The sequence below is a fragment of the Rattus rattus genome, chromosome 9 (genome assembly GCF_011064425.1).
Source record: "Rattus rattus isolate New Zealand chromosome 9, Rrattus_CSIRO_v1, whole genome shotgun sequence".
NCBI classification, from domain to species: domain Eukaryota; kingdom Metazoa; phylum Chordata; class Mammalia; order Rodentia; family Muridae; genus Rattus; species Rattus rattus.
In genome coordinates this window covers 69,827,784-69,950,283 of record NC_046162.1, presented here as the reverse complement: position 1 = coordinate 69,950,283, position 122,500 = coordinate 69,827,784, and the positions used below count along the sequence as shown (strand labels likewise).

At 47.9% G+C, this 122,500-nt stretch overlaps 2 protein-coding genes and 1 pseudogene across 3 annotated transcripts; all 3 read right to left on the bottom strand.

Moving 5' to 3' along the window:
• Nucleotides 1–14,197: 14,197 nt before the first annotated feature.
• LOC116909183 lies at nucleotides 14,198–14,859 on the bottom strand (annotated as a pseudogene). The gene has a single exon (XR_004389056.1). The product of XR_004389056.1 is annotated as a 60S ribosomal protein L10a-like (transcript).
• Nucleotides 14,860–31,577: 16,718 nt separating this feature from the next.
• On the bottom strand, nucleotides 31,578–31,927 carry LOC116910036 (macrophage migration inhibitory factor-like). Its single transcript, XM_032913821.1, has one exon. It carries the CDS (start codon nucleotides 31,925–31,927, stop codon nucleotides 31,580–31,582), a length of 348 nt encoding a protein of 115 aa, XP_032769712.1. The 3' UTR covers nucleotides 31,578–31,579.
• A 4,554-nt stretch (nucleotides 31,928–36,481) lies between these two features.
• Rgs9 (regulator of G protein signaling 9) lies at nucleotides 36,482–109,252 on the bottom strand. The gene is made up of 19 exons (XM_032912662.1): nucleotides 109,049–109,252; nucleotides 94,288–94,384; nucleotides 88,511–88,561; nucleotides 87,764–87,870; nucleotides 87,401–87,452; nucleotides 87,093–87,151; nucleotides 84,796–84,872; nucleotides 80,262–80,343; nucleotides 71,197–71,259; nucleotides 62,449–62,478; nucleotides 61,409–61,470; nucleotides 60,398–60,511; nucleotides 58,736–58,851; nucleotides 53,401–53,488; nucleotides 51,969–52,107; nucleotides 50,242–50,327; nucleotides 47,304–47,421; nucleotides 38,307–38,791; nucleotides 36,482–36,909 (listed from the first exon to the last, which is right to left on the bottom strand). Exons 1-19 carry the CDS (start codon nucleotides 109,103–109,105, stop codon nucleotides 36,759–36,761), a joined length of 2,034 nt encoding a protein of 677 aa, XP_032768553.1. The 5' UTR covers nucleotides 109,106–109,252; the 3' UTR covers nucleotides 36,482–36,758.
• Nucleotides 109,253–122,500: the final 13,248 nt, after the last annotated feature.

Sequence of the window (122,500 nt, the reverse complement as noted above, 5' to 3'; positions counted from 1 at the left end):
CTTGGAGTTTTGAGGTGGGGGGGGGTCTTACCATGTAGCCTAGGATAGACTCAAACTTATCATCTCTTTGCCTTAGCCTCCTGAATACTGTGATTACATTATATATCACAATCAAGCTAGAAATAATTTTTGTGAACTGAAAAAAAAAAAAACCACCTCATCCCCCCCCACCCTAAAGTTTGTGTTTTATATTCTATTTCCATCTCCTTCCCAGAATCTACAGATCATTGACTTTAGTCTGGCTCCAACCAACTGCCATTTTCTTTCTTTTTTTTTTTCTCTTTCTTTTTTTTTTTCGGAGCTGGGGACCGAACCCAGGGCCTTGCATTTGCTAGGCAAGCGCTCTACCACTGAGCTAAATCCCCAACCCCCTGCCATTTTCTTTGTAAACAAATTTTTGATTGGTAGATAGCTCTACGCATTCATTTACATATGCTTTCCACTAACCACGGTGCCACATCACAGTTGCCCAACTGTTTGACTGCCATGGGTGATAAACCACCTAGGAAACCTAAGGTATTTACTGTCTGGTCCTTAAAGGTAAGATTGCTGACCCCAGCCCTAGATTATAGTGTTAATAATCCATTTCACCAAGTAAACAACAATATATTTCACCTAAAGAAGATAAGCCAAGCAACCAGAGCTTTGGGGACTAAGCCACTACCTAAAGACTATACATGGACTGACCCTGGACTCTGACCTCATAGGTAGCAATGAATATCCTAGTAAGAGCACCAGTGGAAGGGAAGCCCTGGGTCCTGCTAAGACTGAACCCCAAGTGAACTAGACTGTCGGGGGGAGGGCGGCAAGGGGGGGAGGGTGGGGAGGGGAACACCCATAAGGAAGGGGGGGAGGGAAGGGGATGTTTGCCCGGAAACCGGGAAAGGGAATAACACTCGAAATGTATATAAGAAATACTCAAGTTAATAAAAAAAAAAAAATTCTAATCATATGAGCGCCATGAGTGAGGGTCAGTGTTTTCTAGGCCCTGGACATTAGAAACGGTTTACAAAGCCTGACCCAAGATGCAAATTCAATTGATGACTGACAAATTTTGCCCCCCCACACACTTACTTCTATGTATATATGCAACAGTAAAAGTAAAGAAAACAGATAATCATGAAAGTATTAGCAAGGCTTGGAGACAGAGAAAGAAAGAAGGGACGGGGAAGGAAAGATTGAAGATAATCAAAATATATACATGTATGAAATGCAATGAAATCCATTATTTTGTACAATTAATAAATTTAAAAAATGAAAAAAAAAAGAAGAAGATAAGCCAAGCATGGTGGCTCATTCCTGTAACCCAAGCTCTTTTGGGAGCTTAGGCTGGAGGATTGCTGTCAACTTGAGATCAGCTTGGGCTATATAGTGAGTTTGAAGCCAGTCTGAGCTAGCAACATAGTAGGACTCCGCCTCAAAAAAATAAAGAGTTGAGAAGCAAACGAAATATGATATAGACACACAGTGGAGAGGAAAGGAAGTCCTGCCACAGGCTGCAACGTGGACACAACCCTGAGGCTCTTCTACTGAATGAAATAAGGCAGCCACAGAATGGACAGATACCGGTCTGATTCCAAGCACAGGAGGCGCACAGAGTCTGATTCTTAGAGACAGAAAGTAGAGTGGGAGTCTTAGGATGGGGTGATAGGAATTGGATGTTATTATTTAATCGACACAGAGCTTCTGTTAGGCTGGGGTGAGGAGAATTCTGTGGGTAGATAAAGGCAAGACGGCCACGGCTGTGTGTATATGTAATAGTGCTGTGGGATTACACGGTTATGGATGGTCACAATGGTAAAAGATACACAATGCATATTTTTGCTACATTTAAAAAGAAATGAAGAATTGTGATACAGAATATGATTTTCCACAATTTTTAAAAATTATATGTATGTATGTATGTATTTATTTATTTATTTATATTTACGTACTGGGTGCTGTGTACATGTAAACCATGGCACATTTGTTGTGGTCGGAGGACGATTTTTTCGATAGTCTGTAGGATCTGGGGACTGGAGTGAAGTCGTCAGCCTAGGTGACAGTTGCCTTTATCCTGCCGGTCCTCCACAAACTTTTAAAAAGTAAGATGCCGCATATCGTGGAATCTTTAGACACCATCCCTCCTCTCTGTGTGAAAGACATAGAGGTGGAAGCTTCTAGAAGCACTGAGACGTAAGAACCAGGTGCCAAGTGGCAGCCTTTCCATATATTCTAAGGGGGGGAAACCATTCGATCACATTTCTGTTCGTTATGGGCAAGTTCCTTCCTTCAGGGTTTTAATTAAAGCCATGAAGCCCAGTGTGGGGGTGGGGGTGGGGGTGGGGAGCAGGGGTTGCTGAAGGAGAGAGAGACTCTTCTGGTGTGAAGTGAGCCGTCCAACATGGTTGACACCCAGGTCTAATGTCTCTCCCGTTCATACCACTAGGGAGGGGATCTGTTGGGAGAATCCGAAACAACAGAAGTAGCAGCACAGAGGAAAAGCCCTAGAAATTTTAAAGCGTTGGTGAGGGTTAGATATTTCTCCAACCTCCGAGGGCCCATCTGTTTGTGCAGGTGGGGCAGATTCACCAGCATGGGTCAGGGCTCTGAGGGCCTCCAAGCAAGCCATTGCTCTGCCACCTGCTGCTTTGGTGACCTTTGGCATAGCCTGTCATCGATCTGAGCCTGTTTCCTATATGTAACAGAGCAGCCTTGAAGTACCTCAGGCCCGTCGTGACAAATCAGGCCAGTGTTGTATCAAGTTCCTAGTGTCAACCAAAGCCAGCGTCCTGTCCCCCAGCATCCGCTCCAAGCCTCCCATACCAGCTCACTGGTGGATGACAGGCAGGTAGTGGATTTCCCTGCAGGCCACTCCAAAGACTGACCTGTCATCCCTCAAACCCGAGGGGGGCTCTTTTCCGGGAGGGTGGTCTGAATGGGGTTAGTGGACACCTGCTCTGAGTGCCAGGATGCAGGCATCTGTGTAAACTTGCCCCCGATCGCATGCCCACCAGGCCTGCCAGGGTGATGAGTGAGGCCATTGCAAGAAATCCCGCCGTTCGGCTAACTTCTAAGTAAAAAGACCCGGGTGGCACAGCCTAGGGCAGAGTTGATTATTGTGGCAGGCCGACGCGAAGCAAACGCCATGCTTCTGTCAGGACCCGGCCTTCCCAGCCAAGAGAAGATAGGATAGCAAGGAGGGCCAGCTGCCCAGACGCAGGAACTTCTGAAGCACAAGACACCCCCCTCCTGGCCTCTGGAGGAACTGCACCCTAAACTGCAGCCTCTGAGCTCCCAGGCGCAGGGTAGCATAACCCAGGCCTGAAAGGGGCCGGTTGATCCTAACTGTTCATCCCTGACTTTAATGACATTCCCTCCCCAGTGGAATCTGGAGTGAGGTAATGTTGGGCTACTAAGCTCGATTGGAGGCAGGGGGACGACGAGAGCTTTTGTGTTAGGAAATGAAGACTCCTTGGTCTTTTTCATTCTATGCAGATGAGTGTCCTTCATGTTAGAGCTCTGGAGCTGGCTCCATGGATAAAATTCTTGCTGTGCAATTGTGAGGCTCTGAGTTCAAATCCCTAGAACCCACTTAAAGCTGGTGTGGGTCCCAAGAACCCACAAACTCGGGCATGATACCATGCAACCATAATGCTAGTACTTTTATGGTGCAGTGGGGTCAAGTTTTAGGTGACTTCTAGAAGCATGCAAGCATGTTAGCCTGTCATACAGTGTCAGTCAAAAGAGAGGCCCTGTCTCAAGGCAGACTGACACCCAAAATTATCTTCTGACCTCTATTTTTGTATGGTAGTATGTATGCATGTGCATATGCATGTGAGCGTGTACACATATACACACACATACAGAGAGCATACAGAGAGAGAGAGAGAGAGAGAGAGAGGGGGGGAGGGAGAGAGAGAGAGAGAGAGAGAGAGAGAGAGAGAGAGAGAGAGAGAGAGTTTCGTGTGGACCTGCTTAACCAAAGCAGAAATCACAAACAAAATAAAGTACTTGGCCCTGAGCTACATCTCACCCACCCCATTTGCAATAGAGTCGGCGCGTCCATGAGGGCACACTTCCTTTCTCCTCTTTCTGAACACAGTTGAATTGTCACATGACTCTTTGCTGAAAATATTAAAGCGCAGAGGTCACCCAAACCCAGCTTGAAAGCAGAAGACACTATTTCGTCTCCGAGCAGCGCATATTTGAAATATTAATGTAAATTCTTTGGTGACAGACTTGCCTTCTTGGCAAAGGCAGATAGAATGTTTGAAGGGAGGTCCCACTTTAATTTTTGACAAGTGTTAGGAAGGATTTGAGAGACCAAAAGAATGAAAGTCAGCTTGCAGGTCAGAGTGAGGAGAGGGGGACAAAGAGACAAGACTGACTTCTGGAAGAAAGTGTCTCCCTTGATTTCTGCCTCTGCTGGGGTCTCTCTCTCTCTCCCTCCCTCTCTCCCTCCCTCTCTTTCTTACTGAGGATGAAGGAGTGAAAGGGGGGTTCCTAGGTAAGTCAGGTAACATCCATGCAATGATGTAGGTACCAAAGAGTCCTGCAAGCAGTCCACATTTCAAGGAAAAGGAAGTCATCAGGGTGGGGACATTTTTTGTCATTACTTGGGGTGATGGTTGGTTTTAAGTGTCAACTTGACATAACCTAGAAGTAATTGGGGAGAGGGGGTCATAATTAAGGAACTTTCTTGATAAAGTCCCGCCTGTGAGCATGTCAGTAGGAGATTGTCTTGATTTTTAATTGATATGGGAAGACCAAGCCCACCGTGGGCAGCACCATTCCCTAGGTAGGTATGTAAGGGAGGAGAAAGCAAGAAAGCAGAAAACCTCACACGTTCATTTCTCTCTGCTTTTGGCTGAAGATGTGATGCAACTAGATACCTCTTGATCCTGCCATTGGCTTCTCTGCTCCGAGAGACAATAACCTGGAATTGTAAGCCAGATCAGCACTTTTCTCTCTCACGCAGCTTTCTGTCTGCGGGTTTTAGCAGAGCAACAGGATTGAAACTAGAACAGCCGGCTTGAGAAATTCATCCAGCTCCACATCTTCTGGTTCAAGATGTGGTTCACCCTGGAAGACCCACAGGAAACGGTCATCAGACCAAATCAGAACCTAAGGGATTTGGAGATGAATGTCTTCAACCAGCATCCCTCAATACCCATGTTTGATCATCAACACCAAGCTTTCATCACCCTGAAGGAAAGAAGGGAAAAGCAAGGTGTTAACAGAGCATAGCTTCCACCTGCTTGGTGTAATCATGTGCTTTTCACCCAGTCATTTTGTTATCCAAAATAATGACCCTGAGATTTCTTGTACATGAATAAATGCCTACACCGAAGCTAGAGCTCTGTTCCCTAACTAGCTCATGTCTCAATAATCCTGCTATTCTACCTTCTACCACATGACTGGTGTCCTGGTCCTCAGTTTCATGTGACCATCTTCCTCTGTGTCAAGGGCTTGAATCCTCTTCCCATGCAAGTCTCTCTCCCAGAATTCTGACCCCCCCTCCCCCAGCTGAATGCCCCACCTCCTATTTCCTGCCTAAGCTAATAAGCCAACAGCATACTATGGAGAAGTCATGCTTCCATACGTTGTGCAAGAGATTCTCTCTACAGCTTAGCACCAAGTTCTCCCACCACCCTTGTCACAGAGGTGGATTTGAGACTTCAGGAGACCAAAGTCCTCTGTTGAGCAGAGGAAGAACCAAAATCTGGTGCAGCGATTCTGGGATTCACATTGTTTCTCTTTATACAGAAGAGGCAGAATGTGTTCCTCAGGCAACATGGAAGGGGAGGAGAGAGGAGGTAGTTCGTGAGCCTGGAAGGGAGCCTGATTTACAGAGTAATGAGCAGCAGGAGACCCTGCGTCAGGCAAGGTAGGGGGCAAGTACTGACACCTGAGGTTGTCTTGGGCTTGTGTGCACCTCCACTCAAACACAAACATGGTTGTGTCCATGCATATGTGTGCACTTATGCACACACGCACATACAACGGGAGGGAGAGGGGGAGAGATGAATATTTCTCTATCAGAAACATGAAAATCACCCAGCCAAGAAAGACAGGTGACAAAGCACAGAAGCATGACTCTGGGTCAAGGACACTATTGACAAATGAGTTGGACAAGTACCACTTATCCTGGATGATTAAAGAAAATCCTGGAGTGATCCAACATTAAGTTTTGATGCTTCTTAAGCATCTCCCTGCTGATGGTCTAAATTCACTGCCCAAATTCATTTCCATAACTTCTTCTTAAAACCCATCCATAACTCACATTCCATTGACATGGTGGTTTGAATACGCTTGGCCCATGGAAAGTGGCACTCTTGGGAGGTGTGGCCTTGTTGAAGTGGGTGTGGCCTTGTTGGAGGAAGTGTGTCACTGTGGGACTGGCTTTGAGGACTCTCAGTGCTCAAACACCACTCTAAGTGGAAGAAAGCCTCCTCCTCCTCCTCCTTGCCTGCAGAAATCAGTCTCCTCCTGGTGGCCTTCAGATCAAGATGAAGAGCTCCGGGCTCTTTCAGCACCATTTTTGTCTACCTTTGTCTGCCATGCTTCCCACCATGATGACAATGGACTGAAGCCCTGAAACTGTAAGCCAACCCCAACTGAATGTTTCCCTTATGAGAAATGCCTTAGTCCTGGTGTCTCTTTATAGCAATGGGAACCCTACTATGACAATCAAGTTTAGCAGTTGAAAGTGTACAGTCCCCAGATCGGAGTGTATCCAGTAGGTTGTGAAACTTCTGGTAATTATAGAACTGTTTTGTTTGTTGCTCTGCAAAATCATTCTGCATCTATCAGTGATCACCCTGCCTCACCACCAACCCTACAGCCCTTGGAAGCTACTAATCTCCTCTAATCTGGACCTTCCCTATAAATGTAGTTGATTGTGTGACTTCTCAACTTTTCATGATGTTTTTAAGGTTCACCCAAGGGGTAGCATGTAGCATTCATCAATTTTCAATTCTCTCTCTCTCTCTCTCTCTCTCTCTCTCTCTCTCTGCGTGTGTGTGTGTGTGTGTGTGTGGTCAGTCTTTGCCTTCCACCTTTTTACCAGAGGGTCTTTTGTTTACCATTGTGTACGCCACTCTAGCTTACAGGCTCATGAACGTTTAGAGGTTCTCCTGACCCCTGCTCCCTCTCCCCTTGGCAGATTTACCTGCATTCTGGGAATTTAAACCCAGGACCTCACGCTTAAACAGCAAACACTTTACCCACTGAGCCATCTCCTCGGCCCCCGTTCTTTTCTTAGAACTTAAAAATATTTCGTTACAGATCATACACTACACCTTGTTAATTCCTCAGTTGGCGGATGTTTGACATTCAATTGTCCTTCAAGGCAACGGTCTCGCAGAGGCTAATGAAAGCCAACAGGGCTCTGATCCACAGTGACAGGCGAAGGGTGTGAGTGGCTTCATGTGAATCAGCACCGTGGGGAGCATTTTGTACCTGTCTGTCTTCATTAGTTAAGCCTACAACAGTTTTCAAGGACGAGTAGATACAGTAACAAAATGGAAGCATACTTTGAAGAATTATTAAATTCAAAGTAGTGTGTGTGTGTGTGTGTGTGTGTGTGTGTGTGTGTATCTGTGGGAAAGGTGAAGAGACAAAGAAAGGCATCTGATGTAATCGTGGGGCAATGGTTTGACATGAACCAAACCTACAGAGTTGCTCTATGCTTCATGGTGGTCAGCGCTCAGCTCTTCTGCAATCAAGTAGTCCTACCGTGGCTCCCTTAGGAGCTTCCTCATGCAGCCGGTTAGCCCCGTTCCATGCTCACGGATCCCCAGAAATGAAGGAACAACCTCCACTCTTCTCCTAGTTTCCTTTCTACCGCTGTGATAAAAGACCCAAACAAAAGCAAGTTAAGAGGAGAAAGGGTTTATTTGGCTGACAACCCCAGGTTACAGTTCATCCTAGCAGGAAGTCAAGGCAGCGGGAACTTGAAGGGGCCAAATACATTACATCCACAGTCAGTATGAGAGTGCAATGAATTCATCCATACCGGTTTACGTGTGCTCACCCCCCATTTCTCCATTCTCATACGGTCCATTATACCTTGCCTAGGGAATGTGCCACCAACAGTGGGCGGGTCTTCCTATTCCCCCAGAGCACAATCAAGATAATCCCTCAAAGACATGGCCACAGGCCAACACAATCTATACAATCCCTCATTGAAAATTTCTTTCCATGAGATTATAGCATGTTAAGCTGGCAATCAAAACTGACCATTGCAGCTCCTACCGCTCTTGAATTGTAACCATGCAGAATTGAAACATTAACACTTTGAAATGTAGTCTACTTTAGTAGCTGTGTTAGTAGCAACTTTTTTGCCATAAAGTTTTTAAAGGTACCTATGCATGTTTGCATACCTAGAGGCTCACATATGTGTAGAAGCCAGAGGTTGACATCAGGTATCTCCCTAGATTTTCCCACTTCATTCACTGAGGCAAGGTCCTTCAGTTGAAGCTGTAGCTAAGGGACACAGCTAGTCTGGTTAGCGCATTTGCTCAGGGGATCCCCATCTCCAGCTCCTGAGTGTTAGGTTTATAGTAGGCCACCATGCCCACTTGGGAGTTCTGCGGACCTGAACTCCTATCTTAATCCTTGCCCAACAAGCACTTTAACCACCGAGTCATTTCCCCAGCTCTTACCACAAACTTTTAATCAGAACTACAAAACAAGAAAAAAAAATCATTTTCCACAACTTAGTGAACAAAGGATGAGTTGCCTGACACTTCCTGTTAGACATCTTAGGAAACAGGCAGGGCTGGCTGATGAGGCCCAGGAATGAGTACTGTCAGTATCTCAGATCCCAAACCCCATAGCCCCCTTGGCCATGTGGGGTCAGGAAGCAAATACCTGTACCCTCAGCCCCAGTTGCAAACCACATCCTATACAAAGACCTGGCAAGGCAGCTGGTGACAACACCACCAAAAAAAGAAGAGAGAAAAAAAAAGCTAAGCAGGTGAATTGGCCTTGAGTGCTTCCTGACTTGATGGGCCTCAAAGGGTTTGATCACCAAACCTAGGCTTTGAAAGTAGGTGTGTTATGGGGAGTGTGTATGTTTTAAGAAAAGAAAGGAAAGGGGTTGGGGATTTAGCTCAGCGGTAGAGCGCTTGCCTGATGAGCGCAAAAAGGCCCTGGGTTCGGTCCCCAGCTCCGGAAAAAAAAAAGAAAAAAAAAAAAAAAAAAAAAGAAAGGAAAGGAATAAGGGTTGGTATGGAAACACCCCCACACATGCGGGGGGAGAGAGACAGAGAGAGGAGACAGAGACAGACACAGAGACAGACAGAGACAAAGACACGGAGAGAGACAGAGACACAGAGACACAGAAAGAGACTGCCTATGACAGAATACAGGCATTTCGTATCCCTCATTTGTAGCTGGTATCTTCGGGGTAAAAAGTGCCCAGGGTCCTCCCCTACCTCATTTCCTTCATCCGCCCCCCTTCCTCTCTCTCCCCTTTCCCACCGCTTTGCTTCCCCTGTGAACCCCCTGAGCCCACCTGGCCCGGGTCCCGCCCCTGCAGTCTGGGCCTACAGCTGCCTGCAGAGCGGAGAGGCCTGACTCCATCCCATGTCACCCCCTGGGCAGTTCCTTGGCAGAGATTTGAAACATTTCTATTTAAATGACATTTGAACAAACGCAGAGGGCTCAGTTGCACTTCAATCAGATTCCGTGGGATCCAGTTGGGAGCCTGGTCCCCGTGGACAGTGTGCAGGGAGTTCCCTGTGTTTTCTGATTTGAATTGCTTTGTTCTCCTTCCAGCGAGGGGGTAAGAGGGGGATACATTTGGCCGAAAATGAAACATTTCCCTTTTAAGTCAAAAACTTGAACGTGGCTTGGAGGAGAGAGTTTAAACTCCATAATCCCTGGTCCTGAGCAGAGCAGAAACATGCCTGCCATTTCCTCTCTGGAAAGGGGAAGCCGCGGCTACTGGATAGAGCAGCCCGGAGCCCACTGAGAGGGTGCATTTCACATGCTCAGGGGACAGCGCTCAGAAGTAGCATCCTGCGAAGTAGGATGGACCCAGTTCCTTTGGAAGTCCACACACTGTCTTTGAACTTCTGGGAAAGGGAAGAGAGGAAAAAAGAAGGGAAGCAGGCGAGGAAAGGGGGATAAAAAAGGAGAGGAAGGGAGGAAGAGGGAAAAGACAGAGACAGGGAAGGAAGCGAGGAAAGGGCGGAAGGTGGACCAAATCACCTCATTGTCATTATGACGCACTCATGATGGAAAAAGAGCTTGAAGGAAACATTTGGATCCCTGTTGTTTGAGGTGATTCGGTCCATCCTGGTGGGAAGTCACGGCTGCAGAAGCATTTGGCAGCTGGTCACATCGCCTCTGTGGTCAGGAAGCAGAGAGAGGAATTCTGGTACTCATTTTGCTTCCTTGTGTTTATGCTTTTATAAAGTCCAGGGACCCCAGCCTATGAGGTAGGGTGGCACACATTCGGGCTCCGTCCTGCCTCTTCAGTTAAACCTCTCCGAAAACGCTCTCGCGGGCGCGCATAAAGCTGTGTCTCCTAGGTAACTCTAAATCCACCCAAATCGTTGAAGATCAGCTGTTGAGAAAGAAAAAACGCGGGCAGGTGTCCTGCGCCCTTTCTCCTTTCTCCCATTTGCCACATCTGGATGGACACCCACAGTGCCAATTACCACACAAGCTCCTTCCGATCTTAATTGGACCGGATGCCTGTACCTGTGGGTTCCGCCCACTATCTTCTTCCGTCCAGACCCATCAGCCACCTCAGCACTGGTGAAACCGTCACCACAGGAAGGAAAAGAATAGCAGGTCTTTAAGGAAATCCCCAAGTCTGGATTTCGAGAGGAAATTGAACCAGACAACCCTCTGGGTGTTAACCTATTTTGAAAATTGTGTAAACCATCAAGTAATGGGGTTCAAAGGAGCGTTCAACTTAAGAACTCAGTTGGATTTCATCACTTTGCAAGCAATACAGAGGGCACTTGGATGAACCCCATCTTCTAGACAGAAAAGTGCCTTTTCAATTTGACCTGTGGCCCAGGTCAAACTCTCTCTCTCAGGCAGCCTTATACTTAGCCCTTAAACTCAGGAAATTTGTAATTAACAGGCATTTGGATGGATGGATGGATGGATGGATGGATGGATGGATGGATGGATGGATGGATGGAAAAAAACACTATCCAATTTGACAAGTATTTTCTATCCTTCCCAGCATCCAAATTTGCTGTACCTCCCTCTCCCTCCCCATTCCCATGTTGAAACTATCCACCAGTGTGCATGAGTTGTCAGGACCTCTGGGAAATGTTTGGATCCTGAGTGTAGAGGCCTGGGAAACCTTCAAACAGCCCTGCCCCTTCCACCTCCACCATCGGAGGACAAACTTGAAAGCGCTGTCCACAAAGTAGAAAGTAGGGTTACCACACACCAAATCTGCTGGGGCTGTGATTTTGGACTGTAGCTTCCAGAACTGTGAGACCTAATGATATTCACAAGCCACACGGTTTGCAGTATTTTCTTGCAGCAGCGGGAGAGGGACTGAGACAATGGAATGATAAAATGTATAAGAATTAACTTTCAGAAGCAAAGCAGAACCAACCCAGGATGCCTCATCTCAAGACTCGCTAAGCCAGAGCTCCCTTTCTTCAGGGTTCATGTACTCAGAGGAGGGACACGCGAGGATTTTCATGTACTCAAAACCTTGAAAATATTCCAGGGAGAAGATTCCAACTTCTGATCAACTGTCTTCACATTAATGTTTATGTGGGCAGCGTGCTTATTACCCGGAGTGCTTTGGGTTATAGGAGATAACTCAGCCTTGCTGCAGCCACACGAATTTATCAGTGTACATAACCCAAAAGCCCTGGGGTCAGTTTGCCTCCTGTATAGCTGAAATCAGTCAATGAGCACCACAGTCAGATGCTTACTCTCACGGGTGGGTAGAAAAGAAGAGGCTGAGTTTGACCAGTGCACAGTGTTTGCATATATAGAAATATTCCACCGAAACAGAATAATACACACAACTAATGCGTGATAATAAATAATTAAAGAGCAAACTCTGAGGGCTGGACAGACAGCTCATCCGGTAAAGACGCTACCTGCTCGGCCAGGAGACTTGGGTCTGATTCTCAGCACTCAGACAATGGCCACAGTTGTCTATAACTCCAGTCCCCAATCCCCTCTGTATTCTGACATCCTTGAGCACCGGACCGCTAAGGACTACACAGATATACATGCAGATAAAACACCCATTCAGGTGAAACAGAATTCACTTTCTTTTTAAAGTTAAAGAGCAAATTCGCTCTTCTCCACTCAAGAAGGATTGCTTAAACAGGTGGCTTTGAAAAGATTCTTCGTAGCAAATAGCACAGAGCCTTTTAGTCCTTTCAGCCAATGACCAGGGAGAGAAGTATAGATGTCTTTCTCAGCGGTTCTCTGCCTCATGATTGATCCTAAAAGCCTGGATTGTGTCAGGTGCCCGTTTCTGAGCCAATCGCTACAGGGAGAAAATTGGAAGGAGTATTCTGATTGGTCGGATCGGATCAATGGGGACGGTTGATTAAGAATGAACGAGGAGTAATTCTAAAGATCAGAAAGAGAAGATGCTAAATCCAGAAGGAAAAATATGGGGTGGGGAGTGGACAAAAATGCCTTCTGGCTACTACAGTCACGTAGCTGTTCTGCCACAGATCACATATGTTTCTCTCCGATTCTCCTTGGGTATGCTTGCCTTCATAAAAACTGTAAGTAGGTAGGAATACTTTAACTTAAGATGGTTGGGAATCTAAGTCAATGGTAAGGCGATTGCTTGGCATACATGTCTGTGGCTTTGGGTTCAAATGCACACACACCATCTACCAGGAAGGTGAAATATCCTACACACCGAAAATTGGCAGAGGAAGTTAACAACAACACAGATGGATGGAAAAACAGTCCGTGTTGACAGACTGGAAAACGTAGTATCGTGACAATGGCCACACTGACACCTAAAGTGATCTCTAGATTCAGTGCACTCTTTGTCCAGAACTCCAATGGCATTTTCCACAAAAATGGGGAAGAAAAGCAATCATAGCATTTGATTGTCACCCCAAAACTCCTGACCGGTCAGAGAAATCTGGATGGAAAAAGAATAAAGCTGGTAGTATCACTCTCTCTCATCTCAGAGGCAGAACAAAACTACAGAATAGAACTACAGTAAGCCGAGAGCACGCTTAGTCGGTCCCCACCACAAGGTGAAAGGCCCTGCTGCTGAGGAAGACACAGTTTGCTTGGAGGACATAGTGAAATCAAGCTCAAACTGCCCTGAAAAAGTCCTCCCTTCTGGTCAGCTTTCACGGAGCCAGAAGGGGCTATGCAGCTCGGTGGGGGAGCTGCCAGGTCTTTCTTACGCAGAGGTGGACTGTTCCAGGTCGCTTTCTGCTGTTGCAGTAAACACTGGGATCAAGAGCACGCTGGACAGGAAAGGGTTCATCTCTGTTTACAGGTTACAGCCCATCACTGAGGGAAGCCTGGGCAGGAACCTAGAGGCAGAAACTATGGCTTTAGAGAAGGAAGAATTTAATTTTGCCTTACAGAAGAGCCGTGGGGCGAGGGGCAGGGGGCGGGAGCCAGGGAGAGGGGGCAGAAAGAATACAGGAGCGGAGGATAGGGAAGAGCAGCTGTGGTTACCTGCACAAGAACTGCACAAGATCAAGCCATCAACATTCAGAGTGATGGGGGAGGGGCGCTTGAGGCTGACCTCCACCTGAGGAGATGTGGGCACCTGAGGAAGGGAGAATAAGAGTGAGTTAGGCAGGAGAATAAACCCTGGTTGGTTGTTGGTACCCTGGTAGATGATCCTGTATCCATGTGTATGTGGGCAGCAGGGACTGGATTCTGTGAGTTAGAAAGAAACAAAGAAACAAAGGAAGAAACAAAGAAACAAAGGGAAGGCATGAAGGTAGGAGGCATCTAGAAGGAGTGGGACAGGGTGGACGTGGATATGATCAAGATATACCACTACATGGAGGAAATTGTCAAAGAATAAATTAAAAGTAACAGTGATATTAGCATAGAAAAAGATTAGTAAACTAACTAACCAAACAGAACAGGGACCAGAAAATCACACATGTGGTTAATTGGGCTTTTCTTCATTGGTTTTCATAGGTTCTTTTGTTTTGGGGGGTTTTTGTTGTTGTTTTTTGTTTTTTGTTGTTGTTGTTTTGTTTTGTTTTGTTTTTGAGATGGCAGCACCGAGGTTTATTGGAGCATCCTAATATAGACGCTGGGGCTTGCCCATGGTGCTCTTGATGTACAGAGCCCGGACGTTATGCCAGTTTTTCTTGAGTAAGGACACCAAGAAGTTGACAGCCAGGTGGATGTTGTAGACTAGCTCGTCATCGGTCATCTTCACGTGACCGACGGCAACGGCCAGACACAGCACCTTCTTCATCTGGAACTTGATTGTGGATTTCACCTCATCCACTTTGGCCACCATGTTTTCATTGTGTGTCAGCAGGGAGGGGAACTTGCCCGCCTGGTTTAGGCCTGGGCCCAGGATACGTGGGATTTGCTTGATCAGAGACTCGGAGGCCAAAAGGGCATCGTACTTCTTGGCCAGCTTTTTGACCAACTTCTTGTTCTTGTTAAGCTTTTTGGGATATCCATGGCCTCGACTTCATCACAGTGCTGCTGGTCCCCCAGGATACACACCGAGAACTTAAAGCAAGGGGTAGACTTAAGCCTGGTGGTGCCCGAGAAGCGTTTGTCCTTCTGAGGGTCATAGCTTTTCAGGCTGATCTGCAGCTCCACCGTCTCCAGAAACTTGCGGCGCTTACGCTGGTTCCCGTGCAGGACTAACCGCACCGCCTTGTGGAGGGTGTTGCGTGAAACTTTGCTGCTCATGGCTGCAGCTGCAGGAACCGGAAAAGAAGCGGGGTTTTGGTTTTTGTTTTGTTTGTTTGTTTGTTTGTTTTTGAAACAGGATCTTACACTATAACTCAGACTGATCTAGCGTTCACTCTGCAGCCCAGGCTGTCCTTGAACTCATGATGATACTCCTGCTTCAGCCTCCCAATTGATTTTTTGACAGGTTTGCCAAGGACATACAGTGAGAAAGGACAATGTGCTGGAAACGTGGATATACAGGTGCATGGCTCTTGCTGAAATAAAGGCTTACAGAGAAATTGAAAGGTGTAACAGATGAAGCGGGGGTGGGGGGCAGTCATGGAGAGGCACACAGAGAGAAGACTTTTCACAGAGACTGTGGGAGCCCCTACTGGCAACATCTGGCCAGAGGGAGGAAAGTAGCATCCGGTCACAGCAGCAGGCACCCACCAGCTGTGCAGCTGACCCCAGAAATCTTCAGCTCAGAGGTAGCAATGCAGCCACCCCTTTGCTGGATGAAGGAGCTGCTGTTGAAACACCTGGCAGATCGGAGGATGTCGTGACTCTCGTGAGGCCTGGCTGGGACAGCTGAGATACCTCTCCAGATTGCCTTTATGCCCCTCTATCACACTCCCTTAACTGTGGTAGTCAGAACATACCTCATCTCCATACTACTCGAAAGGACCTGCTATGATTTTCATTTTGTTCCCCTCTAGCGTGTGCAGGCTTAGGCAGGTCCTAGAGCAGAGGAAGTCAATGTAGACATATTGTACCTTAGCAAAAATGGGTAACTGCAATATTTTAACTGGGGAGAGGAAGAGGGCTGGAGAGATGGCTTGGCACCAAGAGCACTGACTCTTCTAAAGGACCCAGAATTTGATTCCCAGCACTCACCCAAATTGCCTGTAATTAAAGTTCCAGGGGATCCAACACGCTCTTCTGACTTCCAAGGATACTGAATGCAACTGGTGCTCAGGCGTACGACCCACAAAGGACCCACACACCCAAAGTCATAATTTTATTTTTTTTTGTTGTGTGTCTGTGTGATATGAGAGTATATGCACCAGGGCACGCTGTGCGAGTCATGGGACAACTTTGTGGAGTGGCTTCCAGCAATCAAACCCAGGTTGTCAGGCTTGAACTGCCAGATGTCATTTTTACTCACGGATCCCAGCACTCAGGAGGCAGAGGCAGGTGGATCTCTGTGAGTTTGAGGCCAGCCTGGTTTACACTGAGGGTTCCAGGCCAGCCAGGGATACACAGTGAAACTCTGACTGAAAATTTAAAAATAGTACTGTCTACAAAAGACTTGCATAGGACATCATAAAAAGAGAATGTCCACGTGGCCAATAACCATAGCATAAAAGAATTTACGTGTTGAAATTCCTTAAAAATAATACCAAGGGGCCAAAATAGAATAGAAACCCACACACTCCTAGCTTGGTCCGATACTTTACAAAACCTTTTGATAATAACGAATCATGTAGAATGTGTACCCCCACAATGGAGCACTCCGTTCCTCAGAAGAAATGAACAGATCCGTTCCCTAGGCAACATGAAAGGGGAGGGGAGGTAGATGGATAACGGAATTTGTAAATTCTATTTTCTGTACTCACCATACACAACATGTATCCACTCAATGGAATATTGCATTCTTCTCTGACGTGTTTAAGTGTGTGCAGATGACAGATTGATAATAGATAGACGACAGACCAATATGTGCTCACTGAGCATGAGTCCACACTCTATGTAGATATCATGACTAGATCTCAGTAGCATACCTTGTGACCCGTTTAGACACTGTTCAAGAAGTCTCATCTACATAAAATTCAAAAACCTATCAAACTAATCTGAAGTATCAGACGGCAGGGTCATGGCTACTCTTGTTAAAGGGAACATCACTGGGTCAAGATCCAAGAGAGTTTCTGGGTGTCTCAGAAGGCTTGCTTGTAGAGCCGGGAGCCCCTCCTCACACAAGTGAGTCCCCTTTGTGAAGGATCCACCAAGCTGTACCCCGGTTGCTCTATGCACTTTTTTTTTATTTATGTCAGACTTCAATGACAATGTACCTTTCAAACCCTACTGCCTGTTCAGAAAGTACACGGAGCAGATCAATGCCTCTGTGATTCATGTGCCTTTGCCTTTTAATAACAGTTCCGCTCTTTCAGAAAACGGCCCTTTCATTGTGACATCAATGTCATCCATCAAGCACGTCTGCCTTTCTCACTGCACAGACAGCTGTGGCCTCCGGCCCCACGCTGACCAGCCCTTTGTGTGCCTTCTGCTGTTTATCGTCGGGGCCAGCGCGGCTCAGCACTTTTGCTCAGTCGCAGCCTCTAACCCCTTCCCCGGACGCTACGGCTAGTTTCACGTTTAGCAGATAAAGTTCCGCTGATAGACAGTGGATGAAAGGGAAAGATCACAGGCCTCCCAATCTCGTGCCTCCTGACTCTCGCCACCTTGGATCGGTTGTTTGACGTTTCCGAGCCTCTGACCTCTTATCTACAGAATACAGTAATGGCAGACAGCGCCCACCCCATCTGAAGAGCCCTTAATAAACACGAGTTAGCATTGTTACTGACTTCGCAGTGGATGAAGCAGGAAGAGGAGAAAGACTTTAAATTAGCTTGTTTCTCCAAACTTCGAATTTAATGTTTTTATTGGGGAAAAAATAAAATGCACATTAAAACAAACAAACAAACAAAACCCCAAGAGCTGGAGATCACTCAGCTAATTAAGCGCTTGTGTTGCAAGCTTAGAGATCTGAGTCCAGTCCCTAGAACCCTTATAAACCACTGAGTAGGGTGGGACACAGTCCTAACCTCAGGGAAGTGGAGAGATCTGTGGAGTGCCCTGGGCAGCCACACTGGCCTAAGTGATGAGCTTCGAGGCAGTGAGAGAGACCTTGTCTCAAAAAAGGTAGACGGAGGCTGGAGAGATGGTTCAGCAGTGAAGAAAACTTGCTGCTTTTCCATAGGACTGAGGTTTGGTTGTGAGCACCCACAGGTGGCTCACAACATAAATGACACTCTATCCTCTGTAAGTACCAGGCATGCATATATATATATATATATATATATATATATATATATATATATATGATGGACAACATTCCTGATCCTAACAACCCAACTTTGTCCTCTAACCTCCAAACATATTTGCATTCACACCTTCATGTGCACCTACATGTATACGAATTTGCATGTACACACACACACACACACACACACCACTAGTCACTGGTTTTTGTTTTTGTTTTTTGTTTTTTTTGCATGTATGTATGTGGCTGGAGAATAAAGCCTGGAGAAAAGTCTGCATTAGTAGTAATATATGGAAGAAGTCAGCTAGGAGAGAAACACTAGATGCCCTTCCCCACCTGAGTTTCTTAGAACGAATAGAGAGAGCATGGCCAGAAAAGTATATGCTATACAAATGAGGGAAGGGTGGGGACTATGTCAGTGTCCTATAGCTGGTCGTGTGGTTCATGGCTCAGTGCCTCTGGGGATTTCCTTCTCACCTACTAGCCCACCCCCCTCCTCAGAGTGCTTTCCCTTTTCTAATAAGCTGCCTCACTTTCCATTCCTAGCTGTGGCTCCCTGGGGCAATTCTTTACTGTGGGACACAAGAACCTGGATACATCAACAACTGCCCCAGGACTCACATCATACCAATGACAAATATCTATGTGTGGTGTGCACATATGAATGTGTGCATTTGCACACGGAGGGGCGCATCTACACATATGTGCGGGTGCATCTCAACGTCCCAGGTTGACATCAGGAGTCTTCTGTCGTACTGCACCTACCCACTGAGGCAGGTTTCTCAGTTGAACCAGAGCTCACTCGTAATGGTTGATTTAGCTAGATGGCTTGCTCTGAGGATTCTCTGCCTCTGCCTTCGAAGCAGCAGACTTATAGGCCACTGACACACACACACAAGCACACACACACACACACACACACACACACACACACACACACACACACGGCACTTGTGTGGGTGCCTGGGAGCCAAACCCAGGTCCTCGCGCCTGCTTCGGGAGGACCTTACCCACTGAGGCACACTGCTATCATAAAGCTGGAAGGCCTATGCCTTCCATCCCATAATGCACTATGGATCCATCCCTGTGTCATCATAGGATCCTTATCGACGGCACATCGTGACATTCCATGGAGGCAGTGCTTACCTTTCTGTGCTCAGTGTTGGAGAAATAGCTTGATCCCAAACCTCAATGGCTATAAACAACACGGCAGCAAGTAGCATCCCCAGACATGACCTGCTCAAGTGCTTCAGACTCTCACAGCGCTTCAGTCTGAAAGAACTAAATGAGACTATATAAGGTGTGCAGAAAAGACACGACTGTCCAAGGATACTGAGGACAACGAAGATGGAGAATAAAAACAATAGGATGTGCTTTATTTTGTTCTTGAGACAGAATTAGCCCAGGTTATCCTTCAATTCACCATGTAGCTGAGACTACTTTTGATCAAATTCTTACTCCTACTCCCTCTACAATAGGAATGGACCACCGTGCCCAGCCGACGGCAGAACGTCTTTTAAATACACGTATGTCTCCTTTGAGGTTCAGGTTTATACTTTGCAAATTTCTAGTTATGTTTGGTAGATAATTTACATTGCCCTCAGAACCCTTGTCAGCCTGCCCAGATGCCGTCTCCCAGCTGCTGTGAGTATTGATTGCAAAAGACCCAGAGCAGCCCCAACTGTTGTCTGCAAAACTGTCATTGGCGTAAGGAACCAGTTAGGCTGGATCTGTCTGAAATGTCAGTACCCACCACCACCGTCATAGCCACGGCCCCCAGACAGTTGTTATAGAATACACAAGACAGCAGCTTTCTTGCCCCAACGGGACCACCGTTCATATTGCAAAGCTCCCCTGCAGAAGGGCAAGAAAAACTTGGCTTCAGCAGGGGTCTCCCTTCATCATCCTCTTCCTTCGAGTTTATACAAGTTTCTTGCCCAGAGTTTCTCAAACCACTTGCATGAGAATCCATGATTTGAGTGACCCCCCACCCTCAGAATAATTCCTGAGGAAGTGTGTGAGGTTAAAACAATGGCCTTCCCTCCTGTCAGGCAGCACTGCCCAGCAGCACGGGATGGGGAGTGGAGGGGTGGGGGCGTGGGGGAGGGAGATGCTATCGAAACGGGGCTGTCCATCTCATAACTCTTATAACTTCCTGCTTAAAATACCCCCAAGTGGATATGCATTGGATTCCCTCGTCCAGCCAAACAGGGGCTTGCGAGCCACTTAATGGCCCACAGTGAGCCAACACCGAAAGGAGAACATGATGTTCCGTGACCCTGCACAGAGAGAGGCCAAGCAAGCCACCTAAACAGAACCCAAGGAAGCCAAGGTGCTTCGCAGGGCTGACAGGCTAATGGCAAACAGAGACAGGACAAAGTTCAAAGCAGGGCCAAGGTGAAAAGTGAACTGTCTGACCTGGGTTCATAGGCATCAGCCGGACAAGGACACGCATTGATCCGAGAGCCACCTGATGCTCGCCCAGTACAAATAATAATAATCGAAACACCTGGTACCGCCTTCGGGTGGATAAGCCAATGTCTTTAATCTCTTCCTTCCTTTCTTTCCCTCTTTTCCCCTTGATGACTGAAGTACCCACTCTGTGGGGCCTTCTGCTAGAGCCACACTGGTAATACTGACAAGACTTTGATGTCCCCCTCATTCAACAGAATGTTGTTTAGTTCAAAGTGAGGAACAGAGGCAATTCTTTGCTTTTAAATTATTAGCTCCCTAAGTCTTCTGTAATGATATAGTTTGACTGGAGTACGCAGTTTATTAACTACATAAAGACGACATTATCAGAGCGGAGAAAGGCCGCTGCGAGTTTTGCCTTTCAGCCTAGCAGCAGGGGTTCCTGATACTTTGATCTCCGTCAATGCTAAATGTCTTTGTGAGATAGAAGGAGCGGGCTGAAATTATCTTTGGCAGGGCGGTAGCATCATTATTCAAGCCCTTTTCCTTATGAATTAAAGTGTTCTTCAACTTCTACCCCACTTGCGGGCTTGGGTGGATTTTTACCCACCCCACCCCCCCTTATTGTTGTTTTTCTAGTCAGGAAAGGCACTCGGAATAAATCTCCAGGCAATCGCTAATCATACTCCGGCTGACCTTTGAAAATCCACATCTCCTCCTTCCTAATTGCTCTCTCCACCCTCGGTTCCCGGCCCCGGTCTTCTCTGAGGTGACCCAAAGGACTATTCAGAGAAAAGGGCAACATTGTCTCTCCAACGGGCTTCGTGCCAAAATGGTCAGCAGAGACCAATGAAGGAGCCTCTTGACAAGAAGTGTCCGTTTGAAACTCAATGAAGCAGAGGCGTCCACACGCCACTGGAAGCCCTTCTGCGTGCCCTCGGCGACTCACTGGCTCCCGGCGGTGAACAGCCCCATTCTCAGACTGCCAGTGCGATCCCTGAACTTTGGGGGTGTGATCGTGAAGCTGTAGCGTAGCGTCCAAGAGTGAACCATCGAAGCGAACTGGGAAGGTATATTAGGGAAGGGAAGGCTGGAGGGGGAGGGGAGGGAAAGGGGAGGGAGCGGGGAAGGGAAGGGAAAGGGAGGTCAGAGTGCACTGGATGTTCAGCCATCCCCCAATAGCTGCAGGGAGTTGGTCCTAGAACGCCCCGCCCCCAGATACCAAAACCTGTAAGTGTTCAAGTCCCACCATACACTTGCTATGATTTCAGGGGTCTTGTTTTTTGCTTTGTAAGGATTTGTTCTGAGCACTGTCCCTTAAATAAAGCAGTACACAGTCTGCACAGAGCCTACACGCACCCTTCAAAACCTTAAGTAAGCCTAACCCATCTCTAGGTTATTTGAAATAACAATTATTTATTCTTTGTCAATTCCATAGTGTTGGAGTCCAGGAGTCACCCCACATACCACACAAGCACTGGTCTCAGTCGGACAGGGATGGTTAGTTGAACCTACACCCTAAGACTCAGGGCTCAGAATTCAGAGACTGAGGCTAAGACCCTGAACATTTTTCTGTCTGCTCACAGAGACCGAAACCTCAAAAAACCCACGGTAAGCACATAGGCAGGTGCTGGAAGGGCTGCCCAGTGGTCAGCCCTGACTCAAGCCATTTTAGACATAGTTTATATTTTACCTTTAATTCGACGGGTCCTACATGATGCTTATGGTTGTGGAGCGTCTTAAGGTCGACAACCCTCATAACATACAGAACGTATCAGGGTATGTGGTCAGCATGACCCTGCTCTGCGTCAATGACTGGCAGGTGTGTTACAGCAGCAGTATGAAATAGGTGGCAGACATGGAACAAGATGGCTGCAGCTATGCCAGGGGTTGGGCCTTGAGGATATGCTATACTTTGATCATATTTATCGTGCTCAGTTTGTGCCATCTGATTCCTGAGCATGAGTCCTGCGCTGCTGGGTGGTTGATATAACCCACTGTCCCTCCATTGAAGAAAACTCTTTTCTTCCTCTCCCAGCAGGGATCAATCGTGAATAGCCTCTTGGCTTGGAGTAGGATTTCATTACCCACAGCCACGCCCAACCCGTGCTGGGATTTTATCTGACTTGAGCTTGGTCGGGTCTTGCCTTGTTGTCCTAGTTTCTGTGAGTTCGTCTGGAAAACACTGCTTTCCCCCACACCTCTGTCTGGATCACACGTCTTGGTTACTTCTAACTCCTGAAATAACACAAATTCTACAGAAGAGCTTGTCCTTCTTGCCTGTCCAACGGGTACGATTGTTTCCCAGTTTGGGTCTAGTTGGGTCTACGTAGGCAGAATCCGCAGATAGAGCGGCTTCCCCAGGGCTATGCATGGTTTCTGGACACTTCCGTTTTGGATCACTGATCTTATCCCATTCAGGTGTGGAAAATGGCCCTGAAAGGTACTAAAGCTTAGCGAGGGGCTGAAGGAGACGAGGCAAGAACTAAGGGAGCTAGCAAGGTGGGTACTGTTGCTTTCTCAGTGACTAGGGGCCACTAGAGTTGAGGAACCCTTCTGAGAACTGTGTGGGATATGGTTCAGAACTGTCGCATTGAAGGTGAAAAAGCTGAAGTATTCCTCCTCGAGCTTGGCCCTCTGCTGAGAAGGATCTAGCCTAGGCATGAGGCCCCTAGCCCTAGACATCAAAAATGCCAAATGTTCACACAGGGCCAGAGACGGCCCTCAGGCAGAAAGGCAAGGCACAGAGCATCCCTGTCTTACTGCAGGGGGAGTGTCTACCATGACACTGAAGTACACTGAGGGGACATGTATGGGACACCAACAGCACTATTGTCTGAGGATTTCTTACCATAGATGGCAGTCGACAAATTCTTTCTCTCTCCTCGTGACTGTGGGTGTGACCGGCTGCCCCAAGTTCCATCCCCATTGACTTCCCAGCCATGATGGACTATAAACTAGAACTGTGAGCTAGAGTAAACCCCTCCTTTTCTCTCATTAGGGCATTTTTGTCACAGCAACTGATAACACAGCCAGAGCACTACCTGTCAGTCACTTAGAGGCCGTCTCGGTAATCAGATCTAGTGTCTTGGTTCTCCCAGTGTGTGTAATTAAAATAAATCTCTATTTTTACTTTATAATGACCCCCAACCTGTGAGCACAGTGACACTCATTCACATACACCGAAGGGAAGCCATTCATTGAGATGTCATGTTAGGTGTACGTCTCAGATGGGGTTTCCACTGCTGTCAAGAGACACCATGACCAAGGCAACTCTCCTAAAAGACGTTTAATTGGGGCTGGCTTTCAGTTTTAGAGGTTCAGACCATTACCATCATGGTGGGAGGCAAGGCAGCATCCAGGCAGACATGGTGCTGGCGGAGTTGAGTTCTATGTCTTTATCTGAAGGCAGCCAGGAAGAAGCTTGGCTTCTGTAGGCAACCAGGAGGAGACTAGATTCCACACACTGGCACGGCCTGAGCATGGGAGCCCTCAGAGCCCGCCTCCACAGTGACACACTTCCTCCAACAAGGCTGCACCCACTATTAGTGCCACTCCCTGTGGCCGAGCATTGAAACGCATGAACCTATGGAGGCCAAACCTATTCAAACCACCACAGTGTATATAACATATATAGAAAAATATAGTATATTAAGGGTATGGGGATACTGTCTGTGATGTCTGATATCTACTGATGGTCTTGGAATGTATCCCCTGCTGACAAGTGGGGTTTGTTGAAGCTAAGCAAAGCATTTGCCTATGGAAATTTTTGGCACAGTAGTGTCACCCCACGGGATATAAGCGCATGTTTTCTAACCACAGGTCAATCCCAGATGCTTCCAGCAGCCCCCATACTCACCTTGTTGGCTCTGGCTCTTGCCAGACTCACCTCCACATCCTCTCTCCCCACACCATCAGCCATCCTTCCTCATGTCTCCTCTCTGAGGAAACAGAAGCCACTGGAAGAGAGCTCTCCCGGGATCCTGCTATAGCATTGCATGGCTCTCGGCAGAGATGCCTCTGAACTCTGCCCTGTCCCTTCTTCCTGGAGGCAACCTCTCTGTGCTCCAACAGAAGCCCAGCCCCCCTTATGCAGAAGGTCTCATCCCCTCTCACGTGGTAAGGGACATGGTTACCCGTCCTCTCCTTCTCCTTCTATATCTTCATCTCACACTTAACTACTGGATCTTTTCCACCAAATTACAAGCGAGCTCTTTTTTTTCTCCCACCTTGAAACCTCTCCTGGCTGCACAGTCCTGCAGGCAATGGTCTCCTTTTTCTTCTCAAAACTTCTTGGAAACTTTCTTGATGCCCTGCCTTCCTCTTGATCTCTTAAACCACAGAGTCCACGGGCCATTGCATGCCCCTCAGTCCACGGCAATTGCCATTATCACAGCCACCAGTGCCCTCTGCATCACCGAAGCCGCACCTTATTTGACCTTATCAAAAGCATTGGGAGACCTGAGGGCATAGCTCAGCTTATAGAATACCTACTCAGAATGCAAAGAGCCTTGGATTCAGTCCTGAGCCTCCACTGTGGTGGTGCCTGCCTATAATCCCAGCACACAAGTGGCCAGAGTGTAAGTAGGTTTTTATAAAAATGTTGCAGTTTTCCTCTTACCCAGCTAGCTCCCAAATAGTTAAGACTGGAGTAGTGTATTTTTTTATCAAGCTTTAAGGGCACAACTACTGAGCAGTATTACTCTATTTTAACCCTTTAAGCTAATCTGACCATCTTCCAGCCAAAATTCCATGGTACTTGTATTTTATGGCTTTCCCTGCTCCATGTATTTCTCCCTCTCCCTCTCTCCCTCTCCCTCTCCCCCCCCTCTCCCCCTGCCCCTCTCCCTCTCCGTCTCCGTCTCCGTCTCCTCTCCGTCTCCGTCTCCCTCTCCCTCCCCTCCCCCTCTCTCCTGCCTCCATCCCCTGGCTGAGAGGAAGTCCAGCCCTATTCTCTCCCCTGCTCAGTCACTGGCTGATCAACTAGCTTTATTGACCAATCAGGAATAACTGGGGAGCACTGCTCACACAACATTGAGGAAGGAGACTCTTAGAATAAGGATTGCAACCAGATGGGAGCAGAGAACTCAGCATTTGAATGATACAGAATAATCTTTACGCATGGGCACAATAACATCATGCATACACACCAAAGGATCAGTTCAAAGTCAATGGCTACATAGTGAGTTGAAGGCCAGCCTGGGACTCGTGAGACCCTGCCTTAAAAAATGAAGACAGGGGGCTGGAGAGATGGCTCAGCGGTTAAGAGCACTGGCTACTCTTCCAGTAGGTGCTGAGTTCAATTCCCAGCAACCACATGGTGGCTCACAACCATCTGTAATGAGATCCGATGCCCTCTTCTGGTGTGTCTGAAGACAGTGATGGTGTTCTCATATACAAAAAACCTTTAAAAATGAAAACAATTTTACAAGAGCATTGAACACAGCCATCACTCTCTCCTCTGTGAAACACTTCTTTCTTGAGCCTCCAGTGCTCTGTTCTTGTGGTCCGTTCATCATCCATTTTTTGCTTCTTTTCAATAGTCTTTGCTGGCGCTCCCTGGCCTCCACAGAGAGCCTCAGGACACCCTTAAAGACCCTCTAGACAACCAGCACTCGCTTGGTGATCCTGCCTACCTACGGGAAACTCTCAGACTTCTAACTCAGGTCCAAAGAACTCTCCTGAGCCCTAGCCTGATGCTAACTTCTCTACCGGGTATATACTAGAGACCTGCATGTAACAGGAAGCACCTGATCTTCTCTTCTCAATAAGTGCTCCTTCTGACCCACCCCCACCAGCCACAAGGAGCCATGTCACCATGTGTGTCTGTTTCTCTCCTCCTCCCCCACACTGTTACTCTTCAGCCTTCTCTGTGCTCATATGCCGTAACTAACTCACCGAGGGATTTAACACCAAAACAAAGAGATGGGGTGCCAGGTCAGTCGGTCAACCGCCTGCTACACAAGCATGAAGACTTGAGTTCAGTCCCCCATAACTCATGTGAATACCTCAGTGTGGTGGTGCATGCTTGTGATCCCAGTGCTAGAGAGACAGAGACAGGCAGAGCCTTAGGCATCTCAGACAGCCTAGACTACTTGGCAAATGTCAGGCCATTGAGAGACCCTCTCTTAAAGAACAACGTGAGGGACAACTGAGGAACTGCACTTGAAGTTGTCCTCTGCCCTCTATAGCCATGGGTACACATGTGTACACACACACACACACACACACACACACACACACACACACACTGTCCCTTCCCTCACCCTGCTGCCACACCACCACCACCACCACCATCATCATCACTATCACCACCACCACCACCACCACCACCACCACCACCACCATCACCATTTCTCACTCTGGCCTCTGGCAGCCTCTTGGCTCGATTCCTGCTCTCACTCTGCCTTCACAATCCAGTCTCAACACGGTAGCCAGCAGCCCTGCAGGTCAGTTGGCATGGCTTTACCCTAAGAGTGTTCTCAATGGCTCTCCTCTCCTTGGGTCCAGAACGTCTTTTCCTCAAATGGGTCTTCTGGGAGATGTCTTTCTAGGCCACTCTACCAGACTCATAGTGCATGCCCTTCCTCTTCATTTCCCAGTTTCCTCCCGATATTTACTTCAGGTCGGTACTTGGTGTCCTGGGATCCAAAAGCAAGCATCTTCTTGCCATGCTCCTCACCTGATGGGGGAAGACATCCCTGGCCGAGTTTCCAGTTCTCAGCTCGTACAAAGGCAATGGGAGGAGTCAGCAAGTTAAGTGACAGGGAGGTTGAGGTGCACATAACCAGTGCTCTTCTCTATGCTCATCCTCTTGACCTCCTTGCCCTCTGGAGATGAGTTGTCACGCAAGGCCTGAGTGGGTGATTCTTGACTGAATCTCTGTGAGCTTCTACCATTCATCTGTTGCCTTCTCCACATGGCCTTCCCCACCAGCTTTCTTCAAGATCTGACTTCTGTGTGTCTTCTCCTTGCTTTGCTCAGCTCCTCACAGCCTTCTGGTGACTCTCCTTTATCCCTTACGTCCTTCAGTGTCTCTCAGGGCTCTGACTCCAGCCTTATCTTCTATCCTAGAAACCAATTCAGCATCTGCTAGCTCGAGGTCAGGAAGTTATCTCCCTAACTTCCTTCTCTCCGTTTTCTTGATCCTTCGGAAGGGCAGCACCGCTCCCTAATGGACCAGGACTCATTACTTTATTCCTTCCTGGGAGCCATGTTCACAGAGCCCACACTACGCTCCCTGTTCACCTGCCTCTTCCTTTCCAGGGTTGTCATGGCGCCCGGTCCTTCCATCTTTGGTTCTATGGCGGTTTCAAGCTCACCGTCTCTTTGCTTTTCAGGACCTACCTCATTCTGCTTCTGTTTCATCCTTCTAAGGCATGGCTCCAACCAGTCACTGCATGGCTCAAAGCCCCTTGTGGTTCAAAACCCTTGTGGCTCCTTGTCTCCTGTCCAGTCCAGTCCAAGTGGTTCTGAATAATCAGAACACTTCCCTCTCTTTTCAATGTCACTGACGTTTCAACCCAACTTTGCCTATGAAGAATCCAGCCACACCAGGGTGTTGGTTCCCCACACTGAGTTGCTATATTTTCCAGCAAATGATCGTGCTCAGTATTGTATCATTCTAGGGTACACTTTAGTTCTCCTGGCTACTGGGAAAGTCCTTGAGGGTTAGGGTCAGAATCATGAGAGCCATTTACATCCCCCACTACTGATCACACAATGTGTCCTTAACTAATGAGTATAAGATGAATGAATAGGGCTGGAGAGATGGCTCAGTGGTTAAGAGCACCCGACTGCTCTTCCAGAGGTCATGAGTTCAATTCCCAGCAACCACATGGTGGCTCACAACCATCTGTAATGGGATCTGATGCCCTCTTCTGGTGTGTCTGAAGACAGCTATAGTGTACGTATATATAATAAATAAATAAATCTTTAAAAAAAAAGATGAATGAATAAATCAGTGTATGTTTGTCTGTCTGCCTTCCTGTGCTTCTCTGTGTCTGTGTATGTCTGTGAATGTCTGTACATGTGTGTCAGTGTGTCTGTGTGTGTCAGTGTGTCTGTGTGTCTGTATATGTGTGCTAGTATGTCTATGTGTCAGTGTGTCTGTGTATATGCATGTGTGTTGGTGTGTGCATGTGTGTATGTCTTTATGGGTGTGTATCAGTATGTTTGTGTGTGTCTGTGTCTGTATATATATGTGTGTGTGTCAGTGTGTCTGTGTGAGTCAGTGTGTCCTTGTGTGTATATGCATGTGTGTTGGTGTATGCATGTCTGTCTTTGTGCATGTGTATCAGTGTGTTTGTGTATCTGTGTGTGTCTGTTTCTATGTATGTGTCTGTATGTACGTGTCTGTGTGTGCATGTGTGTGTCTGTGTGTGTATATGTGTGTGTGTCTGTGTGCTTGTGTGTGTGTGTCTGACTGTGTATGCATGTAAGTCTGTGTGTGCATGCGTGTCAATGTGTGTATGCCTGTGTGCATGTGTGTGACGTATGTATTCATGTGTGCAGATGTTCATTCATGTGGAGACCAGAGGCTGACACTAGCTATCTTCCTCAATCTCTCCAGACTTCACCTCTCTCATTCAACACCTAATCGCCTGATTCTTCCAGACTGTCTGGCCAGCATGGTCTGGAGCCTGTCTCTGCTTCCCCAGAGTCTGTGTTGCAGATGCCACCACCCCATCCAGCTTTTTTCCTTGGTACTGGGACTCTGAACTTTATGACTGAGCCGTCTCTCCACCCGGGGCTGGATGATTAGTGATGCCGAAACTCGCTGAGCTCACCCACATGTATTTATAAACCTCTCTCTTCTTTAGCTCTTCTCCTCACAACCCACACAGACACCTCCTCTGAGCTTGCCTCTCGTCAGTATGTGCACACATCCCCTCATTACAGAGCCATCTGACCCCTCTTCCTTCAACCCTGATCGCTTGCCCTCAAGGGTTTTGAGCTGACTCCTTCAGATTAGAATCTCAGAGCGGAGGCTACTTCTGAGGTCTCCTCTGTCCTCGGCTTTCTGCTTCTGGGATCATCCTCCCGCCCTGGAGCAAAGGCAAAGCTTGGTCCCAAGGCAGTGTCCCCTTAGAACCAGCCAAAGAGCAAAGGAAACCCTGTCTTTCCTGAGATCAAAGCTTTGCAAGACAAGATCACCATGGCCTAATGCCATGCTGCTATGGCAACGTGAATTTTAAGCAGTCACCAACAGAACCGTCTCTTCAATCTCAGCAGCCCTAGAGCCAGCCTCTCCAGGTGGGACTCCCTACAACAAGGGACAGGGTGGGCCCCAGGCATCTGAAGCATTTTCTGAGGGCAGGCCAGCTCACCTTGTGGCTGACATCTGAGGCCTGACTGGATAGGGGAGGGGTATCTCATTTATGTCTCCAGAGATACACTGTTCCTAGGGAAGACACAAGGGCACCAGCAGTCTCAGAGGCAGATCCCGAATAAAGAGACTGAATAGAGCTGCTACCTCCCGCTCCTCAAACACAGGCTCCTCTGTGAACATGGGGTCTTCATAATGTCCAACCTCAAAGACGCAACACTCTGGGAGACAGACAACGTAACCGATGGCATAATGAAAGGTCTCTGACTGTGCGGGGACGGGTGATGACAACAACAAACCCACAGCCAGATCCCTGCTGAGGCTGGGTCACCTCCATGGGCACTGATGCTCTTGTGCTTTGAGTGTAAAATGTCCCCCATAGACTCATACATTTAACCTGTGGTCTCCAACTGGCCGCGCACTGAGTAAGAAGGTTATATAAGCGTAAGGGGGTGGAGCTTTGCTGGAGGAAGTACGTCACTAGAGGTGGGCTGTTTCCCTATGAGGGAATAGAATGGAGTCAGCTAGCTTCCGGTTTCTGCCGCCATACCTTGCCTGCCTGTCATCATGTCTCTCACTCCATGGTGGGCTCTCTTACTAGGACTGCAAACCCAAATAAACCCTCTCCTCTCCAAGTTTTTGTTTTTAGAGTATTTTGGCGCCGTAACAAAATGAAACTAAAGGATCTAGGGGATGGGCATGGAGTTACGTAGCCAGAAGTATCTCTGGTCATCTCCACTCACCATGTCCTCTTAGGGCTAGAAATTGACAGAGGGACCAGACCCAAGCTTTGATGGCATCTAGAGGGACACGCCGAACCTTAGATGTCTGCATGCTACAGTAGATGCTGGCACATTATCAATGGGCTAGTGACAGTTCTGGCCAAAATGTAAGATAACAAGTGTCCATCATTGAAAGAATGTTAATTAGTATAGATTTCCAAAGAGGCAGTTCCTTGCGGGGTGGGTTGATTGAAATAGGCAGTTCTTTTGTAACACAGATATTCCGATCCCTCCTTTTAGTTTCTGTCCTGGGAAGACACGGAAGCGAGAACAGAGATGTTTGTTGCCGAGTGGTTGGTTTCCATGAAAACTTGGGAACAACTCAGCCTTTGCCTTCGGGAGGATGATGTCAATGCCACGTGAATGTGGCGTTCATTTCCCAGAGCCACCCTAATGAAGCCCCACGGAAAAGGTGGTGTAAAACAACAGGAAGTCACTGTGGAAGACGGGAGAAATCAAAGTGTCCATTGTCCCACAGCCTCTGGCCACTGTGCATCTGGCTTCTTCCCTCCCAATAAGGTTCCAGGCCTTGCTCTGATGACCCACCCTAATCTAGCTTGGCTCGTGGTTTAGTACAATCACTCGCTTTAGGAAGTTTTATTTTGAAAAATAATGTCTTGCCACGTACCCCTGACTGGCTTGGAACTTGCTATGTAGCCCAGGCTGGCCTCAAATTCGGGCCAACTCTTCTGTCTCAGTTTCCCAAGTGCTAGCACCACAGGCATGACTCACAGTTGGAGGTAAGATTGGGGAGTATGGCTGGAGCCCCCTGGGATTCTTCAGCTCTTGTTCCCTGGGATGATTAGACAAGGATCCACAGAGAACGATAAAACTCAGTGCAGTTTAGTATGACGAGGAATGCTTCCAAAGAAGGAGATGGATTGATTAAAGCTGAGAGTGTTGGAAGCTCAACAACACTCCTACCTCTCTGATTGTGACCTTTATGGGACATTTGTATAGTATTCCAGCTATATCTGCTCGTGCTCTGGGTGGGAAAAGAGTTTCCAATCTTGCTTCTTTTGTTTGTAAGTTTTTTTTGTTTGTTTGTTTGTTCGTTTGTCTCAAACCATTTATTTCTCCCAACCAGAAGGTGGCCATCATTACGGGTGGATAAACACAGAACTCTGCGTGCAGCAAGTCTCGAAGAACAGAGGTGCAGGTAAGTGAGGTCCGGGCTCAAGCGAAGGTGGAACCGTTCCAGCCCACCTTGGCTGCGTTCACGTCGTAATAGTTGATGTAGACCCGGTCCGGGCTGATGTGCAGGCGATCGGACAGCAGGCCGCACAGCAGCTTGCTGTAGTTGCGGTTCTGGGCGCCACCGATCTTGCCGATGCTGTGCAGGCTGCGGAGGGCGCAGGGGTCGCTCGTGCCGCTAAAAGTCATGAGCTGGTCCGGGGCCACGTGCACTGCGATGTACTGTGCCGGCTTGCCGGTGGCCTGCACCCGCTGCTGGGTGAGCTCAGAGAGAAATCCCTCTGGCACGGAGGCGTGGGGAACATTGGTGTTCACGATGAACATAGGCATGGTGGCAGAGAGACTGCGAGCGACATGCAAAGCGCGGTGTAACCCAAGTCTTGTATGTAAGTTTTAACTTCTTTCTGCCCAGCTTTTCTGCCAGACCACCATGCCTCACTTACCAGTACGTGCATGTGTGTGTGCATGCATGCGTGTGTGTGTGCATGCACAGTACCCTCAAAAGCCTGAAGAGGGTGCTGGATCCCCTGGAGCTGGAGTTGCAGGCAGTTGTGAAATGGGAGGATTTCTATTACTGATGGGTGGTGAGGTCACATCTGCAGCATAAGGGCGGTGATGTTATTGTCCCACACTAGAGCCAGGAATAAATGCACGTGCATGGGAATTCACAAGGAGCTCTTTCAATGAATCTACAATTTGCGGGTGGCCAACTTCCTAACTCCTGGAGACCACGTCCTGTAGGACAAACCTGCTTGATAACTACTTTCAGATAGGGTTGGGGGATAGAAGTCAGTAGATGGACTACTGACAGCCTTTCTTTCCTACGCATTCTGTGTAGACAATTGCTGCTATCTGCCTGGGACTGGACCACATAATGACAGGGTCATGTCAGCTACCTCAGCTCCCTTGTCACTGGTGAGATTCTTAGGCTCTCTGGCTCCTGCTCACCAAGGGCATCTATGGCCCAGCTTTACCACTGAGTTACAGTTGTCTTCTGGGGTTCTCTGGTCTCTCTAGAGATCATATGAATCCTTCATTTTTGCACTGGGCTCTGCATAGCGTCCCTACTGAGGCCAGTACCAGCCAGGTTCATAGGCACACACTCCCACACTTGTGACACACTGATACTCCATTCATGCAGCTAGATGAGATACATACACGTGGCCAGAGAGCCTGTGTGCATAAACTTCCTTATGCAGGGGCTTGGCCGGGGCTCTGGATTCTCCTCCCCAAGAACCGAATAGACTAGTGCTCCCCGCTCCCCTCCCATCAGCTGAGAAGCTGAAAAGCAGCTCTTGTGGCCCGATGCTGGCCTGGCTGACCTGGCTCTCCCAGTTCCTCAGCTTCTCTTCTCAACAGAAGAGCTCATGAAGCCCTCAGGCTGGAAAGTCAACCATGAATGAGACTCTGTTGGGCTTCAGTCCATACCCGTCTCTCCAAGGCTGGGACACTCTTTGGCAAACATGGAGGAAGTTTCCTTTCTTCTGGAGACTTCCCAGCCTCTCTTAGAGGATCTGTGATCCTGAGACTCCCTCTTCTGGTGAACTGTGAAGACAGACACCCACCATGGCAGGCTGGGCCTCTGAGTCAGAAGTATTGAAGGATCCCCATTCCCCTCACCCACCCTCCGCAGATAATCAATCCAGCACCCAGAGACCCCAAAACATCACCACCACACTCCTTATTTCTAGCAAACAAGCACATCATCCACTCAGGTCAAGGAATTCAGAGATTTCTATGGGCCATCCAAAGGTCGGATGCCAAGAGGGCAAAGGGGCAGTTGCTTTGGGGGGGGGGGTCCCTGGAGAAACGTGCTGTGTCAACGGCAGGAAAACAAGCATTTCTCTGAGGCTCTGGCGAGTGGAATTAGCTGCTGAGCTCAAACTCTGCCCCCTAGTTCTGCTGTAAACTGAAAAGCAAGAACACACCAGAGGTACCGTCCACTTGTCCCCTAATGGGCAGGCCTAGCCAAGATGGAGGTCCTGAAGTCACTCGCAAACTCATCTACTGAGAAAGAGGTGCTCCGCCCTCTCTTAAGTCTGCTGAGGAGACCATTTAAATGCTTCCAAGCAATCCCAGACACAAGACAGCTCATAGATGAGCAAAGTGAAGTAAGGTCCCCAACAGAAAAGAGGTCGAACCCTATGTTCCCTCAGGGACCCAGTTCCCAAGCTGAGTACAGAGCAAGGAGAGCAGGCTCACTCCTGGGGTTAAACTCAGAACCTCTCTCAGGGTTTGTCATCTGTCGAGTTTTATGCAACTCAAGCTAGTGAAAAACCAGCTATGTTGCTTAGTGTTTTACCGACGCGACACAAACTGAGTGTCTTCTCTTCCTTTGACTCTATTTGCCCTGGACCCTCCTGTCTCTGGGCAGCTAGCTCATGTGTGAGATGGAAACTCTCCAGATATGAACCACTCCCTACCTTCTGAGGTTCTGAACTTTTCCTACCTACTGAACTTTTGACTGGTCTATAACAGGTACAACCAGTGGATTCCAGAGCCCTCATGGTTAGTTCTGAGGATCCAGAATGGCTTAGTTCTCTTCAGGATTGCAAAGGCTTAGAAGTATTGCCCTTTGAGCATAGACACCGAAATCCAAACTTGAGAGTCCCCTTGTTTCTAGACACACGGGTTGATGGTAGACTATAGGTCCGGATTAGCCTCATGATCTCATTTTAAGGTGGTTCTGCAAATCAAGGCATCGAGTAAACCAGCACCACATCTTTCATTTCACGATTTCAGTGACAGATGATGAGGGGTGACTGTCTTGTGGGTCTGGTAGCAGAGATTTTGTGGAATCTAAGATGAGCAATGTCCCTGAAGAAATGAGGGTTGGCAAGGTCAAGCTTCACTCACGCACCTGCCCAATACTCATTTTTAGAAGTGCACATACAGAAAGATTTGAGCAGCCCCACTCTTTATGTCTCACATGTGATAAGCCGTCAGAGACTGAAAGCAGGTCAGGGGCTCTTAACTGCTAATTGAATTCGGGTGCACTTGAGGGCTAAAAGGGAGCCACGTAATGAGTGGTTTATTAAACCTCCTTCAAGGACGTTCCATGTGAGGTCAAGAGCTGTTTTATTCGGCATTTAATCCTGAGTCTCTGAGCACAATCCCTGGAGGACCCAGTGGGACAATACCTCAGGACTGGCAGAAACCAAAGTCAAGGGTATATGGCTCAAACTCCCAAGTTGTTTGTTTGTTTGTTTGGTCATTTGTTTTTCTTTTTCTGGTGTAAAAAAATGTGATTTAAAAAAGGAGACTTGTTCGATATGGTCATATTAGGAAGAGGGACAAATAGATTTTGCTATGGTGTCCCCTCCTCACTGTCCAGTAGGAACCAATTTTTCTCAGTGGTGATGCCTCTTGTATTTTGGACAGATAGTCTTTTGTTAGGAGTTTGGAGCACTGTAGCATCCCTGGCCTTTATTTACTGGCTTCTGGTAGCAATGCCCACTCCCTACCCCAATCTTCACTTTCGAAATTGTTTTCAGGCACCATCCAACATAAAGAGGGAGACAAATTTGACCCAGTTGAGAACCATTAGATGAATCCATGGCTCAAGGAGTCTTACCATCAGCTCCTCAGGCCTGGCACAGTGCCAGGCACGCAGTAGGGGCTTAGCTAGCAAATATCTGTTGGATGAATAGCTGCAGGGAAGGTGAGCAGAGAGTGCTAGGTCCACACCTCCAGCCTGTTGCATTAGAAGAAGAAAAACCAGTGTTTCGCACTCCTGCTGCAAGGAGCAGTGGTCGAAGATCTTGTTGCTGCAGCACGGGTCCCTCCAAGAACCCTGCAGGTCCCAGCTGGTGACTATATACAGCTGAAGACTGATGTAGGACCATTCTCAGGCTCTATGTGACTTCTCAGACAATGGCCTTGATTCAAGGGTGCCCTACGGGTGGCCTGCCTAAAACATTCTTGAAATTGACTCATCCCTGCATTAGACCATTAGTCCTTCCCTCTCACCCAGGTCCCGCTCTGGGATGGATAACCTGCACTATCAATTGGAAAGCATCCTTCTGTATCTATCCATTTCCCAGAGAAGTTGAACTGAACACGGAAGACCCATCCTGATGATGAGTCTTTGTATGAACAGAGCCATGACATCCCATTAGTTGGGGTCCTGGACTAAACAGAAAGAGAGGGTGCGCTGAGGGCTACCATCCAGCTCTTACAGCAGATACAATGCTACCAGCTGCCTCAAACTCTGGCCACCATGACGTCTCCCACACAAGCATCTGCAAATGGTGAGGCAAAATAAACCCTTGTGTTTGATGGATGTTTTGACAGAGGGATGGGAGTAGTAGTTTCGGGCTGGGGAGATGATTCAGCGGTAAAGAAGGCCGCTGCTCTTCCAGAGGACTCAAGTTTGATTCCCAGCACCGGTGTCAGGCAGCTCGGCAACACCTATAACTCCAGGTACAGGAGATCTAACGCCCTCTTGTGGACTCTGCAGGCATCTGCACTCAGGTGTGCACAAACCCACATGGAGTCTCATACACATGCACATAATTTTAAGAAAGAAAAGGTGGAAGAATGAAGGAAGGAACAAAGGCAGGAACAAAGGAACAAAGGAAGGACACATGCTTTATCCTCCCCCAAACAAACCCTGTCTTGTGAACCTCTTAGAGAGTACAGTGTTCCAAGTAACCCGTAGCCTAACTATTGCCCTTTCTGGGCATTGCCACCCTGAGGGACTGCCACCCTGAGGGACTGCCACCGTGGAACTCAGTCAATGAAATCATCCTGTCCAAATCAGTTCCGACAGGGAGGGAGTTCTCTGAAGTAACTCAGTGCCTCTTGCTCACAAAACTGAAGACCTGAGTTTAACTCACAAGCAATAGGTTATAAATAAACCCAGGAATATGCCAGTGCCCCCAATCCAAGGAAATCCTCCAGATGACCCTTTTATTGATTTTAAGGCAGCAAGGGATGTCTTCTGGCCCACATGCCTGTCTGGCCAAGCAAGGGAAAGGCAGTGAAAGGGAAAAGGTGGCCGTTGGGAGTCAGCCAGAGCACACGTCCATTCCATTGGACTCCACCCCATTCGTTTTTTTCCAGTCCTCCAATATCATCCTAATGCACTTGGGTTTGAGAGCAAGTGTGCCCCAGGTCTGGTGGTGTCTGCCAGGACCATCTTTCCGGCACAAGGCCCTGCTCAGCCCGCCTTCCCTTCCGCCAGGCTCTCCCAGGGGCAGATGACTTCCTTTTCTGTGGTCTGGTCGCCAGACTCTCCTGCTCCGGGGTCATCCGAGTCCATCAGGCAGGGCCCACTGTCCGTAGGCATTTCCATTTTGATCTGGAAAAAGCTTCAGACACACAAACACACACACAGGGAAAAAAAAAAGAAGAAAAAGAAAAGAAAAACCTAGTGAAGAGGCTGAACGGGAACAGCAGGTAATCCCCATGTGATCGCCGGGAGACAGGCAATCACGATCACGTGATCGCGAGAGTCCCAAGGACGAGCATGCCTCAGACACTGACCCAGAGTGGCGTCTGCAGCCGCTGGCTCTGGGGACTCCTTCAACTGGAGTTTATATCTTTCTGTTGAATCAAGGACAATCCCAAATACGCCATATTTGGGTTTTCAGTCTTTATGGTTTTGATTAAATCAGTGTTGACATACCAGCACGTAATCCTCAACCCCTTTAAACTGTCTCTTGGGGACACTGGAAAGGAAGCCTTTTCAAAGCTCCATGCCCATATGTGAACTGGAACAGTAGCCATGCAGCTAGAACATTCTCCCAGCAGGGCCAGCTGAGGAGAATCGACAAACTCATCCTCATCATTTCCTAAAGCAACAGATCCAACCTCCCTTCCTACTCCTCCAAGCCACAGGCAAGAAGGGGACATTGGCCAGTGCTCCCTGCTGTCCCCACACTCACTGCACTGAAGAGACCATGCTCTCCGGGTCTCCATAGCAACCTAAGGCTCCTGCATAACCTTTCTTTCTCTGAACCCAGGCAGGGCCAACTGTAGGATTGTGTCGATTGGTTTGGGGGTGCCTCTGAGTGCCCCCCCTCAGCTGTGGATTGGGGCACACTGTAAATCCCAGCACACTGTGGATCCCAAACACCCTCTAGGCCTCTGCTGTGTTGTGTGCACAGTAGCTGCCTCGGGGCACTTGGGGTTCTCAGATTTCAGACTCGGAAGCTGACACTCATGACTTTAACCACCACAGGAACCAATATCTTTTTGAGGCCCTTTAGGAGAGCAGGCAGGTGTCAGTGAGAACCAAAAAGGCCATGACACCTAAGGTTTAAGAAAGGGTTGGAGTCCCTGGGGAATCATGTCTTGGGGACAAGATAGCCTGTGGTCAGTGTTGAAGCCCCTTTCAAATGCGTGTGAAATGGACAGATAAAGAAATAAAAAGGGGTTGGGGATTTAGCTCAGTGGTAGAGCCCTTGCCTAGGAAGCGCAAGGCCCTGGGTTCGGTCCCCAGCTCCAAAAAAAAAAAAAAAAAAAAAAAAGAAATAAAAAGACTCCTGTCTCTTTCCCATCTCCGGAAGAGGGAGAGATGATGGGACTGGGTTTGGGGGGCATTTGGTCGCTTAGAGATATAATTAGGCTACTTTTGACTGGTCTCCACAGTCCTCATTTCAGCCCTGTGCCCCCATCATTGGCATGAAGCCACAGACCCCACCCACACCCACACCCACACACACTGTCCACAATGCGCACAACAGCCCCTCCCCCAGCTTCTTACTTGGCTACTTTCTTGGGTTTCAGCCTGGGCAGCTGTTGACCCATGTCCCCCAGAGGCTGCACCTTCCCGTGTGACACAGAAGGGCACTTCGGTGAGAGCCTGGCAAAAACTGGTGATGCCAAACAGCCCCGCCTCAGAAACCTGCCAAGGGACAGGGCGGCGCGGGCCTTGAGCGGGGCCCTGGGCTGGCCGTGTGGTCGTGAGCGGTCTACAGAGATCTCGCCGCCCTCAGTGACTGGGGGCCCAGGGTTGGCACCAGACCAGCTGGCTTCCCCCTTGCCCTCCAGCCCTGAAGAACCCTCCAGGGCCACTCGGATGGGCGAGGGGCAGATGGCAATGCTGGGCCGCCGGATGAAGCGACTTGGGGAAGGGAAGGGCTTCCTGGGCGAGCGGCAGGATGGTGAGAAGGGGCTGGAGGGAGAGGGAGGCACGCAGGTCCCTGTGTACACGGCCAGGTGAGGGCTGGGAGCCAAGTGCTGACCTGGCTGTGGGAAAGGAGAAAAGGAGGTTCAGTAAGGAGGCATGTCAGGGCCGACAGGCTAATCTCAACTAACGCAATCTCCTTCCAGCCACGAGGGCTGATGGGCTATCCTCATCTAATTTGAGCTCCTTACAATCTTATCTCATCTCACTCAATCTCCTTCTAGCCACTAGGGCTGATGGGCTAGCCTCATCTAATTTGAGCTCCTTACAATCTTATCTCATCTCACTCAATCTCCTTCTAGCCACTAGGGCTGATGGGCTAGCCTCATCTAATTTGAGCTCCTTACAATCTTATCTCATCTCACTCAATCTCCTTCCAGCCACCAGGGCTGATGGGCTATCCTCATCTAATTTGAGCTCCTTACAATCTTATCTCACTCAATCTCCTTCCAGCCACCAGGGCTGATGGGCTATCCTCATCTAATTTGAGCTCCTTACAATCTTATCTCACTCAATCTCCTTCTAGCCACTAGGGCTGATGGGCTAGCCTCATCTAATTTGAGCTCCTTACAATCTTATCTCATCTCACTCAATCTCCTTCCAGCCACTAGGGCTGATGGGCTATCCTCATCTAATTTGAGCTCCTTACAATCTTATCTCATCTCACTCAATCTCCTTCTAGCCACTAGGGCTGATGGGCTATCCTCATCTAACCAGATCTTCTTACAGACTATTCTCATCTAACTCAATCTCCTTCCAATGATCCCAACCTGTTCTGGGTGCCTCCAGGAGGGATCGATTGAAAAGGTTACCCTGAGGGACCTGTGACAGTGGCACAGCCAGCCATACAAACACCTCTTACCAGAATCCATCTACCACAAACTGACTTTCTTCCAGTCCTGGGATGCTGGGGTGTGACCCTGCTAAACTTGATTACCCCTCAAATCAAATCTCCAGAAGCTTTTGTCCCTCCTACCCCCAAGTCACCTCTTCGTCGAACACCATCATTTTAGACCTGGAGGATTTGACACTATTTTGTTGTTGTTTGGTGTGTGTGTGTGTGTGTGTGTGTGTGTGTGTGTGTGTGTGTGTGTTCTGCTGGGAATTGAACTCATGACTTTGCCCACGCTAGGCAAGTGCTTTCCCACTGAGCCATCCGCACCCAGACATTTAGCTGCAACAGTTTAATGTTAACTGATCAGTGCAAATGGGGAGTCCTGCAACTGGTGCCCTGTTGAGCCTCCACACCTGAGACCACACCCACCTGTGTCCACCCTGGCAAAGTGTTAGGGGCTCCAATACTAGCACCTGCCCAGGCACCCCTTTCAGCCTGGGAACTGAGGGGAGAACCTGAGGAGCTCACAGGAAAGAAGCAGTTCTATAGGAGGAGTTGATTCTGTGATTCAGCAGAGAAAAAGGAAGGACCTCATTGTCCCAGCCATCATGGCCCCAGAGTTCAGAGTGTTGGTGCAGAACGGGAGGGTGTGGCATTTTCTTCAGCTCAGGGAACCTGAAGGAACTTTTTTCCAAGTTAAGCAAGGAAGTTAAGGCAGAGGTTTCCCTGAGCTCCTCACTGCCGCTACCTCTTCCTTTGTAGGTCACGGAGGAGGGTCAATTGGTGTGGGCTGCTGGGTCCCTTCTGAAGGCCTGCTGTAGGCATTTACCACAGGCGAGCATGGCATGAACAGAAGCCCCGAGGAGAGGTGGGTGGTGTCTTAGGGACAGCTGAACCACTACTGCTTCCAAGAGAGGTCCATAAAGAACTACGATAAGGGACAGACCTTCCTTGCAACAGCCACACAGAGGTCTTGCTCAGACCCTAAGACTGAAGGGGGCTGCTAGAGCCCTGGGCAGGAGGTGACTGACTTCAGAGTGAGGCCCGCTCTCAAGGTCATTCGAACAACCCAGGCCCAGTGTAGAGTCAGTCTAGGGCAGCTGAGCAGAACGACCTCACTTGTTACCCAGCACTAGGAAATTAAGACAATGACAAGATGTGCTTCTGAGCCTCGCTGTGTGACCCAACAGCCCCTGCTGTCCCTATTAATGTGTGTGGGCCATCACAGTGCCTGTGTAGTTTCTATGTCCTGGAATTGAACTAAGAGAGAGGAGAGAGGAAGAGGGTTGGGTAAGGTGCCTACTAAGTGCATCTGAACCTCTCTGCCTTGGAATGTGTCATGAACTCCAGAGATCACCCCGCTTTACAGATAAGAAGTCTGAGGCTCCTGGAGATAAAGGAACTTAACGGAGACTGTGTGGCTTGACTCCTCCTTTCTCCTCCTCTTTCCTTCCCTCTCTCTCCCTTCCCCATCTCACCCCTTCCTAGAACCTAGAACTAAACGTTGGCCACTGTCTTCTCTTCGTCACTTACCTGGCCTGAGATGGCCTCTCCTGGGCAAATGGCCACTTTCCTAGTTGATGCAGGGCAGTTTTTTCTCCCCTAGCTCTTTCTCACAGGAAACCATGTGTTTCCACTCTCTTCCTTCCCGTGAAGGCCCGGGCTTGCGCTCCGTAAGCCAGCCCTCCAGTTCATGCGCCTTCTAACCGATGATATGAGCAGCGAAGCAGCGGCGTGCAAGACAAGTGGTGCAGAACGCAGAAATGCGACAGGACACAGACAAAGTAGAACCTGGCTTAGAGCTGGTGCGAGCAGCTCCTTTTTTTTTATTGTTGTGCAAGAGAGAGGGACCGCAGGAGCATGAAATGAGGCAGCACATTAACGGAAGACACACGAAGAAATCAGAGTTTTTAATGGAAGACAGAGCAGATGGTTCGGCGTCCATCAGAATCTAGCTGAGAAGTCAAAGACCGGTGGCCATGTCCAGCATGCAAGGACCCAGCCACCCTTCAGTCTCTTCCTGTCGACCCCTTCCCTTCTTCTCCAAGAGCAAGCAAAGCTGGTCCCATAAAAGACAACTTAGGTGACCCCATCATTTCTTGGCTACCCATCCCACTGAACACAGTCTAGTGCAAGACCGTCCTAAGCTGGGACTGGCCCTCACTTCAGTCACAGAACTTGTTGGTCTGTTGGTCCCAACATTATTACTAATGAGTCCTTAGAAGCTGTAATTAGAGGATACAATACCTCACACATAACCGAATGCTGTCTAGAGAGCACAGAGGACACTGATTCAACAGAGAGATAAGACAGTTTGGGATGATAATGATTTGAATCCGCCTCAGTTTATACGTAAACCAGAAAGAATAACAGGTCACTGACAGAAGAGAGCAGCTGCTCACTTCAAGACTGCGAAGCATACAGGGATTGTAGTGATGATGGTGGTAAGAGGAGTGGTGGTGATCGTGGTGGCAGCGGTGATGATGGTGCTGCTTCTGTTATGGAAGTGGTGGTGCTGGTGGTGGTGGAGGTGATGGTAATGTTGATTCTGATGGTGAGGATGGTGGGAATGGTGGTGGAGAGTGATGGTGGTGGGGATTGTTACAATGGCAGTGACAGGATGATGGTGATGATGGTGACAATGATGACCATGATGGTGATGACGATGGAAATGGTACTGACGGTGACAGTGATTGGGTTGGTGATGATGCTGGTGGTGATGGCAAGGTGATGGTGATGGTGATTGGGATGGTGACAGTGATGGTGATTGGGGTGATGATGATGATTGGGGTGGTGACAGAGATGGTGACTGGGGTGATGATGATGATTGGGATGGTGATGGTGATTGAGGTGGTGATGATGATAACAAGACGTCGATGATAGTAATAGTTGCGATAATGATGTTGACAGTAGTGATGGTAAGGGTGATAGTTTTGATGGTAACAAAATAGCAGCGATCAGTATTTGTTGAGCGTTTCTGATGTGTCGGCCATGATTCTAAGTACTTTACTCTTATTTTCCTGCCCATGGCTCTTGGGTCTTTTACTTAATACCCATAATGAAAGCAATGTTTTCTGTAAAAGTCAAACAGGAAAATAGAACTCTACAAAGGACAGCCCATAACCTTAGGAAAATAATATAATCTAGCATAGTTAGCCATCGTGGGCAGAGAAGCTTGTGGTGTGGTTAAATTCCTCCATTAAGAAATTGAGATGCTGTCTGAGAACATGACATAATAAATGTTATTGTAGTGATTTAAACACAGTAATAACATTATCTGAGTATGTGCCATTTGAGATACAAATGGGCCCCGAGGGGCTGCTGTTAGCTTTGCCCATGGTAGCAACTTAGCAGGAGCCATTGACCCCTTTAGAGCTGTGGCAGCAGCCACGGATGCTTTTTAACACCTAAGAATTAGAAAAGAATATCTGGCCCCTTAGCCACCAAGCCTGTGAATCTCCTTATAGATCTTGAGACAACACTATCAGACCCAGGCTCTGACATTTAGGTGAGGCAGGAATGAGAGAAGGGAAGAGCTGAAGCTTGGAGTTGAGGTACATGGAGGCCACACAGACATATGAAGTCCTGGGAGCTGGATGATAAATAGAGCCTTCCAGGATGGGTAATCCAGGTTACCCATTGGTCCTAGCCACGTACATCAGCTACCTACTGTAGGGCCTCTCTAGTCACCTTAAAGTCTTTACTCTTCCACAGGCTAGTGGTTCCTAATGTGACTTCCCAAAGCATCATGGGGCTTCCCTATAATTTAACTGCCCACACTCTTGTCTTTCCTGTTAACCGTAAGTAGGCAATAGGTGCCTCTCTCCTCTCTTCTCCTCACCCCTGTCCCCACACCCCAGTTCCTGACTGCAGCATCTGTACCATGCTTGGCCTGTAACAGAGCCTGAAGAGCATGTGGGAGGCTGAGTGGTTGTGATGCACAGAAGAAAACTGGTGCTGGAGCCCGAGCCTACTTTTGTTTGTTTGTTCTTTCTGTTTGTTAAGAAAGGGTCTCACTGTGCATCTCTGGCTGTCCTGGAAGCCATATGTAGAGCAGGCCTGCCTCTAACTCATAGAAGTCTGCACGGGCAAGTGTGGGTTTAAAGGTGTGTGCCACCATACCTAACCTAAGCCTGACACATCTTCTGATGGCACAGCTTCTGAAAGCTTCTCTCGGGCCAAACAATTCTCTCCCTACTCTGGCTTAAGCTTTAAACACAGACAAATCCCTAGTCACACCATGGCTCGTGGTATAGCCATTCGCACCCACACAGCATCAACCCCTGGAGCACAAAGACCACTTTGCACATTTTTATCTCCCATAATCTTCTACTGATCCTTATTTTTAAAAAAAGAAAACTGCTCTTTAAGAGCCACTTGCGGTGGTACATACCCTTAGTCCCTGCACTTTGGAGGCAGAAGCAGGCAGAGCTCTGTGAGTTCAAGGCCACTCCAGTAGCCATAGTGAGTTCCAATTCAGTCAGAGCTACATATTAAGACCTTGTCTCAAAACTAAATTATATATATTTGCATGCATTCTTACTCTCCCTCTATCCTCCTCTTCTTCCTCTTCCTCTTCCTCCTCCTTTTTGTGGATTATCAATTGTTGCCATCTTGTACCTATCGTTTGGATGATGTTCAGATCTCTATATTTTCATTCACTGAGTAGAGAATGCTCACCCACTCTACCGCCCGTGACTCTCACCGATCCTAGGACCTTGTACTTCCAACGCTGAGTAGATTCCCATATATGTGGGAAAGAACCCGAAACAACACACTGTTGTCTTTCAGAGAATGACGGGTTTGAGAAGCACAGGTGATGGGGAGTGGGGTGGCAAAATGGAGAGACCAAGGATGAATAGGATCTGGGCAGTGGAGCCCTGAGTAGCTCATGACAAACTCATTGGTTCCGCCATGCTGCTGGCGTGATCTCAGCTCATGTGGACTGATTAGAAGGGACAGCAAACATTCTCTGGCTTCATGCTTCCCCAACTTTCCCACTTAAGTAGGCCAAACAGCAGGAGAGCTGGGTAAACATGCATCCCCCAGGAGTCTTAGGGGGCCAGCGCCTGAACCTGCATAGCCAAGCACGAAATGACTTTGATGTCTCCAACGTTGGCCTTAAAAATTCATGCGCATCTTGCATTCTATTTCATAATATATTTATGGTTGTTTTAATGTAAATTTTTAAAAATTACCTAAATTTCCTCCTCCTATTCTAAATATTCAAGTCAAATTGGTACCCCAGTTTTGGAAGTGATCTTGAGACAGTCTCTCTCTTTCCATAAATGAGTAGGGAGCGAAGAGGCGCTGTGAGTTGCTCTGGACTACATGGCTTGCGTTAGAACTGGGACCAGGGCCCATCCATGCATCCATCCATCCAACCATCCATTCACTCACTCATTCATTCATTCATTCATTCACCAATCCAATCATGTGACACACAAGTATAGAGCTTGCTAGGTCTTGGGCACTAGACTCCAAGAGGGAAGATAGATTTTTGTCCCTCTCCTTATATCACTCAGTTTATAACCCGAAGCTTCTGCTGGGGAACTCCAATATAAATACCCAAAAGAATAGTTTTTTAAAAACACGTCTCTTGGTGCCACCTCAGAGTAACTTGTGAACTTTGGAAATGCTTGTTCTCCCCTTTGGGGCTGGTATTATCTTGCTAGCATGGAACCAATGATGGCAAACTACTTGTATTGGCTGGACAGTCTTGAGTGACCTGGCCCCGCCCACCTCTCTTAGTCCCGCCCACCTAGCTCCTTGTCTTGTGCCATTTCTTCATCATTCGCCAGACTCCATCCACCTGACTTTTCAGTTCACTCTGAACCATTTCCCACACCCGGGCTTTGTCCTTTTAATCCCTCTCTCCTTGCTTGGTCCACATCCTGTGACAATTCTTTCTCATCCTCTGTTCCTCTGTCACTGTTTCAAAGAGTCATAAGACACAACTTCCTTATCATGGTATCATACCCGTTTCCTTCATAACCTATTCAACAGGTTTTATCCTGTTTTTAGTTAACAGTTACTACAGTGAACTCAATTCTATACACTTCCTGTATCCACATATTTTTCAATGGGTCTCTGACATATTTTTACTAAAAAGAATAGAGTCTATTTCCCTACTCCTTTTCCCTCTTTAGACACAGGGTCTCATGGAGCCCAGGCTGGCCTCAAATTTATTATGCATATAAGGATGACCTTGAACTCATAATAGTCCTGTCTTCACCTTCCGAGGTCTGGAACTACAGGTGTGCACCACCATGTTTGTTTTCTATGGTGACAGGGATTGAACCCATGACTTTATGCATGCAAGGCAAACACTCGACCCAGCCATCTGCATCCCTAACCCCGTTTCCTCACTCCTTTAATCTAAGAGGACTTTGTGACTTTCTCTGGCTAAGAAAAGATGGGTGAGACCATAGGAAGCCATAGGCATGCATCTCCATTTTGTCCCTTGCAATTCTGCCACCACCTAAGACCACGCCTAGTCAGGGCTGTTGGAGGATGAGGCACGTGAAACAGAGCAGACGTGTCCTGTTTCTTCCAGCTTAAGCTTCTGTAAGCCAAACTCCAGACATAGGGGAAGACCAAGCCAAGAACCACGGGGCCACGGAGACGACCCCATCCACATGAACAATAAATGCTCCCTACAGCATGCTGCTCAATTCCGTGGCCCGCCGCTGTGCCACCGAGGCTGCCTGATAGCTTACCTTCTCTTGTCAGGCCTGAACCACAAGCTCTATAAGAGAAGAACAGTGCTGCTTTTGCTCATCCAAGCCCCACACACAGTAGGTACTCAGTAAGTGTGTGGAAAGTGTGAGTTCCCACCTTAGAAGACTGCTCTCTTACACTGGTCTCATTCTCTTTTGCATAATTAGGGAGATATTCATCTTCAAAAATACCCTTTTGGGACTGGAAGTCACGGACTGAGCTGCCCTCTTCCCTGAATGCTGTGGTAGCATAGTCTATAGCTATAGAGAAAGGTAGTTCCAAAATCTAGAAAATATTGCCAGAAATCTATCTGCTATCCACCATCCTCCCCGCTGGTCCCAACATCACTGCCTTTCTTCTTTGAACCTCAAGATACCGTCAACAGGACATTTCTCCTCGTCTCCTCTGGACCATGTCTTTCAGTCCTATAAACTATTTATCCATACATTATGGGAAAATAGAAAGAAAAGAAGTAACTATGGCTAAGAACAAGCTCACTAGGAGCGGAGTCTCTCCCTGGGCAGAGAGGTAAAGCAGGGGAGGCCAGGGAAAGGCCTAAAAGAGCCATGTGGAGGGATCACAAGTTGCTTCAGAAATGGCATCTAGATTGGAGAGATGGGGTGAGACGTTTCACACCGCTATCCTAAATACACGCGCCTGGGAACAGTAGCCTTGGAGGGTGCAGGGCCAGTTTCCTGATAAGGAGACGCACCATGTCTTCTCTCCTATGCTTCTCACACATGAGCTCCCTAAAGCAAGGTGGGCGGGCACTGCCACTAACTCTGTGACCTGAGGGGAGGAAAACAAAGCCGGGTAACTCTTGATCTGGGAAGTCCCTTCCGAACCCTACATTTTGCTGACAAAAGCATGAACCTTCTGAACACTAATCCTTTTTGGGGGGAGGTGTAAGTGCCTCTCTGAAGTGCACGATGATCCCCACCCCAACCCCAGGAAGCAGACATTCATTTAGGAGGCAGCTCCTTTTTGAGTTGGCTCCTGCGGTCCAGCTTGCTCATGACCTGGGTGATGTCCACGGTGTTGGCTGCCTCTCGAGCTCTCTCTTCTTCTTCCAGCTGCCGCAGAATGACAGGGCTTGGGCTGGAGCGTAGGTGACGTCTCATAAAAGGGAGGGTGGAGCTATAAAGAAGATAGGCGGGTGGTTGGTAGGAAACCATATCACTTGCCCAGTGGCACCGACAAGCCTGGGGGAGGTTGGGCTAGAAGGTTAGAGCTTGGACAGGTCCCCTCATTTTCCCAGTGACCTTCCAAGACCTTCAGAACCACAGCCCAACAGCTGGGACCATAGTGAGTATAAATGACACCAGACTTCAGGGGAGGCACGAGGAAGACTCTCTGGACGGTGATAATGGTTACAGAGACACCTTCTGCTGTGATGGGTGATCGACTTGTTACATCGTGGCAAGATCTTCAAGATCTCAACGTGATCTCTGAAAGATCGTCAAAGAAGCAGGAGGACATGGTGGGGTTGGGGGACAGGCACCTGAGAGCTCGAGTCTTGAGGAAGAAGAAAGAAGGGTTCCGAGAACTTGTTTAAAAAGCCAAGCTCCAAGGGCGTGGAGATAGCTCCCTTGACAGCATAAGGACCAGAGCTTGGTCCCCAGAACCCATATAAAAACAAACGAACAAACAAAAACTGGGGTGGTGGTTAGTGTTGTGTTTTATAAAAAGAAGGAAAAGAAGCCAGGGATATGTCTGGAAGAGGTGCGGTATGGTGTAGGGGAAGGGGTGCCTCTGCGGGCCCAGGCTAAGGGGGCCCGTGCTAAGGGGGGGCCTCGTCCTAAGGTGCCAGCCACACAGTGGTAGAGTATAGAACAAAGTTTAGTTAGAGCATGGGGAGGGGAGTTGAGGGAGTAAAGATAGAGAAAGGCAGAAAGGTTGGGGTGGAGAGAGAAGGGGAGGAGAATGAGGAGAGAGGAAGGAAGAGCAAGAGAATGAGAAGGGGGCAAGGAGCCCCTTTTACAGTGAGAAAGGCACGCCTGGCTGTTGCCAGGTAACGGTGTGGCGGAGCCTAGATGAAATGCAGGACTGTAATCCCAGGGCTGGGAAGAGAGAAGTATGTGGAACACTGGGGTGCTTGGGAGTCACCCAGCCTGACCTAACGAATTAGCTCCAGGCCAGTGAGAGGTTCTAGCCCCCCAAAAAACAAAAAACAAACAAACAAAAACAAAACAAAGAAATGCTGGGGTGGGAGGACTAACACCTAAGGTTGTCCTCTGGTCTTCACACACATGTGCACACACAGAGAAAGCTGGGCTGTCCTAGAGGGCTGGGCCTCAGTGGCCATTTCCTGAGAGGGTAAGTAGGTAATAGGCTGCAGTCACCCTTCCCACATGCCATATCTCGGGATGAATGAGAAATCTGTTCCAAAGCCAGCATGGATTCCTGTGACCAAACTGACTACCACAACCTAGGGGCCAGGGCAAGGTTTTAAGAGCTTAAGGCATGGAGCTGAGACATACAGCCTCAGGGGCCCACAAAGGTTTGGGGAGCTAGCATTTCTGCAGCAACAACAGACTAAAGATCCAGGACCTACCCCTAATTTCTCCTTGAGCCCCCAGACCCCTTGCCTCTGAACCAAGGAGGTAGGATGCTCATTCTAAGAACTGGGCACCAGCTATGCTGTCAACTCTGCCAAAAAGAAGGTCTGTGCCTTAACTTCTAATAGATTCCCTTATACCTGAGAGCCATGGGATGGATTCCCAACCCCTGCAGCCCCACCTGGACACAAGTCAAGGGACACAATGTCTGAGCATTCACACCGATCTCACTCACAACAGGGATATCACCGCCAGACTGTGATGTCCAAAGTCAAGTGCTCCGGCAGGGGTCCCTGACATCCCAGGCACTCAAGGACCCAGTTTTGTCCAAGAATGATCCTCTCTGAATTCTCATGCCTACCCCAACTTACAAAACGTTAGGGCAGGAGCATGAGACAACCAATCTCCTATCCTGACCCCAGTTCATCTCTGTCACGATTTCTGGGTTACTGTGGCTCTCTATTCGAGTCCCCAGCGCCACTAGACTTTGTTCCTTTCTCTGTAACCCTGGAACACTGCCACAAGCCCGTGTTCCTCTCAGTGAACTATCATCCTCAAAAACAGGGTAGCATATTCTCTCACAAACTCCTTTGACAGTCTGGCGCCTTCCCACCCGTCCCCGCCCCACCCACGCCCGCTTTCAGGTTGACCGAAGATGCTGGAATTGGCCCCAGCATCAGTTAAACAAACAGGAATATTCCTTAACCATGGGGGCTTGGGGGAACATGGTCCGAAAATCAAAAAATACTCTGGCAGAGTTTCACAGCCTTGTTCAAACCGTTATTCCTTACTCTTTAAATCTTTAAATAATCCTTATCCCCCGCCCCAAAAAAGAGTTCAATTTGCTCCTCAGAATGTGGCATCATCCACTGACCCGGTGTCTCTATAAGATGAGGGGACAGAAATGTCCAGCTAGTTAAGGGATTTCTAGAAGGTAGTCCCCAGAGATTCCAACACTTGGGGAGTATTACTGTTTGCTTCTCCCGCCGAGCATTTTCTCTCAGTGTGAAATGCCCCCACTCTGGTCTTAAAACAACAGAGCTACAAGGGCGGACCCTAATTAATTCTTACTCATAGATTTGGTGGTAGACAGGTGGGGTAGTAAAACAAAACAACAACAGCAACAAAATCAGATTTCCATTCGTGATGCTCATAATTGTCGGTCTGATAACCAGGGCCCTCCAGAGAAACAAAACTTAACATACCGGAGGCAATTACTAGGGGAATCTTGCTGGAGGGCATTTCTAAGCAAATGAGGCACTCATTCACCGCACAAGCCTTTCCAGCCCCCAACATTGTCATCAAGCAAATCGCTCCGCTCCAGCCATTCCAGGAAAGAGAGCCTCGCCGTCTCTCAAGTGAACAGCAGGCAGCCAGCGATTAAAGACATTCCACTTGCCTTCTCTTGGTGGTTTCCTGTGGCTCGATAGCTTTGGCCAGCATTTCTTTATAGATCGGAGATTTCAAATAGCGAGCATAAGAATCCTGGGGGGGACAAGAGCAGAGCGGAGGCAATGAGCTACTCTGTATGTGCTCTGCCAGGCAGAGTGCAACGTGCTGCTGCCCGCACTTCTGAGCTCTTCCCTGGTGGGACAGCCATGTTAAGGGAATCGGTCTCTTTGAATTCGGGGTGTTTAGGGAGGTGTTGAGAGCAGTGGCTCTCGGGTGTGGCACCCAAGACCAGGCAATGTCAAATTCTCCCAGAGAACTCCATATTCCTGGGACCACCCCGGTCCTGCCTAATTATGAACCGGAAGGATGGGACAATCACCCGAGTCTTTAGGACCACAATCCATATTCATCCCCCATCACTAAAATCCTCAGAGTTGTGAGCCTGTGCTGAGGCTAACAAGAGATAAGATGGCATTAACCTCCCACCCTTAGTTGCCATGGAGATGGAGCCCACTTCTAACCCCATTCATACCCATTTCTGCCTGGTGTTTGGGGAAGAAAGGAAGATGCTACAGTACAAAATACTGAAAGGATCAGGATTTAGGCAGTTCTTGGGGCAATGATTCCTAGGATCTGAGCAGGGTAGGGAAGTTGCTCCCCAGTTGTCTGGAACCTCCTAGGCAGCTGGAAACTCCACTGGCAACTAACACAGGGAATGCCCGCCACAGCAACCTAGCATCTCAAAGATGTATTAGCTCCTAGAGACTGCAGACATACAGCACTCCTTTAGCGAGGTGCCTCAGCCTCATCCCAGCTCGTCTACGTGTGTGGCAGGAGGGTTTGGGCGTCTGTGCACATGCAGGCAGTGGTCCACACTGAGCGTCTCCCTCCGTCATTCTCCACTTTACTTTTGAGGCAGACTCTTGCTGAGCCTGGAGCTCACTTGCCTCAGCTCACCTGGCCAGCAAACCCTTTGGGACCTTCCTGTCTCTGCCTTCCAGCTTTGGATGTGGGGTGCTGGTGATGCAAACACACACACACACACACACACACACACACACACACACACACACACAAAAATTAATTTCTTGGAATACTTTTCAGAAAGTGATTTTCTCTCAGAGTCTTCTTATTTTACTCACAACAAGTCCTTGGAAGCCTTTTCCCCCTTTCCATTTCGCAATGATCCAGAAGCTACCTGGATTCTCACGAGGTTTACCTGCAACTGCACTGAACAGTCTCGACGCTAAACCCTCCAGTATTATGTTTGATCAGGGCCCTGAGAACTGTGACCATCCACAGTGAAGTCGGAGAGCCAGGCATCTGGATCTGTCAGCGTAGGAGCTGGCATCCTAACTCCACCCGTGCTGAGAACTGACGCTGGAGGAGCCTCCCTCGGGATCTTTTTGAGGACAAATGTCTTGCCCCATAAGTTTTCAACAGCTCTGGGCAATTACCTTAATCTGTCTTCCTGATACCACCTGCAACATACCTACAGCCTGAGGAGCCCAAAGATACAGTTTCTATGGGGATTTTCTGAGGGGGGGGGGAGCGCTCAAAGAAGGTCTAGGCTGGTGGATGAGAAGAGGAAACAGCGGGCAGTCCTGTCTCCTACAACTAGCAACAAAGTATCCACATGTATCCACGTCACCTCCCCTTTCCCACGTCTAAGGAGCTTTCCTGGTTACTGTGAATGGGGCTGGCCACTGAGCGTCCTCAGCACCCCCTGCCTACCTTCTTCATGAGCATGTAAATGTGGGTCTGCGCCGCGTCCAACACATAGCGGTGGGGGTGTCTCAGCCCCTTCACGGTGATGTCCATGGTTTTGCCGTCTATGTTGATCCATCGCCTTGCACCCGGTGCCAGGAACAGCCTGCAGGGGAAGGGAACTGTCCATCAAAGGAGATACCCGAGGTGCACAGGTACAAAAGGCCCACGCGGACTTCAGGAGACGCTGAAGAGTTTAAACTTTGGATGTCAGTCAGCTTTTCCCAAATGCCAGCTATGACCATTGCCAACTTGAGAATGGAATAATTAACCTTGATGTTCTAGAAGAGAGAGCCAGAAGCTGGAGGGGTGGACTGGGGTGTCCGAGGCCTTTGCAACTTAAGGGAGAATCAACTTCTAAGGAGACTGGAGAAATAGCTCAACAGAGCACTAACTGTTCTTGCAGAGGACCAAGAGTTCAATACCCAGAACCAGTACTGGATGGCTCACAACTGCCTGTAATTCCAGCTCCAGGGTAATCCAGACCCCCCTTCTGAACCTTGAAACCTTGTCAACCACACACATACACACACACACACACACACACACACACACACACACACACACACACAGTCACATATTCACACGTGCACATACAAATAAAAATTAAATATTTTTTAAAAAGTCCACCTTGAGCTTAACCGCTTAACCTTCCGCCTTTCTCACCTCCACCCTAGGGCCAACCTGAAGCCAGGTACAGACACCTCTAAAGTGGCATTCTGGAACCTCTGCTCTCCCATAGCCCAGGCTAGACAAGTTTGATATGAATCTCTAATGTTGACTCGAGAGGGTGGGTAGCCATAACCCCAGCTCCCATGGGGTGACCATCTTAACAACCAGGCCAGCAACCCCAAGGTAGGCTGAGTTTCTCAAGTCCTGTAGCTCTGTGTGGGGTTTGGCACAGGGATGTCTCCCGGGCTACGGGTCAGAAAGACTCACACTGATACTAGAGCAGGTGAGTGGGGGCTGGAATGAGACCTGTTCATACTTGCACCCCAAACTGGAATCACTATTTCACACATGGAGATGTCTCTTCCCTTCACTCTCTTGTGTCTAAGATAGCCTGTGAAACAGGTTATCCCTACCCTCCTCCCCAACACACACACCACACACACACACACACACACACACACACACACACACACGCTAATTGCTATGACTTGCTCTCATAATCCCTCGACACCCACCCATGGGAATAGGAAAATTCCTCCATCCAACTCAGTTAGTTCAGAGAAACCCTCAAACCTCTCGAACATCAGGGAGGCATTTATGGCACAGCGCATCCAATGGCTGGTGCTGCCCAGAGCCCAGCCAGCCACCAGGTTATGGGACCTCCCCCAATCCTCATTCCCTCCCCATGCACGAGTTGGAGCTTCCCCAAGACTCTGCCAGGCCTTACTTGTAGATCTCCTCTGCCTTCTCCTTGACCTTGGACTGATCCCCATACTTCAGATCCTCACAGGCTTCCCAGAATCCCAGGTTCTCCCCTGCACAAGGAAGACAGCTCATGAAAATGAAAGCCGGGCAGGAAATGAGTGAAAGGAAGAGGAGAGAAAGGTCAGGTGGGCTCCACTCACTTGGTGAGAGCATCTTCCCTCAAGTTGAGTCACTGAGCACCAGGACATCAAACTATTACATATCGATTGAGAGAAGGGGCCACGTCTCACTTCTGGGATGTGGGGGATTGTTGGGTCCCAGCAATGGTTTGGTCATGAGTCTCCTCTACCATAAACTGGACTGGCTGCCACCATGCGTAAAGCACTTATCCACGCACCGTGTGGATGCTATTCTGCCCTCCAGGCACAAGTCCTAACAGCCCATTCCTGTGGGTCCCCGGGATTGAACTGAAGTCATCAGGCTGAGCGGCAAGCACCTTACCCACCAAGCCATCTTACCGGCTCCCATATTCTTTCTGGCCGAGAAGTCAGCTGAGGCAAACACTTCCTGAACAGTTCACACAGGCTCATGAGAATGTAGGACTCCTCTCTACAGCTTCCTACACTCGGCTGAGTCTCACGCCCACGTGACTTCTGCCTGCTCGCCCAAAAGTCCTCGGACTGTTTGAAAGCTGATAACAGATGCTTAGAAGATGCCTGGCTATTAGGGGCACTTAGTGTCACGAGAATCAGAAGGAGTTTGCTCCTCTAGACTGAGAGAGAGAGAAAAAAGACCCCCCAGATCCTTAATACCTTCCTAATTTCACATTCACTCTCCAGTGATTGGCTGAACCCAAAAAGCATTAGGGTGTGTTGTTACAAAGATTCTAATGATGTCATGTATCAATTCTACCAGAGAAAATAAATATGGTATCATCAGTAAGCAAGTAACAGTGCCTCTGTGTGTGTGTGTGTGTGTGTGTGTGTGTGTGTGTATGTGTGTGTGAGTATGTCTGTGTGAGTGTGAGTGTGTGTGTGAGTGTGAGTGTGTGTATGTGCAAGCATATGGGTGTGTATGTGTGTGAGTGTGTGTGTGTACTTGTACATACACACTCACACTCCGCAGTGCTGTGGTGCCATTTAATAGACCAGAGGACCTTCTCCTCAGCTTCCACAGTATTTCCCGAAAGGCCCCAGTTATATCAGACTGGTAGAGGTGCACAGCTCTACACTAGCTAGAATTTGCCACCTAACTTCTGAGGCAAACATTCTTTGGACAGAAATCACAGGCCAATTATTTTCCTCAGTAATCTATTGATCCGACATCCACACCCCTTGCTTACAGAAAGTTAATCCCTTATAACTAAATTAAGCGAGCAATGATTCATAAAAACAACAGGTAAACAGAGGAGGAGCACCCGTGGAATACAGACACATCTGCTATGAACGAATCCCTTAGCTTCAGCTACGAACTGGAAATGACCCAGAGTTATCTGAGGGGAATCTCAGATAAGGGGGTGTGGGGGGATTGCCTCAATCAGATTGGCCTGTGCTATATCTGTGGGCCATTTTCTTGATTGATTATTTATAGGAGAGGGCCCAGTCCCTCTTCTAGAAAGCAAGCTAGAACACAGCATTTCGTAAATGAACCTTGAAGACATTGTGGTGGTTTGAATGAGACTGCCCCACCCCCACCCCACCCCACCCCACCCCACCCTGTAGGATCCTAGAGTTGAATACTTGGTCATCAGGGCACATTACTATTTGAAAAGATTAGGACGTGTGGCCTGGTTGGAGGAAGTGTGTCTCTGGGGGTCGACTTTGAGATTTCAAAAAGCCCATTCCACACCCAGAGCCACTCTCTTCCTCCTGACTGCCAATCCAGTGGCTGACTGAGATCTTACCTGAGAGAACTCTCAGTCACTTCTCCAGCGCCATGACTACCTGCATGCATGCCACCATGCGCCCCACCATAATGGTACTGGACTAAACCTCTGTCAGCCAGCGCCAATTAAATGTTTTCTTTTACGAGTTGCTGTGGTGTGGTGTCTCTTCACGGCCATAGCATGCCGAGTAGGTCAGAGGTTATATTAAGTGAAGCAGGCCAGACACAAAGGGACTAATCCTGTGATTACACTTGCATGAGAAACGTAGAATCGTCAGACTCAGGAAGGCATGCAGTTGAAATGGTGGTCACTGGGGGTGGGGGCTGGGGAGAATGGGAGGTTAGTAATTAAGTACACAGTTTCAACTTGGGATGATGAAAACGTTCTAGAAATGTGGATACACTTGTTGCTCACTAGACAGTGCACTCAAATGGTTAATATGGTAACTTTTTCTGTTACACATTTTTAACTAAGTCAAAAAAAAAAACAAAACAAAACAATTAATGTGGCCATGGGAGTCTGCCTGTAATCCTACCCTTGGGGAGGTAGAGACAGTTGGATAGCCAGATTAGCCACATCAGTGAGACCTGGGTTCAACTGAGAGCCCCTGACCTGATGAATAAGACAGAGGAAAAACCAAAGCAGACTCCTGGGGTCAATCCCTCAGGCTTCTACACTCAGTGGTAGACAAGTGTTCAAGCACCCACGTATGCATGCATGCACACAAGGAGTATTTATACACACTCATTTCAAAACATTAAATGTTACGCCTTAAAACACGTATAAAAATGTTCACTGCAGTATTTGTAAAGCCCAAGGCCAAAACAATCCAAATTCAAGAGTTGGAGAGAGGGCTCCCCAGGTAAGAGCATTTGTTGCTCTTTCAGAGGATCCAGGTTCAAGTCCCAACACCTATGTGGCGGCTCACAGTCATCTATATATAACTCTAGTTCTAGAGGGCCTGCTCACCTCTCCTGGCCTCTGGGAGTACCAGACATGCACACGGAGTACATACATACCTGCGAACAAAACACCCATGCTCTCAAGTTTAAAAACAAAAACAAAACCTAAAACCCCCATGAACTAACGGATGGGTGAATACAGGTGCTGTGCTCAGACAATGGAAGAGTGTAGAAGGTGGAGTAAGAAAAGGTCCACACTGGACAGTCCCCATCCCAAGAGAATTCGGAATGCCCAAATCCACAGGGACTGAAGGAGAGGAGTGGGCAGCATGCCTGGGTGCGGAAGGAATTGGGAATTAATTACGGTGGGTAAGATGTTTCTCCCTGAGCTGTTACAGAATTAGCTAGTGTTGGCAGCTACACGGCTCAGTGAACACAGAAGACCAAGCAAGACAGCAAAGTCACTGGATTTAGCCCAGGGTGGTGGGCCACACAATTCCAACGCTTCAGGCACTAAGACAGGAAGACCGCCAATTTGAGGCCAGCCTGGGCTACACAGAGACCTGCTGTCTCGAAACCAAACAACAACAACAGCAGCAGCAGCAGCAGCAAACACTTGGAAGACAGAGGCAGGAGAATTTGGACCTCAGATTCATCGTCAGCAGCACAGTGAATCTGAGGATAGCCTGCGTTATGAAACTACAATTTAAAGGGGGGGGGGGGAGTAGTGAATCTCATACGGGTCATACCTAAATTTTAAGTTTTTAATTAAATAAGAAAACCGATGGTTTCTATTCCCTGTTCATACATGAATCCTTCTGAGTCTCCTCAGGAGACTGGCTATATAATATAGATTCAGAGATGCAAGGAAATTTTTCTAGCTTCTTGCTGATATCAAGAGACGGATAGCTGAAGCTCAGCATGCTATTTTACGTACTGTCCACTAGATGGCACCATTTCTACTTAGTCATTGGGAGCTTAGGAGCCCATTCCTGTTCATCCATATTTTTGAGGGTTATTACATTTGCAGAATTAGGCTTGTTTAGGGAGAATGATTTACAGCAAGCCATGCTCTAATGCAATGCTCTGTATGGGGCCGCCATCCAGACTAAAGCACATCCAGACTAAAGTATGATTTGCTTCAGGAGCAGGTCCCCAGACTAACTGCTTTAGGGTAATAAGCCTTGGAATCTCAAACCCAGTCATGAAGCTCCCCGGTGATGGGCCTGGACAGACAGAGAAGTAAATCGCATAAAAGCCAATATGTCGGTGAAAGTGGCAAAGAAATCGAATGTGTAATTGGTTCTAATCTGACCTCATTATGCTCCTGGATGTTTCTCAGTGCATGAGACACTGGGAGACAGAACTCCTTCACTGAAGTCCACATCCTCTGAAGGCTCGAAAGAAACCCGGGCAAGAGGTTACACTTCAACCACCTGGGGAGCTTTCAAGACCAGAGCGACTGTAACTCAATCTAATTAAATAGGCATCCCTGGCCTGGGTCCGGGTATACAGGAGTTTAAAGCTATCTATGCTGGGCTGGAAGATGGTTCAGCAGTTAAGAGCACTGGCTCCTCTGCCAGAGTCCCTGGGCTCAATTCCCAGCACCCATATGGCTGCTCACAACCCTTTGTGACTCTAACTCCAGTTCTGGGGATATGGCGCCCCTTCTGGCCTCAATGGGCACTGCATGCATATGGGCATATGGTATACACATACATGTTGGCATATATATATATATATATATATATATATAGAGAGAGAGAGAGAGAGAGAGAGAGAGAGAGAGAGAGAGAGATGATATGCATGGTTGAGTTGAATCTGCAGAACTTTGAAGCTAAAGGCAACAGGGCTTCCAATGAAACTGGGAAGCTAGCTTGTCCACTTGTTTGGCTTTCTGACCTCTGAGACTGTACTTGGCGAGAGTAGAGGACCACAGGTCAGGGAAGTGGGTTAGGGGAACTCTGGCAACGAAATGAGGGAAGCCAAGAAGGGATGGAGCCCTGGCAATTGTGAATGAGGCTAAGGAGATTGTAGAGAGGATGTAACACTCCCCTGCCCCCGATCCCTACCCCAGAACGCAGTGACTTTCTGAGCCCATGTAAAAGGAAGGTCTGGGCCCAGGTTGAACTCTTACTCCTGGAAAAGCAAGAGACCCTGTTTCAAAGCCTCCACAAGATATGGAAGCGCCCACTGCGGAACTCCTAAAAGTCTAGACTGGCCATCAAAGGGAGAATAGCTTTAAAAAATAACGCTGGGGAGGCTGCATAGTCCCTGGGGTGTTTGCCAAGCACTCGCCAAGCCATGGGTTCAATCTTCAGAACCCTGTAACAGCAAGTCGAGTGTCTCGTGCCTGTTGTCCTAGCACTCGGGATGTGGAGTCAAAAGAATCGAGACTTAAAGATTATCTTTGGCTATATAGAGAGTTCAGAGTTAGCCTGGGCTACATGCAATCCTGTCTCAGAGAGGAGGGAAGGGGAGAGAGAGAAGAGGATGGCGGAAGGAAGGGGGGAAGGGGAGGGGAGGGACAGAGGGGAGGGGAGGGAGGGAAGGCGGAAAAGAGAACTCACCACTGAATTCCTTCTTGAGAAAGTACTGGAAGCTCTGCCGGCCCTTGGGGTCTCGAATCAGTTCGCTGAAGTTGAAAGCCCATCGCTCCACCCGCATCTTGGTTGGGACCTCCACCCTGCAAGGATGTTGACTGGTAAATGTGGCACTCCTTCGGAGACGGGGTGGGAGTGATGGACAGGCCTACCAACCTTCCTGATAGGTATCAACCTCTACCGACCTTCATGAGGTCCTTGGCCAATGTCTCCACCTGATCTCAGTTTTGCTCTGCCCCTGGCCTCTGCATAGACACACAATCTACGTCACCACTTACTAAGAGGACACAGCCTCCAAGTCCCCTGGCCTCCCAGAGCTGAGGAAGAGTCGCAACCCAGTGGATCCCTGTCCCAAAAACCTTCAAGGGAAAAGATCCCGGTCCTAAAACAATCTGTGAAGGGTCAGACTGCCACCTTCAAGCCAGGTTAGAGCTCCAGTGATGTACTGGTCACTGGATGCTGCGGTCACAGCTACCAGTCAGCACCTGTCACTCAGCAAGACTTCCCTTTCACCCTAAACGTACATGAATGTTTGTGACAGCATTGGTCACGATAGTTGCCACTTGGGAAAAGCCCAAATGTCCTTCCGCAGACAGATGGGCGTGCGGGAAGCACATTCACGCAGGGAGCTTCATTGACACAGAACTGAAATGCTAACTTCCGCTGCAGCGTGGATAAACTCTGAAAGTTTAGAAGGAAGTGAAAAATGCCTCCTGAAAAACCACACAACCTATGATGTCATCTGCAGGAAACATCTAGAGGAGGCGAATGCAGATAACCAGAAAAGGGATTGACTAGTGATCATCTAAGGGGAGCTCAGGGAATGGAGATTTGGGGGCACCGACAGCTAACGGGTGCAGATTTATTTTTAAAAGTTGTAGTAGAGATTACATTCCTCCATCAATATAACAAAAATTTAATTGTACCCTTTAAATGGGTAAATTGTATGACATATGAATTACAACTCAAAAAAAAAAATAACCCTCAAACTTGAGATAGCGCCTCATGTATACCAGGTTGGCTTTGAACTTGCTATGTAACCCAAGAGCCTTGACGGCCTGATACCCCCGCCTCCCAGGTGCTGGGGTTACATCGTGCACTGTTAAGTTGTATTGGGGGTCAAATCTGGGGCTTCATGAATTCTTGGCTGTCTACCAACTGAACCACAGACCACCCCAAAATAAACCCATTTGGGCTAGGGAGATGGCTCAATGGATAAAGTATTTACCATGTAGGTGTGAAGACCACTTTGGGTCTTCAGAACCCATGAAAAAACTCAGCAGGTGTGGTAGCCGCCTGTAATCTCCTCCCTCAGGAGGCACAGACAGAATCCCCAGGGAAAGCAAGACTAGCCAGAACTGGAGAGCTATGGGTTCAGTGAGAGACCATGACTCAGTAAATAAAGCCTATGTAGATGGGTGAAGGAAAACACCTGATATCAGCTTAAGGCCTCCATACACATGAACACAGGTACCCACACGCATGAATCACTCATACACACACGCAAATACATCACACGCATACACTTGCCAAACACACACACACACACACACACATACACACACACACACACACACACACACACACACACACCAGATTTTTTAAAATCCCAACGTTCGAAATACATACAACTTGGCGTTTAAATCCCAGAACTGGGTGTCGTCTGTGATCCAAGGATTACTTGGAAGGCAGCCAGACATGATGGCGTCGTTGGACGAGAATTGCTCACTGTACTTGACAATTCTGAAAAGCAAATAGAAAGAGGGTTTCTAGAAACTCAACCCAGAGAGACCAGATAATTGCATGGAGTAATTGGCTTGCCCTCTCTTCTGGTATCGATTTATTTTTTTTTTTTTTGGTTCTTTTTTTCGGAGCTGGGGACCGAACCCAGGGCCTTGCGCTTCCTAGGCAAGCGCTCTACCACTGAGCTAAATCCCCAGCCCCTGGTATCGATTTAGTTACAATCCTATTACCGTCTTCTCAGAAAAAAAAAAACCTGAGGTAGCCCCTGAAATGGGACAATATTTGGAAAGATCTGTCCTAATGTACTTGGGAAATAATTCTGCTTTCTCCCAGTCCTCTCCCCCTTAGCAATTTTCTGTCCCTCCTTCAAACACAGCTTTGTCGCATATCATTCCAAAGTTGACCCGTCTGTCTGTGCCTTGGTGTCCATTTGCAATTGCCATAGACGAACCAAGGCCACCAGTCTTCTGGAGTCAACCTCTGGAACCAAGAACGCCTATGTTTGGGAACTTCAATGCGCTCTCGGGACCCTTTGACCTCAAGCTAAGTGAGGCCTTCCCAGTTAACGCGTGTCCTGGTGTCTGAGGCAGAGACAATGCTCTTATCTGTGTGCGAGGAAGAACCGCGGGTTCCTGCCATGAATTCTGCCCACAGTCGCAGGCACAGTTTTAGGGAAGATGCCTCACTTTCAAAAACTATTAATTTGAGAAGGCATAAAGGCTATCGGAAGGTTTTTTTTTAATGAGACCTAACCTAATGTTGGAAGTCAACGGTGACGAAATACGGCTCAGTGGAACCTAAAGTCAGTCTGCATGTGGCTTGTCACGTTTGACTCAGAGCAGACACTCTCTTACACACCTATCGCTCATGATTTAGCAGGACAAATCAGGGACGTACCCTCCAAGGGACACCGAAGACTTCACTGTGGACCTCATTAAGGCCTGCTGGTAATACATAATCTGGAAAGACAGAGACGGCTGTCAGAAGATGGCCGTGATTATTAAATGTGACTCTCAACTTGACAGGTTCTGGAATCACCTGGCAGACAGACCTCTGGGGGTGCCTATGTGGGGATTTCTAGATTGGGCTGTGAGGGGAGGATCCACCCTTAAGGTGAACAGCACCAGGCCATAAGCCGGGCTCCAGGATTGAAAACAAAGAGGAAAGTCATCTGGTCAGCAGCTGCATTCATGGCTCTCTGTTTCTTGAGTGTGGATGCCCTGTGGCCAGCTGCCTCGTGCCATGCTGCTGTGACCCCCGCTCGCTCCCATGGTGGACTGTATTCCCTAAAACTGTAAGCCAGGATAAACCTTTTCCACTCTTCAGTTGTTTTGGCCAGGCAACAAGATAAGCAGTACGATCTCCGGCTCCCTACCCTTGAGTACGATTAACTCTGATATTACACAGAGATCCAAGACCGGAGGTCATTTACCCAAACCAACAGTGTAATCTACATCCTTAAGCCAGGGCTCAGGGCTCACAGCTCAGATCTCTAGTCAGTTTCTTCCTCAGTCCATCATGTGTCAGCTTGAAAAAAGCCAACAGCTGGAGGACAAAGATGTCCAAAGGAGTACTGAAGTGAGATACAGAGATATATGTTGAAGTCCTGCAGAAACTGGCCAAAGGAGATAGCTTGTCACCTGCTCAGATTCTCAATGGATTTATAAAAGCAGGGTCCAGTTTACAGATGTACAGTCCTCCCTGACCGTCCCTCAGATGTATGGCTTCAAGGGACCTTTCCCATCCCGAGCCTCAGAACCTGCTCCATTCTGACCTTACCAAGGACCCTTCTCTGTCCATTGATTTGGAAGCAATTGTCTGAACATTACACATGGCTTCCATTTCATTACTAAGGGTGAAGCCTGGAGCCACAGCACACATAATTTGTTAGAGGATTTTTAAAAGTCAAGCTTCGTTGGAACTGGGAGACTAATTACCTCCTTTCTGACAGCAGTGACTGTTTGTTTCTGTAAAACAAAGAAGAAAAGCCATTAAATCGGTGCCATTAAATCCTTACGGTTCAAATGTCCGATTGAAAAGTAAAAAAAAAACATTGCCCGTGAGAAAACGGCTCCTCTCCTCATACTTAAAAGGTGGGATTCCCCGTCCTGCCATTGTCTCTGCCACCTCCGCCCTGCTCTGTGCCACCAATGGAGACTAACAGCAGAATGGGTGGCCAGGGAAGGAATATAGCAAACCACGGTACCTTTATTCCTAAAACCCAGGGTGAATTAAAGACGAAGTATGGAGTTGGCCATGCACTCTCCCATTCTGTCTATAGAAGGAGCTGAAAATGGGAGCTAAAGAGGGTAACCTGGGCTAAGATGACGGCTCAGTAGTGCTTACCACTGCAGGCCTGATGACCTGAGTTTGATCCCTAGAACCTACCTAAAGACAGAAGGAGAGAACCGACCATACGTCATGTGTTTGCTTGTCTGTCAGCTTGACACAGGCTTATCTAAATGGAGGGAACTACCATTGAGAAAGTACATCTATACAACTGCCCTGTGGATAAACCCGTAGGACATTTCCTTAACTAATAATGACCGATGTAGGCAGTGCCACCCCTGGGATGGTGGCCATAGGGTGTATAAGAAGGCCAGCTGAGTGACCCATAGAAACAAGCACTCTTCCATGGCTTCTGCCTCCATTCCTGCCACCATGTTCCTGCCTTGCTTTCCCTCAGAGATGGGCTGTTGACGCAGAAGTCATAAGATGAAAATAAGCCCTTCCCTCCTATGTTGCTTTTTGTTGTGGTGTTTTGTCACAGCAATAGGAATCCAAAGGCAACATGGAGAGTATGTACACACGCACACGCACACACACACACACACACACACACACACACACACACACACACTAAAGATAGATAAAAGCTGACAAACTGGAAGCCACCGCACCCCGATACATAGCAGGAGGGACAAAGATCTCTCTCTATCTTTGAGAAACCAGTGTGGACCCTGAACGTGTGTTTCTTTTCTCACCAGGAGGAGCTTTGAATAGATTGTGAGATTCACTCTCAGGCATTCATAACAATTTGACTGACATCACGAACTGAAAAAAAAAAATAACATAGCCATGTTTCTAAAACCAAAGCACATGACTAAAAGTAAAAATAAACCCCACCGCCTAGTCTCAAGAGGTGGCCCGTAATGTGGGGAGATCACACTGAGCCCCATGCCCTTGCTATCAAAGCAAGTTCACGTTCACACTGGGGATCAGCCACAGGGAGTCCTCTCTCTCTCTCTGGACTTTCCGAGTGAATACAAGGAAAGGATGGCTCCAAGGCAGGCTTCCCTGTCCTTCTCCAGCTGAAATCTCTCAGTCTACAAGCCACGGAAGCAGGCTTTCTTGGGTCCACCTCCCTGCCCCACGTAATCCTTTGAGGTTGGGGCTGTGAGACATCTCTGTCTTGGTTTTCTGAGATGTGGTTATGTCCAAGGGATGCTTGGTGCTGACTCTAATCCTGCAAGCCTAGCCTCATCATTCCTGCCTGTCTAACATTGATGATGCTGAGTTAAAGCAAATCTTCATTAGGGATAGGGTCACATGTGTTAGAAGGACCCTGCTTCTCCTCAGACATTGTGAAAGGAGCCAGTGTGCCGTTGGCTCAGAAGCACAGGTGTGCTTGGGAGCTTAGGAAGGTAGACTCTTTATAAGCTTTCTCCTAAACATCTGGAAACACTCAGCAGCCAGCCTAGAGCAGTGGTTCTCAACCTTTCTATTGCTGGGACACTTTAATACAGTTCCTCATGGTGTGGTGACGCCCCCACCCCAACCATAAAATTGTCTTTGCTACTTCATAATGTAATGAATTGTACTACTACTGTTATGAATTGTCATGTAAATATCTGACATGCAGAATATCTAATATTCCATCCCTGTAAAAGAGTCACTTGACAATCCCCCCCCCAAAGGGGTCGCAACCCACAGGTTGAGAAGCGCTGATGTAGTCTTGGCGATTCCATTTATGCTTGCTTGGCTATCATTCATCCTTGTCCCAGTTCCCTCTCAACACAGGGCTTCGTTTTAGAAGACATACATTTTAGATAGGAAGGGACCCTGGGACCAGCGTAGACTTGGACTCAGATCTAGCATAATTAGATGCCTCTATTAGAGTTCTGTTGAAGTAGATACTTGGAAGAGATTCTAATGCTCTAGGACCTCTGCTGGAAGAGGGAGCTGGACTCTCGCACAGTGATTAGCCCTCAGCAAATGCAAAGCAATTCATACTTCCTTTGAACTATTAAAAAAGCTTAAAGGGGGAAGACTTTATGATTGATTCCATGCTGAGGAGACCAAAGCTCTGGATGGTTGTTGGTATTAATACCCTGCCGGAGAAGTTGCTGGCCCATCATTGGCTCAGCCAAAACCTGGATGCACCTCTGCCATAGGCAAGACTGAGGAGTGAGAGCCGTGAGAGACAGTCACTGGGTCCATTGTCCCTCTCCACCTTGCCTGCTCTCTTCAAGCACAGCCTTCCTTTGCCTTGACCTAGGGATGCTGCTAGATGGAATGGATGTCCTACCTTTTAATTTATAATTAAAACAAAGAGAATGAAAGCCTCAGCCATGAGATGAGACATAAGCACAGAAACACAACTCATTACAGTCACGATGTAAAGACCGGTCCGAAGCTGATTCTATGCCCGGCCACCAGTATCTTAGGTATCTCAGGATCTTAGGATCCTAGGACCCACATCAGGACCCTCTGCTGCCCCACAGCCAGCCCTGGGGCCCAGGGGCTCAGAGCACAAACACAGAAGGAAGGAGCGGGACTCTGTCTGTCCGGCCATCTCTAGGCCCCACAGGGGGCTGTTGGACATGACAGCCGTGTGCACACGCTTGTTCCTACCTCTGCCGCTCTCCCTGATGGATTCACGTATTTGCCCATGGGGCCACTGTCTCCTCAGATTTTTAATGATTTTTACATTTCACTCACTCTCTTTGCTTTCACGGTCTTTTCAGAACTCTGCCCCCAGTGTGTCATTTTTGTTTTTGTGGGGTTCCCAGAGCTACCAGTAATTTTCTGGGGTTCAGCCTTCAATGTGCTCTCTAACGTGGGGGCGGGGATTGCACAATCTAAATAACGTACACTGTGAGCATTTCTGACCTCAGATTTTTCTTCTCAGATCTTTGACGTCTAGAGGACGGGACCCAAGTCTAACGAGGAAACCAATTTACATTCATCTATACCTTCTGCACATAACCTGAGCATAATTTTATGGGATAGTTTCGATAATTCTGTGCATAAGGCAAGCTTTGTATGCTTTGAGTTGGGGTCCTGTGATACATCCCTGGCTGACCTGGAACTTGATATGTAGACCAGGCTGGCTTCAACCTCGTAGGGTACTGGGATTAAAGCCATGCACCACCACGTCCAGCCCAAACAAGGCTTCTCGGTGTGTGGCGTCAAGCTGGTACTCTACGTTTCACACTCGGAAGACTTTTGAGTTGGCTATGCTCAGCCTATGACAGGATCCGGCTGAAGCCCGGGCATCCTAATTTCTACCTCGGTTTGTCCGTGCAAATCTCAGCTTTTGATTCTAGCTCTACACATACTTGTCCCTGGGGTTAGTCACCTCAGGAATGACACACATGTACCCCGGGTGCATACGGAGACATACACATAATGAAACGTGTGCAAAATGAGGCAGCGCTGGGAAAAGGTTCTAGACTTTTCTAAAGGGAGGATCTGACCTGTGAATGGGGAATAACTGGAGGAAGCGTGTGGGCTTTGGGTCCAGGCAAAAGTTGAAATCTTGGTTTTGTATGTTATTGGTTATATGATCTCGAAAAGGTGTGGGGGGGAGTGGTTGGCATCTTAAAGCCTTTGTTTCTTATTTATAAAAGGAACACAAGAGAGTGGCTAAATGGGATAAGTTACATAGGCAGTGGCTATACTGCAGAGACTCAATGTATAATGGCCATTAATTAGGGTTAAGCATGCTGTTGCTGGATCTAAAACAGGCAGGGTGTGTGCGATGTCAACTCTTATTACAGGATGAAATACTGTTCCAGGCGACAGTCAGGATATAGTTATACTTAAAGACATTATCACCATTCATCTGAAATTCAAATTTAACTAGGAATCGTTGTCTGGGTTGCTAAGCTTGCAAACCCACTATCAATATTATTATTACTTAGCCAAAAGGTCATAAAAAACATCATGCTAAAGTTATTGAAAATACACACACCCACACACTCTGCAGTTCAGAGGGAACCGCCTGGTGACAGAATAGGACGAAGCAATATTTTTTTTTCTAACCCTGGAATGCACACATATAGCTACTTGGCTCTTGGATGCGGGCTCTCCTAGAGTGAAGCCATTCCCATACTCCCACTTAAAGGGATACCCTTCCCCACACTAAGAATATTCTGCCTGAGGACTCTGACAACTCTCTGCTCCTGAAATTCTAACAGCATGCTGTTTTCTTCTTACGAGGATTTCCCAATTAGAGACAGACTTGTTTACACAGCTCGTGGCCCTCAGAGGTTAGGAGCAAATTGCCCAGGGAGGCTAGAGGGGTCAGAGCTAGACCTGGGAAGCACTGGGTCCCTAACAGTTGAACCGAGAGGAGCCAGAAGACAGACAAGCAGAGACCTAGAGGTGAGGAAGCCCAGAAGGAGTCTGCAAACAGAAGTGATGTGGACACTGGCCAGGACGGTGAGGACCCTGGCCAGGCACTGGAGGGGTGAGGGTAGGGCAGAAACTGCAAAGAGGAAAATCCAGAAACCGGAGTTGTTAGTGCAAACTACACAGAAAAGGGGAGAGCAGGCAGCTGTTGGAGGGTGTGGGATCTGAGGCAGTGATCATCTGAGCAGACATTTGGACTACCTGGTACTTCCTTAGCATCGAGAGGCAGGATAACTCACTCACAACCTGAAGGGCCAAGTGCAGAATGAAAATGCTTCTTCTCCAAGCAAAGAAATATGTGTGTGAGTGCTGTGTGTGTGGTGTGTGTGTGTATGTGTGTGTATGTGTGTGTGTAGTGTTGTGTGTGTGGTGTGTTGTGTGTGTGTAGTGTGGTGTGTGTGTAGTGTGGTGTGTATGGTGTGTGTGGTGTGGTGTGTGTGTTTGTGGTGTGTGTTGTGTGTGGGTGTGTGTGGTGTGGTGTGTGTGTGTGGGTGAGTGTGTGTGTGGGGTGTGTGTGTATGTGTGTGGTGTGTGTGTGTGTGGTATGTGTGTGTTTGTGTGTGTGTGTGTGTGAGAGAGAGAGAGAGACAGAGAGAGAGAGAGAGAGACAGAGACAGAGACAGAGAGACAGAGAGAGAGAAGTCAACTTCAAGTGTCATCCTTCAAGGGCCATCCACCTTGATATTTTTTAAGAAAGGGACTTCTATAGCCTGGCTGGCCAGTGAGACCCAGGACCCTCCTGCCACTGCCTCCTTGGTGCTGAGATAACAAGCACACACCACACTTGCACAACCAAGCTATCTCTCCAGCCCTGAGAGTAAAGAACTTTAAGATGGCAATAGAACATTAAATCAGTCAAGAACAACCTGAGAATGAGAACTTTGGTGCCCTACCTATGGGTGATCATTGATGCAGTACTTGGTCTGGGTGATGGGGGTACTTGGGCTGGGTGATGGGAGGAGCTGGATACAGTTCTTGAGCTGAGTGACCCAAGTATTGTATTGTATTGTATTGTATTGTATTGTATTGTATTGTAACCCCAGCCTTAGACAAAGAACTAGATTTCTCTGTTTTGGTTCTATCACATGAGAAATAAAACTGATATTACGTCAAAGCCTCGTTAAGGCCTCTTTAAAACCCACGTGCTGGGCATCGGAGCCCACCAGGCAGGACTTGGAGGGGTGTTGGTGGTTTCCACGCTGAGTTCACTATGTCCAAGCGATGTGTCTTTGCATGAGTTTTCCCTCCCTGGGACCTGCTTCATCTACTCATGGGGTTGGCCTCATTATTCCGTGGCTCCTGAGAGTACTGAGCCAGGGCAAAGTGGGGAGCACTGTCTCTCCACCCATGGCACGGGAGACACCGGTGCTCATTAGGGCTACCCTCCCCTTAGCTATCATAGAGAGCCCTGGGAAGGAAGCAGTCTCTGTCGATAGGAACGCATGGGTCTGGCTCAATGAAGACTCTGGCCTGAGTGCCTAGCAACTCATGGCATCTAACACCCACGGGCCACGTTCCTGCCTCATTTTCAGACTAGCATGCACACCCGTGTGACCTATGCCGCTCCCACGACAGATTATTCAACCAGAAGCAGAGAGGATGGAATAGTATGACGTTCATTCCCCTTGTGCCTCCCCCACCTCCTCCCAGTCTAGAAAGGTATAGGGACGGAGTAGTCTAAATCCATTCCCAAAATAGGGTCAGAGGTCTGTAAAGTGCAAAGGGGCATTTGGTAGAGGAAGGGGACCAGTAAGAGATGGGCAGAGGGGGACGGTAGGGTAGGAGAGGCAAGGTACAAGAACATAGTATAAGGATATATATCACAGATTTTATATATACATGTATACACACACACACACACACACACACACACACACACACACACACATGGAAGTGTCATAATAAAACCCATCGCTCTGTATGCTAACTTTAAAACGTAACTGAAACTAAAAAGAACGATACAGACACACGTAAAAGGTGAGACCCCATAACCTACCTCGTTGGCAGTACAATGACATGTTCGAATGTTAACAGTAACAGCTACCCTGACAGCGAGCGCCTCACACGCTAAGGAACTAACCTTCCATGTAGGAACTGAAACTCAAGGTGTAGGAAATAAAACGAAATGTAGTGGGATACTCAGGTTCTGAAAGGCTTGGGAGCTGGGCCCCTTCCTAGGGCCTTAGCTCTCTCTCTTCAGCGTTAAGGGTTGCGTTGGGTAACAGTGTGACCCGGCCATGAGTCCCACTAGATGGCAGTGTAACCTGTCCTAGCGTGGAAGAAATGATGCTCAGGCCAGACTGAGCCAGGGCTTACAACCAGACCAATGCCCAGCCTCTGTCCAGGGTTCTCCTGGTAGGGCCAAATATTCTTTGGAATGAAACAGGAAGGTGGGTAGACATCACACTTGACCTTTTGTATACCCTCAAGGTATAGGAACTGAAAAGAAAAATACATACTAGGGCTGGCTCCCAGTTGAGGCTAGATCCTCCCGAGGCTGGGCAGTCTTACCGACCAGTGGCCATTGCCTGGTGAAGCCTGAGGGCCTGGACACCTGCTGGCCTCACGGCCTCCATTTTCATGCTCAGTGGGCTTTTGCCTCTGTTTAGGGACAACCGAGGCCAAGAGTTTCCTTCTTCTCAGTAATGGCCCTGTTCTCCACCCTGCGAGTTCTCTGAACTGAAACAACATTACAGTTGCCTTCCTAAGGCCTCAGGGAAGATGCTCCAAGCTCTCTGTGACCCTCTCCCCTCAGGGCAGGAAGAGGAAGAAGTAGGATCGCCTGGTCGTGGGAAACGCTGCTATGACACTCAGCCCCAGTCCCTTCCTGCACAGGGGATGTGGTGGGCACTGTGCTGCTGGAGAGGGGAGGGCGGCTTGTGTGCGGTTTCTTCGTACTGCTCCACAATGGCCAGTGTGTACACACACACAATAGAAAGAGAGCTGGTGAGAGAGAGAGAGAGAGACAGAGAGAGGTGAGTGTACAGCAAAGACGACACAGCCCACACAGAACCCGTGCTCTGCCTCACTTCCAGTCCTCTACTTCCCTGCTTAGAGCATTGCCAGCAGCTGGTACACCCAGGGCTTTGAAAGCTAGAAGACAAAGCTGCCTCCTTCCGGGTGGTTAGGGCGCATGAAGATGCCTCCTCAATGAGAAGGCCTATTGGCTGCACTCCTCGGAAGTCACGCATCCATAGCACGAATGGACCAGCACAGCTCCCTGACCACTCTCCCAAACTGACTGAGTGAAGGTCGTGTTCTAACCCCCATACACCCCACGTACACCCAGCCGAGCCTCAGTCAGTCCCCACACCCCTCCCACGTCAGAGCCAGTGACGAGCGCGCGGCCTCCACTTCCCCCTCCTCCACAGGAGAGAGGTTTCCAGAGCAGTACATTATCCATTAAAAAAAAAATTAAAAAAAAAACAAAAAAACTCTCCCACCCGGGTTCTGAGTTTTACTCGATGATTCTGTCTCCATAGCAACTGAGCCTACAAGACCTTGGCACTGCTATCTGACAAGAAAGCCTGGAAGAGGATGCTGGGAGAACGGCGAGCTGAAAGCTGGCTGACGTGCCTTAAGTGTATCAAAGGAAGGGTCGTTTTAGACAAGAGTCCTAACGACACCCCTGGTGATGCTCTCTGGAGAGGCTAAGTCTCTCTGCATAACATGGTGCTACTTTACCAGCCCCATCCTGTTCCTTTCTCTCCTCCTTGGCAGTTCGTCTCCCTCCCACCCAGACACACCTTCCTGGTCCCCACTCATGCCTCGAGGCCAAGCCAAAACAATGACACACTGGGTAGAGAAATCTCACCAGGTTTTCAAAGTGTGAAATGACTCAGATATCATATTTCCTGCCCTACACCTGTCCTTCACTCACCAGGTCAACTCTCTACTCAGGACCCTTGTCATGGGCTCCTCTTCCCTTGATTCTGATACCACAGACCCCGGTATCAACAGCAGTCTCCAAGGAGAGATAACATTGCCTCACATACTAGACACATGGACACCTTCCCAACCTCAGAATGCAGCAGACGTACCTGGTTTACCTTAACTTCATTTGGATTGGTCACGCGGTCCAGGCCGTAGTCTAACACATTGTTCATTCCAGGCTGAATGGAAGAATAACAATGTAAGAGTCACCACAGGAAGTCTCTAGCTTCTGATCAACTTCAGATCTGGCCAAGCTGACAATTGAGAGATCAAGCTGAGAAGGGCTTGTGGTCCAGCCCACAAAGAAATGTGAGGTAACCCCTACATGAGCTAGAGAGCTTGTCGGCTGCTCTATTTGCACTATTACCACAGATGCCTAGAGTTCTACACAGTGAGAAGGAGAGGGAGGGACAGAGGGAGGAAGGGACAGATGAATGCCCCTTCTTCACCATAAGAGAATGTAGCAGGGACGGCAGACAGGTGGGATGCACCGTGGATGGACAGATGGATGGATGGATGGATGGATGGATGGATGGATGGATGGATGGATGGATGGATGGATGGATAGGTGGATAGATGGATAGGTGAATAGGTGGATAGATGGATAGGTGAATAGGTGGATAGATGGAAAGGTGGATAGATGGATAGGTGAGTAGATGGATAGCTGGATAGATGATAGATAGGTGGATAAGTGGATAGGTGGATAGGTGAATAGATGGATAGACAGATAGATGGATAGGTGGATAGATGATGGATAGGTAGATAGGTGGATAGGTAGATAGGTAGATAGGTGGATAGATGATGGATAGGTAGATAGGTGGATAGATGATGGATAGGTAGATAGGTGGATAGGTAGATAGGTGGATAGGTGGATAGATGGATAGGTGGATAGATGGATAACTGGATAGATGAATAGATGGATTGGTGGATAAATGGATAGGTGGATAGATGGATAACTGGATAGATGGATAGGTGGATAGGTGGATCGATGGATACATGGATAGGTGGATAGATGGATAGATGGATAGGTGGAGAGATGGATAGATGGATAGGTGGATAGATGGATAACTGGATAGATGACAGATGTAGTACACTGGATGGATAAATGGTGCTGCAGCTCAGTAAGACTTCACTGTAACTGATACATGGGATGCCCGATTCCTCCTACAGGTCTCGTTCACCACACCCTTCCATTGCTGCCTGGACTGAGTTAGAAGGAGGGAGCCAGCCAGCGGTGCTTCAGGCATGCACTAGCCCAAGCCTGCCCTGACCTTGCTGCTTTCCAGTTGTGCCAGACATCCTAGAAGATACTTCTCTCTGACTTCACTGGCCCAGCCACCTGAGAAGCAGAGAGATGCCTCCCACCAGACAGGCACTTTTAGGATTTAGCAAGATGAAACACGAAACGCGACACTGCCGGCGGGGTGGAGCAAGGGCCTAGGCTAGTTTAAGGTCATGCATGCGTAGGTGTAACCAAACCTGTGTGCATGCGAAAGTGCAACCAAGCCTGCGTCAGCTATCTTTGTCGTTTCCCCTTTCCGCCAGTTCACCCCACCCCACCCCAGTCTCCATCAGCCTCTCACCTACTCAAGACCAGCAATTGGGGTTTCCCGCTTCCTGTGTACAAGCAAGTGTCGGCACATGCTATTACTAAGGCTGGCTTCACAACAGCAGAAACGAGGCTCTCTCCCATCAGATCCAGGCCCATCGGCAGCACTGAGAATATTATCAGTTCAGAGGCAGGGCTGCTGGATTAAAATCTAGGACATCTGGTTACCTTCAGATAAGGACAAGTAATTCGTGTTCCGTAGAGTTTTGGGGGAGTTAGGATATAAATTATTGGGTTGGTGGGATTTTCTTGTTTGTTTGTTTGCTTTGTTTTGCTGTTGTTTTTTGTTTCCTTGGGGGTGGGGAACAAAGTCTTTACGTGCCAGGTTTGCCCTGAACTCACAACGTAGCCCAAATTGGTCTAGAACTCATAATCCTCCTGCTTCAGCCTGAAGTTATAGGCTCATGCCACTGTGCCCAGCTCCAATAGGTTAGCACTTATTATATACTTATACTAAAATCATAAAATAGATTTTGATAGCAAGTAAATTATGATATGAACTACGTTATGCAAAATAATTATTGCTGAGGCCAGAGATGTGGCTGAGTGAGTGAGAGCGCTTTCCTCACAAGCCTGACAAGCTGAGTTCAATCCCCAGAACGCATGTGAAAAGCCAGATTGTGTGGTACACATCCAAAATCACAGCCTGGTGCACATCTGTAATCACAGCCTGGTGCATATCCGTAATCACAGCCTGGTGCACATCTGTAATCACAGCCTGGTGCACATCCCAAATCATAGCTTGGTGCACATCTGTAATCACAGCCTGGTGCACATCTGTAATCACAGCCTGGTGCACATCTGTAATCACAGCCTGGTGCACATCTGTAATCACAGCCTGGTGCACATCTGTAATCACAGCCTGGTGCACATCTGTAATCACAACCTGGTGCACATCTGTAATCACAGCCTGGAGCACATCTGTAATCACAGCCTGGAGCACATCTGTAATCACAGCCTGGTGCACATCTGCAATCACAACCTGGTGCACATCTGTAATCACAGCCTGGTGCACATCTGTAATCATAGCCTGGAGCACATCTGTAATCATAGCCCTCCTCCAGAGAAACGGTTGGCAGAGACAAAATCAGTCAGAAGCTCACGGGCCAGCAAGCCTAGAGTATTCAACATGGCTACAGCAATGAGAGACCCTGCCTAAAAACAAATAGAAGGAACCCAGCTCCTCTCACCTCTATGCCCCTGATGTGATGTGGCAAGCGTGTGCGTGTGCATGCGTGTGTGCATGTGTGTGTGTGTGTGTGCACTCATACACATGAGGTTAATTAATTAATTAAAAACCAGGTGCCCTGTATCCAGCTTGCTAACTATGACATCCTAGCCCAGCAGCTACCACAGAGGCAGATACTGGGCCTACTAACCACAAAAGGAAGAAATGAAAAGCAAACCAGGAAATGCAAGAGAGGAGGGTAAAACGAGGGAGCTCCCACCCTCACCATCACCTGTGAACCTCGATCAATATTGCACATGTGCTAGACGCTGTGCTAAGTCATGAGAGACTAGTTAAATATGACACGAGACTCTTGCTTTGGGGGCACCCCGAAGACATAGGGAGTCATTTCCAGTCGTGGGGTGGGGGGAAATCCCTTAGTAGTCACAACAAGTGTCATGACGAACATCATGACGAGAAGTCCAGAAGTCTCAGACAGCCCTCAAGACGATCTAACATCATATGAAAGAGAAGGATGTGGCCACCAGACTAATGCTTTCGCCTGAAATGGGCTCCAGGCGTTTTCCCCGACTTCTGCTACAGAGTAAACCCCGCCAGCATAACTGAAGATGAATTCCACATACACGCAGACGCTCGTGTTGTGTTGTCTAACACACCTACACACCCTCCCAACTTTCGCATGCCTACTCATATACACATATGCCCCCACACATTTACACGTACTCCGCCATGCTCACCGCACACTCAGACCCCCTCCCCCTCCCAACTCTCCCAACCCCCAGTTTCCTACAGCTACTGTCCAGCTCCTTTCACAGGCCTTAGCTGCCTGAGCAACTCCATGGAGTCGCCTGCCCCAGGCTTGAGTTGGCTGTGTAACTGTTCCTTTGACCTGGTCCCACAGACTACAGAGATGAGATGGCCTGGGGCTCAGTAGTATTATGTGCACAGTTGAAACCAGTTCCAAGGCCACCTCTGCTGCCCGGACTCACAGTCACCTCTGAGCTTTATTGTTCTAGTGTGCTCTCCAGTTCTAGCTCCCCACCACCACTCCACCACTGAGGATTTCCTCACTGGCTCTAGGGGACAGCCAGCCCTACACCCTCCTCAGCCTGTGCCTTCATTGTGGCCTCTTTGTGAGTAGCAGCTCCTTAAGTCCCAGTTGAAGAAGCTGTAATCCCAACCTCTGTCCTGTCCAAAGTCCCCCAGATGTTTACAAGAATGAGAAACTTCCGAGTCCGCTCCATCTATCAGGCAATTAGTATAACCTTGATCCTACTGTAACAACCACCAGAGCTACTGGTCCACACGTGAGTACTTGATTGAAGATTACCCAGAGCTGATTGCCAATGCACAATAAATAAAGATGACCATTTGAGGTGCTGCCAGCCGATGCCTTCTACCCTGGTGTCTCCACACTGAAAGCCCCTCGGAGATGTGCCAGCTATGAGGTTCCCTCCTTCAGTTGGAGGAACTGTGAGCGCTAAGGTATGACATCTCCATCACATCCCTTGGGCATAAACCAAAGAGGCCATTTGCTAAGTGCCTGGTAATCTGATAGTGATGTCAACAGGAACCCGCCAGGGTGGCACTAGCCTACCAGTCACAAGGTCCACTCTCCAATCCCCTTCCCGGTCTCCAGTCTGATCCCTAAAGGATCAGACCCTTTCGGCCCATGGGTCAGAGAGGATGAACAAGATACGTTGTTTTATAAACATAATAAAACGAAGAAAGGGAGGAAGAAAAACAAGGCTGAAACAAGGAGACAATTTTAGGTGGAAGAGTTAAAGTCTGTTCCAAGCACAGCTCGATGGGAATGTCAGCTCTGTGAGGAGGTGTCTCCTGGCGCCGGGTCTGATGCAAGATGCCTTTCGTCTACGAGATCTAGCGGCATTCTGTATGCTAGTCACTCATTTGCATAACAGTTTGGCCATCACTTCCTCCTACCGTCCTCTAGTAAGTCCCCTGAGATCGTGAACCATGTCTGTCCTGGCTCAGAAAACTAAATATCTCCATTGCCCCAAGATCATCTAACATAAAAAAAAATCCAAAAGTTCTGTCGATTCTGTTTAATTACCACCAGCACCTGGCCAGGGACTCATACTGTTTCATGACACAACACTACATGTCAGACTATTTTCTGGGTTAATGAATGGTCTCTGTCCATAGCATTTTAATAGCTTCCCAGTGGCCTATCGCGTCTGATACAAGCTTCGTTGCCACTCTCCACTGTGGGGCACTTAGCACAACCTCCACCAGAACTGGAGAGCAGATGCCTTCTTCGCTGATGTCTCTGTATGTGGCTGTAATGAAGGCTGCTTAGCGTTCATTCACGTGACCTTAGGATACAAGGCCAGAAAATGCCTTCTCCCCAGAAAGCCAGGCCTGGGGGACGAACTGTACCCTCAGACGACATTGAGTCACTGGAGGTGCCCAGGTGGCTCAGTGAAGTAATGGGAAACACCGAAATGTTTTGTTCCAGGAATCCTGTCTCGCTGCAGTGTTGCTCGGTCTATACTGTGCCTTCCTGCCATACGTGAAGCCCTGGGCTCCATCCCCAGCAACACACAAATTAGGTGTGGAAATAAAGGCAGGGGGATCAGAAGTTCAAGGTCATGCTTAGTTGCACAGGAAATCGTTTCTCTCTTGTCCATTTAATTGTTTGTATCATGCTTAGATCTGTAATTTGATCCATTTGGGTCAAACTCAATGACTGACCAATATCTGCCCATGTCTGAACACCGTCTATGGGTGATGCTTTTCTGGCTACAGCATCAGACCGATGTCCTTTCTTTGCAGGTGCACACACTGGACAAACTCAATGTTGTCTACCTGGCATTATGTGTCCAGCACTCTTTTTCTGGCAATTGAGGCCCAACAAGGATTTCACGGATCAGAACGAGGCAAATGGGCAGCCTCAATGGTTAAAGCTCCTGCTGTGCGGGCATGTGGTCTACAGGTCAGACCTCTAGAGCAACACAAATCATGGATGGGTGGCAACAGCTCGCCTGTCATTCCAGGCGAGGTGGTCACCAGAGCAAGCTGGCTAGACTAGGCACATCAGTGTGCTCTGAGCCTGACTCTGAGAACACACCTCAATGAATGAGATGGAGAAGTAAGGGAGGATGCTTTCTGACATCAACATCAGGCTTCTACATGCATACAGACACTCGTGTGCACCCACAAAAAGCAAACATACATATGTACAACACACACATGTATGCACACATGCACACACACACTCATATACATGCGCACACATATACACATGCATACACACATGTATGTGCACACACACATACACACGTGCACACATGTACATACACATACCCATATACATATACACATGCACAAACATACCCACACACATACACATGTGCACACACAAAAAACACACATGCACATGCACATGCACATGCACACACAAACACATGTACACACACATGATAAATGAACAAGTTAACAGATCATCTGGTAACTGTGTCCACAGTAGGTTCACAGAGTTCCTGCCCAGCATTCACAGAGCCAAATGCTTGGCTTGCTACGGCTGGCTCTTTTCCCACTGTGCTGTGGTTTGTTTGGGTCTCCTGGAGACAGTCTGGCAGTCTGTGGGCTACAAGGCTCCCTAAGCTTGTCAGACAGATTGCTCTGTTCCAGGCAGAGATGTTCCCTTAAGCAGAACACCATCTTCCCTGTGCTGGCCAGCGAGGGGTGAAGAGTATCCAAGAAGAGTCGTGACAGCAGCCCCTGACACTGTCCTGCTTCACTGCTGATGCTACTACCTGGGTTTCAGCTGAGGAGGCCAACAGTGAGGGAGACCAGGCAGGTGGAGCAGTTTCGTGTTCTCAGTATTTTAAGACTGCCCCAGGCATTTTAAAGCTTGACTCTAAACTAGTCCCTGTCCCCTATGCTATCAAAATAGCCAGGCTTGTTTAAATGCTTTATGTTTATAGAGCATCCATGACTCAGAAGGTTACAAACCAACTAGAACACACGAGGACATCAGCTGACATTGTCACGGGAGGCAAAGGAAAGCACAGGGACTAAGAGAGGGGGCTGCAGAGTTAACTAAGGGTGTGGGTTCAGATCCTCTGGCACATAGGAGATGTGTAGCTGGGCAACTTACAACCCTCCTGGGTTCCAGTGAGCTTGTCAGTAAAACGGAACAACACCGCTTTCCACGAGGGAACGCAAAGGGTGGGTAAAGGAACAGAGGCAGAAGGCTTGGGAAGTGTGAGCTTTCAACTCAGGTCGGGCATGCGGATGACAAGTGACAATGGCAAGGGTGGTGGTGATGGTGGTGATGGTGGTGATGATGGTGGTGATGCTGGTGGCAGTGGTGATAGTGGCGGTGGTGATGGTAGCGGTGGTGATGGTAGCGGTGGTGATGGTGGTGTCAGTGGTGATGGTGGTGGTGGTGGTGGTGGTGGTGAGGATGGTGGTGGTGGTAGTCTGGATGGTGGTGGTGGTGGTGGTGAGGATGGTGGTGATGGTGGCAGTGGTGATGATGGTGGTGGTGGGGATGCTGCTGCTGCTGGTGATGGTGGTGGTGACAGTGGTGGTGGTAGTGATGGTAATACTGGTAACGAAAGTGAAAACGTGATAAGTGAAGGAGGTGATAGAGGTGAACTGGTACCACGCTGTGAGAGATGAGAGAAAGAGACAGGGAAAGGTGGCCGTGCAGGTTCCACATCGTATGAACTCGTTTATCTGGCTGTGAAGAACCTCTTGGTCACTTCTCCCGATGGAAGCTAAGAGCTCGCACCAGGAAAACTAAGGAGGATCTGGCTGGTCCGTTACTCATTTCTTTTCTCTGGACCTTCTGGATAAGATACCCAAGGCAGAGAGTTGGGGAGTTCTGAGCCTCTCACTGAGCAGTCGCCTGACTGGTGCTTCATAAGGACATCAGCCACATGGACTCTAACCACGGATGCTCTGTGTGCACAACACGGTAGCCATTCTCCACTCTGGAAGGATGGAAAACGGCTCCGCTTTGGTGCCACGGAGCCCACGGCCATCTCCAAAAGTGTGAACCTATCATTTCCTCTCAACCTCAATAAGCTGCTTCTAGAACATACAGACAGTATAAAATTCACAAAGCAAACTCTCCCTCAAAACTTCCCCTGTGGAGGCCCTGAAGCTCTAGGACTCTGGGCTCAATCATCCACAGCCAACTCCCAGGAGTCTGGGTCAGGAACCTAAAGATCAGGTTTTTTTCCTGAAGAGGACCCCTGAAGCAAAGATAAACTAAGCAAGCTACCTGGGAATCAAGCCCAGAACATTCACTCCAACAACATGACATTCAAATCATGCACCATGGATGGTGGTTACAACTTAAGAAAAATCTATTGGAGGTACACAAAGATGGGCAAACCAGCCAGATTCTGAAGGGATGGTGCTCAGGCTTTAACACCATCCCTGACTCAATTCACTTCCTGTTCTGAGCATTTCCAGTCATTGGGGAGCAAGGTCAGTAAAAGAGGAGGAGAAAGAACATTTGTTTTGAATGCTTCACGATCCTGAGTCTCTGTCACCTCTTGCACTTTTCTGTAACTCAGAGGGAAACTGAGGCAGCTGAGGTAACTGGAGTGGGATGCTGGGAAATGAGACCACCATTTCCTAATACTGAGCTGGGACAGGTTCCATCCGTCATGGGCAGCTTGTCTCTTGGAGCCAAGTTGGAGCCATTACAAATCCCAAAGTTGGGTTGTAGAGATGGCTCAGTGGTTAACAGCACCTCCACTCTTGCAGAGAGGAGCCTGGTTCCACTCCCAGCACCACGCACGGGTGTGATCCAGAAACATCTATAACTCCAGTACCAGAGGATCTGACACCCTTTTTCTGATCTCTGGGAGGCACTAGGCATACACCTGATGTACATACGTGCATGAATGCAAACCATTCACACACAAAAAATGAAAAAGAAGTCCAAAAGCCAAAGAAGCAAGGTGTTCCAAGCGACGAAAACCTTGCAAGCATGCTCAGTCCTTCTGTCTTCTTCCCTTCCCAGCTGCCAACCTGGACTAGGGAGGAAAAGCTAGCGCTGGAGATGCACAGGATATCTCTGGCTGCTCTCAGTGTCTTGTTTTTTCTCATGAGTAGCCTGTGTCCCCAGATTTTCTTATTTCTTTCCCCAAGGAAGAAACCTCGACAACGAAAATCCCAAGCCCATGTGAAAGACGAGTCGATTCCAGCTGCTTGGTACTTAACACTGGCAGACAAGCTGTAAGGACCACCACCAAGAAGACACAGCACAAGACAGCCCACACCAGATAATTCTCCAGCTAATCCAATTCCTTGATGACAAGGCAGGACATCAGAGGCAGCTATGCAAAAGTGAGTATAGGAAGTAGGGTGCTCAAGAGAGAGAGGGAACCCATACTCACAGGGCTTCGGTGCACCAGCCAATACGCCTTCTCCTGGCAATCCAGCGCATACCTGTCAGCTTTGTTCCTCTCCTTTCCAGTCCTAAAACAAAACAAAGGCTATGTTCAGGACCCAGCAGCGCTTCACATGTTTAGGTCTAAGGTGACCTCCATTCTTGAGGACCTGGACCTCTTTCCCCATCTACTCAAAGAATGCACATGCTCCTTCCATAAAGATAGCAAACACCGCAAGTACCACCAGGTACCACTCCAGGTACCACTCCAGGTACCGCTCCAACATGTGTGGACTCATTCAATCCTGGATGGTTTACCCAAGGAACTTCCCAACCTCACAACTTGGGGAGGTCCCTTGTTTGCTGGGGTCCTTAATGGCTTGTCTGTCACTGTTAAGTATGAAGGGTGAAGCAAGAGGAGGGAGGTGAAGGCCCTGCCAGGGCTACATTGTCTCTGGGAGTTTCGGGTGTGTCCCACTTCTCCTTCATGGTGCTGGGCTGCGATGATTTAGATGATGTCACCATGACCAGGTCCAGAATCAGATCTGTCGCCAAAGTCATTATGGAGCAAGCGGAGATGATCATGTGACCCACTATTCGGCCTCCCTGGCTTCATGCTGGTCTCTCTGCTTTGGCAAACAATATGATCAACATCTGGACAGGCAGGTAGCAATCCCCAGCAGAGCTGTGCTGGGGCAGCGAGGCTCTCAGGAAGTCCTATTTTCTCCTGTTTGTCCTTCTCTGTCACTCCACTGAGGTGGTGACAAGTCATAGCTTTTTCTCAGTCCTACTGGGGACCATAAAAGGTTATCCTGTTTTGTCTAACCATCTCCCCTTTGCCACCGCAGGAGGAAGTGATGCCGGGCCTCCCCCTCCAGAAGGGAAGAAGTACTCATTATCACGCCAAGGGCACCGTTCAGTCCCACTTCCAAGGCTAGCTGTGCTCACATTTATTAACGTCTGTTTTCCCAGGCAACAGGAGATGACGCACACACCCTCCTCGAGACAGAGTCGGCAGATTTATTTCCCCATTAATGTTCTGCGAAGAACACAATAGCATCCAGAGAGCCAGATGGGTGAGCAGCACCATTCCAACAGGGTGTTCTACCAACCTCCTCTGGAAATTAAATAGAAACACTGTTGCCCCCGTTCCTCCTTAACAACCTAATGGGTTTTCCACCAACTTAACCAGCCTGAATCCGCTGGAGGATGGGCTGCAAGCACCTTGAGGTTTGTGTGGTTTCTATAACGCTCGTTGGTCTTGTAAATAGAGCTGGTCTTTAACGAGCCCAGTGGGCCTTTCTGGATTTGCTCATCAGCAACCCTGTGGAAGGGGCAGGAGAGCTGTGACAGATGCAATCCCAAATAGCCAGTCAATAAGGAATTCATTTAGCTGCTTGTGTGACTTCCCCCCCCACAATGCCATTTGTTTGATCTTCTGTTCATTCACGGATTTATTGATCTCCTACTATCTTCTAATTACTGGGAGTCAAAACGTAGCTTCAGCCTTCGAGCAGCTTTTAGTCTAAGCATCGCGAGAGTGCTCAAGTAAATACAGACTTGCCTGTGGTTTGCACTGTGAGGAAACACTGTAGACACTAAAGCAAAAACAAGGATGGTCTCTGTGGTGATTCTGAAATGTGTCTCCATGCCCTTCCCATTGATGGACGGATCTGTTTCCCCACTCTCTGAGAACCAGGTGGAGTTTTGTGCTGACTTCCACCGCTAGATCGTCAGGCATAGCGTGTGTAATCTATGAGGCTGGGCCACAGAAGAGCGAGCCAGCCGCATAACCACAAGAGGAGGGGGGGGAAAGGAAGAGGAAGAACACACACACACACACACACACACACACACACACACACACACACACACACGTGCATAGAGCAAGGGGCTCAGTGCAACAAAAACTACCACAGCCAAACCCACACAGCCCACCTAGTTTTGTGGTGGTATCCCAAATCTGAAATCTATGAGTTAAGTCATAGAGTTAAGGGGAAACTGGTGTCTCAGAAGAAAAGAGCCTTTTAGGAATTCCCTGTCTCACAGCACCTGGGTACTCAGACTTATCTAGGGCTTCTGTAGGAGGAGAGTGGGAACCACTGAGACATCTCTGAGCTGCAGCTCCTGGAAGGGTCAGGTCAGGGTGTGTGGGTGGCTGGGATTGTCCCACTCAGAGCACAGAAGTAGAGGAGGGCGTGGAGTGGCTGGGGTAAGAGACACAATTTCATCTCCATGCCCCTGGCCCAGCTTAGGGCTGGAACCCACTAGAAATGCAAAAGTGTTGTGCTGATTAGAATTCAACCATTCTAGCCCAACACCAAGTGACCTCGACCAAGTCATTTTAGCCTCTCCAAGCCTCAGTTTCCCAACTGAGATAAAGGTGGGATGATAACTATGGCCCTGAATGTTCCTGCCACACCAATTTAAAATAAGATGGCCTCCGTGAACACCAAATGAAGCAAATGTCATAGGCATGTTAGAAAGTTCCCTCCATGTTGCTTTGTATCAAATATGTCAGACAGGAACATGTGAGTGGCTAAGAGAGCGGTGACAGATGTCTTACCAGTGCCCCACTGGAGCATGACAGTTCATCTTTATCGTCAACTTGACTGGATAAGAATCACCTAGGAGGCAACTTCCGGCCATGACCGTGAAGGTGTTTCAAAAGAAGTTTAACTGAGGTGGGAAAATGTAGGTTGGTGTCATATGCAGTTCTATCTTGCAGACACAAGATAAAACGGGGTCTATCATTGGACGAAAAGGAAGGAAAGCAGGAACGAAGGTTTGAGAAGGGGAGGGAGAGAAGAGGAGGGGCAACATGGAGGCAGACGTAAACGATCCTCACCATGCATCCCTGCATAGATGCAGGTTGTTATGAATATTTCTTAAGGGGTGGATTTCTACAAGTCAATTTATCTTATCTGGGTGGGCGGTTTATATCTTTATCAACAGGCTGTGAGTGTATTGTGTGGATGTATTGTGGACTGAGAATTTAACATATAAATCTGATTGATAACTTACAGCTTATTGAGTCCTGATTTCACTGAGTAGGTGGGAGTTTATACCTCAGCTACCAGGGGGCAGTCGTTGGGGACTATGAGCAGAGCCCGTGGCAGGAGCCATGATAGGCCAGCCCATGCTGGACTTCTAGAGCCCTGATTTTACCCGGTAGCTGGAACCAGAGTGTTCGAGGCTAGCAGAGAGCCACCAAGAGAGATACTAAAGAGAGATAAATTATGGTTAGTTCTATATGGCCCCACGGGTGCCGGAACTAACTCCAGGGACCAGAGTGGCAGGTGCCATGCTAGAACAGCCCACAGACTGTCTGGGTCAGAGAGTACTTGGGGGCAGTATGAAGCCACTGAGATAAAGATACCCCACAGTGCCACGTGGCCCTACGGGTGCCAGCACTAGCATGGGATTAAAGGTTCCGCCTGTTTTTTAATATTTACTGCAACAGGGAACCCCCCATCTTGAGTGTGGGCTGCACCACCGCATGGCCTGAACTGCACAGAAACACCAAGGCAAACTGAACACCAACAGTTATCTCTCTCACTGCTTCCTGAGGGCGGCTGCAGTGGGACCAGCTGCCTCACACTCCTGCCACCGTGATGTCCATGCCATGGTGGACTGTGACTCCAAACTGTGGACCAAAATAAACGCCTCACTCCTATGTACTATGGTCTCACTTTGGTTCCTAGGCTTGCCATTCTGGGTCCTGAAGTAAGAGAGGCATGTCAAAGCTGCAGATGGCCTACGGGAGACATGATACGAGTAAGAAATGAACCTTGCAGTGCCTGTGAGTTGCTCAGAGGTCTACATTTCACCCTCTGCTCCAGCCATAGAAGACGCTCACCCAGGACTCTCTCCTGTCTCCTCAGTTCTACGTTCTTAGAACATCCTCCCTCCCTCCTTCTCCCCGTCCCCCTCCACCCACCACTAACATCCTTCATAGCTTACGTATCCTATTTCCACAGCTCCCTCTGCAAACCCTTGTTGCGTGACCTTTATCTCACGGTACCGTGTGCTGGCCTGTACCTTCATCTGCCTGACCTGCACGGCTACGGCTCTCATTCCCTAACCCTAGCCTGGCATTTACCACACAGACGCTCGTTATAGGCTAGTTGTAATCAAAGGGAACGGGGGAATGGGATACCCTACCAGTTGGTAACGTGTTAGCCTCCCAAGCATGAGGACCTGAGTCTGAACCTCCAGCATCCACATGAAAATAATAGATAATTTTTTAAGCTAGGCTGGCTTTGTGTACTTGTAATTCCAGCATTGGAGAGGGAGGGACAGACAGACCCCTGGAGGTCTCTCTGGTCCACCAGCCTGGGTGTCTTGGGACTAGAAAGTTTCAGCTTCAAATAGTAAGGGAGCTGGCACCTGAGGGACGAGCCATGTTATCTTCTAGCCTGAGTACGCACAGAGACAGATGCAGTCACACGCCGAAAAGTTAAATTAGATAAAACAAAGGAGCCAGGAAGGAGAGAGGAGGGACGACCGCCAGAGAAGCCCTGTGCTCACTTCCCACTCACCGGTACTGCTCCTTGGCCTGCATGATGACAAAATCCCACTTGTAATTAATCTTCTTGTTCAAGAAATCATAGTTTTCCTAGAGAAGAAAAGACAAAATGAGAGAGTAAGCTTCACAGGGTGGGCCGCAAACAGCAGGGCAGAACCCATCGAGTCATCAAAGGAGACCCACGGCTCCCCACGGCCCAGTGCCTGCCACAACATCACAAAGGGGCAGACAGAATTCTCAAATGCCTTTGCAGCAGGCCTCCTCTGCCTTGTACAAAGTAACTGCATCCCAGGTCTGACTGGGAAGAAAGGAGGTGGAGGGCGAGGTCGGAAACTGTAGTCTACAATGGGGCTCGAGAATCCAGAAAGTGAGACAGGCCTGGTGGGTGGCACGGGCCTGAGATCCCAGCTTCTCAAGAGGCTGAGACAGGAGGATCCAGCCTGGGTAATACAGTGAGACCCTGTCTCAAAACAAAAAAGGGTTTTAAAAGAGCTGAGGGTATAGCTCAGAACACTGGCCTGCTAGGAAGGAGGTATGGGGAAGGATGGGGGTAGGAAGGGAAGCAGGGGGAGCTGGAGAGATGGCTCAGCGGTTAAGAGCACTGACTGCTCTTCCAGAGGTCCTGAGTTCAAATCCCAGCAACTACATGGTGGCTCACAACCATCTGTAATGAGATCTGATGCCCTCTTCTGGTGTGTCTGAAGACGGCAACAGTGTACTCATATATAGTAAATAAATAAATCTGTTAAAAGGAGGGGGGGAAAGGGGGAGGAAATATGCAATACAATATTTTTGACTACTAACATATGCTAATACAGAATTTGCAAAGATTAAACCTGACTTGATGTGGTGGACGGATGTGGGTAGGTGTGGACACATTTTAAAGAATTAAGCCCCATAAAGATTATTGCCCTCGACCAGATATGTCAGCCTCATGTCCTGGTTAATTTTTGCTGTCTACTTTACCTGGGAAGAGGGAATCCCAGTTGGTCAGGCTGGCTGTGGCACATATCTGTGGGGCATTGTCCTCTGAGATTGTTAATTGATATAGGAATCCCAGCCCACTTCAGGCAGTACCATTCCTAGGCAGGTACTACAGAGATCCTGAACTACAGAGAAAGCCAGCTGAGCACAGGCAGTGAGAAAGCCAGTAAACAACATCATTCCCCATGGTGTCTGCCTCGGTTTCTGCCTTGACACCCCTCAGTAACTGTGATCGCAAAGCATTAGCTGGAAGGACAAGCTTTCTTCCCGGAGTTGTGTTTCATTCATGATATTTATCACAGTAATAGCATGAAACTAGGATACCCTTCTGAAGTTTCCGGCATGTCCTTTGGGAAATCTGATCCACTCAGGCAAAAACATGTCTTTCCTGTTATTTTCACACCATGAATTTAAGTTTAAATGTGTTAACCCAGGGCTGTGTGTTGTTATGTATATTAAGTTATCTCATTCGAGTACAACCAAAGGACCAGGGCAGGTGCAATATCCCTTATAACCACCAAGGCAGGGGCTTAAGTTGCAGCAGGAGAGAACTGAAGCTACACATAGAAAAGAATATGCTTCAGTAAGCTGTAAACAGATCAATGGATGGGTAGAGGAATGGTAGGTGGATGATTGATGGATGGATGATGGTTGGATAGATGGACACATGGATGATGGTTGGATGGACATATGGATGGATGATAGGTGGATGATGGATGGATGGTTGATAGGTGGATGATGGATGGGTGGATATGTGAATGGATGGATAATAAATGGATGCTGGATGGATGATGGTTATATAGATGGATGGATGGATGGATGGATGAATGGATGGATGATAGGTGGATGGGTGAATGGAAGGGAGGGTGGATGATAGATGATAGGTACATGGTGAATGGATGGATGAATGATGGTTAGATGGATGGATGGATATATGGATGGTTGATAGGTGTATGATGGATGGATGATGGATGGATGGATGATAGGCAGATGATGGATGGATGGATGGATGATAGGCAGATGATGGATGGTTAGATGGATGGATGATGGATGGATGGATGATAGGCAGATGATGGATGGATGGATGGATGATAGGCAGATGATGGATGGTTAGATGGATGGATGGATGATGGATGGATGGATGATAGGCGGATGATGGATGGATGGATGGATGAACGGATAATGGCAGATAATGGAAGGATGGAGAATACATAGATAGAGGACAGGTGGGTAGATAAATGAAAGATATATAGAGAGACATAGTGATGTAGAAAAGAGGGAAAACATCTCATGACTACATTCTACTCCATTATAAAAACTCGGTACCTTTTCATATTCTTCTAAAATCCCCTTCTTCTTGATATTTCGCTTAGCTAGATAGATGGCTGGAAAGGAAAACAATGGCGTTCTCCATCATGGTCAAACTCCAAATCCCCAGGTAGCCAGAAAAGATTGTTCAGCCAACTAGCTTTCCTCCCTCTCCTCCCCCCCACCCCTCCGGGGACACTTCCAATACAGATGTGAGCTGACGCAAAGGTCATGAAGACAGCAAGGCCAATGTCACCCAAAGGCGGCACGCAAGTCAGCAGCGCGTTAGGCGAGAGCAGAGGCACATGAGCAAGCGAACTGTTTACCATAGTCGGTGTCCTCAGCTGGCCACTGCTGGGTGGGCCAGAAGTACGGTGTCTACAAAGAAAGCAGGAAAGCCGTGTTTACCTCCGGAGCTGGTGACTCGGGGATGAGAAAAAGAACCTCTGCACCATTTCTAAACTCCCGATCGGTGAGGATATAAGGATATATATATATATATATATATATATATATATATATACAGACACACATATATATACATATGTATATATATATACACACACACACACACACACACACATATATATATATATATATATATATATATATATATATATATATATATATTTAACGTTCCAGGGACGATCTACCTCACCTCGCCACGGAAGGTCAAGAGTAAAGCTCACCTGAAATCGGTAGAGGCTGCTGTCAGGTTTGAGGACGAGATTCTTCGGGTCTTGCAGAGGGTATATGTAGCCGTACTTGACGATGAAGTTACCCAAGTTCTGCGCCTCTGGGGAGAAGGAGTTCCCACATAAAAGTTAAAAATGGAACCGAAGCAAGAACTTACAGTTCAGCCAGTGACCACCAAACTCCACAGCATAAGACCTGGGAGGCCTGGGACAGAGGCTCTCTCTCTCTCTCTCTTTTTTATTTAAGATTTGTTTGATTTCCTATGTGCATGTCCATGGACGTAATGTAGTGTACGGGTTTGTCCTCATGAGCACCTACATGTGTGTGGGTCAGAGGTCATGTCAGGTGTCTTTATCGCTCTCCATCTTAGTTTGTCAGACCGGGTCTCTCATTGGACCTAGAGCTCACCGTTTCGGCTGGACTGGCTGGCCGGTGAGCCCACAAGATCTCTCCTGACTCACCTCCCTCCCAGTGCTGGGATTACAGACTTGGGCTGCCTTTTGCCCGACTGCTAGGAGTTTGAACTCGGGTCCTCACGTTTGCACACCGAACACTTTACCCATGGAGCCATCTCCCCAGCCCAGGCCTTCGCTTCTGACTCTGGCTGTTGTGTCTAGGAAGGTCCTGTCTCGCCAACTGAGATGTGCATTTCTTAGTGGCTCCTGCAAAGCCTCCTTTCGGCTTTCCCCCTTTAGTACTGCATGCACGGCAACCAGTAGCTGCATAGGCGAAGGCCTCACCCAGGTTAGAGATCCAAAGGCGCTGGATGATCCATTGCAGAACATCGCCTCCTGCAAAACAGAGACGGACCTGGTGAGCATCATAACCACTTAACCTAGCCCAGGACCACCGTGCCGCCCTCCACAAAATGCATCTTCACTGTTTGGTGGTGGCCCTGTCCCTGAGCAACCCCACCCATTCATTCAAATAATTCAAAACAACTAATATCCACCAGGACATGCCCCCACCAGATCCTCCACTATACAATGCCTTTTCTTTATAAGTTTGTCCGTATTTGTTTGTTCGTTCGCTTGCTTGCTTTTTGTCGAGCCTCACTAAGTGGCCCAGGCTGAGTGTGAAATCACTATATGGTCCAGATAGTCTTGAACTCATAATTTTGTCTCCATCTTCTGAGTAGCCACACTCAGTCTTGACCTCACTCGATGTATTCATTTATCTTTTGATAGTAAAAATGATTTAAAGACCTCCACTCATCAAGCATAAAGAAAAAATAGATTCTAGGGCAGCTAGGGTTCTGAATGGAGTTTAGGCACACGGAAGTGAACCAGAGAAAAGGATTAGAATTAAAGGCAGGCTGAAGGCAGGGATGATGGCTCTCTTGTATTTAAGTCTCCAGGTATGGCACTCAAGAGCCAGAGAGCTCTAAATTCAAACCTTGAGGTTGCCGCGAAGGTACTGTCATCCGAGTGGAGGAGGGAACCTATTTTAGTAACATCTTGTAGGTTGATACAAAACTTTGGAACATAGAATGTAGGATCCCTTTGTACTTTTGCCTTGGGCCTTGCAAAGTTCTGGCTGGGGAACCGCACTGAGCTAAGGCTGCATAAAAGGGAAGGCAGGAGAGGCAGGCAGGGATGAGTCAAGAGAGACGGCGCGCTCAGCCTCGCAGCCCCGAGCATGGGTGTTTATCTCAGGGTGGAGACAAAATAAGTCCAGAGAAGTCTGAGGGTCCTGTAGAACCTGGGGGAGGAGTGAGCTTATTTCTCAGCCCGAGGCCTCCGGCCTCACAACCAGATGCTTTCCGTACAGAGCAATGGCGTCTCCGAAGAAAGACGAGATGCCCAAAACCGAACTCCCCAACTCAGAGCACCCGTAAATGGCAATGGCTACACTCCCCACATCCTCAGCCTGATTCCCTAAGGCAGAATGTGGTCCCCGCCTGCCTGGGAACTGGCCCCCAAAACATGCCGGAAAAATGTCACAGCTCAAGATCCTTTCATCCGTGTCTATGTGGCTAGCGGTCCTAAATGCTTCCCTCTTGGGCGGTAGAGAAAGGATATTTCTTTTATAGCCTTCCAAAGAGATCGATTAAGATCTCCTTATATCCCCAGGCTATAATGACCCAATACCATCGTGGTTAAGAATGAACAACCTGTACCTCCTCCTTACGTATCGTGTAGGCTGAGATGGACAATCACCCACGGTCCCCGTCGGTAGCTACACACCACACTACTGCCTCCCAGCATCCTCACCTCCTGGGCCTCGGCTTTGACTCGCCCTACGCTGGTGGCTCCAAAGCAAAACTCTTCATCTAAAATTCTGCTTCAAATCCTAGGCCTGCCTGTGCCAACCAACATGCCACGCCACATCTCTCTTTAAAGGCACGCAGCTCGCGAGGCCGCCCCAGGCAGACATCAGACTGATTAGTACTCTCCGCTGAGGAGCCCGGGACTTTCTCATCCACTTAACTGCTTCCTGAAATAAACCAAATGAATTTACAGTGCCACCAGCATCTGCACCTAGGGACTGTGCTGGCAGCACGGCAGGCTGGCGGTTTCAGGCTCCACAGCCGACCGATCCCAGAAGCCCTGGCTCCTGCCGTTGAAGAAGCTACATGAGCGTTTGTTATCCTTGGCTGTGCCTTGGCAGCATGGGGGCTCCTCCCTCGTGGTGTGTTTCTACAGAAGGTGGAACTCAACTGAAGATAGGGCAGAGGGGCAATCTCATCCAAATTCAGAAATCACACATAACCCATGTGCACGGGAGAAAGAGCATGCCTTGAAATGTACACACACACACACACACACACACACACACACACACACACACACACACACACACACACACACACACATCACGCACGCACGACGCACCCACCCACGCACGACGCACCCACACGCACCCACCCACGCACGCACGCACCCACCCACGCACGCACGCACGCACGCACGCATGCACACTGACATGGGGCAAGATGGAGTCTAAGTCTCAAAGCCAGACTCGAATTCAAGGTCAGTCCTGCATGGGCTCAGTACCCTGGGGACTAGTTCTCAACCTCTTTACTGTTTCAGTACTGGAAACTGAACCTAGAACTTCATGTGTGTTGGGCAAAAGTCGTACCTCTAAGCCACAGTTACAGCTTGGGCGTCTTTCTTTATCTAGCGCCCCATCTGTGTAAAACAGAGGTTGTCATACCTACCCCTAACTTTATCCTGGGTGTTGGCAGACACAAAGGAGGGAACTGCCAACCTTTTTTGGGTTTTTTTTTTTTGCATATTTTCTTTGTTTACATTTCAAATGTCCCCTTTTCCAGTTGTCCCTCCAGAAACCCCCTCTCCTGTCCCCTCTTCCCCCTGCTTCTATGAGGGTGCTCCCCCACCAACCCACCTATTCCCACCTCCCTGTCCTGACATTCACCTACAGTGGGGCATCCAGCATTGACAAGACCAAGGGCCTCTCCTCCCATTGATGCCCGACAAGGCCATCCTCTGCCACATATGCGACTGGAGCCATGGGTCTGTCCCTGTATGCTCTTTGGTGGGTGGTTTAGTTTCCAGGAGCTCTGGGAGATCTGGTTGGTTGATGTTGTTGTTCTTCCTATGGGGTTGCAAACCCCTTCAGCTCCTTCAGTCCTTCCCCTAGCTCTTCCATTGGGGACCCCGAGGAACTGCCAACATCCATAAGCTGTGACACATCTGCCACACATGGGCCCTTGAGCAGCAAGCACGGTCTCTTTCATCCCTGCCTCCTTCCTCTCAGGCTGGGTTTTCTGTTGCCGCTGTACAGTGAGAAAATGAGGGCAGGTGGGGAAAGGGATACTCGAGGGATTAAACCCCAGGTGTTCCACTCCTGTCTAGGGCTCTCTGCACGGCTCACCCAGAACTGATTCCCCTACTCATCTAACAAAGCTTTTCTTAGGTATCCTTATGCGCACAGTCACTCCGAGCTCTAGGGTTACCAACAAGCAACCTCCCACTGAAGGGTCCTCTCTAGTCCAGAGTTAACAAATTCAGAGCAGAAATGACAGACAGCCGCCAGGATGCCTTCCAGGACGGCTGCCTCTTAAACACTGGGAAACGACTACCCATAGGTCTTCACTCTCGGGATGCCCAGGGCCACTCTGAGTCCCAGTCTCCCATGTGACCCTGAGCTGCTCTGAAGCACTCCAATCGGGTCTCCCATTTATTGCCCTGGAGGAACCCTTGACATGCATCACCCTTGTCTTGGTTTTCTCACTGTGAGGCATGAACGGTGATCCCTGTCTGAGAGAAATGTCGCAGGAGTGTGCTGCTCAGGGGCTGCGTATGCAGCAGTGGCTGAGGGGTGGTGAAAGCCTGAGTTATCCCTCCCCATGTCCGTTAGCATCCATAAAAGAGTTGGGATAGGCAGGACCACCCTGATGATTTTTATTTTACACAGCAAATCAATATTATATTATGATGTATCATGATATATATATTATAGATTCCTATTTATATATATTTTTATTCAAAGCAATCAGAAGGATGATGGGAGACAGCCTGTCTCTGCAACATAAGGCACCTTGTGTAAAAACATGTGCAGTCCAAGTCCTGGGGCCCGCTCAGTTCATAGAGTGCTTTGTACATAAGCTTGAGGACCTAGGGTTTTTTTGTTTGTTTGATTGATTGATTGATTCATTCATTCATTCATTTGTTCATTGTTTTGTTTTTAAAGCCAAGTGTGGCAGCAGGCATGCTGCGGAGACAGACAGGCAAGCCAAGAGCAGTTAGGGTTCCTGTTTCAGATAGCATCTAAGGGTCAACAGCCAAGGGGGCTGGAGAGATGGCTCAGTGGTTAAGAGCACTGACTACTCTTCCACAGGTCCTGAGTTCAAATCCCAGCAACCACATGGTGGCTCACAACCATCTGTAATGGGATCTGATGCCCTCTTCTGGTGTGTCTGAAGACAGCTACAGTGTACTCATATATAATAAATAAATCTTTTAAAAAAAAAAAAGGGTCAACAGCCAAGCTTGACCCTCTACATACACCATACATGTGCAGAGAGGCAGAGGGGGGAGAGAGAAATACAGTGAGGTCATAGGTATGAGGTCACAGGTAGGGTCAAGAGCACAGGCTCACAAATCCCTGGTTCCGAGAAGCCACATGCCTTGTCCTGACACAAAGCATGGGTAACTGAGAAAGCAAAATGCATCTTTATGTGTACACACACACACATACACACACACACACACACACACACACACACACACACACACACATGCTAATGTCCCCAAGTGATACTCTGGAGCACCCTTAAACCCTCACACAAGGAGAAACCAAGGATCTGCCCCACAGGGAGAGCTCAGGGTCTGAATGTGGATTCGAAGGGTGAAGAAATACAGAAGCCCTGTTTCCCAGCCAAACAGCAGTAAATACTTTAGTTTTGAAGACTTAATGCTGTCTGGGAGCAGCCATACATTTCAGCTCTGTAGCTGGAATGGCACAGCAGCGTAGATTACAGGTAACAGAAATGAAATCTCGCTTACAACACAGGCAGGCTGTGGGTGGTTGGGCTGTGTCTAGGCTAGGCTTCTGCTGCTGTGGCAAAACTCCATAACCAAAAGCAGCTCAGGGAGGACATGGGGTTTATTTGATTTACGTATCTTATGTCACAGTCCACGGAGTGAAGCCAAGACAGGATCCTGGAGGTAGGAACTGCAGTAGAAGCCATGGAGGAGTGCTGCTTACTGGCTTGCTCCTTCCTCATGGCTTGCTCAGCCAGGGTTCTTATACAACTGAGGACCCAGCAGTGACACTGCCCCCCTCCGTGGGCTGAGCCTGCCCACATCAATCACTAAATAAGAAAATGCCCTATAGATTCACCTACAGGCAATCTGATGGAGGTATTTTAATTGGCTTTCCTCTTTCAAGCTTGACTGTAGCGTGAGTCAAATAGACAATAACATCACCATCATCACCACCACCATCATCATCATCGTCATCACCATCACCACCACTACCATCATCACCACCATCATCACCATCACCACCACCACCATCACCACCACCATCACATCACCATCACCACCATCACCATCATCACCATCACCACCACCACCCATCACCACCACCACCATCACCACCATCATCCACCATCCACCACCATCATCACCACATCACCATCACCACCATCACCACACCACCACCACCACCACCACCACCACCACCACCACCACCATCATCACCACCACCACCACCACCATCACCACCACCATCACCATCACCATCACCACCACCACCATCATCATCACCATCACCACCATCACCATCACCATCACATCATCATCACCATCACCACCATCACCATCACCACACCACCACCATCATCACCATCACCACCATCACCATCACCATCACCACCACCACCACCACCACCACCACCATCACCACCATCACCATCACCACCACCACCACCACCATCACCATCACCATCACCATCATCATCATCATCAAGCAACCAGGGCATCCTGTCTGCTCAAGTTTGCCAGTCCCCCTGTATATTTTGTTTCAAATCACAACTAAGCCACGTTACCTGTCATGGCGTGAGGGACACTGGTGACCAAGACTCTCTGGTTCTGCATTCTGACTCCCGTCTCTGGGTTCTGCATGTCCTTCACGAGCGCTTCAATCCGAAAAAAAAAAAAAACAGAACAGAACAGGAAGAACCTGCTGAGTGGAATTCTTCCAGAAGCTTTCGAAGCACACACAGGATCCAAAAATGCAAAGGGGACCCAGGGGCTTCCAACCTGGTGCCGGAGCCAAACAGACACAAAGCAGTTACGGTACAACCAGAGAACCCTGTGTGTGCTCTGTAGATAGGTGCCTCCCTGGCTGGGAGGCCCCCGAGGGATGGATTCTGATCTGGGAAATGCGCAGAGACTCAAGAGCAGACTGCCCTCAACAAGAGAGATTGTCATCGACAGAAAATGAGAGAACACCACAAGCAGCTGCAGTGAAACGAGAGAGATGAAGTGTTATTTGCAGTGGGAATGGCAGGTAGAGACCAGGCCATAGTGGTCTTCCCAGGCTCCTCCCGAGTTAGAATTTGGAACAGCAGCAGTTACCGGAGAGCAACATATCCATAACAAGGAAAAGGAGGCAGATAGAGGTTTCCGAGGTAGAAAAAGGGTGAGACGGTTCCTGGCTGATACTAAGTCTCATGTACAGGGCTACTAAGTCTCAAATGTCACCTCCTCAGGAAGCTCCCATTAATAGAGACTATCACAGTCCCTCGCTAGACCATCCACACCTCCAGTGGCCATCATTGTTTTAACAAGCAGGCATATCCCTGGGGAATGCTGGGAAACCAAATGTGATAGTTGGCACATGTTTGGCCCAGGGAGTGGCACCATTAGAAGGTGTGGCCTTCTTGGAGGAAGTGTGTCACTGTGGGGGTGGGCTTGGAGACCCTCCTCCTAGCTGCCTCAGATGCTGAGTCTGTTCCTGCCTTGCTTTGGATGAAGATGTAGAACTCTCAGCTCTGACTGCACCATTCCTGCCTGGAGGCTGCCATGCTCCCGCCTTGATCACAATGGACTGAACCTCTGAACCTGGAAGCCAGCCCCAATTAAATGCTGTCCTTTATAAAACTTAACATTGGTCAAAGTGTCTGTTCACAGCAGTAAAACCCTAAGTAAGACACCAAAGAACAATGGCGGTCCATAGCCTAAGATTGCCTAGATGTAACCCCCTCTATCCTCTGGGAAGATATTGCAAGATCCCAGCAGATGTTAAAGCCACAGATAGGACTACGTCCAGGATATGTTAATTTATCCTAAACAGACATCGCAATGATAAGCTTTAATTTATATATAATACACAAGAAGTATTCTGGCTTGCATCTGGTTTGGATCTGAAAAGTCCCTCCAAAGATTTATGTGCTGAAGGCCTGGTCCCCAAATCTGTATAGAAGTAGGGCTTTGAGGAAGCCGTTGGATCATGAGGAGTCTCCAATGGGAGATTCCACCTATGATATCGGAATCTGACAGACTATCGGGGGTGATGGAAACTTAGATGGAGGGTGGGAAGGAGTTGGAGAGGGTAGGATCCTTGGAGATATGTCCCTGCAAGCTACATCCTGTCTCGCCTGCCCCTCTGTCTCCCATCCTCTCGCCTTCCCACTCCCCGTTTATAAGGTTTGGACTAAGGTTGATCCCAAGTTAGCAATGAAGAGAAGTGAAACTCCTGATAAGGAGAAAATGCTCTAACAAAATACGACGAAGACCAAGTCCAAAAGATCACAAGCCCTTTAGAGAGCTAGGGAGGCAATGCTCCCAGAACGAATCTTACAAGACACACAGAAGAGGGGGCAATAGGAAGATCAGATGGAAGATAGATACTACAGTGTCTCCAGGCTAAAGGGCAGCTAGGCCCACAGGCTGAGAGCCTGAACCAACAGATGAGAACCAAGAACCCCTCTGTCTTTCTCTGGTCCACGGCTCTATGCTGAAGTCTGTGAGCTGCACACACTTGGACATACCCTCAGGACCAGCCTAGACCTGTCCTCGATAATGCCCAAAGCAAGCAGCTCCCCAGTTACTAGCTTCTTCTCAATTTCACAAACTCGATATTATCATAGCACCTCCCATGCTTTGTGGCCGCTCTGATAGACAAGTCTTTTGCACCTTGAAGGTGCTTGTGGTCAGAAGCAAAATGAACCCTAGATTCTCATCCCTAGATTCTCATCCCACCTCCTGGGATTATTTTCTCTTAACTGAGCTAATTTATATGGTTTGATAATAACTTGATATCTAATTAAGCAACTGTTAGAATGCTTTATAGAGAGAGAGATTTGTGTGTATGTATACACACATGTACTATACAAATAAAGACATATAGGCAGAATAGTCACTATCCAAAATGCATGATACCAGAAGTGTTTTGTATTTCAGATTTGGGGATATTCACTTCTACGTGGTATCTCTCAGAGATGGAAACATATCTAAACATGAAATTCATTTTTGTTTATCTACTGCCTTTGAGATGTAGCCAAAAGAAAATTTTATGCAGTACTCTAAATTATTTTTCACATGAAATAGGTTGTGTGTATGTATGCGTGTGATATGTGTGTATGTCTGTGTGAAGTGTGATGTGTATATGTGTATGTGTGTATGTGTATGTGTGTATGATGTATATGTGTGTCATGTATGTGTATGTGTAATGTGTGTATGTATGTGTATATGTGTGATGTGTGTATGTATATGTGTGTATATGTGTGTATATGTGTGCATGTATATGTGTGTATATGTGTGTAATGTGTGTGTATATGTGTGTGATGTGTGTGTGCATGTGTGTGTGCATGTGTGTGATATGTGTGTATGTGTGGTGTGCATGTATGTGTGTGTGATGTGTGTGTGTTAATATGTGTGTATGTGCGTGATGTGTGTATGTATTTGTATATACGTGTGGGTATGTGTGTGTATGTGTGTGTGATTGTGTATGTGTGTATGTATGTGTATATATGTGTATGTATGTGTATGTGTGTATATGTGTGTGTGATGTGTGTATATGTGTGTGTATATATGTGTATATGTGTGTGTGTATGTGTGTGTATGTGTGTGTATATATGTGTATGTGTATATGTGTATGTGTGTATATGTGTGTGTATGTGTGTATATGTGTGTGTATGTGTGTGTATGTATGTATGTGTGTGTGTATGTGTGTGTGTGTGTTCATATGTATGTGTGTGTGTATATATGTGTGTATATGTGTGTGATGTGTGTGTGTGTGTGCGCGCGTGTGATTCTGGTATCAGGCTGATACCCACAGCTTCCGATTCTGAAGCGTTTGGTTTCAGGTTTTTAGTTTTGTTTTTACTAGGGATGTTGGGAGCATAAGCTGCCATGCTTGTATCCCTTTATACCAGTAGCGTGCATGCAGTAATGCATCGGTGGAACTCAGCAACTGGCCTGTTTAGACATCAGTGGGTGAAAACCCAACCCCATCACCGAAACAAATTCAGGTACTTATTGAGCACTGGGAGGGTATAAAACAGTGAAAGATACACCCCCAGTCCTCAGAGATGCACCCCCAGTCCTCAGAGAGTGGTATGAAAAATTAGCTAACATAAAAGCAAGGAATCTGGGTGCCAGGAGAGCTCAGTTCAAAATTCTGCTCCAATCGAGAATCAAGAAGCCTTCAATTGTGAAATTTGGGGGCAGGTGGCGTAGCTCAGTGGAAGAGCACACTCGTAGCATGCATGGAGTCCTGGGTTGTACACCCAGAGTCCAAACAAAGAAACAAAGAGCCAAAGCTGAACATGTTATCTGTTTGTTCGCATCTCCATACACTGGAGCGCATGGCCCTGTTCATCACGGGGATGTTGTGAAGAGTGAACGTGAGACTGGGCACTGAAGCATTAAGATGCACCACGGTACTCATGAGACCAAAATTACACAGTGAATTATAAACAAGGGCAATGCTTGTGTATTAAAAGCCAGACAAGGAAGGTGACTAAAATAACCTTCAAAACTCTGTGAGGAGGGCGAGTAGGATTGCCCTCGGTCGTGAGAGCCAGACTGTGCTCCCACAGGGGGATGGTGTGGAAGAGTGCAGAGCCTCTCTACATGGGAGGGAGGCTGAGGCTCACACTCTTATATAAACAATAGACAGTGACATACACATGGCTCAAAGAAACTAAAGTTCAGCTTTAAGAACGCCCTGTGTGATCCAGCCATCCGGCCCCTACACATTCATGTAAAGGAGCTGAAATCGGGATCTTGAGAAGACTCTGCATCCACGAGTTAACTCCATCATTTATTCACAATGGCTAAGGCATGGGAAGAATGTGCATAGACATAAACAAATGAAGAGATGAGTAATATGTCACACACACACACGCATGCACATGCAAGACATACACATGCACACATGCTTTACATACACAACACATACATACATGCACATACACACACACACTCTGCACATACACACACACAAGGCACATGAACTAACACACACACACACACACATGTGCACACACACATGCTTATAAATATATCTACATGTGTTCATACATGTCTACACATAGCTCACATACACATGCACACATACATGTTCACACACATGTCTACACATGTTCACACAACCCCCATACATGTACACACACATGCTCACATACACACACAGCACACCAGAAGACAAGTCTGTAATATTCAAAGATACAGATGGGCAGTGCAGACAAAATTCATTTTGGTAGAGGAATAATTCATTCACAGAAGTAGACTGGGTGCTCATATGAAACGATGTTTAAAGGCAAAATCAGCTTAAGGGATGCTGGGGGCTAAGAGGAGAAAGGGGGATTTGCTAATTGAGAGGTGTAAAATTTCAGCGAATGGGACTCAATCCTAGAAACATGCTGTACAATACTGGGTTGATTGGAGGGGGGAGGGTGTGTTTTGTTTTTTTATTTTTCAGTTTATAATACTGGGCCAAACACTTAAAAATCTAAGTTAGACCTCCTGTTAAGTCTCACCGCAATAAAATAAAATTAAAAGTAAACGAGAGAGACTAACCCAGTTGCAGTGTGGAGGTTAAAGATCATCCAGGGAAGCCCTGAGCTGAAAGTTCTACCTGCTGCCTCCCTCCCACTCAGCCACCTCGCCTTGAAACTGAAGGGCTCCCACCTTCACAGGAGTGTGGGCGCTGGCCTCATTTGGCACCGAGAGGTACTAGGTAAGATTCATGTTTGTTGCAGCTAAGCCGCCATCTCAGGATCCAGGCTGGGATCAGGTGGGTGGCCCAGGCCACTCCCACACACAGGCCAAGGGTCAGCCTGAAGAGGAGATCCAGCAGCTCCAGGAACCCCTCATTTACTACTCATGTCTGTCTGTGAAGAAACCTTCCCAGTTCACAGTTCCATCAGGAATGGAAATTGCAGTCAGGGTCTGGGCAGGTGGCTCGGCCTATAAAGTGCTAAGGACAAAACCAAGAGGAGGACCCAAGGTCAATGCCCAATACTACCACACTCGTAAAACGGTCTATTCCATGTAATCCCAGAGCTGGAGAGGAAGATCCCTGGCCTATTCTAATGGCGAACCCCAAGTCCTAGTGAAAGGCCCTGTCTCCAAAACAAGGTAGATGTTTTCTGAGGAGTAACACCCAAGCTTGGGTCCTGGCCTCCATACACATATGCAGATATACAAATACACAAGCAAGTATACACACACACACACACACACACACACACACACACACACACACACACGCACACACACCCCACTATGGGTTCAGTATTTTTGGCCTTCTGTGAGATAAGAATTTAAAGATGTCTCAGGTCAGATGTCATCCATGAGGTTAAGTAGCAGAGACAGAATTGGAAACCCCAGGGATCACAGGTGGAGCTAGGAGACAGCTGCAGCCAGGGAGCTGGCCCAGGGACCAAGGACGCCATATGACTAGGAAGGAGTGAGTGTATGGGAGGGGATCATCACATCTGGCCCAATACTTTTATTGTGTTAACTTTCAAGAGAGCTCTTAGCTCTTGTGAGTCTCAGAGGCATAGAAATACCTGACTTTCTGAAGTTAAAACCAAGACTCCTTTTTCTCATGTTAGTTGCCAAACTGAAAGGATAAATTCACTTAAAATGTGCATATATGTGTGTATGTGTATGTATGTGTGTATTGCGTGTATATGTCCATGTATATGTGTGTGTCTGTGTATGTGATGTGTGTATGTGTATATGTGCATGTATATGTGTGTGTCTGTGTGTATGTGTATGTGATGTGTGTGTACATGTATATGTGCATGTATATGTGTATGTGTGTATGTATGTGTATATATGTGTATGTGTATGTATGTGTATATATGTGTATGTATGTGTGTATGTGCATGTGTGTGTGTGTGTGTGTGTGTGTGTGTGTGTGTGTGTGTGTGTGTGTGTAGGCTGGAGGACAACCTTGGTTCTTGTCTCTCAGGCTGCCACCTTGTTTTAGAATGTCCCTCATTCAGGACTGTGTACAGCATCTGGGGGTTCCACCTGTCTGTGCCTCCCCTGCTCTGGGGTTACAAATGTGCACATGGATTTTTTAAATATATATGAGCTCTGGGCATTTTACTGAGTTATATTCCTCACTCTCAAAATTGTTTTGTTAGATGAAACAAAGCTGTTTCATGCAAGTGAGGACCCATAGGTTGGAGAATAGACCGGATCCCACCTTAAAAGTTAGAAACCCTGAGTTTCCCCAAGAGAAAGTCAGCAGATTTGATTCCTTGTCTTTGCAATTAAAAAAAAAGAAAAACTAGTTATTAAGAATTTGAAAATAACCTTCAGAGGAGGAATAATGAGAGTTATTTTAAAAATTACAATGAGGGAGTCAGATTTCTTTCTAACAGGTGTGTCAGCCTTCACAAGAAGGAGAAGCCTGTGGGAGGGGGGTTCATCACACTCGCCTCGGGGAACATTGTGAGGGAGTCAGCACACTGGGATTCCAATCAGCTTCTCTCAGGCTTCCCCCCATAAATCCCTCTGAGGGGTCTCCCCAGACACTTAAAACTAATAGGATTCTTAGTTCATGGTGCCATCTCTGAAAGACTGTTACAGTTTGGAAAGTGTTCCCCAAATTCATATACCAGCCTCAGTACCTCTGAAGACAGGGGTTTTGAGAAGCGGAGTGGGTCCTCAAAAGAGTGGCAAGAGGGGGGACATGCATGCAAGCCTACCGACCGGATCGCTTGAAAGGCAGAGATCGGATAATCCAACAGTCAGCGCTAACCTGAATTATAACCACGAGACCCCTGTATTAAAAAACCAAGGACTGGTTCTGGCAAGAAGGCTCAGTGAGTAAAGACGTTTGCAGCTAAGCCCGCCAACCCAGGTTTAATCTCTGGGAGCCGCATGGTGGAAGGAGAGAGCTGACTCTCAAAGGTTGTCCTTCAACTTCTACACGTATGGGGTGGGGTAAGTGCACATCCACAAATAAACCAAAAAAAAAGTGAAATTTTAAAAAGAGTGTATTTAATGGAAAGAACAAACCAAGAGCCAGCTTTCATGAAACCTTGAATTCAGGGACACCACCCTGCCCACACACTTACACACAAGCATGCAAACACACAGGCAGGTGTGTGCGTATACGCACACACACACACACATACACACACACACACACACACACACACACACACACACACACACACACACACACACACGTCTTTATGAGAAGAGGATTAGACCCTAGTTGAGAAGATGATGTAAGGACAGAGAAACCAAGGCAGAGGCCTCTCAGGAACCCATTCCTACCAAAGGCTGAGCTCAGATTTCCATCTCAAGACTATGAGAAAGTGAGAGTTTTCTTATTTAAAACACTCAGCCTGCCTGGGGCTTCTGCTGTAAACTTTCACACTATGCATCATCCCTAGATAAAGGACAGCTACAACCATCCCCACTCTGCTCCCAGGAAGACCTGCTTTCAGCTCCTCTCAAAGTAAAAATCAGCCGGGTTCCCAGGCAACACAAAAATGCTATAAAACCAGGCCACTGCTAGGCCCCTGGATGACCCCGTGTTGGCCTCCTAGACGCACATGTTCCAGGCTGAAACTTCACTCCGGGTGAGCTAGGGACCCGCAGCCTCTTGAAAGGATCAGAAGAGATGGTTTTGATGGCTCTGACATCCCACCTACCACACCCACGCTGCTCCCCAAATTAAGGAGCTGTCACTCATAGTGGAAGATCTCAGGGGCTGGAATTTTCCTTAATACTGGAGAAGGCTCCCCGGGGGACAATCATAATTTCCTATATTGAGATGGGGCAAGTGACCCAAAACCACAGGGTTGTTTTTCTAACCGAGGCGCTTGTGACCTTGCAAATAAGCCATTGTCAACTCAGTGCAATGGATTAAAGACACACCAGCACTCTGTGCCTGGCCACTACATAGTGGTCTTGCCCCAAAATCTGCTCTCTCCACCCTTCTGTTAGCTCAGCAAGGCGTGGCAGGCATCCCCAGCCAAGGACAGTGGCTAGCTTCTGTTGATTCTGCTTTTGTGTCTCGAACATCTCATACTGGGCCACTAAATCCCATCCCATTGGGAAGTCCTCTGACCCACTCTGGACTACAGTCTCTGCCTCAGTTGGTCCAGAGTTCAGTGTATTCTCCAGTTCATCTTCCTAAGTGATGAGCTTAGCATCCACTCGCCATGGCCGCGCATTTTGAATGGGATCATTATTGGTTGGGGACCTGTCCGGTGCGTGGTAGAGTATTAATTAATATTCCACTGCCAGTAAAATTCCCAGTTGGGGACCTATAATAGATACAATTGTTGCCCAGTGTTCCCAGAGGCTGTTGTTTCAAATGTAGATTCAAACCACCGAACAAGCTCCTCTAGAAAACTAACACGTGGGCAGAATGTAGCTTTGGTGGTAGGGTCCCTGCTTGCCACGCATGAAGCCCTGGGCTTACTTCCCAACACCACATAAACTGGGTATGGTGACACACATCTTCAGTACCAGCATTTGGGAGGCGGAGGTAGGAGGAGCAGACATCTCGTGGGTCATTCTCCACTGCCTAGGAATTTTTAGGCCAGCCTGGGATACATCAGACCCTGGCTTGGTATCAGCAAAACACAGCCAGTATCAAGAGGCTCTCCTGGTTTCATCAGAACTACCCCTTTAGCATGTAAACTAGCCCACGGTCTTCATTCCTGGTTTTAAAAACATCAAACGGCATCTCATTAAACTCGGAAAGCACCAGCTCTTCACCGCATCATGCAAGGCTCTCCAGCAATCAGCCTTTCTTACCTCCAGCCTTCCCATCCGCCCACCTCAACAGCCACCCCCTGCCCTCTCTCAGCCCACTGATCCAGACTCACGGCGTCCTCCATATCGACAGGCTATCCTACACATATGTATTTTACATCAGCCAGAAATGTTACTCATCTTCCCCTCTCCCTGGAAAAACATCAGTAGTTTTTTCGTAACTCAGTCACAAGCCTCCTTGTGAAATCTTACTCCTCCGATCCCGAGCACAGCACACTTCTCCCGCACTGGAGGCATCCTCCAACAATGCCTGCCACAACCACGTTCCATGTGTCTCCTGGTTTACCCAGTGTGTCCTTCCCGCTGGTCTCCAAGCTCCTTGGTCCATCCGGCTCCTGGCACCCAGCGCTGCATTTTGTATACCAAATGAAAGAGTGATCCCTCCCTCTGCACCAAGTCTCCTTAACACGGCTGCTTCCCCACTGCTATCTAAGCAGAAGGGAGATACCATAAGCCACACAGAAAAGTCACCTAACAGAGGGCTCCTTCCTATGGCGTCAAGAAATCCCCAGAGCACGGATAAGTCAACATGGCCAGGATAGGGACTGTGTTACCATTGAGATATGCAGACCAGCACCAGAGTAAGTTTCCATGGGGTCAGAGCTACTCACCCACGCTCTTCAGTTCACCGTGTGTCACCAGCTAATCCCACAGTAAAGTCCTGGCAGATGGGTCTCTCTCTACCTTTCTGTCACGCTTGTCTTCTTGAGCCAAGATCTCAAACTCACTATGGAGCTGTAACAGCTAGTTTTTATGTCAACTTGACACAAGCTAGGGTCACTTTTGGAAGAAGGAATCTTAATAAGGAAAATGCCAGGAAAGCAAGAGGCTCCCAGGACCCCACGGAGATGACATTAGCTGAAATACCCCACAAAGGGGAGGGAGACCCTGTGAGACCATATCCAGAGGTTAGGCATGGTCCCCTGGTTGAGGGATGGGGCCACCCATCCATCTCCAGAATTTTAACCCAGAATTGTTCCTGTCTAAAGGAAATGCAGGGACAAAGAGGGAGCAGAGACTGAAAGAAAGGCAATCCAGGGACTGTCCCACCTAGGGATCCATCCCATATGCAGAGACCAAACCCAGACACTATTGCTGAGGCCAAGAAGTGCTTGCTGACAGGAGCCTGGTATGGATGTCTCCTGAGAGGTTCTGCCAGATCCTAACCATTACAGATAAGGATGCTTGTAGCCAACCATCGGACTGAGCAAGGGGACCCAACGGAGGAGTTAGGGGAAGGACTGAAGGAGCTGAAGGGACCTTAAGTGGCATCAATGGGAAGTGAGGCCCTTGTTTCTGTGAAGGCTTGATGCCCCAGTGTAGAGGAATGCTAGGGTGGTGAAGCTGGAGTGGGTGGGTGGGGGAGCACCCTCATAGAAACAGGGTAAGGGGGAATGGGATAGGGGGTTTTCAGAGGGGAAACCAGGAAAGAGGATAACATTTGAAATGTAAATAAATAATGTAATATAAGTATCCAATTTAAAAAAAAGAAAGAAAGAAAATGCCTCAATAGCATAGCCTGTAGGCCAGCTTATCGGGCATTTTCTCGATCGAGGATTAATATGGGAAGGCCCAGCTTTCTGTAGGCAGTGCCACCACCGAGCTGGTGGTCCTGGATGCTCTCAGACATCTGGCTGAGCAAGCACTGGGGAGCAATTCAGTAAGCAGGGTCCCTCTGTGGCCTCTGCTTCACTTCCTGCCTCCTGGTTTCTGCCCTGACTCCCCTCAGTGATAAACTGTTACCTGGGAGTATAAGATAAAACAAATAAAACAAACCCTTTCCTCCGCACGTTGCTCTTGGTCATGGTGCTTATCCCAACAATAGTAACCCTGACTGGGACAGCAGACAAGGATGGCCTTGTGCTTCCCGTCCTCCTGCCTGCACCTCCCAAGCACTGGGATTCCAGGTGTGCACCACCGTATCTAGCGTGTGTGGACTGGGGAGTGAATCCAGGGCGTCCTACTCCACTGAACAAGCATGCTACTGAGCCACATCCCCAGGCGTCCATCTTGAACAAGCTCTGACATTCCAGATGAGCCACAACTCGGCTTAGGAGCGTTCTCTCCAGACACTGCACTGAGCTTGTGGTGGACGCCTGTGAGGGAAATGCTTTGACTCCCAGGAGACAGGGTCCTGCTGAACCGCATGGGCCTCCCCTGCTCTGGGAAGAGCCTCCATTTCCAGGGTGTCTGGAGTGATGGGGCAGGTACAGGAGACCCTTAAGTTGACTTGCTGAACTCGGGAAATGAAGAGAGCTTATTCTCCATCTGGTTCACCACAGTGGTCGTTTTAGTTTACAACTGGCCACCGTTGTCCAAACTTTGCAGTGATTCCCTGGGGTGGGTGGGGGATCAAACTGCCTTCAAGGCATTGTGGGGGCTCATTATTGTCTCCCCTGCCCCCTCTACCTTTCTGCCTGTTCCTTGTGATTTAGAATATGTCTACTAAGGGCCAGCAGACCCTCAAACTCACCAGATTCCCTGTGTCCTTGAAACTCTGCACCTTGGTTCATGTTGTCCCCTCTACCTGCAGTCTCTGTCTCTCTGTGTCTGTCTCTCTCCCTTTCTCTCCCTCCTTCTTCTTCCTCTCTCTCTCTGTCTCTCTCTGTCTCTCTCTCTCTCTGTCTCTCTCTCTCTCTCTCCCTCCTTCTCTTCCTCTCTGTCTCTGTCTGTCTCTATCTCTCTCTCCCTCCTTCTCTTCCTCTCTGTCTCTGTCTGTCTCTATCTCTCTCTCACTCCTTCTCTTCCTCTCTGTCTCTGTCTGTCTGTCTCTCTCTGTCTCTCTGTCTGTCTCTCTCTCTGTCTCTCTCTCTCTCTCTCTCTCTGTCTCTCTCTCTCTCTCTCTCTGTCTCTCTCTCTCTCTCTCTCTCTGTCTCTCTCTCTCTCTCTCTCTTTCTCTCTCTCTCTCTCTCTCTCTGTCTCTATCTTCACTGTCTCTCTCTCTGTCTCTCTCTGTCTCTCTCTCCCCACTCTCTCTCTCTGTGTCTCTGTCTCTCTGTCTCTCTCTCTCTCTGAGTCCCTGTCTCTATCTCTGTGTCTCTCTCTGTCTCTCTCTGTCTTCTCTTCTCTCTGTCTCTGTCTGTCTCTGTCTCTCTCTCTGTCTGTCTCTGTGTCTCTGTCTCTGTCTCTCTCTCTCTCTCTGTCTCTCTCTCTCTCTGTCTCTCTCTCTCTCTCTCTCTCTCTCTCTCTCCCTCTCTCCCTAGACTATCCCACTTATCCCTCAGTCCCCAGATCCATGTCCCCCAAGCCTTCTCACAACCTCTTCACCTGTCCCACTCCATAAGAAAACTCTGACCGTTGTGTCGCACTCACACGGACAGGGCCACGCCTGTATTGTTTCCAGGTTCCCCCTAGACTCGTGTGACTCGGAAGTCACCTAACCTCTCCAAGCCTCAGTATCCTTCTCCATAAAGGACAATAGCAGCTGTCGGACCAAACAGGATAATGCACACAAAGCCCTGCCCACGTCGGACACTGAAGGAGTACAGAACGGAACCTGCGCCTGGGTCCGCATTCTGCCGGTCCAGTCCTTTTTCTGAAGGGCTGGTTGTCTAGCTCAGGTGGATGATTGCTGGGGATTTTCTATCATAGACTCCCGAGGTTCTATAGACCTCTGTTCTGGCCTCTGACCTAAGGGGCTCTGTGATCTAGTTCAAGACCCCAGCGGGCACAGACGGGATGCAGACAGTATCCTTACCAGGACAAGGCAGCCAGGGACGAGATACTGTAGGTGAGGAGGACGGGACCTGTAGACCCAGAGAGGGAAGGTGCTCTCCCAATGGGGTCAGAAAAGCCTGTTTCACAGGGGAGCGGGAGTTTGGCAGAGGGGAGAAGGCTATTCCTGGAAGGGCATAGGATCCTAGAGAGAGGGAGACGTTCTAAGTGACAGCTCAGGGTGCCTGGGCTGCTCTGTTCTTCTCCTTGGAGGGCAGGAGTGGATGGTAAGTGAGAGGAAGAGTCAGGGAGATGGTGGAAAGCGGGCTCTGAGCAAACAGGCTGCAAAGAGTGGACAGTGTCCTGTGCGTCTAGGAAGCCAATAGGGAGGGAAGCATCCTTTAAGAGAGCTCACTCAGCTTGGGAAAGAAAACCAATATGTACGAAGGGTGTCATGGAGGAGGGGGGAGGCAGTGAGGACCGTGAAAGAGGATGAGTACAGAGTTGTGTGGAAGAAGAGGCTCGTAAAGGAGGAAAGGGGAGATGGGACAAGGTGGAGAAGGGGAGGCTGCGGCTGAGGTAGAGGTGAAGAAGATTAGGATGGAGAGAAGAGGGCAAGCTGGGGAGGGAGTGAGGGGGTCCAGTGAGGAGCCGAGGGGTCTGGGAGAACTGAGGAGGATTGTGTGGAAGTAAGGCGTGCCCAGGGGTGGGAGCGGGGGTGGCAGGCTAGAGAGCAAGACACCACTCAGAGGGCCAAGGGAAAGGGTGCTTGGGAATCATAAACACATGAGTGCTCCATACTGTAAGTCTTCAAGCCAGGGCCGTCCTGCATGACAGGAGAAGACGGTTGTAGACACGATCTGAAGATGATGTTTTCCTTTTGACCACCAGACCTGGGCAGTTTCTTGCCCTTTTTGGAGCTGGGAGTTCCATTGTCTACTCTTCTGAGTGAGACCGCGTTTCCCCTCTGTTTGCCCCATGGCCCTCCTCACATCTCTTCTACCTGGCTTCTTTAGGAGGTGTGAGAAACGTCCTGGTGTGCCCAGGTCTGTCCAGCTTTTAACATCTTGTAGATTAGGACAGTGAGTCACCAATTGCGCCCAGTTGCTTAGCTCTAGGGGCTCAAGGCAGGGCCCAGCTTGTCACAGAGCATCTGGCTAATTCTCCTCAACAGGATAATCCTGTAAAAAAAGCCGCAGGAGCCAGAGGTAGGGCAGACAAGTGACCTGAGACTTAATCCTGTGAGTGCCTCTTCCCACACTTTCTAACTTGAAAGCCCAGAACAAAATGAACCACTTTGTCCCCAGACACGTCACCCCACAGGTGACCCACCTCCCACATGTCCATCGGAAACGGACACCCTGTGCTGGGCATTTGCCATCGACAAGAAAAGGCTCTAAGTGTACAGAAAATACACAGATTGTTATCCTGGGGGGATGGGTGGGTGTCTTGATCCCACAAATCACATTTTCCTGGTCTTTATTATATATATACACACACATACACGCACACTTAAAAATCCTGCTGTTTGATGTTGGGGGAAATATTCAAAATGTTCATTTAATAGCCGATTCCTTGTAACAATATCGGCTGTCTCAAATCTCCGCGCAGCTTCAAGCACCCTCCTGAGTAACAGGTTGTTTTTGTCCTCCAGCAGACCATCACGGCTGCTGCCTTCGAATTCTCCACTATAAACAGTTTACGCGAAAACCCAATCATTATGGTTTTTAAACACAACACATATAGCAACACAGAAGTCATTTAGTAAAATTGGGCAGCGCCGACCGACCTAGATGGACACCCTCTGCCCCTGCCCAATCGTCCCTTGGCCACTCCACATACTGGGTCCCCGCCCACTTGTCAGGGTCCAGGTGAGGACACCCGGGGTACCTTTTGGAGAAATGCCATCCTCGGCCTGTACTGCTGGCCTTGGTGTCGGATCGTCATTCTGGACCCTGGATGAATTCACGACCACAGCACGAATGGGAGCGAAAAGGGGAAACCCCCAAGTTCACCAGCCAGCCTGGTCCGCCCCAGCCTGGGCGTGGACTGGGAGGCACAGAAAGAGGAGCGCGCAGGGCCCAGAATGCCACCCGCCGCCCCTCGATTCTCCCTCGCACCCGCCGACATGCAAAGCAGCTGGAATTCGCGCCAACCAATCAGCGAGCCGCGCCGCGCGCTCATTAGCATGCACTGCGCGGGCTCCCACCTGCCACCAGGGGGCGGCGTCCGGCTCCACCTGGACCAAACCTCAGGTAGGAAGTCCGGATCACGGATGCTGGAGCTAGAGCATCTGCCCCAAGGTGTGGGAGCCTGTTAACCTGCGAGAAGTTATAGAGAAGTGAAGCAGAGCGCAGCGGGAACCGGGCTTTCCCGTGCCAGCTTGCAGAAGAGTTGGACACCTTTGGATAAGTTAGCCCTAAGAATCTCTTTATGGGAGAAGTAAAATTTTTAAACAGTTTCAGGATATCCAATAGAAGTGTACATCAAGCTTCTAATAGATACACGAGCAACGCTGTGCTTGTTCCTAAATAGATATTTAAGAAAAAATATCCGATGTCGACTTTTATTTATTAACCTAATAAGTAGATTAATTGGAAAGATGTTGGTTTCAAGAGAGGAAGAAGTGAGCTCTGAGGCAAATTATATTTTACTTCTAATTCCCAATACTTTGTCTTTAATAGATTCTTAAAGGAGCTTTTAAATTGACCTACAAATTGGGCCGATGGAACGGAATAAAGGCTTCCAGAGTGTCCACTCGCTGCACACGTTTATAATCCCCTTCCATGGTCAACCTGTCTGGGGAGATTGGTATATGTGTGACCAATTGAAGGGCCTATATTGTCATGAATCTAGAAAACAAATGAAAGGAAGAAGCCCATACGTAGTCTACACACTCAGAATGGATATGCAGTGCAGTGTCTCTCATGTTTAAGCTGAGACAGAGCAAAGGGATTTGTCTTCATGGCACTCAGTCAACTGGTATACCTTCAGAGTAGAAACCCTTAGCCACTGGGGTTTTTTTTTCCCTTTCAGAGCATATTTATTTGTAAGAATCCATTGAACGCTGTGGACACTCTCAGAAAACATGCTCACACTCACGTTCACACAACACTGACTCACGCTTGCAAGCGATGTCAGAGCATCCCTGATTGGCTCCCTTTAGACCCCATTCAGGAGCCCCTGCATCCCAACCTTCAATAGAACAGATCTGAACCCTGCAGGGATCGCTTGGTACAGAGGACCAGAGTTTCTGCCAATCACCTCAGACCTCTGAGAAGTATGTTCCTCATGTGAGCTGGGATCCCAGGAAAGAGCTGCAATAGCTTGACTTTTGTTCATGAACCAACATCTGGGTTTAGTGTTACACAGAATCCACATAGGCAGATTAAGCCTGAGCCGCCTTCCAGCACCAGTATTCCTTAGTTCTATAAATTCTGAGTAGAGAAAATAGAGGTGACTCCTGGGGTAGTGGATTGGAAGCTTAAATCTCTCAGCAGTAAAGGCAAAAATGTAAAGAATTGTGCTCAGCTCAGACTGCCCTAGAAAGCCTCTGTTCCCTGTCATCTCTTCTACCAAGGTTCCCCGTGAAGCAGCCATATTCTGGAGGATCTTCCCTGAGCCCTTTGCAGCAGAGACAGACGCTTGGTACATGTTGCAGAGGCCAGTCCTCAGCCTGCGGTGTGGTTCCACAGAGCTGAAGTAGACCTTCGTAGATTATTCACCTTTGCAAATGTCGACTCGAGCCAGATAGAAAGGAGCTGGAGACCAGAGGAGTCTGAGGTGAACTGCAAGCTGAATTCAGAAGGAAGTAGACATCAAAGACCAGCAGAGAAAGGCAGAAAACAGAGAAGCCAGTGAACTGTAGAGGGAGAGAGAGCAACAGGAGCTGTGAGGCAGGCCAGAGACCCTCAAGGCATGCTGGGCCAAGGCCTTCCCAAGGCAAGTGTGTCTCTGTGAATCTCCCACAGAGCTAAGTCTCTGTTCCTTCCAAAATGCCCCAATATGTAATTTGATATAAAGGGTTTAGGTAGTGTCCTGGAAAAGAAATTGATGCCCTTAACCTATTTAAACAGCCATTATATTATTAGCCGGGCATCATTCAAAACAGACTGTGATTCCCATCTCTGTCTCAAGGAACCTACAGCTTCATGGAATTGCATAAAACCTGTGCAAAACACAAGACAGATACGTTGAAAACCAAACAGAGCAACGCAAGGCTTTGGAAAGGCCTTTTATCAAGTCTGAGTGGAAGGCCATTGTGATGTGGAGGCCTTATGGGGTCTGGAAGGAAAGGGGGGAGTTCAGCAAGTGAAGCAGACAAACGAGGGTACCAGAAGAAAGCGAGAGAGGATAGAGCAGCAAGAGTCAGCATGACTCGAGGCTGGGGACAGGGAGCTCACTGAACACCAGATCACAATGCTGATGCAGTTTGGAGGGGCTGGGTCCGTGTCAGAATGGGAAGGAGCAGAAGGGGAGAGGCCAAAGTGGTATAAATGTTCTGTATTAGGGATGGCACTGTGGGTAAAGGTACCTGTTGTACAGGCCCGAGGACCTGAGTTCAATCCCCAGAGCCCCACTTTTTTTTTTCTAAGAAAAAAGGAGCATTAAAATACACTTGTAACTTCAGCACCAGAAGGAGACAGTCAGATCCCTGGGGATATCTAACTAGTCAGCCTAGCCTATGCAGCGAGCTCCAGACCAATGAGAGACCCTATCTTAATAAACAAGGTGCCTGGCTCGTGAGGCAGGACACCCAAGGATGCTCTCCAGCTCAACACCCACACAGATGAATGTGCGAATCCACGATTTCCACGCACAGACGTGCACCCACACAAACATACTTTGCACATGTTTATATACCCAACAAATCTTTGTAAAGGTGACCACCTTAATAGACATGGTGGTTACACTAGCGAATTTATCTACTCACACTCAAGCAATTATGCCACTCAGATTAGAGTCCATCGCTGTACCTCAACAAAGAGATCGTTTCTCAAATCCAGTTTATCTTGCCACAAGTCAGAGGAGTATAGTGCTAATAGCTAATCTTTCTATGACTCGTTACAATGATTTCGTCATCGTCCTCTTCCTCACGAGTATCCTGTGTCCTCGTCATCATTAAAAGGGTGTGATTCAGAGCCTAAACTTAGATCACAGCCCTAAACCATTATGTAATGCAATTTGCAGTGCCACAGATCTTGTCACCAAAGAATAAAATCTATTCTATGCACGATGACATGCCATCCACACAAGCTGCAATGTCCTTCAACACCTAGGCCAACGATCATCTCAATAGAATATGGTAGCTTCTGTAGTTTAGTCTACTGCACCAAGGAATGGGGGTGCAGAGTTTAAAGACATGTCTCTTGCCTTTGTGCTTCTTTTACAGTGTGGGAGGGAAGGTGGGACCTAAGGGGTTCATTTCCTCATGGTGGATCTATCTGACCACTTTGAAGCAGGAAATTCCATGAAGTAATTTCTTAGAAATTGGCTACTGTTAAAGGAGTTGCCAGAAGATGTGGGGAAGTCTGGAGAGAGACAAATGTGAGAAAGTCATCCCTATTACCAACTCCCAAAGGAAGGAGAGCTGGTCCTCTGTGGAGAAGACAGTCTTCTCAGAGAGATTCGGCTGTTGCCAGGACAGAGGTCTTGGAGAATAAACACCAGATGTCTCTCTTCCTGCCCTCAGTCTCCTATTGTGGCCGGCCACTGTTCTAGTCTGCAATAAAGAGGGCAGCTTGGCCTGGGCGAGGTGAATTTTGAGGGTCAGCCTCCAAGAGCAGAGTCTGGCAGAGCAGCCCAAATGACTGCGGACAGCTGCAGAAGAAGGGACAAAGGTCCCCAGTGTCATAGATAACTAGCGATGTCTTAGAGTACGTGAGTGCCTTAGAGGTCTTTAACCAGGTCCACAGCACCTACTCCTGTAACAACTGACAACTCTCTGCCTTAGACACAAATGGAGTCAGATTCACCTGACTCCCTGGGCCGCTGCCCACACCGTTCCTGTTTGCATTCATATGATTCTGTGGCATAAGTTTTCATCAGTATATATTGCATTTGCAAATGTAAAAATAAAACAGAAACTTGGGAGGGGGATCCTCTTAGATGATGAGTATTTCTCCCCGCTCCTCTTAGACAAACAATACCTCCCTGCAAGACCTACCAATACCTAATATTCCCCAGGGGGACCATGTGGGGCCAGCAGGCACCTCACTGGTCAGGGGCAGATTAGCAGAAGGGAAGTAGAGACTGGGCACACTCTTCTCCAAAAAGAAAATTCAATGACTAGAAACCATCCACACTTGGCATGCGGCGTGTTGACTCAGAGACGGGGTGGGGGGGGCATTGGAACTTTCTAGAAAAATCTTCTTCAATCAGGGCTTATTTAGAAAATATTTTGGCCCAGTGGTAGCCACGAGGCACAGCCACAAAGCTCAATCCTGTGTTACATCCCCCGTCCATCTTGTCTTTATTGGCCTAAATTAAATTCATTTGGGAGCGTGTTCTAGAAGCACAGCTAGAAATGAACAAGGAAAAAGAAGGCAAGATGACTCCTTCTGGCCCTTCCTCGCTCCCCACTCGGCAGAGCGCACGTATATCTGCCCACCAGACAAGTCACCTTGGAACTAGCGACGGCCGTCCATCTTCCTTTAAGGGTGTTATTGCTTTTCATCCTAGAAAACTTGGAAGTATAGAATGTTTTAAAATGTTTTCATTACTTTTTGTGTGTGAGTGGTTTGCCCGTATGCTTACCCAGGCGCTGTGTGCCTCCAGCGTCACTGGAAATCAGAAAAGGATGTCATGTCCCTGAGATGGAAATTACAGGCAGCTGTGAGCTGCTATATGGGTGCTGGGGATAGAACCCCGGTCCTCTGTTATAGCAGCCGGTGTTTTTAACAGCTGAGCCATCTCTCTAGCCCCTTTATAGGATTTTTTATAGGCACTATGGAAAGGCACATTTTTACAATGTAAAATAGAATTTGATTTAAAAATAAAAAAAAACCACCTTGGGGCTCATGAGGGGTTGTGGGAGCCTCAAGACACAGACTGTGTGCTGTAGAGTCCCTGATCTGCCTCTGACAGGATGGACAGCATTTTAAGTAGCTTTATCGAGGTATAGTTGGTGTGCAATAAACTGCTCACATTTGAAGTGCATAATCAGGTAAGTTTTGACATATGTACAGAACAAAACGATCCGCACACAGCCAAGGTAAGGAATATATCAATTACTCACAAAGGTCTTCTCGTGACCTCTCCCACATGATCCAGACCTGCTTCTCTTGTTGCTATGGATTAGTGGATAGGTAACTTCGATCAAATTACCTAACCTCTTCCTCTCACTAGTAACAACAAGGATCCAGACTTGAATTCCAGGTAGCCTTCAGTTTTAAAGTCTACGATGTCAATATTCTAAGTCGAATTCTCTTTTACAATAAACCAGCCCCAAAGGGTTGGTGGTGACATTTAGTCTTCCCTACAAAGTGAGCCTCTCTGAACTCAGGCCACCTAGGTTGTCACAAGCCAGACATCCGAGAGCTGAGCACTAAGTTGAGTGTAATGGAGCACGCATTTAAACCCAGCACTCTGGAAGCAGAGGTAATTGGAGCTCAATGTATTTAAGGCCAGCCTGGTCTACATAGTGACTTCCAGGATAGGCAGAGCTACATACAAAGACCCTGTCACAATAACCAAAGGGGGGGGGAGTGGAGCACTACCACAGACATGCCTAGTCATGCCCACCACAGTAATCACAGGGACATGGGCATAAGGGAATAGGTAAGAGAGACCCACTTCAGGGAAAGAGACTCAACCCCCAAAAAAAGCTATATTGAAACCCCTTTATTTGGTCAGAAGTGCCCAACCTGAAAAGTGCGTCTAGACAGGATTTATACCAGCAAAGAGCCTCTAGTGACTAATTTAAATTATCAACTTAATCAGACAGAATAACACCTAAAGATTAGCATAAGACATGTCTGAGGGCAGCTGTGGTGTCATGTCTAACAGACAACCAGATCATGAGGGTTCTGACCTAATGTATGAATGGCTCCCACAATGGACTCATGACACTGGGGCTGGGGAAACGGCTCATTCAGTACAGAGCTTATGTACAAGAATGGGAATCTGAGTTGGCTCTCTCAGAACCCACATTAAAAAGAATAAGAGGAATAAGAGAAAGAAGAAGAAGGGAAGGAGGAGACTCATGGTGGTATACATCTATAATTCCTGGGGAGGAGGAAAATGGAGAATCCCAGGGACTTGCAGGACAACCGTTCTACTCAAATCAGTAGGCATCGTGTTCAGTGAAAAACACAGCCTCAAAGAATAAGATGGGGAATGATTAGGAAATGCATTGGATGTCAACTTGTGCTCTCCTCCAGATAGATAGGTAGGTAGGTAGGTAGGTAGGTAGAAAGAAAGAAAGAAAGAAAGAAAGAAAGAAAGAAAGAAAGAAAGAAAGAAAGATAGATAGATACATGAATACATACATACATACATACATACATACATACATACATACATACATACATACATGCATGGATATGACAGTATTATTGAGAAGTAGTTAAAGGAAGTAGGTGGGGCCTTGTTAGAAAAGGTCACTGAGAGTATGTCCTTAGGACTATATCTTATCCTGACAACTTCCTGTGTCCTTTCCTTCTTTCTGTTTTCTCAGCTTCCATGCTGTGAGCATCTCTCCTCCATCCACACACTGCCACTGCTATGCCCAAGTGCATGGGGGCAAGTGAACACCCATAGAGCCCTCTGAATTCATGAACCAAAATAAGTTCTTCCTCCACTTAAAGATGTTTACAGGCCAGAGAGATGGCACAGTGGGGAAAGGCATCTGCTGCTATGTCTAATGACCTGAGTTGGATCCCTGGGGTATATGTAGTGGAGTGGAAGAACTGATTCCCACAAACTAACATGTGACCTACATGTATTTGCCATTCCAGTCTTGAGTGCATATATGTGCTCAAGTGAACACACAGGTACACACACACACACATGAGCACACATGTGCATACACACATAAACACACATGCAACACACATGCACATACAAAACACACACACCACACATGCACATGCACATACAAACACACATGGACACACACATGGGCACACACACACACAAACACACATGCAACACACATGCACACGCACACACAAACACACACATACACATGCACACAATCAATGTTTTTAAAGCTATGTCATGCATGCAAAAGTATCTATTACAATGTCCTCTCCTGAACTGACCTCCAAATCTACCTGGGGTCAAAATCTGCCTAGCATTCTGTGACTCACACATACTCCTCAAAGCCACCATCTTCTTTTGTAAGGAGCTGTGGTGGTTTGGATGAGAATGACCTCCATAGGCTCATATGTTTGAATACCTGTTCTTCAGTTGGTGGCTGTTTGGAGCATTAGGAGATTTGGCCTTGCTGAAGGAAGTATGCTTCAAAAGACTTGGTTCATTTTGTGTTCCATCTCTGCCTCCTGTTTGCAGATCAAAATGTGAGCTCTCGGCTGTTCCTGCCACCACACCTTTGGTGTACTATCGTGGACTCTTACCCTCTGAAACTGCAAGCCCAATTAAAAGCTCTCCTTTTTATGTTGCCTTGGTCATGATGTTTCTGTCACAGCAATAGAAAAATAATGAAAACAGGAGCCAATAGCTTTAATTATCAAGTGTCATTCTGATGACTTCCCAGAGTAAGGGAGCATCCCTAAGTTCCTACCTTTTTTGGGGGGGATTGGAGGGAGTGCAGGAAAAAGTATATAACAGTGAAACTTACAAACAAAACCTCTGAATCCTGAAAAAGAACCTCTCTCTCTCTCTCTCTCTCTCTCTCTCTCTCTCTCTCTCTCTCTCTCTCTCTCTCTGTGTGTGTGTGTGTGTGTGTGTGTGTGTGTGTGTGTGTGTGTGTGTGTGTGTGTGTGTTTTTGAGATAGGGTCTCATGTGGACCAGGCTAGCCTCAGTTTGGCTTCCAAGCTAAAGATAACCTTAAACTCCTGATTACTCAGCTTCTGACTCAAGCTCTGAGATTTCAGACACATGCCGCCATGCTGGCTTCTCACTTGTGTCTTAACCAGTGTTCTATTGCTGTGAAGGGACACCATGACCAAGGTAACTCTTATAAAAGATAGCTTTTGAGGGCTTGCTTAAAGTTTCAGAGGTTCAGTCCATTATCGTTATGGTTGGAAACAAGGTGGCATACAGACAGAAATAATGTTGGTGAAGTAGCTGAGAACTACATCCTGAGCTGCTGGCTGAGAGGGAGACTGAGCTTGATCTGGGCTTTAAAAGCCCCAAAGCCCATTCTCAGTGACACACTCCTCCAAAAGAGCCACACCTACCCCAACAAGGCCACACCTCCTAGTCCTTCCTAAATAGTGCCACTCCCTGCTGCTAAGCATTCAAATATATGAGCTTCTGGGGGGCATTCTTATTCAAACCACCACGATTGGCTTGTTTCTAAGGAGAGTCTCACTCTTTAATACAAGCTTGCCTGAAACCCACTATGTAGCCGAGGCTGACCTCACACTCACGGCACTCCTCCTGTCTCAGCCTAAACAAGTGCTAGGACCCACGGGCATAAACCACCCCACCCAAAGCCCTACAGGAAAAAAATTGACATCTATTACCTTATACTGAAGTTAGATGTTTTTGAAGATCAACTCCCCCTTGAGCTCCTTTCTTTTGATTCCATCTAATGCTGCTTTCGGCCTGTCAATCATCTGTCTCCTTATCTGTCTCCATCTCGTTACAGCTGCTGAGACATCTAGTTGAGGGACAATCGATCTGTGGGTAGAAAATCTAACTGGGCCAGGCTATGAAAGGATGAACTGTATTGGGGAGGTAAGTGGGAGGCACTGAAGATATTTGAATAAAGAGAGGCATAATAATAGCAACCCTCCAGGAAAGTTGGTTCTCTGAGACTGCTTTTAGCCTGCTTGGTCACACCGCCACTGGATCTCACGTCCTCCTTCTTATCCTTGATCGCCTTCTGGGTTCAAAATTCAAACTATCCTGTAAACACCAAACTGACTATTTTTTAAAAACAAGTATTCTTTTAACTGCTGAGCCATCTCTCCAGCCCCATACCCACCCTCAAGGGAGAAGGTGACGGGGAGTCAGAACCTAACTTAAGTGTTACATAAAAACCAATTGCAACTCTGTTCAAAATCTTTCTAGTAACTATAATTGCCCCATAAATGGAACAGTTCATCTCAGGACCAGAGAACTGGGTATCTTTGGAGTAACTGTAGTCTTGATGGCCAAGAGTTTTAAATGAGACCTACACTATGAGTGTTTGCAAACTAATGTTCAAATCCACCTTTCCCAACTATAGGAAATTTTGACATGGTTCCAAGGAAGTCTTGTATGGTGGAGAAATGGTTGCTGATGTCATGCGTCCAACATCACCATCAGAAGACAGCCATTTTCCCATAGAAAGGGCTTCTGAGCTGTCCTGGCCTTGTTCACTTCTCAGGGCATTGAATGAAGAAGTTGTCTTGCAGCATCTTAAGACTCCTCTCAAGTTGGGAAGATGGCTCAGTGGATAAAGTGGTTGCTATGTAAGCATGGGGACCTGAGTTTGGATCCTCACGCCTGTGTAAAAGCCAGGCATGGTGGAACAAACTGTCACCCTAGAGCTGCAGGGAGGATGGAGATAACAGAGCCTCATAGCTCAACAGACCTGTCATTGACGTCTGGCCTCCATGCATACATGTGTGTATGTGCATGTGAATACATAAACACACACACATGCACCAGAGAGAGAGAGAGAGAGAGCGAGAGAGAGAGAGAGAGAGAGAGAGAGAGAGAGAGAGAGAGAGAGAGAGAGAGAGAGGGAGCTCTACTTTGAATGTATAAATTTCTGCACCTGAGTTATTGGGCTTACACAATGAGAGCTGATATCCTGAGGGTAAATTTGATCTCTTTGAAGAGAATGGCTATTTCATAATAAGGTGTTAATCCACATGAGAAGAGCTCACCTACAAAGCAGGAAAAGGAAGCAGTAATTTAGAAAGTGAGTCTTAAGTATGTCTGTTCCTGGAAATCATGTGATCACAAATGGCAGTGAGTTTGAGACTTTAAAAAGAAAAGGGTTGCAATCCTCATAGATTAACTATGCTTGCTTGCTTGCTTGCTTTTCAAGACAGGGTTTCTCTGTGGAGTCCCGTAGACCTCAAACTCAGAGATCACCCTGCTTCTGCCTCCTGAGTGCTGGAATTAAAGGCATGCACCACCATGCCAAGCTGGATCAACCACTTTTTACAAGAGAATTTTTAATTCCATATGATTATATTCACTTTTTAAAAGATTTGTTTATATGCTCATTTAATGTGTGTGTGTGTGTGTGTGTGTGTGTGTGTGTTTGCCTTCATGAGTTTATGTTTATCATGTGTGTGCAGGAACACAGAGAGGTCAGAAGAGGGTATCAGAATTCCCAGAACTAGAATCACAAGCAGTTGTAAGCCATTATGTAAGTACTGGAAATCAGGGGTTGGGGATTTAGCTCAGTGGTAGAGCGCTTGCCTAGGAAGTGCAAGGCCCTAGGTTCGGCCCCCAGCTCCGAAAAAAAGAACCAAAAAAAAAAAAAAAAAAAGTACTGGAAATCAAATCTGGTCCTCTGCAAGACCAGCAAGTGTTCTTAACCTCTGAGCCATCTCTCCAGGCCCATGTTTACCTTTTTTCTTTAATTGCCAAGGTGTGTTGCATTTTTTTCAAAGATTTCCAGCTTCCCCTGCTATGTTAGATTTCAATTTTGTTTTCTTGAAGCAATGGAAGGTCATCATCTCTGGAATAGAAACTGTGTTGATGACCCAAGGCTTAAAAGAAAGAGAGAGAGAGAGAGAGAGAGAGAGAGAGAGAGAGAGAGAGAGAGAGAGAGAGTCCTGCTCTCAGAATACTTCCAGTTTATGAAAGACACGGAGCAATTTTCAGGACAGTGCAATAGATGATATTGGAATATGTAGAAGATGAAAAGAATGAAAAAAGCAGAGTGAAAGGAGACATGGGAAACATTGACCTAGGACATGAAGGTAGGAAACAATAATGGCGCTTAAGCATCCACCTGCTTCATTAGCCCACCAGACAACTCCACTAAGTATTGCTTACTAACAAACAAATTCACTGACCTAGAGAAGCTACATAACAATCAGCTGACCTAGAGAGGCTATGTAACCATCGGCTGACCTAGAGGCTACAGTGTAACAATCTGCTGATTTAGAGAGGCTGCATTGTAACAATCCACTGGTCTAGAGAGGCTACAATGTAACAGTTCACTGACCTAGAGAGGCTACAATGTAATAAGCTAAAATTCATGATCCTGGTGAGCTGCAGAGACAGAATTGAGACCCTTGTAGCCTGGCTCCTCACTTCCTGCTTTAGTGTTTTTCTGGGCTGGAAAATTCTGATTGAGCAGGCCTGGGGCATGTGTCCACACTACACATGCATTGGTAGCTAACTGATTTCTGAAAGCAGGAAGAAGAAGAAGAAGAGGAGGAGGAGGAGGAGGAGGAGGAGGAGGAGGAGGAGGAGGAGGAGGAGGAGGAGGAGGAGGAGGAGGAGGAGGGAAACTTTGTGTTAAAAATCAGGAAAAATCAAACTGAAAGTTAAGCAATCAAAATCAACACTTGTCCATTGTAAACATTACTTCAGAAGGCTGGAGAGGCAACTCAATGATTAAAGGTCACTGGCTGCTTTTCCAGAGAATCTAGTTCAATTCCCAGCATCACATGGTGGATCATAACTTCACATAATTCCAATTCCACAGGATCTGACAAGCTCCTCTGCCTCACTGGCACCAAGCCCACACATGGTGCACAGGTGTACATGCAGAAAAAATATATATAAATATATGTGTGTATATATGTATATATATATACATATATATATTATATGAAACTTTTTAAATTACTTCAGAAGTTTATCTTTTCCTTTTCCTTTCTCTGGTATTGTTTGCTTAGACTAAATTTTCCATAAGTGGGAAGCCATGAGTAAGAGTGGTGGACACAGTAAATGGCTTTGCTCTAAAATGCCAAGCAACTCTTCAGTGGGTTTATACACATCAACAACCCATCACCCCAAATGAACGAATTTCACCACACTCTTTCTTGTATTAGATGTTACACATTGTTAAACCTAGACAGTTCTTCCTTCCACCAGATTCAGCAGTTGTGAACGTGTTCAAATTTCGCTACTTTTAGAGCAGATCAGATAGTGCATAAAGGTTGGCTAACCTGAAACCGAGTCAAACAGATGAGCCAACTGGAGTCGGAGAAGGAAGTAGAGGGGCAGCTGTGCCCAGGATGTGAAGGGACAAAAAGAGTTGAAGTACAGCACCAGTCTAGGTTCAAATGTAAGAGGCTTCACAGGTGAAACCATTCTAGTATCGTCGTCACCGTCGTCGTCGTCATCATCATCATCATCATCATCATCATGTTTCCTCTGTGTGTTGCATGCAAAATAGACTCTCAGAATATATGTGTGTACATGTATATAATCAAATATGGGTATACATATACACTGAAATGTCAGCTCTGCTTCTAAGAGTAAGAGTACAGATTGCTCTTACAGAAGACTTGAGTTCCATCCCAGCACCCACACCGGGTGGCCCACAACCACAATTAACTCCAGCTCCAGGAGTCTGACAACTTCTTCCGGCCTCGAGGGGCATCAACACACTCACACACACACAAAAAAAATAAATAAATAAAATACAATTTAAAAGCACATGTGTACATACACAAATATATAATTAAATTTTAAAAATTAAAATACATGTGCACATGAAAAAACACATAATTTGAAATAAAATGATTTTGAAAAATTTGCGTTCTATGCTGGGGGAATAAGGGGTAGAGAACTGTTGACGATTTAGGTGGTGCCCTACTGTGCTCCTCTGTCTTCGTTGTTTTATTGTTTATCGCTTGTATGTTTTGTTTGTTTTGTTTTAAGCAGCAGGGCAGTGGTCTCACTAGGTGGCTCTACCAGCACCAAAGTTTTTAAGAAGTCTCCCAAAACCTTGATGGGCTCCCTGCTCCCTCCACTGGACCTGGACCAAGAAGATGCAGAGACCTCCACACTCCTAGAGAGGAAGCTTAGGCTCCTGCAGAGGATTTCCGCCCGCAGCTCACTTCCGGCCCCGCCCTACCGGCGCTGTTACCGGGTGTGCACTCCATTCATCGCAGGGTCTTAGGGCTTTGCTAGGCTGTCTTGCCCGGAGCTGCAGGTCTCGCCGGGAGCTGCAGGTCTCGCCTTCTCTGCGGAATCTGCACCAGAGTGGTGCAGGATTAGAAAGTGGCGGGGGAGCGCCACACCAGACT

Excerpts from the sequence above, each read along its gene's own strand:
- Rgs9 (XM_032912662.1), bottom strand. The coding sequence starts at position 109,105 with ATGACGATCCGACACCAAGGCCAGCAGTACAGGCCGAGGATGGCATTT. Across the intron at positions 87,453-87,763 it reads GCAGCCTCTACCGATTTCAG|ACACCGTACTTCTGGCCCAC; the intron begins GTGAGCTTTACT and ends CTTTCTTTGTAG. Across the intron at positions 80,344-84,795 it reads CAGGCCAAGGAGCAGTACCG|GACTGGAAAGGAGAGGAACA; the intron begins GTGAGTGGGAAG and ends GTTTTGTTTTAG.
- LOC116910036 (XM_032913821.1), bottom strand. The coding sequence starts at position 31,927 with ATGCCTATGTTCATCGTGAACACCAATGTTCCCCACGCCTCCGTGCCA.